Here is a 122,594-nt window from a genome sequence, read left to right as displayed (position 1 = left end):
AAATTAGTCTGGCTTCTCTGTAAATCATAAAAGGATATGAATTTGGAAGAAAAGTATTTATAAAGCAATTGCAATAATCCAGAGTTTAAACATAAACTTATATATAATACATGTGTTGTGTATGTGCTTGGAGACATAATAAGATGAACTTGCTGATGAGTTGGAAAAAGAAGTTAAAGAGAAGCTGAGACGATGCATAGAGTGTTGGTTGTAACTGAGTGGACGGAGATGCCATTGATGGAGACTAGATAGCATCGTAGGAGAAAGAACTGAGAAAACAGAGGTCATCACAGATTCAGCTGGGGATGTTCATTTGAATAAAATCCCAGCTTAATTTTCAGGATACATCTACTTATCAATATCATGTTTCATACCAAACCATATGAAATTAAGAATTTCAGGAGTGAAGATATAAGCTTTACACTTGGAAAAATGATATTAGAACCATGGGGGGAGGGGAAGATTTCTTATGAAGAAATGTGTAAGGAACGTGGAAGATTAGACTGAGCAAAGGATGATCAAACAACTTGTATGAAAGAAGAACAAGCGGATCGTTGCAATGTTAGGAGACTGTGTGGCTCCATGTAATTGAAAAACAAGAAGTGACTAACTACATGCCAGTTGCGACCTAGACAAGAGTCCTCTCACTTGAGTCCAAGGAGATAATAGGTTGCTTAGAGTAAACTTGAAAAAAAGAAAGAAAAGGTGAAGAGTGTTGAATCAGAAAATAGCCAAAGTGTTAAATATCTGTTGTTGTCAAGTTATGTGACAGTTGGGGAAGAAGTAAGGCTGGAGAGAAAAATTAGTACTGAGGCAAAAGAGATAATAATTTCAAGAAAATGGTCCAGAGATACTTATGTCTTCAAGAAATGATTGCATCAACCACAAAATAAGGACTTTGATAGAGTAAGAAACAAATTCAGAGATATTTGTTGGGTTGGTTGGATTAAGTAGCATCCTCCCACAGATAGGATAAAGGGTGGAAGGAGGCTGAGAAAGAAAAAAAACTACTTGCTTAAAGGATATGGAGTAAGGATACATTATCAATTTTTTGTGGGGAACGTTTGGAATGACTATGACATCTCTATATAACACTGAAAATTAAAAACTCTATACATGTGGGGGTTTTATTCTGAGTTTTTTCTAATGATAACAAGTCAAAACTTTTTTGAAAGAGTCAAATTCTTTAACGTTGTACAAACATTCTTCCTCTATCTCATTTTTGTTCTTTGAGGATTGGAAGATAGGTTTGTTAACATTTTTCATTTTTTAAAGAAAGGAGAAAGACTAGGAAAGCACTCCAATGATTGGACATCTTGAAGAAGGGTCACATGGGACAAAAGCAGAGCAACAGAAGTCGGCTGTGCTAAAGGACAGCTCCTCTAACCCCTCACTCTACTATGGTTCAGTAGACACTGTGGTTGCAGGAATCATCTGTGTATACATACAGACTGGGATGCACTTGGCTTCCGTCACTGTATGATCAACTACTCCCTTCTATCTGTCATGTGAGTCATATAAATCAAAGATCCTGAGCTCTCCCATGAGCAAGCATTGGTGCCTCGCATAGAAGTAGAAAACAAGGGAGATACCATGAAGGGAAATTTTCAACAATTTTTGTTATAAATTTGGAACTTTATTAGCTACCGACAAATCAAATACATAGTAAATACATATAGAAAGATGAACGGGCACATACTTTAGCTGTATGTTGGCACTGACCATCAAATTCATTTACTCATGCATATATAAGTGCTGAGCACTATGCAAAATACTAGATACACACTAAATAGTACATTAAATCTTCCATAACAAAGTTGTATTCTCTCACAGCTACAACACAAATGAGCTATAAACTTTGACAGTATGAGAAGAAGCACCGCAGGGCATTTAAACCACATGTGTCCGCTCAAAGAGAAAGTTCTCCTAACTCCTAGTAGCCTGGGTCTAAGTTCAGTTTGTCTGAGTTTCGGTTTCTCATCTTCAAGATGGCAGTTGAATGAAGTGACCTTACGGCCACTGTACAGTGCTAGTTATGGGTGTAATTCATTAATTGTGCATGTGGAGGATGAACACACAAAGAATAACTGGTGTCATTTGAACAGAATGGACTGTAGCATTTTCCATCGGGTTCTTAGAGATAGCTCCTTCAAGAAGACTCTGTTTCCATTTCTATCTCAAGGTGAAGAAAAATAGGCACACGGCGCTTGTAAGATGTGCCGAGTAGGCATCTGAGACAGATAACAATCCCAGATCTCCTAATAGGTCTATAGCATTCTCCACTGAATACAGTGGGATGGCCACATTTTCTCCTCTGATGATACACAACCATAAAGAGAATAATTTATAAGCCACACAAGTTCTTTTGAAGCTTCTTTTTTTTTTTTTTTTTCAAGACAGAGTTTCTCTGTGTAACAGCTCTGGCTGTACTGGACTCACTTTGTAGACCAGGCTGGCCTCGAACTCAGAACAATCAGCCTGCCTCTGCCTCCCCAGTGCTGGGATTAAAGGTGTGTGCCACCACACCCGGCCCTTTTGAAGCATTTTAAAAAATTGAAAACCCAATGTAGATATAAAACAATGATAACAAATTAAAGGTGTTAAATTATGTATTTGTAATCTGTATCTAAGCAAATTCCCGTATTGTCTTCCTAAAGAAAAAATATTATTGCTCATTATATCAGCCATAAGTATTTATTCATGATCATTGGGTGAAAGAAGAGAAAAAACATATGGAAGTGCCAATGAATGCCAAATTTTCCTGGGAAGAGAGGTGCTCCTAGGAGGAAAAATATGCACAGAGATATAATGTTTCCACAGCTTGCAGAATATGGAGGTTTGGGAATCAATGGATTCCATGATGTAAGGGAAGAGAAGAAAAATGAGTTGAGGGAAATTTAAGCACATTGTTACCAAAACTTGCCATAAGCCAGCTCCATTTAAATTGGAAAAATAAGTGACTCAGTTGATTGAACCATAGACAAAGCTTGCTCAAACCTACACATAAAGCCACCCTGCTCCTATCCTTGCAAGCTACTTTCCTTAGATTTTGCATATTTCTTAGTTATTCTCAAGGACAAAGGCAGTGAACATCAGATGTAGCTGTACACAAAAGTGGTTGCCTACCAACAGCACTCCCTGAGTTGTTAGGAGGCTACCTTCTCCCTAACATCTCTTCCCAACCCTTGCTGTTACTTAAGACATCGTCAGTAGGGAATATAACTCTTTGCTTTATGACAGCCGTAAAGAATTTCATCTTCTAGAAAGAATTGCCAAGCCCGCTGAAGTGTGTATCCAGTATCATAATGTTTAAATACAGTGTGTAGGATGATAGCATAATGGCAGCACAGCATCCCGTCCATCACTTGATTCAACAAGCCTAAAAATCTAATTACTTTCAAGTTAGATAAAAATCACAAAGGTTAAATTATTATATCAGTATTAAGAATGGAATAAAAAATTCAGTTAAAAGGTGCCTGAAAAAGTGGATCAAGAATGCAGGTTTGGTTCCCAGCACCCACATGGGGACTAATAACAGTCCATAGCTCTAACTCTAAGAGATATGACAACCTCTGTTTCCCACAGCAGACACTGGGCATTTATACATACATACATACATACATACACACACACACACACACACACACACACACACACACACACACACGCACACACACACACGCGCTTGCGCGCACACACATACACATACCATATATATTGTGTATATATGCATATACATACCATAAACATAAAGAAAAAATAAATAAATCTTAGAAAAACTATTAAACAATATAATTTCACAATGTGCACTCTAAACACCTAAAAAACCTCTGTATGCACTTGTATGTGTATATGTTATATATGTTTGGATTTTCATATGGTTTGGCTCATGCGATAAATTGTTGAGATACAACTGAATAGGAAGAGAAAATACTCTGAGGGCAAAGTAGAATACTCCAAAGAAGCCAGATAAAGATACAATGCTGACAAGTTGACAAATGAGTTAGTACGTAATTTGATGAAATCTAAATTCTGACTGAAAATAATTTCGAATTTGATACTTTCCAAAGGTAGAGCTAACTGAAGGTCTACATCTCCCCAAAATGAGAAGGAAAAGAAGAAAAGCCTATAGAAAATGGAAACTCTTGAATACTACAGTATGTAAGTCCAATTCGATGCTTTGGTGGAGAGTGTGTACAAATTAACTTTGCTCATTATCACGGAGCTATCTGTAGAATAAGGAAGACATGTATTAAGAAATTCTATAGAGTAGTTTAATGATTTGGTCTTAGGATGTTATTACGGTGATGAGATACCATGACCACAGCAACTTTTATAAAGGGAAGCATTTATTTGGGGCTGCCCTGCAGTTCAGAGGTTTAGTCCATTATCATCATGGTAAGAAGCATGTCGGTACACAGGCAAACATGGTGCGGGAGAAGTAGCTGAAAGTTCTACATCTGAATCCACAGGCAGCAGGAAGAGACAGTGACCCATTGGGCCTCGCTTGAGCATTTGAGACCTCAGAGCTCACCCCCAGGGACACATTTCCTCCAAAAATCCCCACCTACTCCATCAAGGTTGGATTGAATGCATTCCTGCATTATGCTTATGGCTACAAGCTTATGGGGTCTAGGAAGTAGAATGTGGTGATTTTAATAGGAATGGCCCCCATAAACTCATATATCTGAATGCTTGGTCATAGGAGTGGCATTTCTACATTAGTTATTACTTATATGTACTATGGGCTAAAATATATTTTTAAATAGAGTGTTTATTCATTTTGACATAGTCATTTAAGCTCCCATCTCATTATTAAAATTGTGTGCTAATGTGTTGCTATATTACTTTCTCAATTCATCTTCTACAGTCCTGACTTAGATATATGATCAATTAAAAATTAGTAGAAGTGCAAAAATACTAAGGGCTGTATACTGTACTGCCCTTGTCATGCAGTGTCTTAAGAATGACCATAATCTAGTTGTGGAAGGAAGCTTGTCAGTCTATAAACTTTTATTGTATCTATGCTTGATTACACATGGGCTTTAGAGAGATCTTTCCACCTGTCTCCTCTTCCATGCCATTCACGTTACAACTTTCACATTGTAAGCATGCTCAGGAAAATTCTCCTAGTGCCTGCCAAGAGTGAAGCACTTCCTTCAGGGCTGAAGACAGATGAATGGGTGTGGTCAGTCTTCAAGTCCTGTAGCCTTTTTCTGTTTTCCTGCTAAGGGATTCACGGAACTACAACTATTGTATATACTGCATAAATATGTATTTATTGTTTAAATCTATAGCATTTAAAACAAATTTATAAAAAAATTATTGCCAATTTTTAACTTAATCAGTTGTTCAAAAGTACTGCTTTTGATGAACCAGTAAGATGATTTACTATGCTCACCACCAAATTTTCTGACAGGAGTTCAATCTCTACAGGAAACTGACTCCCTCAAGTTGTCCTCTGACCTTCACATGTACAACTCCCCCATCTCTCAAGAAATAAATAAAGACATAAATTACATTAAAAATAATAAGTAAATGCTAACAAAAATATTTTTTCATTTGTTATTTATTTAATTACCTTATAGCCATTACAGCCCCCTCCCTCCTCTCTGCCCCCAGTCCCACCCTCATACTCCTCCCCCTCTCCTTCTCCCTCTTCTCAGAGAAGGGAAGGCCCTCAAGGAGTAACAACTTACCCTGGCACCTCAAGTCCCAGCAGAACTCAAACCATCCTCTTTCACTGAGGCCAGACAAGGCAGCCCAGCTAGGAGAAACAAAGGGACAGCCCCCACTTCTATTGTTGGGGACCCACATGATGACCCAGCTTCACATCTGCTACAAATGCTTAAGGGGTCTAATTCCAGCCCATGCATTCTCTTTGGCTGGTGGATAAGTCTCTGTGCGCCACCCATGCACCCAGGTTAATTGACTCTGTAGGTCTTCTCGTGGTGTCCTTGACCGTTCCGGCTCCCTCATTTTTTTCCCTGCCATCTCTTCTATAAGACTCCCTAAGGTTGGACTATTGTTTGGCTATAGTTCTCTGCATCTGTTTCCATCAGCTGCTGAAGGAAGCCTCTCAGCTGATAGGCTCCTGTCTGCAAGCATACCAGAGTGTCATTAATAGTATCAGAGGTTGGCTCTCTCTCACGGGGTGGTCTCAACTGGGGTAGTCATTCCCTCAATCTCTGTTCCGTCTCTATCTCTACACTACTTCTTGTAAGAAAGGCACATTTTGGGTGGGCTAGGGTCTCCCTCCCTCCACTAGAAGCCTGAGCTGACTACAGGAGGAGGCAACTTCAGGCTCCATTCCCCACCCCTTACTTCTAGGAGTCTCAGCTAGAGTCACCTCCATAGACTCCCAAGAGCCTCCCTTGTCCCAGAGATTCCTGCCCCACCCCCACTGATTTCCTTTCTCTCTTCTGGTCCTCCTCCCATCCCTGCACTCCCCAAACTGACCCCTATTCCTGTTACCCCCCCCCCCAACCCCTCTCCCTCCTAGTCCGTTTCCTCTATCTACTTCATATGACTGTTTTATTTCCCCTTCTGAGTGAGATTCAAGCAACTTCCCTTGGCCTCTCCATGACTTCCTAGGGTCTGTGGATTGTAGCATGGTCATCATGTACTTTACGGCTAATATCCACTTATAAGTGAGTGCAGAGCATGTGTGTCTTTCTGGATCTGGGTTACCTCTCTCAGAATGATATTTTCTCCACTTCCTTCAATTTGCCTGCAAATTGTTTGTATCTTTGTTTTTATTAGCTGAATAGTATTCTATTGTGTAAATGTACCAAATTTTCTTTATTCACTCTTTGGTTGAGGGACATTTAGGTTGTTTCCAGTTTCTGGCTATTATAAATAAAGCTGCTATGAGCACAGTTGAGCAAGTGTCCTTGTGGTATGGTGGAGAATCTTTTGGTTATATGCCCAGCAGTTGTGTAGCTGGGTCTTGAGGTAGATCTATTCCCAATTTTCTGAGACATCTCCAGATTGATTTCCACAGTTGTTGTATAAGTGTATACTCTCACCAGCAGTGGAAAAGTGTTTCCCTTCCTCCTCATCCTCCCCAGCATGTGCTGTCCCTCATGTTTTTTTTTTTTATCTTAGCCATTCTGACAGATATAAGATGGAATCTCAGAGTCATTTTGACTTGCACTCCCCAGATAACTAAGGACTTTGAACATTTCTATAAATGTTTCTCAATCATTAGCGAGTCCTCTGTTGAAAATCCTCTGTTTAGCTCTGTAGCCTATTTTTTAATTAAATTGTTTGGTTTGCTGGTGCTCAATTTCTTGAGTTCTTTATATATTTTGAATATTAGGCCTCTGTCTGATGTAGGGTTGGTGAAGATCTTTCCTCATTCTCTAGGCTGCCATTTGGTCCTATTGATAGTCCTTTGCTTCACAGAAGTTTTTCAGATTCATGGGGTTCAATTTATTAATTGTTGATCTTAGTACCTGAGCTATTGGTGTTCTGTTCAGGAAGTTGTCTCCTGTACCAGTGCATTCAAAGCTATTCTCCCTCTTTATCTCCTATTAAATTTAGTGTATCAGGTATTATGTTAAGATCTTTGATCCACTTGGACTTGAGTTTTGTGCACAGTGATCAATATGTGTCTATTTGCATTCTTCTACATGCAGAGATCCACTTAGACCAGCACCATTTGTTGAAGAGTCTAGCTTTTTTTTTTTTTTTTATCATTGTATGGTTTTTACTTCTTTGTCAAAAATAAAGTGTCTATAGGTGTGTAGATTTATTTCTGGTCTTCAATTATATTCGCTTGATCAACTTGTCTATTCCTATGCCAATACCATGTGGTTTTTTTAAATTGCTATTGCTCTGCAGTAGAGCTTAACATCAGGGATGGTGATACCTCTGGAAGTTCTTTTACTGTACAGAACTATTTTAGCTATCTTGGGGTTTTGACTTTTTATATGAAGTTGAAAATTCAAGGTCTGTAAAGAATTGTGTTAGAATTTTGATGGGAATTGTATTGACCTTGTAGATTGCTTTTGGTTAGATGGCCATTTTCACTATGTTACTCCTACTGATCCATGACCATGACAGATCTTTCTATCTTCTGATATCTTCTTCGATTTTTTTTCTTCAAAGTTCTTGTCATATAAGTCTTTCACTTGCTTGGTTAGAGTTACATCAAGATACTTTATATTATTTGTGGCTATATTTAAACTATGCTTTTTAACATCTGTGTAATTGGTTGCCATGACACTAGTAGCTGTCATCGTTCTTATTTTCTGTTCTATTTCACAATATCCCTTTATATCACTTGAAATACAAATAAAACATGGTATCTTTATATTTTGTCCCCAAACTTCATAAAGTAAGAATAAAATATTTAAATTTAGTAAACAGTAAAATGAAATAGTCATATATGGTGTCTTCACCCACTGGCCTACAACTCTAGAGATATCCTTAACAATGTGAGCCAATCCTCAAGAATTGGGCTCCTGGAAAATGAGAGAATCTATCAAGAAGCTACCTCTGCTCCCACAGCAACCATTGGCTGGAGCTAAATATGTGTACCAGTCCTGCTTCATTCACTAACATTGCCTAGATGCCATACGAATTCACGTTTGTGAAGATGCCCTATAAAAACATAAGGCAATGGAATCTTTGCATGGTGTTGGAAAGGCAATCTACAGGCCACAGTGAGTTGTCTTCCATCCTTTTTACCAGAGTCTTTACTTCTATAAAATTGTATGGTGTTAGACATACCCTATAGAATAATGCTACATTTAAATTTCAGGGTAGGAAGCTGGGCATGGTGGCATGCGCCTTTAATCCCAGCACTCAGGGAGGCATAGACAGGCAGATCTCTTTGAGTTTGAGTCCAACCTGGTCTACAAAGTGATTCCAGGAGAGTCAAGACCACCCAGAGAAACCCTGTCTTCAAACAAACAAACAAACAAACATTTCTAGGCATGTCAATTTACTTCTCATGAAAACATTATACTTAAATTTTAGTTGCCTACATTTCTTTTGAAGATGCATTTAACTCAATTTCAGAAGATGTCTTTGAATAGAGCTTCAGTTTATTTTCTAAACTATCAGGTGTGCTATTTTATACCCTAAGATAATTAATGTAAAAAAAGACATTTATTTGAGATGAACTTTCATGGGCACTAATGGAAACTGTTACCCAACATACTTACAAATGATATTCCTGTTGATTTGGAACATCTGTTCCTTAAGTGAACATAAAACATTTTGTTGTCTTTCTCCTTCCTTTTTAGGTACTTCTCAGCCATCTGGTCAAAAAATTGTAAAAGATTTTGAAAAGGACATCAAGGGACACACTTCAGAGGCTGTGTTTCATCAGGCTGAGGCATTAGGGAAATTGAGGGAAAATGGAGACGAATGCATATCTGCTTCTATCAATGGAAAACAGAATTCCTCTTTTCTCCCCAAAGATGATAAACAGCCTCTATCTGACAGCAAAATACACAAGAGGATGGAGAATGATGACCCTCCTCCAGCTATCTCTCATCAGCTAGAGGAAGTCTTACCAGTGGCCATGTTTAATGACTGTAAAAAATTGTTATCAGGAAAAATTATAGCACAGGATTTCCCAAACACAGTAGAAGCCTTAAAGCCAGAAAAAGGCAAATTTATTAGGGAAGTCAAATGCGGGGCTTTCAGTGTGCAAGTGGAAACCACAAAAAGCATTTCCTGTAAAACAAGAGCACAGTTCCCCACAAAAAGGCGATGCCCAACATGTCACCAGCATTATTCTGTCCAGCAAGCACAGAGAGGCTCCAGATCTTCGGGCCATTTCTCTAAATACAGTACTGCATTGGCAGAAAATTTCAAACATAAGGTTCCATCTACATGGAAAGGAGAGGCTTCTAGAAGTGAGATCCCTTCTATGAACATAAGCATTGTAGGAAAAGAAATTTTGGTTGAATACATAAGTAAAAAACAGAACATACTCATTAATATCTCTCATCCTAAAAGCATAGGAAAATCTACAAAACGTAGAAAAAGTTCCTTGACTCACACCATGAGAGAACCCAGTGAATCTCCTTCACAGCCTGGTATAAATCACCCTGAAAACCGGAGGCTTGAAAACCAGAAACCGAGTTCAAACGCTTTGTATGATACTCCCTGTGGTGTGAATGCTGCCCAGAAAGAGAATTCAGACACAATTGTGGTTTCTCTAAGCTCACCTCCCATGGGAGAGAGAAAGAAACCCAACACACAGCCTTCAGCCCCAGATGATTCTAAAGAGGGAGATCCTGCTACCTCTCAACAGAAGGTCTTCCAAATTCTTCAAGACAGCCCCCCAAAACAGCATTTCTTCACAGCTAACACTTGTCTTCCTGTCTCATCTGAAACCTTAAGGACCACAAATTTAAATAATATGGATTTAAGTAAAATGTCTTTTGAGGATTCTAGAGATGTGGATAAAGAGAGGAAAACCAGTTCTGGTGTCAGGGAAAATATCGCTTCAGATTCCCAAGCACAGCCATGCACAGCAGGAACCAACGGTCCCCTAAGAACTATGAGCAGCATGATTCCCACTCAAGATGCCTCAGGCTCTGAGTTTCATTCTTTGTCTTTTCCAACCATACAGCTCTTGGGAGAAAAAGCAGACAACATGGGCTCCAGAGGTGACAAAATTCTACCACGAGAAGACTATGAGAGCTCAAATTCTATATCCTTCCCTGTCAGTGAACCTGCTTTGGTGTCTTCTCCGTTACTTGGTCCCTCCCACTGGGTCACCAGATATTCAGAATCTGTAGAGACTCCTGGTGACACACTTCCCCCTAGCCAATATATTGGTGTTGAGAGAGTGGAGGACAAAGTATGTGGTGCTGTGATTTGCAGAGGTATTAATGAGACTGTTTTTCATAGTGAATCTTCTGCAGACCCACAACTATTGGAAAGGAGGAGTTCATCTGTGAAGATTGCATCGTGCAACAGCCCAGTTTCAAAGAGCCCACTTCATGGCAATATACAGAGCTCTGTGGAACGAGATCAAACAGAGGACCGTGCAGATCATACAGAGATAACAGCCCTGGGCAGAACAGAAGTGCCAGCCACGTCCTCTATAACTGATGTGTTGGAACAGAGACTCACTACTCAAAATCACAAAGAAGGCGCAGTTGTGTCTAACTGTCCCATGGCAACAAGAAACCTTAGAGAGTCAGCCAGCTACCTGGAGAGTGTTGAAGATGACAGATACCAGGCACTACCACTGGTGAAGAATACATGCCACAGAGATTTTGAAGACCTAATTAGCGAGAATCGAAATGAAAACTGTGCTCAAACGGACTTTCCACCAAATTCCGTTGACGCCACCTGTACAGCACATGCTACAGAAAAGCTATTTCTTTTTGATAAGGGACTAAGCATTAATGGAGATCCGAATAGTAATGGAGGTGACAAAAGCCTTGGACTTAACAACTTCCAACAGGAGGCAGCAGAGTGCCAAAGGACTGCATCAAGAGCACACTTTGAAGAAAATGAGCACAAAAGTGACCCCACAGAAACTTCCTACCACCCTGCAGACATATTGTTGTCCCCTCAGAAGCAGAGGGCTCTAAAAGGTGCAATGATCTATACAGAATTTTTAGATTTTTATTATTGTTATATTATGAGATTTGAACAGTCTTGGCTGAAGTAGTTTTTACTGTTTGGGATTTTTTTTCTTTATTGATAAGATGTGTTGAGCAATTTAGAGCGAGACAAATATTAAGAAGAATGTATCAGCCTCTTCTTTACATTGAAACCAACTCTACCCATAAGTAGTGTGTAGAAAAATCACCATAGCTGCAGCTTAATATAGAATAAAAATTTTCTCTTTAAAAGATCAACAATTTGGCAAATCAATTTTGTTGAAAATATTAGCCTGTGTCACTCTTAAATAATCTAGGATTTCTTCTTATTTTTCAAGGTAAGCATGTTTGGAAGAATAGGAAGCATATGCTTATAGTAAAGTTGTTTTCAAACCTTACTGGAGCAGGTTATTCATGTTTCTAGAGGCCATGTGGAATGGTAATTAAAACAAACGACAAAACCCAGAGACACCCATAACTGATCCTGATGGACCCATGAGTAGGACCTTTAACTCCCGCAGCCCTCTGACCTCTGTTTTGTGTTGCCTGGTCTTGCTCAAACAATTGATACAACCCAGATGCTCTTCAGCCCTCAAGAAGGGCTAAGATGGAAGCCTTTTCCTAAGTACTTAATGCTGTCTGTCTGGTTTCAATCTTGGAACAGCAAAACATTGTTTTGGTTATTTCATAAAAGACCCTTGTGTCTCTCAATGAGTCCAAAATATTTGTTACTTAATGTTAACATTATTCCATAGTATAAATTAAAACTGTCTTCCAAAAGTTTTAATGAAACAATCTAAAAGCCGGAGCAAAATTACTCAAAAGTTTGTAAAAATTTTAGGAGTAGGAATAAAATATGAAAAAGCATAATCTATTACATAAGTGTTGTCATAAAGTGTAAAATTTACTTTAGAAAAAAATGAGTCATCTAAAACACAGTGCAAAAGCTGGACAGTCCCCTACTTTGTATGAAAACCTGCTGATCCCAGGGACTGCTTGCCAGGACTTTGTGTAGCTCCAGATGCCAGGCCAGTCACATAAATTCCAAGACTTCTGTCAGTGCCTAGTTATTTAGAGCTGCAAGGGAGCCTATAGCATAAGCACTTACGTTTCCCGGAGGGGATGCAGCTCACCTGGATGACTATCCCTCTCAAGCTGTCTTTCCTATTCCCAGAAGTGTGTTGCTCCATTTACTGCCTCTCCCGACACAGTTAAAACTCCAAAAGAGAATCCAGCCACAAATGAGATTACTCCCAATAAACTGAAATTGTCCCCACTTGGTGAACCACTGCAACCACTGTTCCCTACATTTCACTAAAAGTCTGTTCTTGCAATCTTTTACCTCTTTTTCCCATAATGAATCTATTCCAGGAACATTTTATCTATTTGAACTTCTAGAAACTTCTATCCACCATGCTTTCTTGGGGTCTTACCATAGGCTGCATCTGATATTTGGACCAGTATTTCTCCGTATACTCACAGGGTCATTCATACTGTGTCTTCTTATGTTATTTTCCTCACATAGCAATCACAGTAAAAGCTTCTCTGTAACCAAATTTAAAATTGCACTCTGAGCTATCCTTGTTCCAGCCTGAGTTCAAACCTTTTTCCGTGTTTTACTCTCACATGTAAATTTTTCTTTTGCTTTTAATATGCTGCATGTTATATTCATTTGTCTATATTCTCATTCTCAGCTAAAATATAGGTTTCATGAAGGGTTGCTTTATTTTTTCACTTCTGATCACTTACGTATCTACAGCACTATATAGTACTTGCCCTTTAGCATAAAGACTTAATGAGAATTTTGTTGATCAAATGCAGGGAAATCATATCAAGATGCTCTGTGAAGTATCCTGTTTGCATAGCCATGGACTTTTATACAGAAAACAGTTCAGCAATTAAAATAGTTACAGATAGTCTATTTAAACTTATACATGTTTTGGTAATTTTTATTTTCTTAGAGCTATGAGTGCTTTTATGATTTGTGAATGCTATTGTTCTGGTATCAGGCCAGGATTGAACAATTTTTTCTGAGTATGAAGTGCTTTGAAGAACTTGGGTCAATTCACCAAATGTTAAAAAAAAAATCTTTGTAGTCACAAACTGATATTTGCCTTTTGGAAGAGATCTTCTCCCCTCAAAGTCTGTGTATGTACATCAATCAAAAAACCCAGACAAAACGCTGGATGTATGAGGAGGTAAGGGATTTGGTGCAGTAGAAAGGAAAAGGTAGGAGTCTTACCCCTTTAAGCACAGAATACTAAGTTTATTTCCCTATAGGTCTAAAAAAAAAGAAGTGTGTGATTCCAAGAGACCTGGCAAAGACTTGAGGAAGTTTGAGAACTCAAGCTCTTTATCAATAGCTTAAAACAGAAAGGTGAATGGAAATCCATCCATTCTCTTGTAGAAAACAACAGCCATGGAGATAACTTCCAAGCTAGTGGCCTCAGGTGAAGTTGGGGTTTCCCAGGCATGCACTGATTAGCATCTCTGTTGAGGTGCAAAAGCCTCTCCCGCCCCCAGTTTCAGCTGAGACTCCAGCAGTGCTCCTCCAGTTCTCTGTGCCTTCTCCCTCGTTTCCTAGATCCCCCCATACTCTCAAGAGAATGACTTTCCCATCCATTCTTAAGGTCCCAGTCCAGTCACATTGCTATATGGCAAAATATCAGTAAGAGATAATTTTCAAAGAACAATATGTATAGAGGTTGGGAAAGACAGGGTCAAGGAACTTATTTAGCATGGTGGTGTGCCTTTTTCCTGCTATCAAAGTGTCCACTTCTGCTGTGTAAGGAAGAGCAACATGGACCAGCTAGACTTCTTCAAAAATTGTAAGGAAAATTATCCTATTCATGGAAGCAAAGCAGGCAAGATTTCATAACCTACTAAAGTTTCAACTTCTCAACATTAGGTCTGTTGATTTCAAAAAATAAGAATTTTCAAGTAATGCATAGGTTCACACCATAACATTTGGTAAAACTAAGAGTATATATTTTGATAATGTTCCATCATGAGCTTTAGCATGTATATTCCAGCTCCAGCATGTCTCCTGGTTCACAGAAAAACTCAGTGCTTACCTTGTATATTGTGGAATCAGGAGAGGTTCACATGTGAATAGAGATTAGCATAACTTATATTAAAATCACCATTCCTAAATTATCTACCTAGTTGGGGTATACTAGGATTATAGGTATTAAATTTGAATCTTGGGAAGTATTTTATATTTAAGCTTAGCTTGGATGACAGTGCTGTACAACATTAGTAAAAAGTGATATTGACCTAATTTGCTTCTCACTTGCTGAAATAAACACTGATTAAAAACAACTTGAGATGGTAAAGAGTTTGTATGGCTTATATGTTACAGTCCATTACTGGGAAAGTCAGGGCAGAAACTCAAAATAAACCTGCATCAACTTAAGTAGAGATTGTAGAGGAATCCTGCTTACTGCCTTGTTCTCGTGGCTTGCTCAGCTTGCTCTCTTATACAACCCAGAAACAACTACCTAGGAGGTACTCCTGCCCACAGGGACCTGAGCTCTCCCACGTCAATCATTAATCAAGAGAATGTCCCACAGACACGCTGCAGTCCAGTGTGATGGAGGCTATTCCTCAATGTATGACCCTCCTCCCAGATGACTGTAGTTGGTGAGCAGTTGGCAAAACTAACTAGCGCAACTACATGCAGTGTGTTTGAGCCAGATTTCATCTATATTTTTGCATCAACACTGAGCATCAGAATAGGTGTAAAGCATACAAAGCATATGTGGCACAGGCTCCCATTTTAAATATATGAGAAAATTCTAAAGAGAAACAAAAACAAAATTATAAAAACCCATTTGTTTCTAGGAGCAGAATGGATAAAAAGTCATTTTCAAATCTAGGTTGTTTGCCTTTTGGGTGGTATCAAAAAGTAAACATTTTAAATAATTCTAAATTATGAAATAGTTTTTTAGATTTTATGTTTATGCGCTTCTAGTTTTCTTTTTAAAAATTTTTCAGTTTAATTGGACTCTGACATTTTATTGATAATATTGTTTTTCTAATAATTGATTTTCATTGCTTATAATGATAGAAGGCAATAGTTTGGACTATATAAACCTGTATATTAACTTATATCTCCATTTCTCTCTTCAACTTAACAAGTGGAACATTAAGAAACTGAATGATTTTTCTTGGCTATTTCATTTCCTATCTTGAATTGGTGCCTCGCTTTGATATTTAATATGGTTTAATCTAGACGAGAATTTGGAGATCACTAAGGCCCGAAAGCTGTCGCAGGAACTGGCTCTAAGAGGTGGAAGAGCCAGTGATGGTTCCCAGGAAGAAGCAATAGACCAGTGGGCCAGGAGGAGGCAGCAGTTCAAGGACGGCAAGAGGTGCAGCTCAGCTGGGGCCAGCTCTCTCATCAGCAACTTCACTGAAGGCTCCAGTGAGTAGAAGCCTGTGTTTCTAAGCAACAGCAAAGACAGCGGCTCGTTGTCTTAATTAAATTCCTTCTGCTTCATCTCTGAGATGTCAATTCTGTTCTTTGAATGTTGTGATGTGATGATTATATTTATTTTTTTAATGAGAGGTGCTTTTAAAAAACAATCAACTCGTTGTTGTCTATTAAGGAATTAGTACTTGGTAGGTGACCTTCAGAAATCACACCTGCAGCACAGTGCTATGTCTTCCTTTTTCTTTAGATACTGAAATAGCTATCTATAAGATTGTTCATTGAGTTAAATTTGTGTTCTACTTTTAAAAATCTACATTTGTATATAAAATATACATAATGTAAAAGGACAAGATCAATATGGTTGATTATACGTGAAAACTTTTCTTCTCATTTTCAGATTCCTGAAATGAAATCTTAAAACACATATGTATTCTTTGTGAAATTGTTTTGTCGGGCTGTAGTGATTATGTTCCTTAACCAGCATTGGCTCTCAGCCTCACAAACAATGGCCTCTGAGTGTGGATGACAAGTAATCACCCATGAAAACTGACTAAAATAAAACATGGATTAATACATGGTGGGGGGTGGGTAGTACATTTTGTACATACTAAAACTAATATGGATCCAAGATTGCAACAGTTGATGTTAAAGCAGATAAGCCCAACTCTTAGGCATGTGCTATTTGAAAATTATTTACAAAAGCAAAGTGCATTTGCAGAAACACCATCAAAACTTCAGTGAACTATAATTGATTTTTTTAAACAGGACAAAAACAAAACAAAGTACATTGTGGAGCTACAGAAACTGTCTTGGTGAAAAGAGAGTAGTGAGAATGGTGTGTTGTGTCCTGTGGACAAGCTGATACAATGACACAAGTGTCATCATAGGCATCGGTGTCATTTCTTTCCCATAATAAAACAGTAGCCTGACAAAAGACTAGGGCTTGACAGAAGCCATATATACGTGGGGAAGGAGTATAAGCAATGTAAAAAAAAAAATCGAATACTGTGTTGTTACCAGCAGGAAACTTTAAATTCCTATGTTCACAAAGAATGAAATTTAAATATTTTATTTTATTCTGAAAGACTTTATTCTTGTCCTTTGGCCTATGCCTAATTCTTCCAGGTCTTTCTTGTGTTGGGCAGCAAGGAACTACAAATGGAACTGTATCATTTATATTCCACATGTACTGCTCTATTAGATCCCTTGCTGCTCATATACACTTGAAATACCTACCTGAGAATGCACATCTTTTGTTAGGCTCCCAAAGCTCTGTTCCTACCACTTCACTAATTTGTTCTAGTGCTCATTTTCTTCCACCTTCTGTTCCACCTTTATTTTATCAACTGTTTTATTTATATATTATGTAATCTTGTGCATGTTTTTAAAATATGTTGATACTTAGTATGTTTCAGAGTTCTTCCTCATCATTGATTTTTTTTTGGTATCAATTACTTCTAGTAGGACTTATTCACTATGACAATTGTTTTGTTGCAGTGACAGGTTTGGCTCTGGCCCAGGAGGTTGCATAATTCATTCAGTTTCTAGCATTTTGCATTTCCACATAGGGGTAGGTAGTGTGTCTGCTTGTATCATGGTGGGCCTCAAAGCGTGGCCAGGGTAAGCCTGAAATTACCTTGCAGTTTCTGGTGGTTCTGCGATTTGTCACTGTCCTGCTTACACCTTGGGTCTCTCTAGCTCTTGCCTTTTCATCTTTCTACATTCTTAGCAATGTTCATGTAATGCTGCATCAAAACACTCTCAAATTCTGTGCTATATTTCACATCACGGTATACAAATAGCATCTACGTTCCAAGTGTTACATATCTCACGGCATAATGTGAATTCTTTTCTTGTTCATAAACTCATCTACACATCTATTGTTTTTTAAATTATTTTTATTACCTGTAGGCCTGGCTAGTGGTCAATTAAGACAGAGACACTTTTTATATTTTAAGATAGCCTTAGTTAACCTGGGGCAGGCCAGATATCAATCCTCTAAACTACCTCCCATAGTGGGGCAGGCATGGGATCCCTGCCTCAATCTCATGTCATCTGTTTCTAATAACTTTTGTCAAGTTACCTCCCATCCATAATTTCCAAATACTTGTTAATGTTCTTCATCTGGGCCAGATTCTCCATCCACACAGGCCATGTGCTTCTCCTCCATCTAACCCCTGGTGGCCTTCCTCTCTTTACTTCAGGTCTCTCTCCCTTTTTTTCATGGCAGTGCTTTTTCTTCCCAGAATTTCTCTTTCTCTTAGCCCCACCTATCTTCTTTGTTCTGCCCAGGTGGGGTGGCTTTTTATTAAGCAAAAGTTGGGTCACAGAGACAACAATCAATTAACATCAAAATACATTAGACTATCCTCCAACAAACATCTTACAACGCCACACACACACACACACACACACACACACACACACACACACACACACTCACACATGCACACACACACGTACACACATATACATACATACATACATACATACATACATACATACATACAGTGAGTGGTTAGCGAGAGGACAAACTATCCTTTCTCGAATACTTACGTAGACTTTGAAACACCTCATTTTTTTTATTGTGCATGAAGTTCAGAGGCAAATCCTGCTTCTAAGTATATGTAATTGAGCATACCAGTGTTTCTAATATAAACCCTGAAGAAAGTAGGGTGTAAGTATCTTCGTGGTTTTTTAACATTTTTATCAAAATAGGAGGCTGATGTCTGTGCTTTTTCCACTCTCTTGAAGTCATCTCTGAAAACAGTTTTCACTTGTCCCTGGGGTTTCCTTTCCTGCCTTCCACTTTCTGTATAGCACAAGGGTCTCCCCTCTTTGGCCCATGTCAAGCAACTCTCTGGCTTTTTATTAGGTTTGCCAGGTAGTAATACCAAGAGGCTGCTGATGGCAATGAGGTCCAAACAATATTGCTCCTGGTCTTTCTGTGCAGGAGGACAAGGGCTGGCTGTGTCTATAAAACCACGGTCCTATACAGTGACCAATACCACACATTCATCTACATTTGTACCTGCAGCTTATGTAAAACATCACCAAGTTATCTATCAGTCCATCAAAACAACAGCCAGCATTTATCCATCTTTATAGACTAGGAAGCTGGAGGATGAACAATTTTATTATAATTGTAAAAAAAAGAGACAAAAATTTATACGTGCTAACTTACATATAGTGAAGCATCTACTGCACAAGAGAAATTTTTCAAATTAAATTTATTCTAAAGTAGACATAAAAAGTATACACCTTTATAAATACTGCATGAGCTTTATATATATTATATATGTATATATAGTGATATGCATTTTAAATTTATTCTTCCCTTATACAATATATCTCAACAGCAGCCTTCCCTCTTCCCAGCCTCTCACCCCCCCCCAACTACTACCAGATTCCCTCTCCCTCAGATGCACTACTCCTCTGTTTCTCCTCAGAAAAAAAAACCAGGCATTCCAGGGATAGCCATGAACACAGCATAACAAATGCAGTAAGACTAGGCATGAACTCTCATATCAAGACTGCATGAAAAGGGTTCCAAGAGCAGGCAAAAGACTCACAGACACCCCCACTCCCACTGTTAGGAGTCCAACAGAAACCCCAAGCTGAACAGGCACAGCTTATGTTCAGAGGGCCTAGCACAGACCTATGTAGGCTCCATGGCCTCTGCAGTCTCTATGAGTCCTCATGAGCCTTGCTTATTTGATGCTGTGAGCTGTGTTCTCCTGGTATTCTGTACTCCTCTGGCTCTGACAATCCTTCCATCCCCTCCTCCTTAGGGTTCTTTAAGATCTGCCTAATGGTTGGCTGTGGGTCTCTGTATCTCATTCAATCCTGAAGGAAACATCTCTGATGACAATTGGGGTGTGCATTGATTCTATGAGTATTGCAGAATATCATTGGGAATCATTTCATTGGCCATTTTTTGTCAGTTGTGCTTGATTCTACCCTGGGTCTCAGAGCCATCCAGGCAGTATCAGGCATGAGCTCCTTCTTGTTGCTTAGGCCTCAAGTTAGATAGTCCTTGACTGGCCCCTCCTACACGCTCTGAGGCACCATCACCTCAGAGCATCGTGCAGGCAGAACAGGCTGTGGGTTGCAGGTTTTGTAGCTGGTTTAGTGTCCCAGTACCAACACTGGGAGACTAGCTTGGTTACGGAAGATGGCCAGTTCAGGTTCCATGACCCCAGTTGCTAGAAGTCCCCGCTAGGGACACCCTCACAGGTTCCAGGAAGTTTCCACTGTATCAGGTTTCCATATCCCCCCCCAAATGCCCATCTATTCCAGTTATTTCTCCCCATTCTCTCTCCAAGTTAAATTTATCTATTTCCTCAAGAATTTATGGATTCTTCACAGTGAAAATATTCAAATTTCTTTCTTCTTCCTTTATAAGATATGGAATACTACTCTGTAATCAACGATCTATGCAATCTATCAAACAAACCCAATAGGAACTCTGCCGGTTTGATTAGCTGAAAATGGGCTTCAGATGTAATAGAGATGGGTCAAGCTCTTTCTAGTTCATTGGGTTCTTCAGTGGCTTGGCCTCCTCATGAGGGTCTATTCTACTCATTGTAATGGTTTGTCTTTCTCCTGCTACTCTTAGACAGTCATGAGTGCTTTGCATTTTTTTTTTGAAATAAGAAACAATCACAAGTGCGTTGGGGCCAGCTCATAGCTGTTCTCCAAGCCAGCTGTGCACATTCTCCACACAATAACACACTAGAGCAGGTCGTTAGCTTGATACTGGCCATGGAGGGGATATTTATACAATAAAAACTGGCGAGCACAGCCAGTCAAGGATTATTTTTTTTCAATTTGGAAAGTTATTTAAAACATTTAACCAATACTCCACTTGAAATAACACAAGATCAGCTGTAATGCTAATGTAAACCTCATATTTAATGCCCTAACACAATTTTAACTAAACAGTGATTGTGTTCTCTTTGGGGTAAAATTTGTTTTGAATGAAAACATATCCTACCAATGTGGTCCATGTTAGACACAAGAACAAGTGTCTGCTTCTTCGCTTTCAGCTTATCCAAGGCACTGCTACATTGAAGGCGCGCTACATTTCTTTAGAAAAAATTCAGTACAGCCTGCAATTCACTCAGAGATGCTTGGGCTGCTATTGTTTAATGTGTGGTTTGAATTTTTTTCCTCATTTACAGAGTCGGGCTATGCTAGGAATATGTGACTTAAAACCTGACAGTTTTATTGAGCATCATTACCGCTGGCATTTTCACTCTGTTAATCTCACTCATCTCTAACTTCCTATGTAATAACTGGAAAAGACATTAAGGATGACATGTTTACTGTGTTGATACAGTTGATCAATCCATCCGATTATGGGGAATGCTGACTAAGGTATACTGGATGGATAATTTGAAGCCTAGCAACGGGAGTGGGAAGGAGCTACAGAATGGGCCTCTGGTTTTTATAATCTTAAGTGGCCCCTGGATCACAAACAGATGATGCAGGGATTTGGGGTTAATCGTGTGAGTATAGCTCTTAACATATCCCGTACTTCATTCAGCTAATAGAATTCTTATGGAGCTCTACTTCCCAAATATTAGTTGCGACTGGGAGAGAAAGAAAGAGAGAAAGAGAGAGAGAAAGAAAGAAAGGAAGGAAGGAAGGAAGGAAGGAAGAAAGGAAGGAAGGAAGAAAGGAGGGGGAGAGAAGAATTAGGGAAGAAGTAAGCAAACCAATTCTAATTCCTAATAATAAGAGCTAAGTGGACTGGAGAGTAGCTAAGAACTTAAGAGCTATTGCAAGGGACCCAGGTTTAATTCCCAGTGCCCACCTGGTGTTTTGCAAGCATTTGCAACTCCCTTAGATCAGCGACCCTCTCCTGACCTCTGAGGGTACCAGGCATGCACATATTGCACAGACATACATGCATGGAAAACACCCATGCACATAAAATGAAATACATACCCACCTAAAAGAAAATAATACCTACTTAAAAACTTTTAAATAATACAACCTAAGGATTGTGATGAGCCTACTTGGTGCCAGGGGCTATTCAGGGCCACTTAAGATACATTTTCTTGTTAACATAATTCCCAGTAGGATTATGAGTTATGTTACTGTATTTCCAACCTCCTTTTGCTAATCAAGGCCCCATGCAAAGGATAAGTGACATGTCCGACATCACTCAGCTGTGTGTAATTAGTCTTAGAGCTGGGTTTCAATCTCAGGCAGTCTGATTGGCGCTCCTGCTCTTGTACTAAACAGCAAATGACTGGATCTGGTTGAACTCAAATAAAACCCCGCTCTTTCTAGAACAATCAATCAGAGCCTTGCTTCTTTGCTTCTTCATTTTCTCTAAATGATACACTGGAATGAAAGAAGTATAAGGGCTACCGAAGTGCTCAGAGGTAACTTGCATATGATATAATTACTTTTAAACTATATCATCATCATCATCATCATCATCATCATCATCATCATCATCATTATTATTACTTTATTAAGCAAAAACTAAAACATGAAAAGTAAAAGAACACGACTGCATTTTGGGGAATAAAAGAGTTAAAATGCAATTTCAGCAATAGCGCATGTTTGAAATGCTCATTTGTTAAGTGTCTCATCTAGCAAATCTAATTTGGTAACAAACTCTTTCTGACAAAGCGTTATCTGGGCTTTGCCTGCTTAGATCAAGGTCCAGCATGGAGCAGCTATTGAGACCTCTCTAGCAGCTATAAATTTTCAGCAGGTGTGTGGCTTGCTGCTTCATTGGATTTGAACACAAATTTTATGTCTCCGCTTGTGTAAGAGTATGTTCATTAGCTCTGTCTTGCTAACTGAATAAATACAGAGCTACTCATCCACAGGATCACATCTGTTTGTAAGTAAGTGAGCTGTTTGAATGACCTCACACATATTGGTAAAAACAGTGATCCGTATAAAAGACTGCCCTGAGACCCTCACAGGACAGGGGATGACGGCATAGCCAACACAGGCATTTACTGCTGAAGATAAACCACTTGTTCCAGAAATCTGTGTGAGCTACATCAGTAAACATTTAAAAATAACTGAAATTATTTTCAGCTTTTAAGATACGGAACACAGGAAATGAATCTAAAACTTTAGAAAGTCCTATTATACCTAAAAACAACAACAACAAAAATGTTAATTTAGTCTTAAAGCTCAGAAAGGTACATCAATAAAGTATTATAAAATTTTTGGTTTACTTTTCCTGTCCCAATCAAATGTCACACTCAGAATTACTTAAAAAGTAAAACTTTTTAAAAAAGAAAATCGTAAAGTGTTTTTAAATGTGCTATGTGGAAGAACGTATCTTGTTCTGCCTTATGCTATTTATATTATTCTGCCCTAAACATTTTATAATTTTAATCCACCAAGCATCATGTCCCCTAATGTTCTCATATCACTTAGTTTCCAACTTTGTAACTATATGATATTGCTCTATGTCATCTCTGTTCACATCCAAACATAACAGTAGATCAACTCAATCAGCATTACCTATGGATATAGGTAGAATATTGTAGATTGCTGATTGCAGATTTGGGGAACTTTGGGATATTTGTATGGGCATCATACAGTATCTGGGGATAGGGTCCGAATGTAAAAGCAAAATTACAGATGATTTTATACACTGTCTGTAGTACACCTATATCCTGGCTGTGGCAACTCAAATCGAGCAAATGTGGTATTTTCATACTTTTGGTGTTATATAGACACTCAAAAGGTGTCGTTGGTCATTTTAGATTTAGACTGTATAATAGAAATGCTTCACTCCTCCCAGTGTACCCCTATCCTGTCCCCTAGCCATCCTCTGAATGGATTATGGTGACAGACTTCCTTTAGACATGCCTGTCTTTACAGCTAGCTGCCCCCACTTCCTCTGAACTCTCGCACTGCACCAGGAACCAGTGCCTTATCCATCGTTTTATCCCCACCGTACACAAAATCTCACCTGGCTCATGGGAGAAGAGCACTTATTTCAAGTCAGTTCAGTGAGTGAATGAATGTGCCTCAAACCACCCAAGCCACCAAATGTCTAGTATAGTCTCACATAAGTTAAGCAAACGTGGAAGCTGGAAATCTACTGTCCATTTATCTATGTGTCAGGACAACAACTAATAGTTGCTCTCTTCAGTAGAGTTCTAAGAAAGCAAAAGAACCATTAAGACTGATTCTTCAGAGAAAACTGAGAGAGCAGAAGACCAATGCTTAGCTGGGGCCAGATGGAGGCAGTGGACTGCTGTGACCCACAGCAGAACTCTGCCTTGCTGCTCAGGTGATGACGGCCATAAGCGATTTTTCCCCAGAGACTTCCTGAGAATGGTGTAGGAAGAACTACAGTTTGTGAGGAGGGACAGGGAGGGAAGTGTGATGCTCTACTGTGTTTAAGAAGCTGCTGAGGCACATACGGTCCATCCCAGGACTTGGGGAGAGGAGGCAGGAGAATCCGGACATCAGATCAACCTGTGCTTTGCTGCTTTGCAATAATAGGGAGAATTACTGTTTTCCTTAAACGCCCCACTCTTTAAGAAAATGCAAATAAATGATGTCATTTTCTCAAACATGGCTTTTGACTCTGAAGTGCAGTTTTTCAACTGTGCCTGCATGAAAGGCTGAAAGGGATGGAGCGGGATTTTACTCAGGCTTGAACTTTCTAACCAGGGCACAAAGAAACGTGGCAGGTAATGTGGAAAGACAAGCTCATTTCGTTTTAAGGACACAGCCTTCCATAGAATCTCAGGGAAGAACTGATAGATGATGAAATTTTACACGTCTCCTTGTATAAACCTCTCTTCATATAAACCCACAGTGAGATTTCTAGAAATGCACTTTGTAGTACCTCTTTCAAGATAAAGACAGCAACACGATTTTGTATCAGAGAACCTTTTCCCTTGAACTTGGTGCTTTAAAAAATGGATTCTGAAAGCTAATTCTTAGTCTTCACTGGTTTCATCTTGACCTCTAAAGAGTAGTATATTCTTTTTCAAAAGCAAACAATTTCCTTTAAGTAAAGGATTTCCAGTAATTTGTCCAGTGCACAGCCTCCCGTCATACAGAGCCTGAAGCAGTATCTTGTGATTTTTTAAAGATATGTCTTATTTTTATTTGTGTGTGTGTGTGTGTGTGTGTGTGTGTGTGTGTGTGTGCGCACGCGCGCGCGTGCATGACAGTACAGTGTGTGAGGAGGCCAGAAGAGGGTGACATATCTCCAAGAGCTAAAATGACAAGCAGTTTTGAGCCACTAAATGTAGGTGCTGGGAACTGAATTTGTGTCCTGTGGATGAGCAGTAAGCAGTCCTGACTGCGGAGCCCTCTCCACAGCCTCAGGAATATTTGTTTTGATTATGATATTTTAATAGTATGTAAGTAATTCTCAAGAAAAGTGCACAGCAAACTTGGATGCCTGTTTCCGTTCAAGGATAATGCTCTTCCTTCATAGGGGCCTCGCCTCTGCATATCTGGGTGCTTCTCACCTGGACCACCTTTCCTGCCAGAGTATAACTTAACTCCTCACTTTTTCTACTCCTCAGTCACCTCTGATGATGCTTATTCTGTGGATCTGGGCTTTCGAGTTGATATTGAAGAAAAAGGATTCTACACGGAGAACTTCCATTCCACCGCATGGGTCTTCCGGGGCGACGGTGGGAATCCTGAAGACAGCCCCAGGTGTCTTAGTAAAAAGCCAAGACCAGTCGCTGGTAAGGACTTGAAAGTTACAGAAAGATGCAATTGCCCTAGAAAACGCATAGCTAGAGCCGGGAACACTGAAGAAGAACACAGGTAGTTGACATGTGTCAGAGAACCGGGAATTACTAAAATTTTAAGACCTAATCCTTAAAAGATGATCTTGAGGATTAATATGCCAATGTGGATGGGGGAAATTCCACAAGGCCCCTACCCCTAGATGAAGCACTATAGGCAATTAATGTCTGTTATGAGAGGGAGCATCAGTCTTCTGCAGAGACTAACCCCCAATAGGCCATGTAATTCCGAATAGTTAGACCTAAACACATATATGTAACACCAGCACTAAATGGACGAATCCAGAAGATTGTAATTATAAATTTGTATGTGTATGTATATTAAAGAGGCCGTGTATTTGAGAGGGAGTTGGGAAGAATGGGGGGAAAGGAAATTGTGTAAATATAACTCATATAAAGCTCTCATGTAAAATAAAAAGAGCTATTCCTTCAGAATAGCAGTACTAAATTTGGAATAAAAGCTAATATAAGCTAGGGATTGTGGCGCACACCTGAAATCCTGCACACAGGAAGTGGATTCAGGGGTAAGGCCAGAGAAATGACTGAGGTAGTGCGGCTCTTACAGAGGCCTGGAGCTAGGCTCTCAACACCCATGTCACACCGCTCACCTCTAACTCCAGATGCAGGGGCCTTGAAAGTTTCTAGCCTCCATGGGCCCCTGAACACATTCGCATACCCTATCCAGATACACAGGTATACACACAATTAAAATGACAAAAAATAAATACCTTTTAAAAAGAATCCAAAGTCAGCATAGGCTACACAGCAAGTCTAAGCTCAGCCTGCGCTCTTTCACAAAAGAACATCAAATGTAACAAATCTTATGGTAGATTTTTTTACTAGAAGGAAATAAAAAGTCAGAGAAATTACAAGAGAGACAATGAAGCCCCAACAGTAATCTTAAAAGCATAAAAGTGTCTGCATGTAACTTTTATTCGAGTTATAGCATGAGGGAAGGACGTAGAGTGAAAGGAGCTTCGGGGCCAAGAATATTCCTAACTCACTGATGGATTCCAGCCACCAGAATGGATCTATCTCATCTTAGAAAAGCAATACACACATTTGAATGCATGAATAAAACACTGTAAGTACAGTAAAAAAAAAAAAGTAGTACTGAGTGAGTAGATTAACTCACCAGCCGTGTTACTTTACAAAATCATCCCTGGCTGCTTCTCTCCCTGATGTATACCATTATAAAACCTGGAATGAAATTATCTACATGAAAATTAAAGTGAGTTAATTTTTATCCATCTTTGCTATTTTTAATCTCTCAATTTATTTTGTGCAGAATAATAAATATATTCACATAAATGTATTTGTATATTCACATGTAAATTGCCCACAATTTAATTATTAATACACTTACCAATTAAACACGTATTTTCGACTATCTTTTTTACCTGGAATCTGCTATATAAGAATAAATAAAATACAACTACTCCTTTTATAAGTGTAAGTAAAAGTTAATATATAAAATCTTTAAAGAAAACATAATTACGTTAGTGTTTACTATGTTCCCAGTCATCAAAAAACAAGAATTTTCCTTACTGTACTATTTTTTTTTTTTGCCTTGGTAAAAGAAAACTTGGACCTATTTTCATATATACATTATGTCTATATATGAATATAATATAATCTTCTTGCACACACATATGCATGCAAGTATATGCTTATATGTATGTGTATGAAATATACTTACATTTTGCAAGTGAATATTATGAGGGTTTATTACACCAAACCTCAATCTGAAACTGTGCTTCTTTTTGTTGTTACTAAGACTTCAAGTGTTCCCTATGCTGGGATGTATATCTTCTTGACTAAGTAGCATTGAGATATCAAGAAAAAATGTAGACATTAGGAAAGTGGGCTGCAAATAAATGGACAATTTTTAAACTAAATTATGTTAATTACCTCATAATATTTCAAAGATACTTTAATGCTAATTTACATGTGTCACAATATATTTTATGAAGGCCGAACTTTATGCTTATAAAACAAAACCTAATCTTTAATTTTCTAAAAGTTCCAAGTTGGAAAATAGGCAAACAAAGGTATCTCTCCCTGTAATGTTGCATTGCTGCAGCTATCTTAAGAATATAGGGTATAAAAAAAGAGTGTAGGGTATTTCAGTGTGTGAGTTTTGTTATATTCATGAACATATTTGTCCTTCAATTGGATTTTACCAACAATATGATGCTAAGGAAGTCTTGTCTAGAGGGATAAATTACTTGACGATGTACCCACAGTCTGTGAAACAACAATGACATTCATTTGTGGCTTGTCAGCAGCTGTGTGGCACTTATAGATTATTCAGTAGACAGTGCCATGGGAAAGAAGGACCATAAATCTTAAAATATGAGAAATTGTCTTCAGGATGGGGAAGGAACTCGTTACAAACATGTTGACTGTGCCTCCCACAGGGGAGTTCTACAGTTGAGCCCACCATTTCAAGACTTTATTGAAATGTTTATTCTTCCATATGTGTTGTTGACATTCAATTTGCTTGATTGAAAAACCAAAACCACAGAAACATGACCTTGAAAGCAATAGCAATTTTAATAGTCTCATGGAATATAAAAACAAAACAACAAATGTGATTTGAATTGAATCAGTGCATAAAAATCTCCCATTAATCAAATATTTGTTGGGTAAATCAATCTGTCAAAAGCAGAAGATAGCATCAAGAGAGTAACCTAGAGGGACCAAGAAACCTTGAAAAGTAGAGATATTAGAAAATTATTGTTACAGCAGTCAGAAATGGATTTCTGCTTTTCCCTTTTCCTGATTAGCTACCAGCCTATCTCAGAGGGTTGAAATATTAACTCCCAAGTCCTTGAATTACTCAATTCTGCCTCCTAAATAATGAAATCCAATAAGACATTGTCCAATCAGTCATACCAACAGAGAATTCTCTTAATGCTTAGCAAACTTTCCCAGAGACACAGAGCATTGCAGAACACAGTACTGTGGAGCTGGCATACATGGAATACTGCCTCAGCAATATCACTATGCTTTTCCTGATAACAAAAGAAGAACAACATGTTTTCTTCAGACATTTTACAAAAGCAAGGAGGAGTCCATATGAAGATGTTATCCTTCCACCCCGCCCCGAATAGGGCCAGTTTGGGCTACGAGTGTCCAACACTTAAGCTTCAAGAGGAAATGACTCTTCTCCATCTTTTCTGCTACAATCCTATTACACAAGAAAGTGCCTGGGAGTAAAGCAGTGCACAGCAAATGTTAGTGAAGTAATGAATCCTGCCTTGGACTGCAATGAACCTGTGAAAGAGGATGGATATCCCCTTGTTTATATCAGATGCTTATCTTCCTTATCTGACCAAACAGGAGGTCACAACTGAGCATGCCTGGACAGAATGAAATATAAGGATGCACCCGAGAATATCTGAGAGAAAAATCAAGTAACTCATTCTACAAGCTCTGCAAAGTAATATAAATTTATGCTCATGATAGTTTTACAAATGTTATGAGCACCTTGTCTAAGACCATCTGTCAGTGACGGTAAGAACAAAACTCTACAGCTCTCGCCACCTTCTGGAGTCTCCTTATTCATCACTTCAATGTCTCAAGAGTTCCTAGGTGCTTTTAGTTTTGCCCATATTTTGTCTACACATAGGTGTTCTGCAAAGTGCCTTTAAATGTGGACTTTAAGATAAGGTAACTCTACAAAAAAAGAAACATCTCTGTACCTTGAACTGGAGAGAGATCTAAATCTGAGAAATAAAAAATAACATCCACAGAAGTACAAGAAGCAGCACGTTGAAAAGATGCAGCAACATGTATTACCCAGAAATTCTAATGCCCACCTACTCTTTAGGAAAGGACCTCGCTCTCTTGTCTTGCAATTGCCTAGCATAGTCACAAGTAGCTCAAGGTCCATCTAGTATTAAGAATCTACGTCTGAAGCTTGAGAAAGTTTCCAATTATACTTTATTATTATTTACTCTTTACAAGTCTCCAAGGCAAAGTGCAAATGATGTTCACAGTTTGGAATCATACGTTTTTCTCATCGCCGAGGAATAAAAACCCCAAAACAGTTCTGAACTGAGATGATTATGATCTTTGAAGCTCGACTGGGATTTCAAACCTGGGAAGTCTTCTTCATAGTGGGCATAGAGGGCCAGGTGCTTTCAGGTAGAGAAAAGTCAAGAGGGTCAGAGGATACAGTGACGTCATGGATAAGCTACATTGATTAACAAGGAGAAGCTGTGAGGAAAACACACAGACAGACACACACACACACACACACACACACACACACACACACACACACACACTACAGGGAGAATAATACAGAAAAGAAGGTGTGAAAGTAGCATGAAGAAAAAAAATTACAGAAAGAAAAGTGGATTGATAACTAGGCTACAGTAATTAAAGTTAGCTAGATGACCAACCTCTTTCAAAACCAATTACTCCTGTATTTTCCTTGTGAGCCAGGTCTCTTACTTTTCTTTGCTTCTTGTAAAACCCCAGTTTATGGACTGTGTTCCAATTTTCTTTTTTCCATGAATAATTCCGTGATAAATAGTCTAGTTTACAGATCTAAGAACCTAGAGTTTGCAAGACTTGTATATGTTTTAGCTACGTGAGACAGAGTGGTTAAGGGTGAATCCAAGGTGTGGTACTGCCTAGCAGTAGTAAGTTTTGTTTCCTTGACACGAATATTTAACAGCTCTACACTTCAATATTGTCTTCTATAAATATATAATAATATTACCAATCATCATCTGTTGTAAGGATTAAAATAGACCACACTGTATGAAAATATTACAGTGAAACCCAGAATTTTGTATAATTAATACATGCTATTACTTAGTCTTGCTTGGAACATATTTATTTGACCTGGCATGGAATCAGCTGGCAAACATGCTACTTTTAGAATTCAATGGTGTATCCTTATATACTTATAAACTTTAGCAGTGTATAGTGCTAAATGTCAACTCAAGGCAATGGATTCTTTGCTTTCCTTGTAGTTCGTGAACGAACTGTGCGACTATTCAAAGGAACTGGAGATTATCCCTGGGGATTCCGGATTCAGTTCTCCAAACCCATCGTGGTAACTGAAGTGGATACCAGTAAGTGCTCTCATCAAATGTTTAATTCATACCAAACAGTCCCCTCAACCCTATCATAATGTACAAACTAATCTTCCCTCTGCCCATCTTGTAAAGTCCACATGCACAGTAGAAACAACTTCCGAGAGTGCTTACCAAACAATCCTGAGAAGTGCTCAAGGTCGTGATGACATATTTTTTAAAGCCCAGACATTCTATATGAATGCACTGCTCTGATAAACATAAAGCTGCAGTTTGTCAATATACACAGGTTTCTGGGAGTTCTATTCACCTTGAATTACTTCCTGTATGCCTCCTCAGGTATCCTTTTAAATTTTTATTCATAATTAAAGTATTGCATCATCTCATTCTTCCCTTCAACTCCTCCCATACCCTACCCCAACTCTCTCTCTCTCTCTCTCTCTCTCTCTCTCTCTCTCTCTCTCTCTCTCTCTCTCTCTCTGTAACTCACACTCTTTAAATTAATGTTATGGCTACAAATATGTTATTAAATATATAAACATAATGCGCTGACCCCATTTTGTGTTGCTTTTCCGCATTTGTGTTTAGAACTGACCATGTGGCATTGGATAACAAATTAAGGGGCTCATTTCTGGGAAGACTGATTCTCTTTCTCAACAGTTATCAGTTGCCTATATCTCTTCATCTATGTGTGGGAATTCTCCCATCCTCTTTGTGATGTTTACTGCTGTTGAAATTGTCCAAATCTTGTTGAGGCAGCCATGTTATCATAGCTTATTTGTCATATCTAAAAGACACTCTCACAGCAGACTTCCTTACTTTCTATCCTTTCTTCTTCAGTGTTCTTTGTGCCTTGTGTGTAGGAGTTAGGTTGTACATGCATCAGTTGGACCTAGCATCCCATGAGTATCCTTATTTTAAACTTAAGAGGGGTGCCAAGAATTTGGATGTCTGTTTCATTAATGTTCATCTGTGTTTTAAAAGAAATAATTTAAATGTCTTATAATTTCAGAGTAGGAGTTGATTAATTTGAATTTATGTATAAAAAACATGTTGTATTTAATTTATGTTTATTACAGAGAACCATTCTGAGCAAAGCATTTCATATTTGTTCTCTCTATATAAAACCTTGGTATTACCATGCTCATTTAAAAATGGCTATATTGGGATCAAAGTCAGTGGGAAACTCGCCTAAGACTTTATGTCTATAAACACCAGGACTCAAGTTTTAACATTTCAAGCTATGGAAATACTTCACTGCGATATATTCCATTAAGATGCAATCAAACACCTGACCCAAAGTGGCTTAAACAACAAAGACAATGAGCTGACTCACAAAGCTAAAGGTTATGAGCCAGTGCACATGTCTGTTTCAGTGATGTCGTCATTTCATCAGAAGCATGATTTGATTCCTTCTTTTCATTGCTGTTGAAAGCTTCTACTTGGACCTAAAGAATCTCAACATCTCTGGCTTTTCTGTCACAAAGTACAGAGTCAGAAAAAGAGGACAAGAATGCCACCTCAAATAGCCTTTTGGGGACCAAACTGAACTGGTTCAGTTAGGTCAAATGAGGTTGTTCAATTGAATTATCAGAAATCCAAGTCTTCCACAGACCAGAAGACAGAGGGATGCCCTCCACCTTGCACAAGTTTCCACAAGATAGAAAACAGAGAGGGATGGTCTTGTGAAATATAAGTTCCAGTTCAGGACATACTGACACTGTGGCACTCTTTACCCAATGAGTTGTCAGTAACAGTCGCAGAAGCATCATCACACAGTTTGTTCTAAATGAGGTTTTGCCTCTTCTTGATATACTAGTACTTGGCATATAATCATTTTCTTTTTGAAACAGCAATCACATCCCAGGAATCATGGTATATCCCATTAGCCCTAGAACTCTGGACAGTGAGGTAGAAAAACTTGGAGTTCAAGGCTAACTCAGGCTACATATTGACCCATGATTCAAACAAACAAAAATCCTACTATCACATGATTACCTTTGAATCTTCCTTAACCAGATAATGACAGTTTATTTTCAACTGTTAGGGACAGAAAGCACAGTAAGCGTCACATCACCTGTTCCTTGAGACACAGATGGTTAATCTCGTCCCTAATGTAGAAAAGCTTATATCATTAGCATAGTAACATCCATTTATTATAAAATAACTTTCCTTTATAGTCTTCACCCACCTTACTTTACCAACATATTTTCCCTCTCTGAGGTTGAAAATGAATCCTAACTTTTATCTTCTTTCTGTTTTGCAATTAAAACCCAGATCAAACTCATAACCACAGAACTACAAAGCAATCTAATATAGTCATCTAAATTTCAGAATTCCTTTCTAGCTTCCTTTTTTTTCCCCCCCAGCCTGAGATCGTCTCAGGCATCAAGCCTATGCTTGCTACTTGATTGTTCCGTATTTCAATATTGCATCTGTTGACACCTGTAATTGGTACTTTCTCCTCTTGTCTCCTCCAGTTAAAAGGCAATATTTCTACCTGTGGTTTTATTTTTCGCTCCCCCTTCTCATAATTTACAAAATATTGATAAGTAAATAATAGAGGAAAACTTTAAGGTAACAAACGGAATTCCTTTTACCTATATCTCACTACCATCTGAGAATAGACTAAAATCGACATCCAGTTGCTGTGCCTGAAAAGAGGACAAGGGTGAGGTAGCAGAGAAGTTTCAGGCCATGATGCAAGCCCAAAGCTGAGAGAGGAAAAGGAAGCAGGAAGGGATTAGAGGCCTCTAAACTTAAGGTAATACTAACACTTTCTGAAAGAGGCAAATAGTAATCAAATATTGGCCAGAACTAAGCATTCACTGGGGAGACCAGCGTTGGTTTTCCATAGCCTGATTCTGTCCATCCTTTCAAGTTCTTTTACTATCTGAAGCATCCATACAGAGCATGGCCTAGGTGAGGATTGTGAGGGGTCCTAGGAATTTGAATGAGGTCAATTAAAATGTAAGGGACTAAGTTGTTTGGCAGGCTGTGAAATGGTCATTGCACCCCTTTCCAGGGTTTACAGTGAGAGAGAGCAACAAGTTGAAGCTCAAGATACACAGATTGTGTAGTTTGCTGGGGAAAAAAAGGAGTATAAGTGACTTGAATGTTGCAGAACTCACTTCTTAGTATCACTTTCTGCATTAGCTACTATTACTTTGCTGTGGCAGAATGTCAGACAAAAGCAAAAGAAAGAGTTTTTTCTAGCTGCTGGAGTGCTGGCATAGAGATCCTTCTGGCAGGGAAGGCATGGTACAGCCAGGGAATCAGGAAAACAATGGTGCAGATTATGGTGTCAGGGAAGGCCTGAGAGTGGCCATAGTGGCAGGGAAGGCCTGAGAGTGGCCATGGTGTCAGGGAAGGCCTGAGAGTGGCCATAGTGGCAGGGAAGGCCTGAGAGTGGCCATGGAGACAGGGAAGGCTTGAGAGTGGCCGTGGTGGCAGGGAAGGCCTACTGATACAGGCTGTGATGGCTGTTCTTGGTTGTCAACTTCCCTACTTCTGGAAATAGCTAAAACTACAATGGCTGGGAATACAAATGAAAGATTTTTCTTACTTAAATCATTTGAAGTAGAAAGACCGATTTTTAACCCAAAACAGATCTTTAGAGGTGGGAAGACCCATCTTTAATCTGGGCCACAATTACTTCTGGCACCTATATAAAACGATATGGAAAAAAGAAGCTTGCCCTTTTTGCCTGCTTGCTCTTCTGGCAAGTCTATTTTTTCCACTGGTTCTAGAGTCTATCTTCTTTGGGATTCTGGTATACAGTAATGACCAGTTTAGACATCCAGCCTCCTGGACTGAACAACTACTGGATTCTTGGAACTTCCACTAGTAGACAGTCATTATTGGACTAACTAGATCATAACCTGTAAGTCATTCTATTAAGTCGACTTGATAGATAGACTATGTGTGTGATATTTATCATAAAATATATATGATAGAGATATAGATAGATTGATAGATGGTATAAATAATAGAGGTTGAGAGAGATGATAGATATATAGATATACAGAATCATTCTATAAGTTTGATTGGTCTTAAGAATGTTGACTAATACAGATTTTGGTATCAGGAATAGTTCTAGAGCAATAGAAGTATAAGGATGAATTTTTAAAGCATCTTCAATAGACTTTCCAATTTGCTATGACCTAGACCTACAGTTCCAAACCCTCTCCAGTTACTGAAGCCTCTCCTAGAAGTTCAGAGAGTATTAAAAGCCCATGGTGTGAATGGTTTTACAAGCCTAAAGAGGAAAATACATTTGATTATCCTAATTCACCAATTGTAAGAGACAACAGATTTGGTGACTTTGTGCATTAAACTTTTGACAATTTGTGGAAATACAAAGAAAATGATGATAATGGTTGGTTGTTCTTAGCATCTCTGGATAAATTGATGAGGAAAAGAATGAGCTCCATGTTACAAATTAAACAACTTCTAGCATCTCAGAATACAGTGAAGAAGAACAGTTAGTTTAGTGATAAAACTGACCAGCTCCCATGGTACATAAACAGTCTAAAGTTTTGCTCTGGAAGAGAAGCTTTTCTCCAGTGATGACAAAGCTCAAGTTCTGGAAAAAATCAAACTGAAGCCCTCATTGTATGTTTAGCTAAAGTATAGAAAAATTTAATCCCAGCCTTCAAATGTGTTAGAGATTAATGTAAAGTCATTAGCTGGTTAAAAAAGAAAAAGAAAAAGAAAAAACAGCATCATGTAACTTAGACGTGTTGGGGGACCCCTCTGAAGCTTAGAGTTTTGAACCCTCAGATTCTCAAGGGTTTAATTCACTTGAAGTAGCCTTTCCGGAAAAAGATACACTGAGCAGAAGATGTGATGATGTGGTGATGGGTCACCACCCCCTAATATATTATTGTATTTTCCGCCTTTGACTGAGAAAATTAATACCCATTGTTTGCTAAACCAACAGTGACTTTCTCTGAAGGAGATGCGAGGCAAAGAGATATTGATGTCCTTTGGGACCACCAATAGTTGCTTCTAGACCTATAATCAGAGAAGGCAAAGCAGACTCCTAGAGGGGAGATAGACAGTGTAGTCCATGAGGAGGCACACAGTGGCACCATAAGAGCTTAATGAGTTGATGAGCATAAGTGCTAATTCACTTAAGCAGAAGTCTAGAGAATATATTTGGAAATGGATTTTAAGGCTGTAGGATGATAATGGAGGGAACATAAAACTGGATCCGGGTGGGCTAGGTTTATAAATGTGGACCCACAGAATAGAGAATCTAAGTTTAATATGGAAGTTCATACAGTCAAAAAAAAATGTTTGAATGGTTGGTTGAAGTATTTGTCAAAAGATGGCCTCCTGGAAAGAACTTGGAGCTGCCTGCTATATCTTGGCTTAATGTTGATGAAGGGATTTTAAGGCTCCTGGACATTGCAATATTAGAGTTGGTATGCTGGGTAATACCTAATTCTCTACAATGAGAAGGCCCAGAAGACATGCCCTTCACTAATTCTATAAAATACAAATGATGAGAGGGCACCAGCACATTCGAAAAGCTGTGGTGTCTTCCTTTTCCTTGTTCCAGATCTTAGGGTTTGAAGACACCTGCTGCTCAGTTAGATGATTTAAATGCAGTGGGTTTAATTGGGCCCAGAAGTAGCAAGGGACAGGTGGCACCACTAAATCATCAAAGCCAAAGTGAGTGTAGCTATCATAAAAGGTCATTATGAACAAAGCAAAGTCCATAATGGCCTGAACCTTAATGAACATCACAGGGAAAGTGAATTTTATGGTAGGCTGACTCATATGGACCTTTGGTACTAGCTAATCAAACATGGTGTTTCCAGGCATAAAATAGATAAGACGCCTACTGTATTTTTGTTTGATCTGTATAAGTGGAAAATTTCTCAAACAATTTGGAAGAAAGGCTACATTGGACAGTGTTAAGAAGGGAATCTCAGTCTGTGAGCCAATTTCCAGATATAAGGCAATTACAGACCCAGAAACCCAAGAATACAGGGATGGCCAGGTTTCTAAGGCTGGACCTTGACAATGTAACTAAGAGTTTTACTGTTAGCTTTTCTCTAGTGCTTCCCAGAGAGATCTGTGGCTTTTTACAAGGGTAACTGTACACTGTGGAGAAGGAAAACAATAAGGTTTGCCAGGTTATATTGGATACTGGATTTTAATTGATGCTGAATCTGGGAGACCTCAAGAAATATTGTGGCCCTCCAATGAAGTAGAGGCTTATGGAGTTCTGGTGACTAAAAAAGTTTTGACTGAAGCCCAAACAACAGTAGATCCAGTGGGTCCACAAACTTACCCTGTAGTTATTTCCCCATTTCCAGAATGTATAATTGGGATAGATATACTTGGAATTGATAGAACTCTTATATTGGTTTCTTGACCTGTAGAGAGAGGGTTATTGTGTTTGGAAAGGCTAAAGGGATGTCTTTAGAGTTGCCTCTGCTAAAGAAACTAATGAATCAAAAACAGTATCCCATCTCTGGAGGAACTGCAGAAGATAGTGCCAACATGGAGACCTTGAAAGATGGAGGAATAGTGGTTTCCACCACATTTTCATTTAATTCTCCTATCTGGTCCTAGCAGAAGATAGATGGATCTTGGAAAATGACAGACAACTATTAGAAACTCAATAAGTTAGTGACCCCAGTTGCAGCTGCTGTACCAGATGTGGTATCCTTACTTGAGAAGACTAACACATCTCCTGGTACATGATATATAGCTATTGATCTAGCAAATATCCTTTCCTTGGAACCTGTCCATAAGGACCACCAGAAGCAATTTGCTTTCAGTTGGCAAGGCCAGAGTAACTTTCACAGTTTTGCCTCAAGGATATATTAACTCCCTGGCCTCTGTCATAACTTAGTTCAAAGAGATCTTAATCATCCTGATCATCATTGTGATATTTTGTGGAACAAAAGATCACAGGTATAAACACTCTTGTAGAAGGAATTTAATCTAGCAAAATGGCTACTCTGACTAGAATACAGACCTGCTCTTAGTACACACCTTTAATCCCAAACAGTGAAGGTAAAGTGAACTAGTAGAATAAAGCAGGCAGATTAGAGTTCATTCCTGAGTTCTGCAGAGGCAGTTGAAGCCAGAGAGCAGCACAGAGAGATAGAGAAAGGAGCCAGTTTTACTAGGAGGATTTTATAGAGACAGGTTGTAGAGAGAACATGCTAGACACAAGCAAAGACAGATGAGCCAGAGTACAAGAAGGAGCCAGAAGATAAGAACAGATTTCTAGAGTTAGTTTGAGGCCAAGTAGAGCAAAAAGTCAGAAGCTGAGAGAAGCCAGATTGAATCAGTCAGCTTGGAGAGGAGTTATGAGCCAGAACAGCTAAGTTGAACCAGCCAGCCAGAGTTCAGAAAGAACAAAAAACGGTAAGCTTATTAATTAGTATGTCTCAGAGGCTATAAAAATTCTAGACCTAGATTAGATTGTATGGAGGCTAGAAGCTTCCAGGACTAGGCTTAGGTTAACAGATGGGGGCAGTAAGCCTTAGAGGCACAACTACATTAGGCGAATAAAGATACTTTTACACACTTTGGTAACTTGTTGATAAGACATATGTATATCAGAGAAATCCAGCCAAGAATCAAAGGTCTTCTGCCTCAGTGAATTTTTTAAAGCTCTGGGGGTGTGGACATGCATGGATATTCCTTCTAGGGTGAAGGATAACTATTGCACATGGCCCATCCCACCACCAAGAATGAAGCACAACACTTTGTGAGCCTATTTGGGTTCTGGAGACAGCACATTTTTCATCTCTGGGTTGTGTTACTCTGTCCCATATACCAAGTTCCTTGAAAAGATGCTAGTCCTGAGTGGAACACAGAACAACAAAAGGCTCTTCAATGGGTCCAGGCTGCTCTATAGTTGCTCTACTACTTGGACCATGTGACCCAGCAGACCCAATGGTACTTGAAGTAGCAGTGGCAGATAGGGATGCTGTTGGGAACCTTTGGCAGGCCCTATGGATGAGACACAGACAAGACATTTGGAATTTTGGAGAAAGGCTCCACCATCACCTTCAGACAACTATTTTCCTTTTGAGAGAGAACTCTCAGCCTGCTAGCTATTGAGCCTTAGTGGAAATTGATCATTTGACAATGAGCCACCAAGTTAGTAATCAACATGAGCTGCCTGTCATAACCTGGGTGTTGTCTGGCCCACCAAGTCATAAAGTAGTATGGGCACATAAGCAATCAATTATCAAATGGAATTACTGTATATGTGAATGAGCCTGAGCACATCCTGAAAGCATAAACAAATTACATGAAAAAGTTGCCCAAATGCCTATAGTTTCCACTCCTGTTACAATGCCATCTGTAGCCGAGCATGCACATATAACTGTATTGGGTGCTCTCTATGACCTAGTGACTGAGGGAAAAATGATGAGAGCCAGGTTTATTTATGATTCTGCACATTAGGCAGGCTTTATCTAGAAGTGGACAGCTGCAAAATTACAACTCCTTTCTGGGAAAACCCTGAGAGACGGCAGCAAATGGAAATTTCACAGTGGGCAGACCATTGGGCAGTTCATATGATCATACATTTTGTTTGAAAGGAAAAATGGCCAGATGTATGACTGTCCACTGATTCATTGTCTGTAGCCAATAGACAGGGACTTGGAAAGAGCATGATTGGGAAATTGGTGAGAAAGACATCTGGAAAAGGAGTATGTAGATAGATCTGAGCTCTCCAAAGGATGTGAGGATAACTTGTGTCCCATATAAGTGCTCATTAAAATGTGACTTCAGCAGAAAAGGAGTTAAGTATTCAAGTAGATAGATGACATGTTCTGTGGACAGTCAGACTCTTTTCCCAGGCTTCCCTGTCACTGCCCAGCCCAACGAGGCCATGAACAAAGTGGCATTGTGGCAGAGGTTGAGGTTATGCATGGGCTCAACAAAATATACTGCCACCGCCAAAGTTAACATGGCCGCAGCTGCTGCTGAGTGACAGATATGTCCACATCAGAGAACAAAATTGAACCTCAGATATGGCACAGGTAACCAGCCAGTGACCTGGTGGTAGGATGACCATTTCCTTCATGGATATGACAACATTTTTTCCTTACTGGAGTAGGTGTTTATTCTGGTTATGGATTTGTCTTTCATGAATGTAATGCTTATGCCAAAACTACCATCTGTGGACCTACAGAATGCCTTATCCACCACCACGGTATTTTACACAGTATTGCTTCTGACCAAGGAACTTACTGCATAGTCAGAAAAGTTGGACAGTGGGACCGTGATCATGGAGTCCATTTGTCCTACTCTGTTGCCCCACTATCCTGAAGCAGATGACCCAATATAGAGATGAAATGGCTTTTACAGACACAATCACAGAGCCAGTTTGGTGGCAGCAGCTTGGAGGGTGGCGGCAGGGTTCTCCAGAAGGTGGCATATGCTTTGAATCAGCATCCATTTTATGGTACAGTTTTTCCCACAGCCAGAAACCACTGGTCCAGGAATCGAGGGGTAGAAAAGTGAACAGTTCCACTCACTATTGCTCCTGGTGAGCCACTAGGAAGAATTTCGCTTTCTATCCCTGTGACCTTAAGCTCTGCTAGCCTAGAACTTTTAGTTCCAGATGGGAAAGCACTTCTGCCAGGAGACACAACAAACATCCCATTGAACTGGCAGCTCAGACTTCCCACTTGCCACTTTGGGCTTCTGATGCCCTTGAGCCAACAGGCTGAGAAAAGAATAGTAGTATTGGTGGAGGGAAGCAATGATTGATCCTGATCACTGGGACAGAATTGGATTTCTTCTTCATAATGGAGGTAAGAAAGGTTATTACTGGGTACAGGAGATCGTTTAGGGCATCTTTTTGTATCATCTTGTCCTGTGATTAAAGACAATGAGAAACTACAACAGCCTCATCCAGAAAAGATGACAGTGTGCACGGATCCTTCAGGTCACTCCTCCAGAAAAAGAACCAAGACTGTTGAAATGCTTGCCGAGGGTGGTGGAAACACAGAGTGGGTAGTAGAAGAGAGTTTATAAACACCAGATGGACATATGACCAGTTGAAAAGGGAAGGTTATAATTGACATGAGTGCTTATATCATATTTTGTTGAGAAGGTGTTTTGCACAGATATTTATGTTTTCTATCCTCAAATCTTTTTTTTTTAATGATTTATTTATTTAAATTGTTCTGCTACTTGGAAAGAAAAAAATTTTAGACATATATTATTACAAATTATTTTAAATATTTACTTATTTATATGTATGTGCCTATGTCTGTGTGAGCATATGTACATGCATGTGTGCTGGTGCAGGCTTGTGTACAATACACAGGCCAGAATAAGGCGTGGGTGTCCTTGTCTATCGTCTTGGCCCATTTGTTTCTTGCAGAACCCGAGGTTCACATTTTCTTGGGTAGGATGAAGCCAGCCAGCTTCAGAGATCCTTATTTTTCTACCCCCATTGGAACTGGAGTTACAGGCATATGCAGGATGCCAGGCTTGTTGTGAGGGTGTTGGGGTCTGGACTCTGCTTCTCACGACTGTGTGAGTTTTATAAACGTTGCATTCATAGTGCTTTGGATAGAACACAAGCTAGATGACTGAACCTACTCCTTAACTCAAGGCCTTAATTGTTACTCGTAATGAAGGTTATGTCTAAGTCATTACTATAGAATTTAGTATACAGATACAAAACATGGGCATGGCAAAAACTTGTCAGATTTTAGTTAGGTGGCAGGGAAGGCAAGATACAGGCCATGGTGGCTGGGAAGTCATGACATAGGTTATGGTGACAGGGAAGTCATGATATAGATCATGGTAGCAGGGAAGTCATGATACAGGTTATGGTGACAGGGAAGTCATGATACAGGACATGGTGGCAAGGAAGTCATGATACAGGTTATGGTAGCAAGGAAGGTATGATACAGGGTGTGGTGGCAGGGAAGGTATGATACAGGGTGTGGTGGCAGGGAAGGCATTATAGAGGCCATAGTGATAGAAATGGCCATGATACAAACCACAATAGCAGGGAAGGCATGATACAGACAGAAGTGGCTGGGAAGGTGTGACAATGGCCATTGTGACAGAAATATGAGACTAGGGCTCCTCATTTCTGGGCAGAAAAGGAAACAATGAGAGATGACAGTTGGTGCTTAGTTGTGCCTCTCTTCTCTCTGTCTCTCTCTCTCTCTCTCTCTCTCTCTCTCTCTCTCTCTCTCTCTCTCTCTTCTCTCTCTCTCTCTCTCTCCTCTCTCTCTCTCTCTCTCTCTCTCTCTCTTTCTCTCTCTCCTCTCCTCTCCTCTCCTCTCTCTTCTCCTTTCTATTCAATAGAAGACCCAAACCAATGGACAGACTATTACCACATACATTTCATCTAAAGCCCAGAGGTGCATCTCCAATCATGAAAATCCACCATCACAGAGTTCATTTCTGATATCTTTTTAACTATTCAGTTGCGATGGTTAACTGTATCTTTGTCATTCTAATACAAAACAAATGATAGCAGTATGCTCTGCGGGGGAACTTTTAATTTAGTGGGCCCTGGGGTGTTTTGCAATAAGAAAACTGAAGTGTCTTTTCTGTCACAGAGATGCTACAATACATAGTTAACCTAGGATTTTATTCAACACAAGAAAGTGCCACCCTGGCAGGGATTCACGGAGCTTTTGAGTGTCCTTCTCTCATTTTTCCTTAAATGCGTTTCTCAGTGCTGAGAATCCCTCTGAAATCCATTGTCGACTCAAATCTACTAAATGAGGGGTTGAGGGACTTTAAAATTACACATATTTTCAGCCCTTCTGAGAATCTTATTCATACTACAAAACATTGTTCTGAATGCAGTAGAGAGAGGCTTAATTACACACTAAAGATAAAGAAGATAAAGAGAAGAGACCTGTAGGTGGCGTGGAAATGATCATCCATAAGTATACAGAGTGTGAGCTTGCTTGGCACTTACACAACTAATTGCCCACACCCGGCTGGCATCTGCATGCGGGGCTTCTGTGAAAGCCGGAGTGCCTGTGAGATCTGTTGGCGTAAACAAAAGAAACAGATGTTTCAACTTTGGTAGCAAGCAGACTCGGGAAGAAAACTATACATTTAAGGCTGGGTATGCAAGGGAGGAAATGGTGAACAAAGCCTGTCTTTTTGAAGCTCCAGAATTTAAAATGCTACTGGTAGAGCACAAACTTCAAAGGGAAAAGTACGTGCTCTTTTTTAAGTAGAAGATTTTTTTTTTTTAGATTCCTCATTACATGTAAATATTCATGAAAGCGTGAGGTAAGTTCTTATTTAGCTTTTTCTAATACACTTAGAAGTATATCTATTTGGAGGGGGCTGCAATTTAAGAAAATCATAGTCCTGTTTTCCTACTACCTCATACCTTCCTTAGCAAATTTTGTTGACTACTTCTGTACCAAGACAAGCCTCAAACAGGGCAAGCCTTGGTGAGGTGTATTATCAAGTCACCTTGAACTACCTTTCTCTTCCGTGAAGCCCTTGACCTGTGACTGCAGGATCATTAGTGGATAGAGCGGATCTTGTAAGATGCTTGACAGTCCACAGTACCACAGCCAGGACCCACTATTTACAATTAACCAGATAGTTTAGTCTTATAATCAAGTTTAGTTGGTTAGGGGATAAGATCTTTTTAGATCAAGATAAAGGGTGTAAGTTATTACAGATGAGATAGAATAGATATTGATTTTCATTCAGAAATTTAGATCCAACAAGAGAGGAAAGATGTTTACTTCAAGTATGACAAAAACAAATAGCCAAATCCCTATGAATGTAACATTTATATAACTCATGATTGTCTCATGGTTTTCCCTATTGTATGTAGTTTGTTTTATTTGTGTGTAATAAAATAAATGTATATATTTTTTTAAAAGCAGTTCTAAGAACCAGCCATAAGAGTGGGGATATAATAGCCAATTGACATCTCATTCTTTATGTGGGAAGCAGGGAGCAGGGAACTCTGGTGCCCGCTATTTTATCACTGCCCCTTGGCAGAGAGGCCCTGTGGGAACACAGAGGAAGGGGATGCAGGCTATCCAGATGAGACCTCCTAGGCTGTGGTCAGATAGGAGGACCCCACCTGTCAGAGGTCTAGGGGAAGGTAATAGGGCAGAAGAGAAAGGGAGGGTGGGAACAGGAAAATAAGAGTAGGGCAAAAGGATTACAGTTGGCATGTAATGTGCATAAATTATAATTTTAAAACTTGGAAAAAACAACAGTGGGGATCCAGAATAGTCCCCTACCAGAAATGGCTACACTTGGTATCACAACCAATAATAAGCACAATTTAAAATGTATATAGATATTACCTGATGAAGATAAACAAATAATCAATAAACTAATAGCATTCAGCATCAGCACTCATCAGAGGAAGGAAAAGCACAGACTTACTAATTTTGCTCACAAGAATGCTTACAATCAAAGGCCAGATAATGACTACTGCCAAGAATAGAAAGGATTCAGAACACCAATGCAAAGCTACAGTTAGAACATCAAATTGTTTAACCAAAATAGAACCCTCGTCATAGTGATAGAGCCTTTAAAAATTATTTTAAAGCAAATTTTACTTAGAAAACCTACTATTAACTGTGCACTTCGTTTTAGGTTCTGTAGTGTTTATTGACCTACCTAGTGAATCATTTAACATATTGATTAGTACAAATGATCCAATTCCTTCTACTTCCCTTGTTCTCCTGAAAGGAGTCCTCATTTTTTCTTAATGTATTGAACAAACTAAGATTAATTATGACATTACTATAGTTGCTTTTATGGCCTTAATATAGAACTGTTGATATCCTCCTCACCTTGAGTTTTTTTTCCTTCTGTCTTCTCTGTCTTATGCTTCTCTCTGTCTCTCTCTGTCTCTGTCTCTCTCTGTCTCTCTGTCTCTGTCTGTCTGTCTGTCTGTCTGTCTGTCTGTCTGTCTCTCTCTCTCTCTCTCTCTCTCTCTCTCTCTCTCTCTCTTTCTCTCTCTCTCTCTCTGTCTATCTGTCTCTCTGTCTCTCTGTCTCTGTCTCTCTCTCCCTGTCTCTCTCCCCTCTCTGTGTATCCATATGTGTCCATGTGTATGTATGTGTAGGTGTAATTGCACAAGCACATATGTGTTAATGAGTGTAGAAGCCAGAGTCAACATCACACACCTTCTTTCTTTGCTTTCCACTTTACTTTTTGAGACAAGTCTCTCACTAAACCTTGAGTTCAGCAGTTTGGACAGACATACTGACTGGAAGCCCCTGGGATCCTTCTAGTTTCTCTGTTCCTGACACTGAGATTACTCTTGTCCACTGCCATGCCTAGCTTTTTCCACAGATGCTGGGCATCCAACCTCAGCTCTGCATGCTGTGCTTTACAGGCTAAGCCCTGTCTTCATTGTGGTCTCTATTGACTTTGGGTCCAGCCCCCTTCTCTCTCTTACTAATACTGATTGTTTTTAAATTGTCTCTCTTCAGTGCTCTGTATTTCTCTCCCCTACGTTGTCTGAATTATGAATCTACTTCTTGGTTCTACCTTAATACCTATGCTTCAAATCCTCTCTCATTCTATGCTGAGGCCTAGGCCCCACTCACGCTGAATAAGCATGCTACCACTGAGCTTTCCCATCCATCCCCAAATATATTTTTCACTCATCCCAAAGAACATTTTAAATTATATGCCCCATAGTTCTTAGTGTATCTAAAATCAAACACACATTTAACCAATGTTTTAAAATTTCCTTCCATATATCAGAACTGATTCTGGGTATAGAAAATACCATGATAAAAAAACTGAAAAGTTTTACTTGCTGGTGAGATGTTTATGGGTCACTGAGGCTAGACAGACAGGTACCCACATGAGTGCAGCAAAGCATTCCAGGTCATGTGACAGACTGTTGCATCCACTAATCTCTAACATCATGTTACAGGCTTGTATAAATTCTACTAATAATATCCACGCCAATCTGTTTAACTTACCCTATCTCTATTCTAAATTAATCGTCCTAAAGCCTGAAGTATAAAACGTGTACAAGGTTTGCAATATTTAATATCTCCCTAAAGTCAGAGGATCCCATACATACAAAGGCTGCATCTTCACCTATAACGCCCTTCCCCTTTGGCTGTCTCTCTTATGTTATCACCAAAGCCAATGCCCATAGGCCCACAGCCTGCCTCTGTGCCAGCTCACCTGAGCCACAACGTTGTCTGAGTACTTTTGCCCAAAATACTTCCCTATGCTAACTTTGGCAACAAAAGGATACACACAACTCAAGGTGAACAAAACAAAAGGCAATTAATCATGGTAGTAATCTAACGTGGATTGTCTGGGGTGGTTGGAAATACTTGGTTAGAAACATATAATGTAGCATCATCTGGGCTCCATTTTTCCTCATGACTCTATCATCCCCTGGGCCCAGAAGTCTCCTGCACCCCTCTCAACAGAGGCAAAGGGTAGCCTTCTTGTGTGTTTAGTGACTAGACCTAGAAATGGAGCACCACTTCTGCTCCTATTCCAGTGGCTAGGCCTTTCTCATGGTTCATGCTCAGCTGCAAAGGATTCTGAGAAAGATTGACCAACTGTGAACCCAGCCACCAGAGGAGTTAGGTTTATATAAAACTAGCAGTCTCCCCTACTCTGTCCTCCTTGATAGTCACCATGAAACATAACTCACTAATTCATTATCATCAGAGCAGATTATCCTTTTTCTGGAAGTAATTTTATAATCACTGCAAATAGGAGTGAGAATTCTTTTTTCCAAAATCACAATACATGCTGTCTTTGTATTTTGTTTTCTATCTGACACTTGCTCTACTACAAATGTAATATTCTTTTCTGTTATGTGTCTCTTTTCTTAATCAGTAGAATTGAAGGTCCTTGACAAAAAGAACTGTAGCATATAATTTGGAGTGGTACATGTATTCATTTGATATGTATTTGTTGAATGACTGTTAACCAGTAAGACAATAGTTGATACTATGGAAAATGCAGAAAATAATAAGAAATTGCACTGCATCTATTTTGCTGTTTTGCAATGTCATAAGCAAATTTTCTGAGCCTTTTAAGACAATGGCGCAATGTATTCATTGAAATTGATTCAAATGATCAACTATTTAATGAGATGGAATATACATACTATAAGCAGAATAGTATATAAATAAATGGGATTATCAAAGATTATTTCTTATCCCTTTCTGTATTGAATGCTCCATGGCTTATTAATCATGTTGCCCTTGGCAACTGAGTCACATTATAAAACAGACATTATTGGCCAGGCATTGTGGCTCATGCCTTAAATCTCAGCACTATAGAGGCAGGGGCAGGCAGACCTCTGTGAGTTTGAGGTCAGCTTGCTCTACAGAGGGAGTTCCAGAATAGGCAGGGCTACACAGAGACATCCCGTCTCAAAGAACCAAAAACAAAAAGCCCACAAATTAACATTGTTTCTTTGTGGCTAGAGAGATGGCTCAATGCCTAAGAGAGCAGGATGCTCTTACAAACAATACTGGTTTGATTCCCAGCACTCACATGGCGGCTCCTGACCATCTGTAACTCCAGTTTCAGGGGATCTGACTCCCTCTTCTGGCCAGACATCCACTTGGCACACAGATATCCATGCAGACAAAACACACGCATATGCATAAAATGAAATAATAAAATGAAACAAAAATGTAAAGATAATATTTAAAAGGAATATTCTTTGAAGAGGTCAGTGGCATTGTACATATTAAAAACGTGCTACTGCTCATATTTCTCTGTGAGCTGAGGAACACCACCAAATGTACTCAGCACTCACATCAAAGAGAGAAGAAATGGGTTTTAACTGAATGAAGAGAGAAAAAGTAGGATTAAACTTATTTACTGTAGGAAGAATTTTGGTCAAATCTGCAGGAGACCATATCTTAAAAAGTGAATTAATCTTAAAAGAGTATATTGATTTTAAACTATTTTTCTATTTTTTAATTGATTTTTTTTATTTTTTTTACATTTATATATTTTTAAATTGTAAGATTTGTTACGTAAGTGAAAGTGATAGAAATCTATGGGCTGCCAGTCTTCCACAGTCCAGTGCCCTAAAGCTGAGGCTAACGCTCAGTTTCCTGTGTGAAAAGACTCAGAGAGGAGCCCAAACAATGCAAGGGAAAAAAACATCCCTGGCACTCTTTCTTTTCTCACCCCCCTTCCGAACTACTCCAAGGTCTGTTTTTGCCACAACTTCATAAGTATTTCAATTACTTGTTCCCTGAACAGTCCTGCAGTGAGGCTCTGCCCCCAGCCCCCTTCTTAGAGATGACGATATTGAGGTTAAGTGATTTTCTCAGGGTTACAAAGAGACCTAGCAGCAATGGGGAATGAGAATCAGTAGTTCAACCTTCTTGCAGATGAATAGATTGAGTTTCAGAGCAGCTCTGGCATTGTATTGCAAAGGAGCCTCTCAAATGCCTGGCTGAATGTTTAAGTCCTAGAAATGAAAGGGAGGCTGTGAGGAGAGCATTTTCTTTCTTATTAATGACATAGGCAATTGTCTAAAGTTGGACAGAAAGGCTCTGTAGAAAAAAAAAAGAGTCTTTTTGTAAGTACAAACAGCGGGATACTCAATTTGGGACCCTCTGTCAAGGAGACTGTTGTCATCTGTCTACTTACAGACAGTGCTGCTGAGGAAGCTGGACTTCAGATTGGAGACGTGGTGCTGTCTGTCAATGGCACTGAGGTCACCAGTGTTGAGCATGCAGAAGCTGTGCACCTTGCAAAGAAAGGTAGGTGGCCCACTTACAGGCTCCAGAGTTCACTGGAAAGGCTGAGAGCTCAATACACAGGAAGTTCTAATGGGAGAAGGTGGCAGATACAGAGGGGATGCCTTTAGCAACATGATGTTTTATCCAAGTAATTAAATTTCTCTTCTAACCTATACGTACTTTGTATTCATCATTGTCCACTGAAAATGTCAGTAAACAAAATATACTCTACTACCAAAACATTTCTTTAATTTAAAAAAAAAGAGATATCTTCATCATACGAATCCATTTACTACCTCATTTTATTTCTTTTTATGTACATCCCTTCCATTTGTTTTTACACTTCTTTGCAAAGTTAAAAAAAAAACTCAGGGTTTTAGTATGCAGGGTGTGTGTATGCAGTGTGTGTGTGTGTGTGTGTGTGTGTGTGTGTGTGTGTGTGTTACACAGAGACAAACACAGACAGAGAGATTTTCTTTGGACCACTTGAGGCCTGGGTGTCAAGCAGTTCCAATACAGATGGACCCACCACAGGAGTAGGGAGAATGTGTCCCCTGCACCCTTGCGTCCATTCACAATAAACTGTGGGCAGATGAATGCCATTGATCTCTCTGAAAAATAACTTTCATTGGCACTATTTTATAAGTCCTTAAGTCTCACGGATAAACACATTCAACTAGAAAATGTTGTGTTCCATCGTGGGATTATTTGATGTGGTATCTTATTCCTGGATCCCTGGATGCTTGGGATGCTCCTGAAGCATCATTAGGCAATGATAATGTTATTTAAAGCGTGCCTGTGGAATGAGCCCCAAGTGCCCTGGTAAGTGTGTGTCACTTGCCTTCTTTTGTGCTTTGGGGCTAGCAAGAGCCAAAAGTTCTCGGGTGCAGACTAACATTTGAAAACCATCTACAAATGCACTCTACGTATGTATTCTGAATGGTTTCCAGGTAGAATTTGGCTTGGTGTTTTACTGTTCTGTAAGATGTGTGCTGAGTATCCCAGGAAAGCAAGATCATTATCGGTTAGCACGTGCAACTACTCTCGTAGGTCTTAGCCTGATGTTTATCCTTTGTGAAGCACAGCTTAGGAATGCAGGATTTATGACCCTGATTACATGAAATTACATGATAGTACAATACAGTAAGACAATGTTATCCATTAATTGTGTCCTTAGCTGTTCTTGAAGATAATTCTTTGTAATTTCATTTTCATGAAAATAAACCTTTAGTAATACTTTTATTCCTAGTGTTATTTTGCTCCAACAAGCTTAATGTTGTTTATAATACTTAACCCTTCCTGGAAGCTAAAGGAAAACAGAGACCATCTCTAAAACTTGAATCGAGGAGTTTCTGGCTTCAGATAAAATGCTGAAATAATTTTGACAGTAGGAAGAAAAGCGACCTCAACATCCTAGCTCGAGCTGCTTGTTTCTGGGAGTTACTTGGAAGACTGGGTTACACGCTGGGTTGTAATCTGGGTTCGACCTTAACTTCCTTCTCTTAAAAAAAAGACGATGACCCCTTGTCTTTACCAGCACTTCAGTTCAACACTAGACACACCCTTGAGGCAGAAGGTAAATTGTGGATCTGGGATATTAAAGAACAATCCAGAAAGAGAAAGGCGAAGATGGTGCCATGCTTGTATTTGTTGCGGCTGTGAGAATTACATTAAACAGCAGAAGAGGGCTCAGTATCTCCAGTGAGGAATGGGCCGGGGAGGTGATTATTATTGTTTTATCATTCGTGTGCTCCTGGCAAACCTTGTTCTCCCTCAATACCACTAAATACCAGAGAGCTGACAGCACCTGCTATGGACAGTCAACGAGATGCACCCACCTGGGTGGAAGCACAGGTCATTGCACATTCACATACGATCTTCCGCACGTACTTAGGGGCGACTGACTATAGCACAGCTTTTAACTCAGAAACAGCAACATCTCTGATAGGATAATCAGGAGAATCTCTGGGAGTCTTGGTCACCTACCATGAAAGCAAACAAGATAAACACAGCAATTAGACTGAAATAGCAGCCCAAGAGGTGGGTTGTCCTCAAGTTCACCACCATACTCACAGGAGTGGGGGTAGGGAGTACAAGAGAGGGTTGCAGTTTTAAACTTCCGCCAGTGCATAGCTTCCAAGGTATTTTTAATAATCCCAAAACAGTAGGTATTATCTAGTAAAAAATAAATAAGAATCTGGGAAGCAGTACAGGGAAAGGATATCGACATACCAACAATCTGTAATAAGCGAGGTAGAATGAATACATCTAAGAGAACAGACATTGAAATTTAAAAATAAAATCAACATGCATCATTTAATTGGTCAAGGAGGACATATATAGGATGGGAAACAAGAAGAGTCATTGACAGTGCTAAGTATGAAAAAGACAAAGGTTGAAAAAGTAGGATGTGAACGGAATAATAAAATAAATGCAAAGTACTTAGGTGGTTCAAGCTAGTGTATAAACCTCACAGAAAGTATCAGTGAGAAACAGAGAAAGGGAGGAAGAGAGTGAGGGAGAGAAGGAGAGAAGGAAGAAAGAGAGTCAGGCAAGCATTAAAAAAAAACAGTTGAAGCAAAGGACAAAACCAAAAGAATAACATAAAACTATCTTAATCAAGAATGCCACCCAGCTACAGTGGCACACACCTTTAATCTCAACATTCTGGGAGGCAAAGGCAGACAGATATCTGTGAGTTCGACAGTCTACAAAGCGAGTCCAGGTCAGCCAAGGCTACACGGAGAAACCCTGTCTTAAAAAACCAAAGAACAACATCAACAAAAACAAAAACAGAATGCCTGAGACAAAATAAATAAATACATGGAATAGAAAATTTGGTGTGTGTGTGTGTGTGTGTGTCATTGTGTACATATACATGTGTTTGTTATGGGGATGCACATGTATGTGGGTAGATATGTGCTTATGCATATGGAAGCCAGAGATCAGCTTCAGGTGTCATTCCAAGGGCACTTTCAACCTTCTCCAGTGACACAGAGTCACTCAGTGCCATGAAACTCACTGGGCTACAGGTTGACTCAGCAGTGAACCCAGTATTGGCCACTGCCTGTGTCTCCAGTGCTGGATTATAAACACAAGCCATCATGCATGGCTTTTAAAATACGTCTTCTGGGGATCAACTTGGGTCTTTATGCTTGAATGGAAAACATTTTACCAACCAAGCTATATCTGTTGCCCATGAAAAAGACTATTAGAAACAAAACAAGATGCCTCCAAGATTAATGAAAAAAATAGAGAAAGAAATCAGAATATGCTTACATAATACCAAATAGATGGGTGTAAAAAAAAACTCTTAGACAGGCAAACTATAGTGAAACTTAAAAATGTAAAAGAAAAAGAAGAAATTATTTAAGCATCAGGATGGAAATATTGCATCACCTCTAAAGGAACTGAAATATAACCAGTTGTTTTTAACATCAGATTCCAGAATAGTGTGGAGTAATAGTCTCCATTACTCCATTAAAGAAACTCACATGCAAAAGTCCTGACCAAGTTAATATAATATAAACAATAGAAACAGCAGTATACATTCTGAGCAGATACAGAGCCTTTCTGATTGAAGATTATGTGATTATAATTGACCAAAACCTACAGCTAAGAGAAAAATTCATCAAATAGGTTCTCCTGTACAAGTTGGTAATCCAGTATGTTATGGAAAGCCCTGGAAACATACACACAAGGAACACCAAACAGACTGATCAAGTTATATTTAGGAATACACACACACACACACACACACACACACACACCATGGACATGATAGAGAGCAAAGAGGAGTATATGCAAGGCTTTGGAACACTGAAAGGGAAGGGAGAAATAATGTATTTATAACCTCAAAAATAATGTAGCTTTTAAAAAAATCAACAGTATATACTGTACTAACAACAAGAAAAAGAAAAAAAGGGGGAAAGTATATATGATTAACTACAGCAACAGAGATTCGAAGTGTTTAGAGTTAATTTGTCAAAGAATGAAGATCTTTATGGAAAGCTATGAGTCTCTCAATGTCTGTGAATGAACTTGGATCGGTATTCAGTTCAGTGTAGAGTAGTGTGTTCTGTGTTCAAGGCCTTAGGCTCAATGCAGTATGGTGGAAGGGAATAAATGTCTGGAAATAAACACGATTTTTATGCATTTACAGGCAAAATGTGAATATCTTAATTCTTCCAAACATCACACTAAAATTTCAATAATATTACAATAAAATGTAATTAAAATGTATGGCTAGCTCAGAAAACTTACCTACAAACATGCAAAAAGGTAAATGTCTTTAAGGGCTACATTATAACCGGGAGAGGGGTCACACGCCTTTAATCCCAGCACTTGAAACGCAGAGGCAGGTGGATCTCTGAGTTCCAGGCCATCCAGGTCTACAAAGCAAGTCCAGGACAGCCAGGGCTGTTACACAGAGAAACCTTGTCTTGAAAATCCAAGTAAATAAATAAATAAACAGCTACATTATTCATACGTAGGACAAGATGGCAAAATAACATTTTGTACCAGATATGAAGGTATATTCCAAACTATAATAACATATTAGAATGGGGTTCTTTTATAAAAAAAAATACTCAACTGTTCATCAAACTGTGACAAAGGGCTCATACATTATGTGTTATATATTTTTCTATATACAGAGTTGGACTTCAGTTGTATCAGACCTCAATTTTAAAGTTAAAATCAGTGTCAGTAAAAGAAATTATGGATCCACTTTGCCACTAATCAAAAAAAAATGCAAATTGTCAACAAGATGGTGTTTTAGATTCAATATATTTTTAAAATGTCATCGAATAGCCACTGGCTTTGACAGGGGCATAATGGTAAGCCAATGAGAGTCCTCGTGCACTGGTTGAGATACAGGAAGTCTACAGGGTAATCTGCACTTCCTGGTGAAGCACCTAATAAATCCTAAGGCCTAGCAGTTGTGTTTCTGGACCAATAAACCCAAAAACTACTTAAGGGACAGATACAAGGAAGGTCATTTGTGCAGGATTTTATGTGACAGAAAGGAATTAGAGGCAGCCTGGTGACCATCACTAGGGGAATGTGTAAACCTGTGCTGAGATGCACACACAGTCTGCCTTTCTATTCACTTGGAAGCATCACTGGTAGATTTTTTAAAGAGATGGTTTCAAGTTGGAAAAGACAAGAGTAAACAAAAGAGAGAAAGAGAGGCAAGCAGGCACACAGAAAAACAGCATGACATCACTTATGTAAAATAAGAAGACAAACATACAGGAGATAGTACGGTGACATTCCTATATCAAATCCATTTTGTGAAGCCTATCACGAAAGAGAAAATAAATTAAACAAAGTATTGTACTTGAACAAGGAGTAAACAAGAAAGCAAGGAACCCACAACTCCAAAACAAATCCCCTGGCATGATCTAGGTGGTATTACGGTCTCTCTGCCCTTGATTTATCCGCAACAGAAGATGACCCTCAAATGGGTCCTACCATATGTAACCGCAACTCTTGCACTGAAATATGTAGGCAACAATGCTGAGAGCAGGTTGAGCAAAGCAAACAGGATTGCTGAGAAACAGTGGGTTTTGTAGGAGCATACACGGCTGTGACACTACTTCAGAGTTGTGGGCATCAAGTTACTTTTAGGAGAACATCCTGAATCTAGCTGTGAGCAGGACTCATCCCACACCTCTTTCAAATCTGGGACGTTGATGCCGCCTCCACGATCGGAGTTTTAATCAACCCTCTGTGTTGAATCTTTCACAACCAGCCTGGCATCAGGGCCCAAGCCAGAGTCTTTCTGTTTTTGTTTTTGCTTCTTGACACTCCATACATATACATAATGACTTGTTTTCATCCCCTTCCTCCCATTTAATCCTTGATTCTTAAGCCCAGACTTGGCCAAAAAGTTACAGCCCTATGACTGAAAGCCTTACTTTGTTATCTTATATCAACAAGGTAGCATTTGAAAAGGGGGCACACACAGGTACAAACTCTAATTTTGTAATTGCCATTATTAGTTATGTGACCTCAGTGTCATGTCAAAAATGGCAATATCTGTAAGTGAATCTTTGGGATTTTGCAAGCTTGCTTGCTTTTTTGAGACAAGTTCTTATTGTACAGCCCAGGGCAGCCTTCGATTTTACCCATAGCCACCTGTGCTAGAATTACATGTATATACATTACGCTCTGCTGAGCCTTTATGTAATTAGGTTGCCCTTATACAGTGGCCTTGGCTTTTTATAGGGCTGACTATTGACAGACTCAAAGAGGAGATTTAATCACCAAAGTAGATAGTAAAGGGACACTCTGAAGTTCAGTGAGTGGGCAAGCCTCTACTCTATCAGAGCTTTGTTTCACTAAGTGCAGGCTTTAGTAAAATCAAACACGCAAGTGCCTCTGGAGGCCAGGTTCTCAGCTGCTGAACACGGTGCAAGCCCTCGGGGACAGAACAAGTCTTGCACATTTCTCTTCCTCACTTGTGAGGGTGGTGGAGTTTGTCTGACAGCAGAGGTGCGACTCTGCCACAGTTTAAGATTGGTGGCATAATAAGACAGTGAGCCAAGGAGAAAGTGTGAATTAGAAAAAGAAGTTATTTTTCCCTTTCCCTGTAGCTGTAAATAACCTCACCGAGTTCTCCACTTCCAAACATGGGCCAACATGTGAAGGGAGAAGCGTTTTCTGGGGAGCTTTTGTTTTGAAGGACTTTGTCACTGAAGCACTGGGGTGAGTAAAGATGGGATTTTTAAAACTCCTTTATCTCATGAAACTGACAATTTTCTTGGCTCTTTCACCTCAGGCTGTAGACAGTCATCTTTTGACATTCTTCATCCCACCCAGTACTCAAAGCAAGCAAAATGCCCAGTAGACAAAAGGCAATAGTGGTGCACTTCCATCCCCACGATCAGGAAATTGATAAGTAATATGCAGTGTGGGAACTGTAGGTTTTTATTTTGTTGGGTTTCTTTTTGTGGGGAGTTAGGTTTTTTTGGTTTGCTGTTGTTGTTGTTGTTGTTGTTGTTGTTTATTTTTTTGCTTTTTTTCACTGAGATATGTATGTTTGGGTTAAAAATAAATTTGGCCAAAGGAAACTAAATCAGTCAAAGAAATGAAGAAATACAGTAGTCACTAGGAAAAGAGCAAACAGCAAGGGCTCATGGAAACAGGAATGCTTAATAACTGAGGAGGTTTTAAGGGTTGATGCTTAAAATTTTAGTTCTTTTAATGTATACAGTACAATGGCTATGGAAATCAAATTTGTTTTTTACAAAACATAATATCAAAAGTCTAAAATCTCATTCAAGCTCTTCTGTGAATGCCAAGCCTGAGTCCTCTGGGCCCTGAGTAGCATGTGGTAAAACAGTATAAAACCACTGTCTCCCAACAGCTGTTCAGAGCTCAACAACTCCCAGTACATCAGGCCCATGTCCTCAGTCTGGGTATAAGAAACTTTCCTCTCACATGATAAAACCATGCTGCAGCAAGGCCAGCTGCAGCCTTGCCCCAGAGAGAATTTTTCATGGTGCACCAAGTTATGTTTATGACCAGGAGGAAGCACAAGCTTAGTCTGATCGGTATCAGAGAAGCTCACATGCAGCCTGTGTAAGCAAGAGGAAAATGACCTCGGGGCCAGCCCACTGCAGCAGTCCATAAATAAATTGGCAGATGTGTCAACTGTGCACATTAGTCCAGGAGTGCAGTTCTTTGGGGACTGTAGTCCAAAGACAAAGACATTTGTGGGTTGCCGGTCAATCTGCAGTATTTCTTCTAATTTTTCTGGATGTGTTTTTGACAGGAGCTTAAGGGCAGTTCAATAAATTAAAATGTATTTACATGGCAATGAAGAATTATCTTGACATACTGCGAGTTATTTAATTACCAAGGTACTTTGCGTGCTGCTAAAGTTAAGACTGTGTCAGCCTTTCTGGGACAAATCTTTATTTTCAGGGCCATGTGGCTCAGCCAGGAATGATCCCCTGGGTTGGAGCTTGTCAGTTATAGAAGATGAGTCTCCTCGCTGACCCCCATTTCCATAGACAGCTCTAAACAGATCGGTAATCTCAATGTCAGACATCATGATGAAGTCAGCGCTGCCAAGGCCAAATGTCCTCCTTTAGGGATGTGGCCTTCCTCTCAGAGGAATTGTAAATGAAGTCATACCCCATTGGCAGTCTTCAAAGCGTGTCAGGGTTGCTGTCCGTCTGCACGGCATTCAGAGAGCTGTCTTAAAGCATCAAAAGGTAGGTGTGTGGTGTCCACGCTGGCAGCAACAAAGCACAGTGGGCAGGCAGCGACCTCGTATTAACGGGACAGAGACAATGTCTGCAAGTTGTACTCTATAGAAATCCTGTGTTGCTGAGGTCCAGCAAAGAAGGCATTCCAAGAGAGACGGGAACTGGAAGCTCAGGGTACAGTCCTGACTTAACCTGGAAACAGAAAAGGGTCAGTACCTAGGACCTCCCAGAACTCAAGGATTTTGATGAGGGACAGTCTTAGCAAAAGACATAAGTAGTGGCTTAGAGCAAGGATGCTAACTGTTGCAAATAAGAGTGCTGCAGAAGGGCGGAGCATAGGTCCACACCCTTCTTCTTAGGAAGTAAATCAAACCTTTAAGGAATTGACTTGATGTTACAAGCAGTGACATTGCACAGACTTGACTCTGTCATCAGAACTTTCATGGTATTGACCAAGGAGTTTTATACAGTTCAGAAAACCTGGGTCTCACATCAGTTCCACCATGGAGACGTGAGTCAACTGAGGTAACTGTCCAGTTCTGATTTTCTTCATGAATACATAGGTTTGAGTGTCTAAGAGAGTTGGTTTCATATAGTGGTAGGATTTTGTTTCTCTGTTTTAAAAAACTACGACTGATTCTCCGACCATGACCTCTGCGTAGTCACCGTCCCTCCAGAATATTATAAAACGTTAAGCCGCTGAACTCTCCCAAATTCACGCCTGTAGGTCCAGACATCTTGACAATGGTGGTGGGATCTGACATCAGCCGCTGTCCAAACACCCCGTGGCCCACCTGCCGTGGCTACCTGCACAAGAGGACTCACACGGGCTTTGTGAAGGGCTGGAGGAAGAGGTGGTTTGTGCTGAGGCATGACGGCTGTCTCCTCTATTACAAACACAGAAAGGTAAAGTGTGAGGGTGGATGGCAGCTGATCTGGGTATGAAGAAAAAAAAAGCTTTGGGAAGTAAAACTTCCTTGGTCTACCCCATGTCCAAGAGTCACACTTCAAGGAGTGATATTTCAGTACTATGGGAATAGCAGCTTCCCCTCTGACTGTCCCAGAGTTGATCTTCCTTCAAAAGTCAGATAATTATAGTGTATGCTCTCTTCTGCTGCATAAACCGAGGCACATCTTTCTTCCCAGTTACTTCAGTTTTGATCCTCTATACAGATTTCCTTATCACTATAAAGAAGATAAGAGCCAAAATAAGTTTTTAGTAGTATTAGTTAATCAAAATGGAAAGTACAGCGTAGCTCCTCGGCCCACAGTGTGGGCAGTGTGCCGTGGCTGGCAGAACGTGGTATTGTTGAGGCTTCTGAAGCAGAGAACTGGGCATGCTACCTGGGGTACCAATTTCCACTTTCCAGATCTCACAAGAATGGTGATGTCTAAACTCCAGGGGAAGGCTGGGATCACACAGAGAAAAACCCCACGGCTGTGCTAAGCAGTCCTCCTGCTAGATTCCTGTGTCTGAGTGGGCCTGGGATGGGCCCATGCACTTGATGAGACCTTAGGTGAATCTAAATCACAGTTTACATTTTGTTATCGTGTGTGTTTCCCCAGCCAGATTCAATCCAGGGTCTCATTTTGTTAAGCCAATGCAAACATGCTTGAAAACCACAACAGAGATCTCATGTAGATCTCCTGCTTTACAACTTCTCGTGAAATTGTTGCAACGGATGTAAGGTAATAAACAGGCTCAGTGTCATAAGGGGCACACACACTCTCCCACTCAACCAAGGATATGCCGTGTCCTGCAGCCTTGTGGGCTATTGGCCTCACTCCAGGGACATTCATAACTCACCTTTAATCAGGATTCAAAGCAAGAATTTTGGCTATTTACCTCATTCATGTCACAATCTTATTTTTTCCCTTCTGTCTTTATTTTACAGTGTGTGTGTGTGTGTGTGTGTGTGTGTGTGTGTGTGTGTGTACATACGTACGCACTGTGTGCTGTATAAACAAACTTAATTTCTTCCTGGGAAGAAGAAAACAGTAAAGAAATCAGTGCCTAGGGAAAGGGAGAGATGGTCTCCTATTGACTTCCTGCCTTATGAGCTGCTTACTTGTGGCACACAGTCAAGGGTTCTGCCTTTCATGGGAAAGTGAACCGTACCGGTAGCTCCTTTGGGAAACCTTGTCTTCCTCCAGTGCAGGAAAATAGGATTTTTCTCTAAACAGCACCAGAAATTATTATCGATGGTTGGTTTCTGTTTCTTTGAGTATTAAAGTGGAACAGACAAGAAATTTTCAATCTAGAAGACATTTGTGGAAATATTAGACACAAGTTTCCAATCTGTGGATGAACGCACACTAGTTTTTCGGAAGCCCGGAAGAGTCTACCTACTCTGCCTACAGCCTCGCAGTCTCCTTTCCCTCTGCCTCCTGAATAGGAAGGAGTGTAGCTCTGAAAATTTGGTAAAAATTTTGTAAGGTTTTTAAGGTAATTTGAATTTGTAAATTGGGTGAATATTGCAGCTAAGTGTCTTCTAACCTAAAGTCAATAGCTAATAAAGAAGAAAAAAAGGAAGAAACCAACTAATTGAGCATGCACACTGTCCTCTAGAGACTATAACCCTGAAGTTTTCTGTCTTGCTGTGTGATGGTAATTCATTTCTGTCTCTTATAAAAATAGGGGTCATGGCAGACAGTAGTTTTTACTGCTCTTCATCAACAAAAACATACAGGGAACATCTTTGAGTCACACAGCTCTTGCGTTGAGCTCTCCCACCGCTGAGATTCAGAAGGGTCCCACTCCTTTCTGTCTGGCTTTGCTAGGTGACAGTCAGGGTGCAGAATCTGTGTGTGGCTCCTGGGGTATTTCTGGGAATCTCTGTATCAAGTGCACCCAGAGGAAGGATGCGCTGGTTGGTACCCTAGTTTGCCGCAGTCCTCACTGTCCCTCCTCTCCTGATCTACTTCTTTTTATTACCTACCAAACCTTTGGCATTTGAAAGTGTGAAGCCCAGAGTGGAACTTATGTGAAAACTTTTAACTATAGTAGCCATTTTAGTGAAAAATTGAAAAACTTTTATCGTGTCTCGTCTTCTTTGTGGGGAGAAAGAGATGGTTCCTGTGATTAGCGCACAGGTAAGAGAAAGGTGCTATGAGGAACGCGATTGTGACCACCGTTGCTACATCAGCCTTTGATGCACCTGAAGTATAAAAATATAGCTTTATTTCACTGTTAAAGAGCCCAGATCAGATGCCCTGTAAGTGCTCCACAACATATTATGTCTGATCTGCAAAATAGATAGCAATGCTTGAGGAGAGTTAATGAGGCGAACAGAGAGCATAATAGAATAATTTAACAGAAAATGCACCCACCCATTCAGAAGTCATTCATGCAACACATGTTTAGTGGATACTTTTTATACACCATGAAGAAAGCAAAACAGAGATGGTGCCTGCCCTGTTTGTGCTTACAGTTCCTTTAAGAAGCCAATGTAAGAAAATAAATCTATAAGTAAATATGTAATTGGGATTAGTATTACAAATAAAGCTATATATTTTTATATAGCCTTAAAGAGTTATCAAGTCTGATTGAACCAAGAAAAAGAATCATATTGCTCCCCGGAGTAGAGTCGTTAAACTGTGATTTAAATAATAATAATAATAATAATAATAATAATAATAATAACTATAATATATAAGAAAGCAGAGTCTTTTTCACAGGAGGCATACCCCATGAAGTACAAACTCAGAAGGGGTCCTCCTTTCTCCAAAGCTGAGTTTCCAGGAAAAGAACAAATGTGTCAACTGGAGGCCTACGCCTCACTGGTCAGGCCCGAGCAGTCTACAAACTCAGGGCAAACAGGAAACAACCCTTTGGGGCCTCACAAGGCAGGAAACCCTCCCTTGGTGTTCAGTGCGTACTGAAACCGTAGGAGTGAGAATCTTTGCGTGGCTGAAAAGCCTGCAACCTGAGAAGTCCTTGCCACAAAGTCTCTGCACAAGAAGTGCTGTCAGAAGGAGATAAACCTCGGGAAAGAAGGAAGTAAGCAGGAAAACGCAGGGCATCAGAGTGTACAGGAGCCCTGCACGGTGTGCCCATACAGCAAAGATCACAGGAAGGAGATCACCAGACCATGCTAGAGCTGCAAAGTCCCAGAGGGACAGCATATGCTGGGCACGTGGCTGGAACAAAGTGCCTTCTTGATGGTCATAGACCTACACTCCGGGACTGCCCTGCAGACTGGACAGAGCAAGAGTGTCCCTGGCTTTACAATGTTCCTTTTGCGCCCTCTGCTGAGAAATCTTTGCAGCACCAGGCTTAGCACAGAACTAGATAATAGAACGTGTTCATTAGAAAAGGAAAAGCCAGGGTTTCTTTAAGGGAGGGCCACTGGGAATTTGACCATGATCCAATGAGTGTATGGGCAACACAAATTAGACTTGGTTTTTTTCCCCTGTATTTAATTTTTCTTTTCCCCTTCGTTAGGGGGGAACTCACAAGAGGGATTGGAGACCCGGGAAGACAACAGGGAAGTGAATGTGATCAGGGTGAATTATGTGAAACTCCCAATTAATCAAGAAAAATATTATGTTGGAAGAAAAAGGAAAGAGAAAAGCAGATAGTAAGGAGTGATCATAAGCTCGGATACAATGCGAGCATTAAGTTGACAACTGGGAAAAGAGTGAAAACTATGAATAAATTAGGAAGAAGTGTGAAGATATAACTCCTTGCAGTGCTGTGTGTGTGTGTGTGTGTGTGTGTGTGTGTGTGTGTTATGTGTGCTATGTGTATGTGGTGTGTGTGTGTATGTGTTATGTCTGTTGTGTGTGTGGCATGTGTGTTATGTGTTGCGTTTGTGTCTGTGGTTTGTGTGTGGTATGTTTGTGTGTCTGTGGTGTGTGTGGTATGTTTGTGTGTCTGTGGTGTGTGTACGTGTGTGTGTGTGTGTGTGTGTGTGTGTGTGTGTGTGTGTGTGTGTGTGTTGGGCGTGGGGAATATAACATTTCAGCTGAGACCCAAGAATTGAGTAGAAGTTAGCCAAACAGAAAGTTGGGATATACTTTTATTATCTAGGCCAAGAAAACAAGGTATATGAGATCTCTGAGCTATATTTAAAAAGAGAAAGAGAAAAAGAAAAAAAGAAAGAAAGGAAAAGGAAAGGGAGGGAGGGAGGGAGAGTGGGAATAAGACAAAGTAAAAGTGCTATGTTTAAGAAACTTAACATCGCTACTGTGGCTACAACCTGATCCTAAGGTGGAGAACTGAGAAGGAAGGGGCATAAGTCTACAAAATAAACAGGAGACAGCCATGCAGGGGCCCAAAATGAAAACCGCAGCTGTGAAATGTTCTTTTTGACTAAAACAGAAAGCCAGGAAATACCCCAGATGATGGGGCTTTCTGAAGTTTATTCTGACTGTGTGCTGCAAATGAGTTAGGGGGTGACAGGAGTCTTGACTGGGTAGAATGTTCTACCAAGATACCAGGACAAGAGTCAACAGGATTGGGTGGCTGGCAGACTATGGCAAGTCATCTTATCTAATACTGCAAACTGGAGCCTTACAAGCGGCATTTCTCACAATGCTGGGGACTGCTGAATCCAAGCGCAAATTACGAGCACATTCAGCACCTGGTGAGGATTCACTTCCTGTTCATCTTCTCGCTGTGCCTTCACGTGGACAGAGGGGAAAGAGAGTGGTGGCTTAACAGGGCCTAAACTCATCCATGAGGGGATCACTCTTGTGACCCAATCTTTCAAGAATCATACCTCCAAATTCCTTCCCAGTGACGATTAGATTTCAGCATATGAATGCAGGAAACGTGAACATTTAGCCTACAGTATAGTATAGATGACTCTGAGTTTCCTTGAAAAAATAATTGGTGAGGTAAAATTCTAATAATTCACCGAAATAAGAGCAGATCAAATGAGTATATAATCTGCACCTTAGGTTGAATGAATGTATTATTGTGATTGGCATGTCCATATAGGGTATTCAAGGAAGATAGAGGATAGATAGATAGATAGATAGATAGATAGATAGATAGATAGATAGATAGATACATGGATACATGGATAGATGATAGATTCAATGTATATGTTAAATATGGTAGGCGGTAAATTATTTCAGTTCTAGTAGTTGCTAAAGATGCTAAAGGAGCCGCTCTTCAACTTGAACTTTGAGTATCTACAGAGAAGGAGGGAGTCAAGACAACCAGAAAAGTGGAAGCAAAACCCAGGGGCGGGGGGAATATGTATCATAAAAACAACAACAAGACTGTAGTTTCAGAGGGATGTACCCCTTGGACTAGTGTCTCGATATAAGTGAGTATATACCATTTATCTCTTTTTGGTTCTGTGTGAACTCACTCATTATGACAATTTCTAGTTCAATCCATTTGTCCACAAATTTTGGAAATTTCTTGTTTTTAATAGCTGAGTAGTATTCCATAGTGTAAATGTACCACAATTTCAGAAAAGAAGGTGATGAGTTCCCAGACGAGACAAAAATTAGGAAGCAACTACTCCAGTGTACAACATAGAAGACACAGATCACTTTGCCAAAATCAGTCTAGGTAATGTAGAATGAGTTTGGAATGAGCCAATTAATTAGCATCAGTTAAAAGCATTCAAAGACCAGACTTTTGAAAAAGTGTTACAGTTAAAGAGATGAGAATAATAGAGTAATGAAAGAATATTTAGTCCATTTATAATTAGTGTAATTACAGATAAAATTGAATTTTTAAATGGTTATTTTGCTTTCCATATTCCTCTTTTGTTCTGTATTTCTCTTCCATTTTTTCTGTTAGCAAATTAGTTTTATTTTATTTTAATGCCTGTCTGAAAGATTGTTATACAGTGCTTAAACTATTAAAGCCTAATGCAAAAACTGTATGTATATTTTTATAATAAATTGTATACTATTTTGTGGACATTCTGCAATTTAATTTAACAATATCTTATGCAATATGTTCATAATGTCATTTGTTTTAATTTTATATGGAATATAAACCTATGAGAAATTATTACTATTCTTTTGTTCACTTAACACTATATGCACTTCATTTTTAACCCTATTTTTAATCACACTCTACTATAATTCTTTCCTGGATCTTCAAAGATTTAATCTTGGATCATTCAGCTTCTGTTATAACACTATTTAGTTAGTGACCATCAGTTGCTTTACCTTTCCTTAGTAATTTCAGATTTTGAAATGGGTGGCAGTATCCTTGATTTGGTAGCTATTTCTTTCAGTATTTTGAATAGGTCTCTTTTCTGTGACACTAAGAAGCTAACTTATCTGCAGAAACAAGAAAACCCAAACGAATAGCCTCTTCTGTGCGCTGTGTGTGTTTTTTGGCTCAGTTCCCAGCTATAGTTAATAGCTAATTTGCTCCTCAAAGTTCTTAATTTAAACTTTACATTTATACTTTATTGCCCATTTGATTCTTTTTCTACAGCCTCTTGTTTATGCTGAAATTATCAATCTGGCCTTTTATTTCTTTGAAGATACTAATCATAGCCATATTAAAGTCCACTTCTAATCACTCCTTTATCTAGATTCTATCTTCTGTATTCTCTGCAATTTTGTTTCAATTGTAAAAGATAAGAGTGCTAGAGAGTCCTGTTCAGTACTTGAGTGTTGATCCTTCCCCCAGTGCCCTTACTTCCAGAGTCATTGATTAGAGTAGAGCCTTATTTACTAGGACCGCTCTTTTTTAAGTTTTTTAAAAGTTATTTGTATTAATTCTTTGAGAATTCCCTAATGCCCTCCTTCCCTCCCGGGGTCCTATAGCTCCCGCCACTCACCTTCTTACCCAGTCACCTTCAACTCCTGTTTGTGGGGCCTGTAGTGGGAGCTCACTGATAGGCTCCCAACTCCATGAGTCTATCGAGTATTCTGCTCATGTCTCGGCCATTTTAGATGAGAGCAATCCCCATGGTAAGCTAAGGTCTGCTAGACTTAGGTTCCATTAGTCTTTGTTGTATTTCTGACTGCTTGAGATAGTCAAGGAGTGTTTATATGCTCAAGCTTCCCCATGTTTCTTTTCTAGCAGTCAAGCTGATGCTAATCTAGTTTGACATGATTAGAAAGAGAACATCGGTGACAGCTGAGACGGAAGGTGGTATGAGGGCAGAGTTAATTTTGTCATAAATTCTAAGCTGTAAGATACCAGTTTAAATGTGGGTGCCATCATGGCATACTAGAATCTAGCAGAGAGGAAAAAAAATGAAGGTATAAAAGAAGAGGGATAACAGATGTGTGTTTACTATGCATTAAACAAGTAGGTTGTATCTAACCCATCAGGGACGGCAGAGGATTAGATTACATCAAAGTTGTACTGAATTTTCAAACAGGCTCAAAACAAGAGAAAACATTCCTTGACCACCATGCAAAACAAACCACTGTTTGTTATGTCCGATGAATCTCTACGCACAAAACAGAATGTGGGAGTGCATGTGTGGGATGAGGCGGCATGGCACACATGAGGATTTGTAGATGCTCGGAGAGAAAGGTCACTGTTGTGCTTAAAATAATAGTGTCTCTTTCAAAAAGCATTCTATTCCCTATGTCCGATGAGTGGTTTGACTGTGTTGTGGCACACAGTGAGAAGACACTTTATTTTGAACAGAAAGTGAAACTTATAGCATGAAGTAGGATCATTTCACTCATGTATCTTAAATATCTCTTGTAATTGGGGCTTTTGCGTTTGTATTTTCCTTTAGCAAAACAAAGTGAATCATAGAGTGATATCATCCACTTTTATCCTCCAATTGTGGGGATCTAATCTACGACCTTGTGCCTGCTAGGCAAGTATTCTTCAACTAAGCTACATTTGTACGTCCTTTTCAAATCCATCAAGTTAGAAGAACACATGTGGGCAGAGCAGAAAAATGGGATAGTGTGAGCTCTAAAGGTCAGCCAAGCTTTGCAGCCCACAATTTTATAATAAAGGATTTATTTCACAATTTTGGGTTAAATAACAGTTACCAGAAAGATATAACTCTTGGGCCAAGTCCTGAAATTCATCAGAAGACAACCAGTGCCAAAGAATGGACTTGACTGGGCTGTGGAGGGAAACCACACAGTTGATTTCTATAGATGCCTAAGATTTCTATTTGTCACCTTAAATATGACTACTAGATACCCAGATATGAGATTCAGTTCAGTTAGTCATGTGAACAGGTAGATGGTGTTATATGCCATGAGGTCACCAAGAACCAACATAGGTGTGTACATTACAAGAGCAAAGAGCCAAGGACAAAAACCCAAGTAAAAATCCCTGTCAAATAGTGGAGGCTGCATCAGCAGACTCTGAGTAAACAAGAGCAGTCTAAAGTTCATAGGTCAGCAGAGTGAATTCCTGTTGTGATACCTTTCTTGGCTTGGAGAGAGAGAGAGAGAGAGAGAGAGAGAGAGAGAGAGAGAGAGAGAGAGAGAGTGTGTGTGTGTGTGTGTGTGTTTGTGTGCGTGTTTACTTCTGGTCTGAAACATGGCCATTTCTATGATCCCGGGGGTAAACACATAAATTTCCTGAATAAACATTTCTTATAATTAGCTTTTGTTCCAATTTTGTGCCTACTCAAAAATAAATTGTAGTTGAAGACTACAAGCCCTGATCTAAAAACCCTCCAAGGTTATAATCTCAAGGCTTTGGCCTCACTTGCCTTTGTGCCTCTTATCCCAGCTTTCCCTGGTTGCTTGTGCCATCTGCTCACATATCCTGATGGCATCCTTCCATAGAAGGTTTCTTAAACCTTTTCCAATAAGGACTCAGTTTCACTCCCAAATTTTTTCTGTGACCCTGGCTTGGGAAACACATAAAAGAGGGACACAAACTTACTGATAAATCATAAAGAAATTCACTCTAAAACAATCTTAGCATACATATGATTTTACTGTTTATTAAATATGAAAGCAAATTTTCACACCACTGAGATGGAAGTGACCCCTAATTTCACAAAAAAAGCATCAACCTTAGTGAGATTGGTATACTCCTTTAATGTCAGCACTTGGGAGGCAGAGGCAACGGGATTGTTGTGAGTTCGAGCCAGCCTGATCTAAAATAGTGATATGTAGGCCAGCCACCTTTACATAGTGAGATCCTGCATTAAAACAAAGTGGGGGGAGGGAAAAATAATTGAATACTTGTGCTTCAGTGTATATAACGCCTTAATTTTTTTCAGAGTAGAAACACCCAGATCCATCCCATGCTTGATTTTCCTATCAAAGTTTGGTTTTGTGCAGTTGCAAACCTCTTACTGTTGCCTTTGGTCTTCAATTCCCTCATTCAGCTCAGTTATTTTAAGAAGTTGGGCTTGCAAAGAAAGATCTAAGTCACAAGAAGAAAAGTTAGAAAACTGTTGAGTAAAAAGTTGAGCTGGTCATTTTCTGAGCTCACAGTAACAAACCAAAGAACCACATATTGGAGAGATAGTTGCAGCATTCAGAAAGAACGCAGGCAGATTTGAAGATGTGTATGCACCACAGAATCTTTTTTTAAATTTGTTATAATTTATTCACGTTACATCCTGATGGTTATCCACTCACTCTTATCTTTCCGTTTCCACACTCCCTTCCTCTTCAGCTCTACTGCCCTCCTCTAGACCTCTGACAGACAGGGACCTCTTCCTCCACCATGCGCCCACAGCCTTTTGGGTCTAATCTAGATAGCCTGCATCCCCTTCCTCTGTGCGCCCACTGGGCCTCCCCAACAAGGGGAAATGATCAAATCAGGGGCACCAACACCACCAAGCCAAATAACCAAATTAAAAACCGGGGTACAGAGCTAAACAGAGATCTCAACAGAGGAATATCACATGGCTGGGAGACACTTAAGGAAATGCTCAATGTCCTTTGGCATCAGGGAAATGCAAATAAAAACACCTCTGAGATTCCATCTTACATCTGTCAGAATGGTTAAGATAAAAAAACTCAACTGAAAGAACATGCTGGTGAGGATGTGGAGAAAGGGGAACAGTCCTCCATTGCTGGTGGGAGTGCGAACTTGTACAATCACTCTGGAAATCAAGTTGGCATCCAGAGTCTTTTTTCCAAGTCTCTAGCTTCCTTAGACCCGTCAGTGTAATTTGGAAGATGCCCAGTAGGTGGAGTAGCTTACTCACAGTTAGTTTTCAAAGCTACCTCTTGTAAATGCTAGAGGAAAAATGAGAAATTAATCAAAAAGAAAAAAAGAAGAGATTTATTCCTTAGAGAAACTTACATTTATTTAGTTATTCACCAAATACATATTGAGAGCTTACTTTATGACTGGGACAGAAATGTAAAAAACAGTAGAAAGGACCTACAGTTCTCTTGAACCATCTCTATAGGAAGATAAAGAAAAGAAACATGGTAACTTTAGACACTGGCACATTACATCAGAGAGTGGGGCAGGAGGGTGAAAGTGTATGCCCTTCTGATTCAAAAGAAGATTGTCTGCTCAGCAAGAATGTATAAAGTACAGAAAAGATTATGGACAAGGACATAGGCAGAAGAAATAGGTAGACTGAGGACCTGACGTGAAATCTGGAACCGTTTTACTTGTTATTTTCTTAATAAGTATTGAGAGTCCATCAAGTTGTTTCTTGAGTGTTGTTACCTGGCACAGAGAAAGATGCACAAACAGATGTAAGGCAGGCATCCTTGTCAAATCCAGTTGCTGCGTCTCTTCTCCTACTGTGACAGAGTATGCAATTGAGATGACCCTGTTGGTGCCAGTAACATGATGACGTGCTGAAAGGAAGGGGTCATCACAAGCAAACAGAAAATCTCACTGAGGACAAACTATGGGATTCTGATGTTTGAGGGAGCCTTCAAAACAACCTGCTCTACCTCATCTCTACTGTGGTATTTTTCAAAATCTTGGTTAAAAGCTACATTTAGACTCACCCGGGAGCTTGTCATATATCCCAGGCATTGTTTCAAGTCTATTGAATCCTTACTCATTTAAAACCAGTCCTCCTTTGCCTCTCAAAACTAGACCTTCTTCCAAAGTTCCTACAGATGTTGTAGTTTTGAGGTCAGTCATGGACTGCTCCTAAATCTCAAGAGCACCGAGTCCTCCCCTCGTCCTGTACTTGGGGCACAGTGAGGAAGACACTCTGATGGTATTGACAGTGATGCAGATGGTAGGAAAGCTTCACTGTCCACCCCTGCTGCACACAACACTGATGACATAGCAAATGCTTTAGAGGAGATGATTGATGATGATGATGATGATGGTGATGATGGTGATGATGATAAAGAAAATTACCATATTCTTTGTGTGCACTGGTGTCTTCATATTTGACTTGGAAGGTGGCATCTGAACAAAATTAGGTAAAGTAAATTTGGACTGTTTACCTGCCTCCTACTTTTAATTAACTATTGGGATGTTTACCAACCCTCTCTTCGTCCAACTCCAAGAATCAGAGAAAGGATCGGGCTTATCTGCCTGCTTGGTTCACGGTCATCAGGCAAACAGTAATATTGTTTTTTATTTCTGTGTCCTGAAAAACACAATGGGTAGGGACCTGCCTTCTTTCCTAGACCTAGCTTTCTAGCAAGTTGTACTTGGCATCAGCCACATCAGTGCCTTTGTAAATCTTGGTCCAGAAGCCTGGAAACTCCTTTTCAAATAATATTAAACCAATATGCACACTTCTTCGGAGGCTTCAACCCAAAAAGTCATCATCAGAATAGAAACCATTGTATGGCTCTCCTTCTTGTAGGGATAGCCTCCTCTCCCTTGATTAAAATATTTGCTACTTCAACAGGAGGAAAGTCAGTCAATTAAAATGTCTTTATTTGTCACATTATCCATGGGGTGTTAGTGCCCTTTTCATTTTTCCCTTGTGATAGGTTTGCCCTTGTTGTTTACATGAAGAATATCTGTTGCAGATCTGCCCTTTCACTTCAGAACTAAGATAATGTTTCCACTTAAACTGAGTCATCCTTGTCCTAAATATTGCATAATGCCACAGTCTGCCATCTTCTGTTTGCTTTGGCCAAACACAATGACAGGGCAAACCAAGCTGAGGCTCCTAAATCTCTTCGTACACTCTGCCATTTTGTGTGGTGGTCAGATGATTATATTACATTGTGAGGAATTAGAGTATTAAATGAGTTACACAAAATGCTACTCAAGAAATCTTAAAATAAAAAGCTTGCAAACAGAGTGCCTAGGGTAGCTATGGAAAGTGTGTTCTGAAATCACCGGGAGAACATCTGCCATTTGAAGCTTTTTATCAGAAATCAAGAGAGGCAAGGTCAGCTTAATATTAATTCTCCTCCAGTTCTTTCATCTTGATATCAAGTTGCATTTAAATCTGGCATGAATTTAGGTCAGTTTGGCCTTCAAAGCAGAAATACCTTGATAAATATTCTGTATCTGTCTATTTAGTCTTCAATACCATTAGGTTATTTTAAAGTGAAAATGACCTAAACTTGCCTTTTCATGGAAAGGGAAATTCATTTCTGCTAAGTTGAGATTGCTCTTGAATAATTTATAGGGAACAGTGAATTCGTCAGATCTGATGCTATCAGCAGCCCTGAGATTGCATTGTTCTCTCATGGGTGCTATGGGAACAGGGAAGCTTAAGATGGTTACCATGAGAATTTCAATCCAGAATTTCATGTTGGGTACCAGCAGTCAATATTTTAGAAAAGAAAATCCCAAGTTAAAACTATGTAGAAATAACCTTTAAAATGCCTTCACTGTGATATATATATATATATATATATATATATATGTATATATATATATATATATATATATATGCTATTCATTTCACCTACTGTGAAATTGACTGTGACTAATATATTGAGTCTTTTTCTCAGAATATCATCACTAAGTGAGGAAATAATGGTACTAGGAAAATTGTTACATAAAAACAAGATCTAATAAATGAAAACATACGAACATATAAAAAAGTTTTAGTTGCTAAAACACAGTATATTTAAGCCTGTCTCTTCAATTTACTAATCTATGGTATTAGGTGTTCTCCAACGGGCCATATTTTATCTTCTTGTTCACTCATTTTTATTTATTTATTTTTGTGTTCAATGATACGATTTATTGTACAATACCTTAAAATACATTATAGATACACCTCAATTATTTGATAAGCAGGAAATACTTTTCAAAATGATTCCATAGATGAATGCAACATACAAGTTAAAGGAATTCGTTTTGTGTCATTAAGGTTGGAAAGATAAATATTTTAGTGTGTGCTTAAATGTTCATATTTATAAAATTTTAGTATCTTTGCTTACAGTGACTTATTCTTAAAGATATTTCTTAGTCCTTATCCAGCATTAAAATCTACATAAAGAGCAGCTCATATTCAGTTTATAACACTATGCTTTTCTGATTGGTCAGGACATTCCTATATTATATGTGTATCTAATTGTTAAGGTAGCAATTCTTAATTAATTCTGAAATAGATCACAATTGCCAAAACTCCTTAATAATATATGTACACATAGATGCATACACGTATACTGAACACCGGTGAATTATGACAACTTTCTCATGCAGCAGGATTTGATAGTGTTTAAGCCATTATTATAAAGTACTTAGTGTCCACAGTACACAGGCATTTAAATCCAGTTTCAGCTCTTAGGCAAGCATGGTGATCTAACCTGTCTTACGGATGCTTGGTTCACTCATTTTTAAATGCTCTTATTGATCACCTTTTGTTTATGAAGGGTGCAGTTAATCATTATTTTAGAAACAAGGTTAAATAAGAAAAAAATTGTACTCTCATAATCAGTGGTGATTGATCTTAAACTTCTAATGTGGATAGGGTTCACAAGGATATCAGGAAACAGGACAAAAAGAACTCTAAATAATTAGAACAGGGTAGAGAAAAGCTAGAGAGGTTTATTCTGAGACCAACCAAGGAGGTGTAAGTGGGTCCCCTTGGTTGCATCATGACTGCGAACAGACCAAAGCCAGGTGCTGACAAAGCTTAATTCAGACTAAAGTGTCCTTGAGTGCTGGCTGGGATTCAAGAAGCATAAACAAAGCAGTTCTTTAGTGTGGTGATGTGATTCTGGGTGCTTGGATGTAGGGTAAGATAGGGACCTTTTAATTACCTCTGAGAGATAATATAATTCAAGAGATAACCCAAAGGAGAAGCGGCTGGATTTAGGTGGTGGCACTAAGAACCGGGAAGAGCACCGATCTCAAGCTAATGTAAATTGGTATCTGTCCATCTAACTCCTTTTTCCAGTTCCTTTTTCCTTCTTCAATCGTCTCTGGCACTTAGATAACCTCTGATACTGTTCCTTGACTACTACAGGAAATCAGTTGGAACAGTGCATTATTATGCAGCAAGTGCAATTGTTTCCCACCTTCCCTCTAATGTCTGGATAATGGTATTTCAATACAGTTGGTTTGCCGAGTAATCTTACATCATTTGACTCACACATTTAAGAATGTGTGTCTGAAATCCACAGGCTGGGAGAAGGTCAGGACTCTGCAGATTCTCCTGGAGTCTAGGTCATAGTTTGAGTCCTGTCTGAACTCACACAGTTTCTGGATTTCTGATGTGTGAGACCACTGTAACACAGCTCTTTCTTTGTTCTTTCTTTCTTTTCTTTTCCTTTCTTTCTTTCTTTTTTTTTGATTTTGTTATTATTAATTTATTTATCTATTCATGTTATATCACTGTCGTAGCCCCTTCCATTCTCTCTTCCCAATCCCACCCTTCCTTATTCCTCAGAAAAAGGAATCCCCCCTCTACCTACCCACTCACCCCAGCTCATCAAGTCACATCAGGATTGAGCACATCCTCTTCCCCTGTAACCTGGCAAGGCAGTCCCATCAAGGGGAAGTGGTCAAAAAGCAAGCAACAGAGTCCATGTCAGAGATAGTCCCTGTTTCCCTTACTAGTGGTCCCACGTGAAGCCTGAGCTGCCCATTGGCTAGATTATAGAGAAGACCTAGGTCCAGTCCATGCATGGTCCTTGGTCCATGCTTCAGACTCCACAGGCCCCTCTGGGCCCTGGTTAGTTGGCACTGTTGGTCTTCTTGTGGAGCTCTTGTCACACTTTCTGGAGGCAGCCTTGCCTTTGTCCATCACCCACAAAAGTATCTCTGGCTACCACTTTTACTTGTTTCATTACTTCTTTGTCTTTCTTTGAGTCTTTCAGTTTTGTGAGCATGTCTTTGAAATGCCTTTAGAATATTGCTGCATTTGTAGCTAAAACCAAGCTTAACCACTATGTCATTCTAATTTTTTTCTGCATAGCTGTTTCCATAATAATATATGGAATATATATATATATATATATATATATATATATATATATATATATATATATATATGTGCTATGTTCCTACTGGATCAAAATCCATTTGCTACTGCTGCACATCAGAAGCTAATTTCTCTCAAAGGTGAAAGCTGGAGTCTTCACTGACTCACCTTATAGCTGGGAGCAAGAGGAAAAGGGGCAATTTCCTGCTGGTAGTAGGCTTCATAAGTGGTGTGGAGAAAGGGGCATGAAGGAAACTCTTAACAGAAAAATGTGTCAGATTTCCTCTCAAATTGACCCTTGACTTTCCTACTGAGTGAAACTGTGTGGTTGAGGATATTGACACACATATGCAAACTGAACCTCTGCTATGTAACATACCAAAGGCTGCAGCTTAGGCAAAAGAAATTTAAAATAAAAGCACAACAAATCTTTTTTTTTTTTTACTTTGTGCTGAAAGTTACGATAATTTCATCAGATTTTGTGTTCATGAAGTCCCCATGCATTTATTTCATTTCCTTTAAGTAAGATGGCATCAGTGATAGAACACACTCTTAGGACTTAGAGAATTCACTGCTTTGATATCTTACTGCTTTTTTCTTTGAATATAGACATAAGCTGATTAATGAACAAATAGCTAAAAGTTACATGCAACAGTATCTGAGTATTCTTTTGTGTTATTGGAAGGAACGATGGTGGCTCTGAAGTTGTTCTGAGTGTCTGTAACATGCCATTGTTATTAATACCCAAGAAAATTGATTGAGAAGTTTGATCATAAAGACTCGAGCCACAGATATAAGGTTGTCTCAGGTCACGTAAGGGAGGTTTAGCAATGTAATGATGCTTGCCTTTAAGGGTGTGTAGGGCTACATACTGAGGGAAGAGGCAGATGGGCATCTGTATAGGACGGAAGTAACAAAGGGCTAACGTAGCCAAATGTCTTTATTATGCAGGTATGATTTCTGTAGATGAGTCTCATTGTTTAAGCCAACTTAACCATTATCATAAGAAATATTCCAAAGTGTTTCCCTTATAACATGAATTTCTTTCAAAAAGAATTCTTTTCTTATTTTTTTTATCAGAATATAACCTTCATTTTCAAAGGGGCAAATCAAGTCTCATTTCTTTCTTCAAATATCTTCACTGTAGGACACGATTGACAAGTACCTATCAAACACACACATGTGCACACATGTACACACTCATCAGCAAACGCGAAGGACTGGTTATTATTGTTTCTCTTATAAATAAGGAAACTGATAAATAGATGATTCATTTTTAAGTTTGACATGCTTTCTGTTATGCATCAGAACACTTCTATGTTAGGCAATATATTGTTATGACCCTGCTCCACATCATGCAAAACATCATATTTTTTAAATATGGAGAGACAATTTATCCAAAAACTTAACCAACACTAATTTAACATTGCACTGAAAAGAGTGAGCACGCACCTGGCCATGAGTGCACAAGCACACCTCCATGTGTGAAACACATACCCGCTCTCAGTCACAAGGCGATTAAGTTGTTTCAGACACAAGGCGATTAAGTTGTGACTCAGAAGTACAAACTATATAATAGTAACACAATCAAGCCATATATAAAATAGTCCAAAAGCTTAGTTAATTATTATGTTTTAGGCAAATATCTTTACATATAAAAATAGAAATTACATCTTCCTATACCTGTCTCTGGGGTTATGTATTACAAGGATGCCATGGTCTTAATCTGGGTAGTTTAAAAACCTAAACGACTGTCAAAGGCCAGTGGTGTCAATGATATCATCCATATGTGTGTGTTATTTTTTAATTAACTTATTTATTTATTTTCTTTATATCCCAATTGTAGCCCCCCTTCTCCTCCTAGTCCCATCCTCCCTCCCTGGCTTCCCTAGCTCTCCTCCCCTACCCATGAGAAAAGGGGAACCCCACCCCCACCTACCCATCCCAGCACATCAAGTTACATCAGGACTGAGCACACCCTCTTCCATGGTGGTTTGGCAAGGCAGCCCCACCCCCACCCCCACAGAGGAAGTGATCCAAAAACATGCAACAGAGTCTTTGTCAGAGGCAGCCCCAGCTCCCCTTACTAGGGGACCCACATAAAGACCAAGCTGCCCATCGGGTACCTAGATATCATCCATTTTTAGTGTGCTTGGTTTTCTTCTTGGACAGAGTGTTTCTCAAAACAGTATGTTCCTAAGTTCTGCAATTCTACCAAAAAACAAAATAAAAGACATCAAGACTAGAAAGAGTTGTGGGTACTTTGGAATGAAGAATTTATTTTATAGGAGCATTGCTAAGTTCTAGGGGGGTATGGAGTTTGTTTAAAGATCTTAAAATATATATTTAACTGCCAGAGATGAAAAAAGGCAGCTATTGCAACACCGTGTTAAGCCAGCGTTCCTGCTGCACCTCTGAGGACACAGCCCTGAGAACTGTACCACGGCACTTCCTGGGTCAGAACAAATTCTTACGAGGTTTTCTTCTCACCTGACAAAACGTAAGGATTTGACTGCTGTTAAGACCACCATGACCACTTGGTTTCCTTTTGCATGAATGACCATTACGCGATTAACTGAGTTCAGAAACAAACACAAACTGCCACTGACAGGCTGAAGCAACATATAATGACAAAGATACTGAATACACATATCAAATTTCTTTTGATTTTTATCATGAAGTGAACAGTATAAAATTAGGAACCTCTAATACATAGCTATGCAAACCAAAGCAAATAAGATAGCCATAATTGGGCCGCATAAAGTGAAAAAAAATAGTTACCAGAAATTTCAAGAAGTATGCTTGTTTATTTCCAAAGCTAACCTGTCACATGCTATAATCATTGTAGCCAAGGTAAATTTCCTAAATGCAGTGTTCTCACTATTTCCAGTAGTTAGATTCTTTAATATCAATGCATATCAGTACTATATCTCATGTTTGAGCCAATTATACTTATTATTAGATATTATATAATAAGAAACAGTACTACCTCTTGTACTTGGGTAACTCCAGAAAGTACTTTGACATCATAGTTGGGGACCATTTTAAATTAGTGAAACCACTACTCACGCAAACAAAATAGAGAGAAAGGGAAAAAAGTGAAGAAAAAAAATGAACAAGAAACAAAGGTCAGATACTAAATATAAGACAACAGTTGTAATATGAATATTGAAATCTGAGAACAGATATTGCCTGGGTAAGTGTGTGGGTGATGTACATGTTAGATTTTTGTTGGTCTTATCTCTAAATGACTATAACAGTGGGTGAATAGTAATCTGGGAGAGTTACAGATAAGTTTTAAAAAGTAGGTAGATTAACAAATATGGAAACTCCAGGTAACAAATATCTATAGTTCCTAATGAAGTATCATGTTATAAATCAATAAACTAAGACTATATAAAAATTTTCATCATCACATTTTTATTCAAACAGAGATATACAATTATAAAAACAACACATTGAGTTTATTATTCATCAAAATGGGAACTCAGGAAGCAATTAAGAAACATTTAATTTTAGCAACCACCACCACAGTTAACATCATTATCTCTTTTGCAAATGGAAACAAGGCTTAGAAATGGAGTTGTATCCTCCAGCTCACTTGGTGGTTCTTGAAGGAGCCCAGACTCTGTCTAGATGCAAATCAGACTGACCTGCTGCTCTATGTAATATGGCATCCCTGGAGATAATTTGAGGCTCTGTTTTTAAGTCAATTGATAACATTATCATAATCGTATTGTGCAAATAGAACGCAACTATGGCTTTAAGACAGCCAGTCCCCTTTGCAGGCTCTTATAAGCTTGACCATGAGCAGTCATCCTATTGACGTTGTTCTAGACTGTGAGAAACAAAAAAAAGTAAATTGCTGCCTTACAGACAATTCTTTTTATTGTACATCTCCAAAAACCAATGCATTTGAATTTATGATGCTTTCTCAGAAAAAAAAATTAAAAGTGCTTGGGATATATATAGGTTATGAAGATTAGATTAGTTTAATTTAGTTAGGTTAGTAGCACTGTAGATTCTGCCAGGTGTAGTGTTTGCAGCTTTGAATTAAAAAAACAAAACAACAACAATGACAAAAAGCATGTCCTTTAAGGAATATAAATGGTAGTACTTGTTGTACTTTAAACATGTGGCTGGCTCCTCCCCATATGCAAATTGTGTGGCATCTTTGTCTAAAATGTTTTAGCAATGCCTTTTCCCAGAACAAAGTCAAACACATCAGTCTGTCTTTTACGATTTCCACAATTTGCACCTCACTTTCAAGCCTCCCTTAGATGTGCCCCTATTCTAATTTTTCTCACCTACCCCAGCACGAAAAGTCTGGCCCACTCCCTCTGTTTGCTACCTCTCAACTTCCAGTTTCTACAGTTGCTAAAACACAGCCTCCTGCATGAGGGACTCTGCATCTGCAGGCCGTGTTTATGTCCGCCCCGTTATTCTATGTGCCTCTGTCCTCGAAGAAATGCTTACATGTGGCCGTTGTCTGTCAAATGTTAGATAAAGGAACTGAAAGGCAAGAGAAATGAGCACCTGGGAGTTATGCATGTCTCTTAAGATGATTTCTACACAGGAAATTGCAATAATTCTAACTCTTGCTCAAAAATGATTGAACTTATTTAATTCCTCTATATTTTGTGCTTTGATTTGGCATTAGGATAAGAGAAATATCATCAAGCTGTGTTATATTAAATTCTAAAGAAATACATGAAAACATTTCAATGATTAAAGTTTCCATAATAACAGACTGTCTTTGAGTATTTGGGTGATTTACTAATGAGTAAAAACTTTAAATATGACTCGCCACTGTCTTTCTAATTGATCTGGCATTCTCCTAAGAGTCTAGACCATCCCATGAGCTTGTAAAGGCATTTATTACTCATAGATCATCAGTCCACATTCTATGCTGGTAGGATCTAGGCCTCAAGAACTCTAATCTCCTGAAACAGACAACTCTCATTCATGAAGTTGTGAACACAGAGGTTTCTGTGGGGGGGGGGGGGGCATTTAATTCCCACTGTAAGGAAGTAGCAACCAGAACCTTCTTCCAAAGGAACAAAGTATGCTGAGCCAGTAGAAATTGAGGACTTGAGCCAAGAAGTAGAGCCCTGAAGGTCTGTTGATAAGGAATCATGAAAAGATGTGAAACAGTGATGTGCTTCAGATTTATTCTGAGTGTCATGAAGATTCCTTGGGGCTTCTCATTTTTAAAGATTTGTCTCTTAAACAAGGCAGCATTGAACCATTGGACATGAAAGAAGGCTCTAAGGTGTATGTTCCACTCACTGTTTTGGGGGGCGGGGATAGAAAATGTGTTGCATTCTAGAAGTATCTCACTAGGATGTTAGTTTTAGGAAAATGAAATGCAATTTTCTGTCATTCACCTATAAAACTTTCCAGCATGCTTCTTCCCCTTCTTACAATCCACACGGGCTACTCCCCCAAAGAGTATTTCAATGCTGGTAAACTTTGTCTCTTTCCTGTAAGTCCTGAGTGAATTGCAAAATGTTCATTACCGGTGAGGAACCCGTTTCAACAAGTTTGCGCATGAGCACAAACGTAACAAGAAGGAATGATGAAAACATCACAAACTATTGGCCAAGTGTACTTGTCAAGTTTCTCACTCAATTTTCCTATAGAGAATAGTGAAGGAGGAAAAATGCCCCTTTGTTGCCTCATAGTCAGAAGTCAATGACATAGAAAGATGAGAATTACGTCTTATGCTGAGCTTCTCCCTAAGATTCTGACTCTATCTATTTCAATAATCAGAGGTTCGATGGATGCCAAGTATTTGCAAAACAGGGTAGGCATTGGGGATACAATGGGGATAAGAGAAATTGCACCCGCACTTACTGAGCTGGCATTTTAGTGAGATAGATGGCAAACACTTGATTAACCTGCTGACAGAGGAGTTAAAATGACCAGTGCGTAGTAGTTTCTTCAGACAGCATTTGTCAAGAAGGTTCTTTTAGAAGATAGAGCATTTGGCCAAACCCCAAAGTAAGCAAACAGGCAGCCACGTGAGGAATGACTCAGCAGAGGGGGCAGTGGTCGCTAATACTCCAAACAGGAAAGGGTCTGAGGTTTCATGAAAAGCGGACCCTTGGCGATAGATTAGGTGCATAGAAAGGCAGGAGAAGACTTGCTTGAGAAATTGCTGGAAAAGTGGGCTGGATCATGCATGCTATAGGACAGGTTATAGATTTTGCCTGAGAGTGGTAAATCAACAGCAGATCTCAAACAAATAAGAAATATGTTCTATCTCCATGGGAGAGCAGCACTCCTACCCAGCAGAGATGTCTACAATTTACAGAGTCATCTTCTATGGCAAATGGGAGTTTGTGGGTATGAGTCTTGGAATGGAGATTCTATCCTGGATGTTTCAGACAGACTAATGCCACCTTATTAGAAGTCCTCCTTCTTTGAGGAGACTCAAAGAAGAATGCGACAACAGACAGAGAGGTTGACTGATGAGCCTAGAAGCCTAGGAATTCAAGCAACCACTAGAGTTGGAAAAGACAATGATGTGATTTCTCTCCACAACCTCGAGAAGATATAATCCCCTCTCTGTATGCTGATTTTAGCCTACTGAAACTAATTTCAGACTTGGCCTCCTGAACTATGAGAGAATTCATGGTGGAAGTTTTAAGACATTGTATTGTGGCTTATTTATTGCAGCAGCAACAGGAGACTAAAAGAATGCTTCTAGATTCAATCATAGGGATGGCTTGACAGGGGAATCAGAGAAACTGAAAGACCTATAAGCATGTGATTCCAGCAAACCAAACAACAGTGATGCATGCTGAGGAAAGGAGAGCGGGCTTGTAGGTGTATTTTGGAAGTAAGGCTGACTGGACTTGGCAGATTCCCTTAGCTCCTAACCCACTCTTTGTTTTGGTGGAACCAGGAACCCCTGGGTACTGTTTGGCACACTGCAGCCATCAGTCTCAGACAGTAAGTGCTGCTTTACTAGGTGACTGATTTGACAAGTAAGTAACTTACTTACAGCCAGAAACATATAGCCACTGGAAAAACATAGCTTATGGGCCAGAATCAGCCAGTCTAAGGCAAAAGTTGCTCTGTGATCCCCTGACAAGTGGAAAAGCAAGACCAAGGATGGCAATTGGAACACATGTGGATAACTTTCTAGGTTCAAAAGTAATCCCAGGTACACAGAACTTCTTTATATGGAGTGAGCATGATACGTTTCATGGTAGAAGGGAAGAAAATAATATTTGTTTTATACAGTACCATTTCTCATACCTCACTGGGCACCATTTTCCACTCTTTGCTTTGTGCTGATGAAGGACCCACCTAGATGAATGTAAAGAGGTGTTTCTGTATGCAATATTTCAGGCTGTGGCCTCTGTCTGCATGTCTCTCATTAAGGCCTATAGCTGTTTTTAAAATCCCAACCGGAAGATGGAAGACAAACAGGCCCACAGGAAGACAGGAATTCCTATAGGGGACCAGCAGTGTAGCCATCCATAGGATAAGCATCTCCTTCCCAGAGAGACTACATCTAAGCCTTCTGTGGACCTTGCCCACAGGATTCTCTGAAGTGTCCCATGTTCCCGTCTTTGTAATAACACCCAATACTATCAGCACTAGAAAGCTATATGAGGCTCTTGAACATTATTGAGAAATTTTTTGCATCTATGTTCATAAGAGAAATTGGTCTGTCATTGTCTTTCTGTGTAGGGTATTTATGTGGTTTAGGTGTCAGGGTAACTGTGACCTCATAAAATGAATTAGATAATGTTCCTTCTGTTTCTATTCCACAGAATAATTTGGGGAGCAATGGCATTAAGTCTGGTAGAAATTTGGTTGGAAGACTTTTAATGATTGCTGGTATTTCACTATGGGTTACAGGTTTAAACTGCATATTTGATTCTGACTTAACTTTGGTATGTGAGGAAATTATCCATTTCTTTTATATTTTCCAATTTGGTGGGGTATAAGTTTTTAAAATATGTCCTTATGATTAAGAGATTACTACACTAGCTTGCTTCTTAGGTCAATTTGCTTGGAATATTTTCCCAACCCTTTCCCTAATGTAATGTCTATACTTGTATTGAAGTGTGTTTTCTGGATGCAGTCAGTAGAAGTGTGAATGCTGTTTTCACATCCATTGTACTTATGTCTTTTTATTGAGAATTAAGACATAGATATTGAGTGATATCAGTGACCAACAATTGTTGATTCATTCTATTTTGTTGTTGTTGTTGTTGGTCGTGGTGGTGGTGGTAGTGTGTGTGTGTGAGTGTGTGTGTGTGTGTGTGTGTGTGTGTGTGTGTGTGTCTGTACTTCCCTTCTTTTGATATTGCTGGTCTGAGATTTATTCTCTCTTTCCATGGTTGTAGTTAATCTCCTTAGTTTGGATTTTTCCTTCTAGCACTTTCTGTAGATCAGAATTTATAAAGAGATATTGCTTAAATTTGGCTTTATCATAGAATGTCATATTTCCTCCATCTATGGATAACTGAAAGTTTTGTTGGGTGTAATAATCTGGGCTGGCATCTGTGGTTTCTTAGAGCAGCAATCTGTCCGAGTCAACTACTTTTGATCTTTTTGGATTAATGCTGTATCCAGTTGTTCTATAAAAGAAAAGAAGTCTTGTGCCTCAGTACCATTTGCTTTTACATATTCAGTCAGGAAGTATTATAGAAGCCTGTTCTTCCTAGATATTATGGGAGATGAAAGAAAATCATACCTCAGTCAAGAAGTTAGTAGCACAGATAAACAGGGAAGCATATAAACAAAACATGACATCTCGTGATCCCTGTATTTATTTCAAAGAAATAAAGCATCTTCTTTAACTCAACAAACTATGTTAGGTATAGCTTATGATATTAAGGATGCAGAGGTGATAAATAAAAAAAGTTTCCCATCCTCATGGGGCATCAGTAGAAAGTTAAATAGAGTGTTAACTTTAGGAATGATAACCACAATTAGTAGAACAGGATTAGGGTTGGGTGGGGAATGGCTAAGAACAGCTATCCATGTCCACCCTTCTGAGAAGAGACCTTCTCTCTAAATGATGGGACAGCTGTAGCCAGTCCTGTCATGGAGAAAGAACAGAACAGAATCATGAAGAAACTATGAAGGCCATAGGATGATGGTCTGGGTCTCATGATAGATGTGATGGTTCAGCTTCAGTGGACGAATAGAAATGGCAGGAGCTGAAGACTGGAGCTGGGGAAGCTAGAGACGCACGTAGCCAGAAGCACAGCAGATCTGATTCATTTAATAGCTCTCAGATGTATTCAGGTGCACATCACAAGACATCACATGACCTCAGCTGGAAGGACAAACCTTGTCCTGAAGCTGTAAAGAAATGCACCTTCCAGAGGAAACGACTCGTCAGCTTCTTCCTCTTACTCTGTCCAAATCTACCAAGCAACCGTTTAGTTAATACCCTCTACGTAGAAGGAATGCCCTACCCCTGCTTTCTAACACAACCATCTGTCCTAAGCAGAAAGCACTACAAGGCTAGGCTTCAATATTGGTGGGGACCTAAGTATTAGATTGAGGCAATGCTACTGGCAATACCCTTCACCCAACTTCAGGGAGAGTTTACATTTCAGAAGCAGAATTGAGCTTACTCACATCTATAATGGGTGACGAATACTATTGCAAAGTAACACAGCAAGAAGGCAGCTACATATTCCATAAGAAACCTTAATGCTGGGTCCCATGCATGTAGTTTCTTCCACAGTGTGTGAACTGTTAACAGAGCATTTCTTCAGGACCTAAAAGTGGCCAGGCTCCAATACAGGGAGAGCAGCACGATCCTACTCTGATGAGCTTATGGCCACGTGGCTTCACAAGACCCAGATGAAACAGATTGTCTAACAAGAGATTAAGAAGGCAGTGCTAGGTTGTCAGGACTGAGACACAAGCCCCAGCTCTGCCCTCAGTCTGTAAGGAGCTTGTGCAACCTTTGCTCTCAGCTAAGAGAGGGAGATAACGACATGTCTGGCCTTCAGGGTTAATGTGAATGTGACATTTACTGTGTCAGGCATTTATAAAATAAATCTCATTTCATGGAGACAGTGGTGGAGTAAATTTTGGTTCACATCCTGATTTTTCCATCTATTAGCTACATTTCCTTGGTCAAATTATTTAACATCGCTTGCCTGTTTCTTTGTTTGTTAATGAGGTGCTCATAATATACTGCCTTATAATGTCAAAATCATTAAGTGCTATTAAGATAAATATTTCAGGAAGGAAAATCTGGGCCAAAGAGTTAATTTTCACTAGAGAAAAACCTAAACACCAGCCAAAACCATCTGCACTATTTTTTCACACTGGGCAAGAAAAATGTCCTAATTGATAATGTCTGAGCCATTTGAGTTACTTCTTGAGATTAGACAAAAGAAATTTGGTAGACATTCCTAGCCAGGACTCTAGCCATGACAAAACAATGGCTGTAAAGTTACACAGGCACTCTGACCCTTTTTCTAATCTTCATGGGGCTTCACTATGTATCAGACAATGTCTCTTTTTCTGAGGAATCTGGGAAGGATTCTCTATCATTTACTAAAGACACTGAATCAGCAGGCCACTATAATTTTCAGATGCACAGAGATCTCCCATAGGAATTTAGTATGCATTATTTTCTCTTGCCTTGTTTACATCTATGTGCCTATTGTTTGTTGGGGTTAGGGGGTACCTTAATCTTATGGTTCTTACTTGAGAACAATAAATCATAATTGCAATTTGCTAATTTCATTTGATGCCTCAGAAGGAAAAAAAGAGAATCCTTAACTATATGGTGATTGTCAAGGGAGTACACAGGCAAACCTTAGAGTTATAGTAGAGAATGTTCCAGATGAAATGATTAAATAATAAAAACCAATGATGATAGAGTTTAATTATTTTTCCACAGAAAGTAATACATACATATATACATATAAATATACATATATAGCCACTTTACAATAAATACATATTTTCATAGCAATATCCTTTAGGGTCGCATGCCTATTAAACTTAATTGACAAATTTTTTATTTAAGAAATAATCAAAGCCAGGCAGTGATGGCTTTAATCTCAGCACTTGTGAGGCAGAAACAGGCAGATCTCTGAGTTCCAGGCCAGCTTGGTCTACAAAGAAAGTTTCAGGGTAACCAGTGATATACAGATAAACCTTGTTTCAAAACTAAAAAAGAAAGAAGTAAAGAAAGAAATAAAAAATCAAAGGAATATTTCAAAGAAGATCCACATAGAGTTTACATAATTCAGCACTGAGTGGCACGATACAGGCATGCTTTGTGAGAAGACAGAGATTGACGGAGGATACAAGGACAAGATTTCAAGAAGAAAGAAATTGCAGCAGGACCCTGAAGGATGGGTAAAACAACAATGAAGGGAAGGAAATGGAAATGTAGTGATGGGGAGCTTGAGCAGAGGCAGAGAGAAAAATGGTGTGAACCCACGGCGCTCCCTATTGGACTATTAATGGCATTCATTAAAAGGATGGTTGGGAACCCACAGAAAGCCTCAAGTGTGTATTTCTTTTTTTAATATATTTTATTAATTTATTCATATTCAAGTGTGTTTTTCTGATGTTCTTCTAATATATCAGTCTTGGTTCAGACAGTAGATAGAATATAGTGACGTTTAAGATGTAGCTTAGTTGTTGGGCAGCACGCATAAGTCTCTGGAAGTACTCCCAAACACAGAAAGGGAAAGAGAAAAGAAGAAAGGGAGGGAAGGAGGGAAGGAGGGAGGGAGGGAGGGAGGAAGGAAGGATGGAAGGATGAAAGGAAGGGAAAAGATTGATTTCTTCTTTGTCAGTATTTCTTTTTGAGGTCTTTAACTGGATGAAATCCTTCCAAATTATGGGGGCTACACTGCTTAACTAAAATATTCTTGATTCAAATATTAATCAGGTCTGAAAGATACCTTCACACAACACTTATAATTGTTTGACCAAACAACTACTACAAAGTTAACAACATAAAAAAAAAAATAAGAGCCATCACACTAAGTAACTCAAACAGGAAATTTAATACAAAGAACTATTATCTACAGATATGAAAAAGTAATAAACATAAACAGGGATCCTTAAAGGGTATCTTAAGACGGAAGAAACATGCTCAAAAAAAGACACATTTGGAACTGAGTGTTCAGAAATCAATGAAATAGTTTGCTTTAGCTCACTGGATACTGGGGTACCCAAGCAGAAAAAAATCCAGTCTCTGTGGAAACAGACATAACACAAAAAGCAAAATAACTGTGCTAAGGTGAACCAAGGATGCTAAGCAGTCAAGTGTGTGATGGGTATTGGGTTGCTGATGTAAGTATGGAGAATATGGCGTCTGTATCAGGGTGGCCATCAGGACTCTTAGAGCTTATATAAGCAATGGCTGATGCTTGGGCACGGGAGGAAGCCCACTGCAGTAAAGCATATGAGGCATGGTATTCTACTGGATTTGGCAGCCGGTGACAGGATACTTTTGAGTAACTCTTAGGGAAGAGAAACTAGATTCTCAAATGTCCAGCCTCACAGGTCAAACAAGAGCGTACAAAGCAAAAATCTGGACTAGCACCCAGGTTGGAGTTGTCTGGGACTCCCTCCCATGCCATTTCTGTCCAAAATGAGAGCCAGAAGAGCCCAAAGAAGCTAAATTTGGCACTAGAGAATGTCTCGGGTCCCCAGAGTAGGAAACACTCATTGTTTGGGCTCTTTGGAACATCCACAAGACTCAGAAGAATTGACACGTGAAATGATCAAAAGTTTGACAGAGAAGTTCAGTCCTCATGTAGAACTGGTTGGTGTCTGTGTTTAGAAGCCAGGAATGCAGCAGCAGAGCCTATTGGGTGTTGAATATTAGCACACGCAATGAAAGGCAGAGGATTCTGCACTACCCAGAATAACCAAATGTCAAGGACGCAAGCAAATTTAGTATCAGGAGGAAATACCGGAACTGAAGTGAAGACTTCAAAAGAAAAGCAGAATCTTTCATGTTATCAACTCATTTCTCAAAAACAGAAAAGAAGAAAGAAAGAAAGAAAGAAAGAAAGAAAGAAAGAAAGAAAGGAAGGAAGGAAGAAAGAAAGAGCATATGAAAAAAGAGGGCGTGGAGTTGTATTTCCCATGCTCAAAGAGGCAAAGTAAACCTCAGCTTCGGCAGAAAACAGCTGCACCCACTGAGAACTAGAACACTCTCAACAGGACTGAAGCATTTTTTTCACAGCATGGGCACCACGCTTAGCCAATGACCACAGATAATGGAAACACTAGACTTGGAAAACTCCAACAATCAGAGAACTAGAGCAGAAAGAGTTAGCGTGAGTAGCAGGGAAGGACTTGCAGCTCAGTGACAGAACAGCTGCCTAGGATTTGTAAGGACCTGCCTACAAGCTCCTAAACTGAGGAAGAAAAAAAAAAAAGCGAGATGCCTAATCAGAAAATCAGTCTAATTCTAACATCTGGAAAGGACCTGAGTATCCAATGTAGCATCTAGCAGATGCTATAAGAACCTCAGAGTAGTGGGAGAATGGAAGGAGAAAGAAACTTATCAGTACTCAGGTTGGGAGCCCAGGCATGGCAGAGACATGGTCTCCCTTCTTGTCAACTCAGCAGTAAGAGTCTGACTCTCTGTAGTGGAGCTGGCCTCTGTCTGGGGCTGTTGGGAGCGCCTTAGTACAAACTTTATATATCATTTATGAAATGCCAGGCAATGTCTTAAACACTTAACATAAGATCAACACGTACAGTAATCCTACTTTGCAAAACAGAAAGTGAGGCACAGGATGACTATGAGGTCAACAGCAAGTCATTTAAATGTCACACTGAGGAGTACAATGCGGATCAAACCCCACTTCTCAGAATGTAGAGTCCCCTCTAAAAGGAAATAGCAAGGTGGTAGTTCCCTGTAATTATGGTTTATTTCTGAGCTTTCAGGGTTTCATTACCTGCGATCTATTGTGTTTCAAAAGCCCTAAATGGAAAATTCCAGAAATAAAAAATTCATGTTGTACTGCACACCTTTCTGAGTAATGTGATCTATCTTATTGTCTAACTGCACCTCATTCTGGACATAACTCATGCCCTTTGTGGTATATATACACACTACATACTACCCACTTGTTAGTCACTTGGTAGCCATTTCAATCAGACCTCCTGTCATAGCATCATGGCTTTGGGATCATTACTTTAGTTAATTATGTTCATAATGTAGAGAGGTACTTGTGTAAATGAGTAACACAAACCCAGAAGGATCAACCTAGTCTAGTATTGTCTGCCAACATTCTACATACAACACATGTAGAAAAATGTTTATAATGAGGGTTCAACACTCCCCACTTCACACACCCACTGGAGTCCTTGGAATGTGTCCCCTGAGGAGACGTGAGCACTAGTGTACTTTGCATTAAGTCAGGGCCCTTTAAGATAAGCATTTCATCCAAGAGTTTATCATGCAGAATGCTCTTCTTGTACCCATAGCTTTCAAGCTGCTGAGTCCAGTATGAGTGTTGAGATAGGGTCTTGATATACACCTCAAGACTTCCTTTTACTCCCTATGTAGTCTATACTGGCCTCAAAATCATGGTAACTTGCCTCATGCCATGAATACTACAATTCAAGGCATATAGCACCATACCCGATCCCTTGGGGTTTTTTTCTTGTTTGTTTGTTTGTTTGTTTGTCTGTTTTTTGTTTTTTGTAATCCTAAGTATTGCATGGAAGTAGTTACACTATAAGTGTGATTTAGTTGCCAAGAAAAATGGTAACAAATGAGCAATTCAACTGAGAACATACATTTCTCTTCAAAGCTGTAGAGCCTGTGTAGCCTCAACTCAAATACTATTGGCAACCATCCCCTTGGCTAACTTTCCAGAAGAAACCTGTTTGTCTGGGCATAGCATCAGGATTTGTCCAGTGACAAGCTCCTTTAGCTGCAAGGGCTCCCAGGGCCTCCTGGAGTCTGGAGTCTTGCTGCTGCCAGGAAACAACATGGTGCAGTCAGCCTGTGTTTGTCACACTGAAAACCTGATTCCCCACTTCAGGCAAACTGAAAGAGAAAAGCACAAAACTCTTCAGTTTGAAGCCAGTTGCCTCTGTTGATGTCACATCTGCAGCCAAGGAGTTTTACAAAAGCAGGGAAAGAGCCCCCATAGCTCTGTGGAAAGATGAAAAACCTTGTGGCTGTACTTCAGCTCCAAACGTGAGTGGCTGCAAGCTTAGAGAGGCAATGAAATTGTCTTTGTCATTTTTTAAAAATCAAAGTGAAAACAAAAAATGTCAAAAGTCATGAAGCTTTACCCAGGGAGCTATTATTACTTGTAAACATGGATGTGAGTTTTCGTGCCAATTTGACTTTCTATTTTTTGTTACCTCTGTCCTGTCTTGTCTGCCTAGAAGGGGAAGATAAAACTACAAACAAATAAACAAATGCATGCATACATATATAAATGCATACATACACAAATAATAAGCAAATAATCTAGGGAGGGGTTTGTAGTTCCTCAAACTTCTAATTTGTCCATTATACAAAGATGGCAAAAGACAGGGCAGTGGAAGCCTTCCTCTTCCCTTCGTCCTTCTCATCCATGCCCTTTACTGCTTGTCGATCTTAGGGCGTGGTCAAACATGGGCAGCTTCTCAAGGCTGTCAAGGAGTAGTGGTTTTAGTTTCTGGCATGGAGAAGGTGTCCAAACTGCCACCGAGGGATAAAGGGAGCTGAGTGTCATTCAAAAGCTCTGATGGACACTCCTCAACTTGGCTCTAACCCTCAGCGTTACATCTTCTCAGTCATGCATTTTATTTGTATTTTCATGGGATACTTCAAGATAGGCTTTCTTTCTATCTAGATTAAATCCTGACTGTTTTCTTGACTCAGAATGATCTCTTTCTCCTGGTTAGAGATGCCTTTTCCTGCCTCCTCGCTAGTCTGTGGATTCTCAGGGTTGTACCTCCAGATACACAGTGTCCTCACATTTTTTTTTCTTTGAAGACTAGGAAACCTGGCAAGAGCAAATTTCTATCATGTTCAAACAAAAATTTTGTCCAAAACAAAAATTCAAAGGCATCTGTAGGTAGGTTTATTTTAGCAGAGAATCTCACAAACACAAAATGCCCTTGTCTTTAATCTTCTGCATAAAAAAATAATAATCTATTTTAGAAGTGTGTTCACTCTAGGTTAGGTTTTTGTCATCATTCTTGCTTGATGCTTCCCTATTCTGAACAGTCTGACCTTTGGAACTCATCCTATAAAAAAATATTGTTTCCATGACAGACAAGGCCAACATTACCCAAGGTCCCCTACACAACAGCCCAAGGTCCTTTATTCTCAGTCCAGAGCTTCTGGACATCACTAAACAATTGCTATTTAGAACCCCTCAGTATCCATGCTATTTTAATCAATCGTGCACACCAGCAGCAGCTGAACCTGTGAACTGGCTCAGGAATAGAAAGGATTTCTGTGCCTTGGACAAAAGAATATAAAGTTGTGGGGAATGCAGCCTTGAAATTTTTCATCACCCATCACAGCTAAGAGTGACTTTTGGCAGAGCTTTGGGGAAAGGATCAAACAGGACCAATTTAATAATTATTGCGAAGCCAGAAGACTGAATTTTGCTTAAGTAGGTTCTTAAGGCATGCCAATAAAATAGAAGCTGGATTTCAATTGTTCTTTATCTCAAGAAAACAATTGATTATTGAGCATGGCACCACAGTGCGGGTAGTATTAGGACTGGATTCAAAGTGGGATTAAAAGATCCCAACATCTGGATCTCACCAAGAGAGGGATTTAAAGGCCCTTGTACAGTGAAGTTGAGACAAAGGAGTAAACTGAGAAAGCACAGCTGCAGGAGGACCGACACCTGCTGCAAAGGACCAAAGTGTCACAGCAACTGCTCCCAGGGACACAGCAGGCTCACCAGCAGGGGACATGAGACAGCAGCTGAGATGCACAATATGTAAGAGAAAGCAAGCCCGGTTTTAAAATCCAAACCATAAGTTTTCATTCACTTTTCTCACACACATTCCCTGAGTAATCAAGCAACACTAAGGGTATTCTCTGTATAATAGGACTGCACCAGGCAGAGTCTGTGGATATTCGTTTTCAGCAAGTGAATACACCAGTTGCCCACCAATGGAAAAAGATACTTATGATTTACTTCTATTTCTAATTCAACTTTAAAGTGTGCCTGGAAAAGTAACTGAGTCAGCAAAATGTTGAATAACTACAAGCATTCAAAACTGATGCCCCAAACAGTCCCCTGTATCCCAGCGATCCAAGATGCCAGACATTTGATAGATGCAGTGCGGAGTGATGCTACGAGAAGGCAGGGCTCACGTTCTGCTTCTATGCCATCCCTGCATAGGGCTATTAGACCCAGTGATATGCAGCACTGGATCTAACAGTCTTTCTTAAAAAGGTGTGAAGATGAGAGATCAACAGAAGTATGAGATACTACCTGTAGTCGAAGTCACTAACCTATATGCCAAAGCCATGTACACAAATATTCATAGAAGTGTTACTCAAAATAGCCCCACGCCAGGAAAAAAAGAAACAACGCCTGTCAACTTAAACATGGAGGAACAAAATGTGATATCTCCTACAATGGAACACCATTCATTCAGTCTTCAAGAAAAAGGAAATGATAGTTTCTGCTTCAACACAGAAGTTTAAAGACATCACACTAAGTAAAAAAAAAGAAAGAAAGAAAGAAAGAAAGAAAGAAAGAAAGAAAGAAAGAAAGAAAACCCAACAAGTTTTATGGTTCCACTTATATTAAACATGCAAGCATGCCAAATGCGTAAGGACCAAAACACATCTGTTCATCTGTGATTTGGGAAATGGTAGCAACTGACAGCAAATAGACTCAAAGGAAATTTAGAGGTTAATGGGGGATATTCTGAAACTGGATAACAATGGTAGTTTCCTAGCTCCGGAAATTTGCTAAAGAGCAATGCTGTGTAACTAACTACACAGCGAGTGAAGCCATGCTACGTAAGATACAGCTCAATGCAAAGTTGGTAAAAAAACAGGTGTGAGTAATGACAAGGATGTTTTAAGAAATAACTATAAAGTAAACAAAAATCAAAACTATTTACCTGTAAAATTATTTTAGTTTTACATTGATATCATAGTATGTTAAGATGTTGTCCTTTACAGAAAAACTATTCTTTAGTCTTCTTGTGCTGCCGTCTTATGATGTATTATAGAGGTGATAAAGCAACTATCTCCTGAGTTAAGTCAGTCAGCTGCTAGAAATGATTAAGCAGGGGGCCTGACACATGGAACTCATAGTGTAGGTGCTGCCTAGAGATATCACGTCGTTACAATGTATATTGTGTGATACAGGTTTCTTTTGATGTCCTGTTTCTGTGGTGGGAAAGCTGGCATTAATAATACTTTCCCAAATGGGCATAAATAAAGCTCATATTAAGAACAGCTATTCAAAAAAAAAAAGGACAACTGTTCAAAATGAGGTTAAAAACTCAAACAAATAATTTTGGGTATTGTGTTATATATTAAGGAGAATATAATCTGCAAAATATGTTTTACTTTATTTTCATTTTAAAGGAAAAATAATCTCTTTGAAATAATCAACATGGTATTCCTTTCTTTTTCATTTTCTCCACTAACTTAGCATCTTCTTTATCGATTATAGGATGAAGGGAAGTGGCCACCCCTAGATGTAGTAAAATTAGAAGGAGCAGAAATTGACATTGACAGCAGCTTGGGAAAACCATTTGTGTTTAACTGTATGCCGCAGTGTGGGAGCAGAATATTTTGCCTCTGTGCAACTTCAAACCAAGAGATGAGAAGGTAATTCATTCGTCTCCTGCCTCTCTGGTTTTACTTTCAGTGGGGGAATCTTTCATATTCTTGGAAACACAAATAAGATAGAGAACCAAAAAAAAAAAAAAAAAAAAAAGGTAGCACATGAAGTTTAGGATATCATTATTTCTTCTTTTTATTTCGATCAGAATTGTCAAAGAACACAGGCAAACTCTGTTAATATTACTACCATAACTCTCCTTTATTTTCTTTAAAAGATGAAAGTCAATAATGCCATCACTCCTTAGCTGTTTATAGCTCTCACTGCTAACGAATCGCCGAATGTATATATTGTGAGGCAGATAACTATTGGTACAAAGATAATAAAGCATGATATGGACCAGTATCCTATAGTGAGATGAACTAAATGTATGAAGAAGACAGAATAATGGGGCTTTGAGTGATGGAGACTCCGTGGATATCGGGTATGCACATAATCCACGAAGAGGGTAGCAATGGGTTCTGACTATTGGACACCCACTGGGACTGCCTCCCTGCAGCAGTGGAGCTCACTGGACAAGCTTGAATGAGGGGTGAGAGTGCAGAACAGAAAGCCATTGGAAAAGGTAGCACATCAACGTGTCTAGTCCTAAAGAATACCTCCTTCACCCAGCTCTGGCATTAAAGAGATTAGTAGTTCAGAAACACCTCAGGCACAAAGCATTCCATCCCTATCTGTGGAATATTGCATATTTAAGTAAATATAGAGTAAAGGACTACCAGAATAATATGATATGCACAGTATTTATTTATATCTAATATGCCTAGACATTATTTTAAAGTTTCTGTGGATTATTTGTATAACGAAAAGCTCATCTTTGGCCCCAGAAGGAAATAAATGGAGAATAATGTGGAAGAGGAGGTGGAAAGATCATAAGATTATAAAGGCCACAAGACTGGGGGTTTCCTAGCTGCATCAGAAGCAATACCCATGAGGTCTCACAAACATGACCGCCCAAATGAGACCTGAACATTGATGACACAAATAGACATGCCAATGTGGATATGAAAAGGACTGAAAGGCCTCAGCCCTACACAAAAAACTATAGGCAGCTAAGGAATGCTGAAAGTAGGAGAGCTAGTCTTCCTTGGGGAGGTAATGCTTGTTCAGTGCCAAACTATAATCACTGAAAGCATACATACATCATTATATCAACTGAACAAGTTAGATTTGTGTGCGTGTGTGTGTGTGTGTGTGTGTGTGTGTGTGTGTGTGTGTGTGCGCGCGCGCTCATGTGCGTGCAAGCAATAACAATTAGTGGAAAAAAGAGGCCATGAATTTGAAAGAGGGCACGGAGTGGTATATCGGGAGTGGGCGTTGGAGGGAGAAAAGGGAAGGGAGAAATGTTATCATTAAATTATAATCTCAAAAATAAAAAGTAAATAGGCAAAACAAAATATCAACTAAAATGATGGGGCATTTGTTCTTTTGAATACAAAGAAAAGTTTAAAATCTTCATAGGAGAAGACACATGGCACACCAATTAGAACAGGGAGGGAGGGCTTGGGAGTGGGGGACTGAGAGTTATTTAGTGGAGAGGCACACAGAGAGAGGGGGGAAGAAGAAGAAGAAGAAGAAGAAGAAGAAGAAGAAGAAGAAGAAGAAGAAGAAGAAGAAGAAGAAGAAGAAGAAGAAGAAATGGAGCAGAGGAAATACACTGTACTTTGGGGGAAACAGGGAACACTGTAGTTTGATTAGGAGTTGGGGAATTTGAAACAAGACTGGAAAAGACTGGCAGGCTAGGATGGGGTCAATTTGCTGATGCCAGGCTAAGGCATAAGACTGCAGCTCAGACCTCCAGATGGAACACCGTAAGGCATACCAATGAAGCTAGTGTCCAAAGAACAGGCAAGAAAGAACTTGAGGCAATGGTCATTCACCAGTATTTCCATATTTAGTAGTCAGTGCCTTATAATTATTACAGCCATGCTGTTGTTAACAAATTCCAAACCTTAGAAATAGTGAATTAACTTTCTCTCAGACACCGATCAAATCATGATCATGGGGGATAGTGCGATTTTTACTTCAGATATGCCTAAAGGAAAAGGTTTTACTACATACTAACCTTAAATTTGCAAGAATGTGTTACCTTCAGCCAGGCATGGTGAAATACATCTGAGGCTCAGGACTGCCCTGCCTGAATGGCAGGTTAAGCAAGAGCAAGCTTCTCTGTGTGACACTACAGAGTCCCTCCATGGAATGCCCTCTCCTTTTACTGTCTTCCAGGTGGCTTGAGGCAATGTACAAAGCAGCCCGTCCTGTCCGCCAGGTAAGGTTTCCTCCATCCCAGTCTCAGCTTTCAGTTTGTGTTTCCTTACAGAGGAGGAAGGAGCAAGATGGTTGCCATGCTGCCCAGATCTGAGAAGGGAGCGTTCAGTCCTGATGTTCTTATTACTTTCATGAGTTTGTATGAGATCCCTCCCAACAAGACTCAGGGACAGAGTCACAAAGTGAGGTGTAATTTCTGATTCACACAGAACCGCGCCCCTGACACGTCCACCATGGTGATATGCTAATGCTGCTTTTTCTCTGTACTCTCAAGATCTCCAGGATATCTTGGGATGCTGCTGCTGTCTGGGCAGCTGGTCAGAGAGTGCATAGTCATCCGTTCATCTCTCTTCTATAGACTCGCTAGCCACTTCACACTATTCTTCCACATCCACGGTCTCCAACACTGCAGCAATATCCTTCTGTCAGTTATTCACCTATAAAGTGTCAGGTGCCTTTGTTACATCATCCGACAAGCCATTAACCACTTCAGACCCTAAGGCGCTGGATAACGCTCTTTCTGAGTTTGTACCATAGCACATTTTGGGGAACCCTATCTTAATGCCCCCCCTGTTTCACTTTATGCTGTGGATGTGATTTGTAATGATATTATAGGTTTTACTTAATGTGATCATTCCTTCAAAAGACGACATGAACTTATTACCTTATTTACACATCCGAGTTTGTACATTAGCAGAAATTCAGGGTGGAGATTGAATGCCCTTGCCTTGTAACTGGCCTTTAAGCACAATCATAAGCATTGCCACATAACGAACAGCAGGACTTGTGTTTCATTTTACCTGGAACACAACACTCAACACACTGGCCCATCTCTCCAGTGCACCACCGTGATGAGCCTGGGTACTTTTAAGAGGTGTCTAGTCTGCTAATGCACTCAGTGGAGTGTCTGCAGCAAGTGAAAAAAAGTGAGCAGCCCAACTCCCAGCCGGCCCCCCACTTCACAGCACTGAATACAGAAAGCTCTGCGTTCTGCTATCTGTTCACCGCCTTGTTAAAACGAAAGGGCAAACCCAAAACCCGAACAAAGAGAAACTGGCAAGCACAGGCCGGTTCTGATGAAGAGATAAAGCGCAGTGCTGCTGGCTGCGGGTCAGAGTTCTCAGAAAGAGCCTGGTTCCCAGGCCCGTGGACTGAGGGCTGCCCTCCAGGATAGAGGAGCTCCATTTATCATGAGCCTTCCACTTCAGTGACCGTGAGAGCCCGAGGCTGAAGCTGGCCTGGAGCATTTAACTTGCGCCTTTGCACAAGTCGGGGTTCAGATAAAGAAAGGCATGAACTAGGGGCCTGCTATTATTCATAGTGGACCTGCCAGGAACTGGGCCTTGGAGGGCAATCTCTGTAATGTGAGAAGCAGCACATTGGGACAGCACTTTACAAACGGGGCATTAACAACGTTTTCCTGAGGTATCTATTCTCGCTGGCTCTCTAATCCCAAACTCCTGGGGTTTTTTGTTTGTTTGTTTTTGTTTTTGTTTTTGTTTTTTGTTTTGGCTTATACTCTTGATTTCCTCAGAACACAATAGAAGCCAAAGAGAAGTAGTTCTCTACAGGCAGAGGCTAAATTTGTCTGTCTGTTACCCGAGCAGTGAGATTAAATTAACAATTGAAGCATTTGGAACAGTGGTTCTCTAACGGCAAGCAGAACTTATCCCCACGTCACCGCTGTGTCATCTGGCGCGAGATGACTGCTTACATATCCTTGCGCTACACCTGCAGAACCATGTCTGGGAAGATGTCACGCTGCACAACAGTAGCCTCCCACCTCTGGCCATCAAACACCCTGAATGCCTAGGCCTTCTGCATCAGCTGGAGAGAAGCACTGATGAGTGGGTCCAACACTACTGCATTCTGAAGGATGGCTGCTTGTACTTCTATGCGAGCATTCGCTCCACTCAGGCGTCAGGTAAGGAATCAATGTCGCTTGAAATTGTTGTAATTACAATAGTCGGAAGAAAATCTTAGCTCTATTGAACCTTTGTAAAGTCCTGGACAATTGTCTCACCTGGGAAACTGTTCAGCCCACAGGTACCCTGCAGAAGAGGCCCTGTTGCACCGCCACTGTTCTCTCTGTAGATTAGAAATGCAGCCACAAAGTCCGCTCAGAACAATGGCTCGCAAGTGGAGAAATAAACGATCTACTGAGATCTGAACAGCCAGACTAACACTGAACCCTGTGGCTTTAGTGCCTTATACTTGCTCTCTAGAAGTTAAAACACAAACTCCGCATTCCTTTGGTCAATAATGGCTTGCAAACGGAATGCTAGTCATTTTCTTAGGTCGAAGCATCATCCTTTCCTCAGAGTATTCCTAATTTGGATGTTGGCAGTCTGCTTTTTGTGGTTGGTTTGCTCAACTTCCCACAATTTTCTTTCCTTGCTTATAAAATGGAAATAGCATCTGAATGTTAAACAAGAGTGCTGTGAAGAATGAGACACTGTTATTGAAATAGTGCCAGCTATATGTTTAGTGGTCTGAGCAAAAAAGCCTACTCTCATATAATTTAGATACATTTATCACAAAGTTATTTTTGCATTCTTATGAAGTTTTATATATATATATATAATAAAATTTAAAAGATAGATATATAAAGATCATATGAATAATAAAATAATTATACCTAAAATCTACAAAAGAGCTTTTTTACATTTTAAAAAATACTCTTTAATTAATTTATTTATTTCAAATTTTTACTCCCCCCACCTTCCTTCTCCTTCCAGTCCCTCCCATGACTCTCTCACTGCCTCTCAAATACATGGCTTTTTCTCCTTTAATTATTGTTGTTATGTATTTGACCAAGTGTGTTTGGTGTTTGTGTGTCTGTGTGTTTTCAGTGATTTCAGGACTGAACACTTAGTGCTGAATAACCAATTAGGCTTTCACCCATGGTGAAGACCGTCTCACTGGTCTTTAATTGCTTTGGTTCAGTTCAGTTTGCCAGAGTCTCTAGCTCCTTGTCTGGCTGTGGGATTCCCCCTCCACGCTAGCATGTCTTTCAGTATTATCACCATGCAGGCCCTGTTCAGGCAGCCACATAGTTGAGGTATCGTGAGTGAAGCTGCCCTGTTGTTTCTAGGAGATGCAATCTCACAGCAGAATTCCTGCTCCTCCAGCTCTTAAAATCTTTCTGCCCCCTGCTCCATGATGTTCCCTGAGCCTTAGTAGGAGGCATGTTGTGGATGCATCTACTGGAGCCGGTCCCCCGTGATCAGTTAATTACTCTCTGCATCTTGACAAGTTGTGGTTTTCACTCTTTGGCAAACAGACTCTTCTTTGATGAAGAACAAGAGCTGCACTTATCTGTGCATATATGGATAAGTTTTAGAATGCAACCTGCAATCGTATTGGTTTACTAAAGTGGCAGTAGGAGGTTCTCTTCTAAGGCCCATCCATGACTTCAGTAGCTCTGAGAAGTTGGCTGGGTTTCTAGCACCAGACAAGATTTCTCTCTTGTGGTACAGGATTTAACTCCAATTAGACTGCTGTGATATGAGAGACACTGTTGCATCTTTAAGGATCTCTTGACATACTGGTCATTGTTGTGGTTCATAGGTGTCACAGCTGGGTAGAACTATTAATTACTTCCATCCATTGGCAGCGTGCACAGCATCTTCTGGTACTATAAAAGCTAGTCCTAGGGGGGGAGGCTTTCAGGTCAGACCCAGCTTAAATCCTTTTTCTAAGTAACAGAATAGTTTCAGCAATAATGACTTACTTTCAGTCTCTGAAAGGCAGGCAAAGGGCGACAGCAATGGCCTATGTTCTTTGGGGGAGTCTCTTGGAATGCCTTGACCAACAACTCAGAAGTGGGTTTATCATGCCTGGTGCTGGGTATTTTTGTTACACCTGTTATGATTCTCAGGAAGAGCACTATCACTGAAAGTGTCAACTTCACTGTCTTAGTCAGAGTTATTGCTGCTATGATAGAATACCGCGATGAAAAGAAAGTCAAAGAGGAGATGGTTTATTTGTATTACTTTCACATCACTGTTCATCATTGAAGGAAGCGAGGACAGGAACTAAAACAGACAGGAACCTGCAGGCAGGAGCTAAGGAAGAGGCCATGGGGGTGTGCTGCTTTCTGGCTTGCTCAGTCTCCTTTCTTATACAACCCAGGACCACAAGCCCAAGGACGGCATGACCACGTGGTCTGGGCTCTCCTCCATTCATCACTAATTAGGAGAATGCCCTACAGGCTTACCCACAGCCCGATTTTATGGAAGCATTTTCTTAATTGAGGTTCTATCCTTTCAGATGACTTCAGCTTTGTCAAGTTGACATACAACATTCATTGAACAAGTATATGTATACTCCTAGACTTATATGTATTATATGTATTTTTAGATACTAAGTCCTTTTCAAGCATCTTCAGTAGTATTTATCCCTCCTTCTCATATTTCTCTATGGACCTCCTTCCTACCTACCCACCAATGAAATTTGCTCTATTTTCATATTCTCCTGTAATTTTTAATAAAGCTAATTGGTATTGTCATATTTCCACTTGAAATGTTTGCTATTTGAATGACCATTCAATATTAGCTAGTAGTGTGCATATGGAACCCAAGTCATTTGACTCCGATTTTTAGCATTAATGTTCATGTATAACTAAGTGCAGTGGGAAGAAATAATCTACTGACAACTCCAACTCTTTGCATGTTTAAAGAGATAGAATGCTCACATCACTCCATGGCCCACTTTCTTCCATTCAGGATGAACAGTGGAATGCATCTCCTCTTAATCATACTGAAGATGTTTTTGAAATGACCCAGATGAATGTACAGCTATGAAGAGCTTAAACAGCCTCTCTCGGAACTAATAGAGCAGGCTCTTCCTGGGCAGCTTAAACTCTCCAACTTTAATGGGTGGTAACAGAATGAGAATTAAGGCAAACAAAACAATCAGAACTGCAGATTCATCATTGACTTAGAACATTAATTTAAAATATCAATATTACTACCAAGTCAATAAAGCTAATTTTCTTTTTTCTTTTTAAAGATTCTATTTATTTATTATTGATATAGTATTCTGCCCCCATATGTGCCCGCATGCCAGAAGAGGACACCAGATCTCATTATGGATGGTTGTGAGTCACCATGTGGTTGCTGGGATTGAACTCAGGACATTGGGAAGAATAGACAGTGCTTTTAACCTCTAAGCCATCTCTCTAGCTCCCTCCCCAAGCTAATTTTCTTTTTCTTTTTTTTTTTACACATTTTTATTGAAAATTAAAAATAATTCCTATTACATCTCATTTTCTATCCCATCCCATGCATCCTCCCATTCCTCCCTCCCTCCCACTTTCACCCCAATCCCCCTTCCCTATGACTGTGGCTGTGGGGGAACCTCCTCCCCCTGAATATGGTGCTAGGGTATCAAGTCTTTTCTTGGTAGTCCTCTATCCTTCTTCCGAGTGCCATTGGGCCTCCCCCACAAAGGGACATGGCCAAATATGGGGCACCAGAGATCCTGTGAAAGTCAGTCCCCAGTCTCCACTTAGCTGTGGAGAATGTTCTGTCCCTTGGCTAGATCTGGGTAGGGGTTTGATGATGACTGCCCGTTTTGTCCATGGTTGGTGCCTTAGATCAAGCAGAATCCCTGGGCTCAGATCTAGCCATCATAAGAGATTATTTCCATATATATATATATGGAGTGTTTAAGTCTAAATTTACATGTTGCTCCAAACTCAGAAAAAAAAATGTAAGGACTTCCAAACTTCTTGAGGATCATGAGCTTTTTTTGAATTCCCAGAGAAACAGTAGTGGCACACATACCTTGACAGTAACCAAGAGCTCTCTAATTCGAATTAAGGTCTGATCAATAAGAGAGAGAGCATGTCTGGTACTGGACACTTATCTAACTACTCAAAGCTAGTGAAATTGTGTGTATTGGAGGAGAGTCTACAAACCTACTTTACTAAAACAGCATAGTCCCTAACAACAATCTACAAACATTGCCTTTTGCATTAGTCGGGGTTGTGTGTGTGTGTGTGTGTGTGTGTGTGTGTGTGTGTGTGTGTTAAAGATTTATATATGTATATGTGTGTGTGTCATAATTATGCTTAACATAATTTAACTATCTCATTTATAACTACAAATGAATTATAATTTTTAAAATAGGTGGCAAAGTCCCTTGAGGGACATTCTATTAGTATCCCAAACTTTAAATATTATAACCACTGATATTCTCAGAACCAATGTTACAACACATGATAAATAGGAGAGAAAAGACAACTATATATATGAACACACTCCTAACAAAATATGACAGAAACACTCATGTCACTTATAATCTGTGTTTCTTCATTTGGCCCCATGCCCTTAGCAGGTATTTATAACAACCTTCCTCTACAACCCATTCTGCATTTCCTCCACCATCAGCAAGCCCTTCAGCATGTTTTGGTCTTTTCCTAGAGAAATGACCCACACCAATATAGTGAATATATATCCAAAGGTTTTTGTTCAAAAGGGTTTTTATTAGACTGGCTTACAAAGTACAGTGTGGAGAGTCCAGCTGTGGCTGCTTCACACTGGGGATGCTGAGAACCCAGAAGCTGCTCAAGCAAGGAGACTGGGCCCCTCCTCAGTCCCAGTCAGCTGCTGGAGGTGTGGATGATTCCTGAGGGCCACTGGTCTTCCTTCCACACTGGAAGGCCAAAGAAGCTGGGTTCTGATGTCAATGAAAGTGACAGCAGCAACGACTCACCAGCAAGAGATGACAGCAAGCAGGCGCAGAAGCAAAAGACCTTTCCCCTTGGCTTTCCCCATGCCAGTACCATTGCTAGAAATTTCCTACCATATATGTAGGGGTCTTCTCAGCTCAGCCCTGAGGAAGAAAATCATTACCTAATCTAAATAGGCCTTCACAGGTGTGTCGAGAGATGTGTCTCACAGATGGGTCTAGAATCTTCAAGTTGGCAATATGAACCCCACCAGAAAAGAAAGACTACATAGAATTCCATTATTCATCTTTGATTCTTCCTAGAGATGCTAAAGAAATGATATTTGACCTGCTCTAATCTAGAATTCTTGCTATGCCTGTGTTCGTAAAGTTCCGCTTAGCTCTAATACAACTTACAAGTCCCTGTAGCTTTCTTCCCCAGGGAGTGATAACACTGAGCTAGACCCTTACTACCAGTTACACCAGGGTTTCTAATGCTGAAGGCCCTGGTTCTGTGCCATATAATCAGTGTAGTCAGTTGTGACTATTTTTTAAAGAACTGAATAGAAAACATGGCGCACACTAATGAGATGGCTCAGTTAATAGGAGTGCAAGGCTAATGTCCTGAGTTCTGCCCCCAGAAACAATGAAAGGAGAAAGCAGACTCAAAACAGTTGTCCTCTGACTTTCACGTACCTGATAGTCTCTCTTTCTCTCATATATATAAAATATATATAATATATTGCATTCATAAACATACCTACTAATTAATAAATACAATTATTTTTAAATGAAAAGACATGGTATAGTTCTTCACAAACCTGTGCTCAATTATATGAAAACATGCAATAATATTCATTTATTAGACCTATGGATCACGACCAAAATAATTAAAACAAAACTTATATGCCAAAGTCTTTAGTCTCTGTGTACATGCCTGCTCCAATGGTGACTTTTATGTCAGATCTTAAAACAGGGAATATAAAGCTAGTCACTGCTTTTGAATTACCACCGTAACACACATGGTATTCTTTGCTTCATGCTTCTGACTTAGCATCTGAGTTTCTTTACTGCTTTATATATTCTAACTCGTTTTTATTGTAACACACTGATTCTTCTTCAGAGCTGGGAGACCTCATATGTTACCTGTTCGTAGATGTAGTCATAATTTTACTGACATGGAATTCCCTTTTACCTACAGCACAAAAATACAGAGAACAATAAAATGAGAGAAAAGACAAAAGTAAAAAGAGAGGGGAAAGCTAGCTGTAGAGACCAGTGTAGCCCTGGTTTTCAGTGCGAACCATATTAGGCACTAACCACACTTCTCCATTCAGCTGGGTCTATATGCCTCTAGTGTGCAATGGAGGGGTTGGAGAGACATCCTCTTGGTCCCTGGGAGGCTACCTTTGCTTTCGTGTCAAGAGAGGTATTTGTCCTTTAGCAAAATGAACTACTTGGTCTCATGCATCTGCTAATATTAAGACTATTTCAAAAGAGCCTTGGTCAAGGACTTTTACCTAAGGCTGAAGGCTCTTGGCACTCTCTCCACATTCCCTTTTATCTCTCCCCAGCAAAATCTAGATGTGACAAATTATGACTGTCCACCATTGTTTGTTACTAAATCCCTTCAAGATCTGTGAGCACTTCTCAGAGAGATTATTCTACAGTTAACGAGGCATAGAATGGCTGCACAGTTCATTCAGCTAACATTGGACTGGACTGATAATTACTGTTACTCACCTAACAAAGAGGCACAGACCCAGAGAAGCTTCCTTTAACAAGGTGCTGGGGTTACAGCCACAGGCTTCATGGCCACTTAGGCCCTGCAAGTGGCTAGGAAAATGGCTACAAGGCTTTGTTGCTTGCACCAAAAAAAAAAAATTTTTTTTTACATTCTTTTATATTTTTATATCTATTTGCTTTTACTGTTTCATACATATACATCATGCATTCTGGCTCTACACTTTGGGGTAGTCTGAATGGGATGTGTCCACTAAACTCCAGGCATTTGAACACTCGCTCTCTAGTTATTAGTTCTGTTTGGGTATGGTTAGGAGATGTGGCCTTGGTGGAAGAAGTGTATCACTGGGGCGAGCTCTGAGGTTCAGAAGCTACTACAGTTCCCAATTAGCTCTCTCTGTTTCCTGTTTGTGGTTCAAGGTTTAGCTCTTAGCTTTCCGCTCCAGCCACCCGCTGTGCTGCTCTTCCGCACTGCTATGGAGCATGACCCTGTGGGACCAAAAGCCCCCAATAAACTCTTTATGATTTGAGTTGACTTGCTCATGGCATTTTATCATAACAATAGACAAACAGCTGATACGCAGGTGGATCCTTTCTTATCCTCCTCCCTCCACACCAACCCACACGCCTTTCTTCCACCACACTTTTGTGCCTTTTGGTTTGGTGACCTGCTGATCTTATCATCCAGCATTGTCCCCACCAGCAGGGGTGTGGAGCCATCCACTGGACCGTGTAATGCTTACCCCATTGAAGACAATGACTTGCCTTGTCCAAGAGAGTCTTAGCTGCCATCAGTTAGGAAGCACGGAGGTAAAGCGTGCTAGGTCTCTACAACAAAACATCACGCTACCACTAAAAGGAATAAAGCACCAATATCTAATATGGTATGTAATATAGATGAACCCTGAAAACATTATGGTAAGTGAAAGAGAGCAGACAAAGAAAAAAGGGTATGTGCTTTCCTAGTTGCTTTCCTAGTAGGTGCTGCAGGGAAAATAGCAAACACAGAGAGATGGAGAGTGGGTAGGGATTTCCATCAGCCGGGCTGGCACCTGAGCTAAGGAGTGACTGCTCCTGGTGTGGTGTTTCTTTCCGATGTGAGGAAAGTAATACTGATGGATACACAAGTATCGTAAGTAGAGTAAGGCCACCAGTCTGGGGAGCTTATGGTGAGTCAGTGATGCAGTTCTAAAAGCTGTTTTCCATCCAATGCACCCCTCGTCCATCAGCCTGTCTCAAGAGTGGTATCACCCTATTGGCAAACACCATACCACTGATGCTGACAGAATTGGAAAGAAAAATCCTGTTCATTTCTGAAGTCAATGTTTTCTTTTGACCTCCAAACTGGACTCTTTTCAAAGGAAAATAGAAATGAAATTTAATATCGCCTTTCATATCCTCCATAAAAATTAAAAAGCACCCCCTAACCTAATTTCTAAGGTTTAAAACCCTTCATTCTGCATAAATGAAAACATCTGTCTTCCTCACATGGCTGATGGTGAGTGTGACTGACCGGAAGCCAGAGTCAACCCTACTCAAATCTCCTTTCTGTATTTCCATGCCATCGGTGCACAGGCTCTTAAGAGCAGTGTGGTGTTTTCTTGTTTGCTTTTTTAAGTGAAGTGCACGGTGGTCACAGCAGGAGGTGCTAGGGGATGAGAGCAAGGCTACACAGGAGGCGTGGATCTCGAAACATCCTGTCACTATTATAACTGATAATGCCTGAGCCTCTGTACAAGATTGGGCAACCAGAGCAGAAGAAACAGACCACCTCAAAATGGAAACAAAATTCAGACCAACCAGGTCCTTGGATTTAAAGGACCATGAGAAGAAAATTACTTTTTATAATTAGTCATCTATTCTCATTGCTAATTTAAGTTAGCATTTTCGTATCAACCTCTGGGTTCATGTTTTAAGTGGGATTTACAGTACATACACAAATGGGTGCGAATCTGTGTGGGTTGTAGAAACTGCCTGCAGGCTTCATCATGCTTCAGGAAGTATGTTTTAATGACTCTGCCCCAAGAAATACTATTTAATTTTCTTCTTATATGGTATTACAGCTGTTCCTCTTTGATAATGGAAATTTTATTTCAAACGTACGTCCTTCTGGTAAAGAAGCTTATCCAAGCACAGAGTTTGAACAGATAAACACTTATCATTTACAAATGGAACCAAGAAGTTCTAATTCTGCTGCCAGCCTTGCTACTGGATGCTAATCAGTGTGGGGCTATTCATCTGGAAAAGCAGTCCTTTCACACATAGAATCTTAACACCTTTCCTGACACCTTTTCCTCCCTACTTTCCCTGTTCTCACTTGTTCTCGCCTCTTTGCTTTCACCCTGTGCAGGTGGCCTATATCTTCAAGGATATAGGGTGACTGAACAGACCCAGGGCTTTGAGCAATCAGTAATTGAACTCAAGCCTTCATCAGAAGAGTTCAAGACTTTCTATTTCTGTGCAGAAAATAAAACAGAAAACCAGCGGTAAGCCAGGACCTCCTCTTCTGCCTTCTGTTTATCAGTCTTGACAAGAGGTCAGCCAAGAGCTCCCCTCCTCCCTCTGTGTCAGCCTTGACAAACAAACCCATCCCCTTACTTCCCAGCTCCACTCCCTAAGGGCAATCCATCCTTTCTTTGCAAGTTTCATACTTACTATTATCCAGGATTATTTTTCTTTCATCCTTTTTTTTTTTTTTTTTTTTTTTTTGGTGACTTCCCTAGAGATACTTTTTCCCCTCAAAGGAAGACATGATAACCTGAATTCCTCCCAAGACAGTGAGTAACTCTGGCTTCAACATTAACACACACACACACACACACACACACACACACACACACACACACACACACACCATTTACAATTTATAAATATTCCATAGATTTTAAAATCATACTTAGCATATCTTACTTGAGTAAAACAGATTTGTCAGTTGATCTCTTGTCACATAGCAGCTTGCATTGACATTTATAGTTGGTTGGTTGTTTTATTATAAAAGCCACTGTAGGACATAAAACTGATTTAATCTGTGCTGTGTTAGTCTTGGGTTGTCATTCAAGAACACTTCATTCAAATGGTTATGAAATATATAAGACTGGTGACATCACTAGACACAACACAGTGGGAAGGAGTCACTCAGCACCAACCTCCTCCTTTCTAATCTCCTCAAAATGCCCATGTCCTCTCTACCCATCCAGACTCTAACCTGCACCACTGAAATCTCCCACATGCCCCAGGCCTTTTATTACAACTACAAAGTTCCCATAAAGAAATTCCTTAGTAAAGCCACTACATGACCTGATATAACATTTAAAGGACATATACAAGAAATTGTGGTTTAAACACAAAGAAGCACAACTCCAAAAGTGGGGTTTTCAGGGGATCTCTCTCACATAGACCCTTGGGCAAGAGATTAGGGACCTCATCAGCCTCTTCCCTCTATGTAAACATTGCTCGTGGCTCTCCTTTGGAGGAAGCACTGGCATAGGAGGCAGGCAGGTTACTGCTAGGTGTGTTGCCAGGACTCTCTTCCTGGACAGCTGGCAAGCAGAGAATGATGGGAAGCCTGCAGCTAACACACCAGAGCAAGGGTCACTGAAACTGATCTACGTCCCATATGGTAAAACCTACTGGTTTCTCTGTTACAGCAGGCTGAACAGTTGGGATTTTACTTACTTGTTTATTTATTTATTTACTTATTTTACAGTAAAAAAACCAATATTGAGCCACTGGGGAAATACTTCAAAGCATAACAGTGGAAAGCCAAACACTGGATAGAACTTAGAGCTACATATTATTCCACTTACCCCTAAAGTAAATTTAGAAAGTGATAAAAAAAAATTCATTTGTGATTCTGAGACCATCCTGAGATGAGAAACTGTGTCCGGTTGTTATTCGTGGTAGTTTAGTATACAGCACCGGACCTTAGAAACAAGGTTTCATAAAACATTGTCCAAGAAAATAAAAGAGAGAAAGAAACAGAGAATTAACTAGAAAGTTGTGTGGTTTCTGGGATTTAACATAAAGAAATTTTTTTTGCTAAAATAGCAATGTTTATTAAATGTTTGATCAACAAAGTTTAAAATTAAATGAAAGCAACAAAATACTATTAGCCATGTCAAAGCCATATAATTCCACTGATCACAATTTATGAACACCTTCCTCTCTTCTATGCCCCTCGCTTTCATTGCTGAGCCATCTCTGTATTTCACCTTCTCACTCAACCTGAAATCCACAGAGCATGTTTTTCCCATTAATTCCAAACTAAATAGCCAAGAGTAACAATTAGAAAATAAATTAAAGAATTCTGTCACATCTTATCTCCCCAGGGCCTGCCTGACAGACCTAATGATCTGTTCTATGATTTCTTTTTCTTGCAGCTGGATCACAGCTTTGAAAACATCTATCAAAAAATGGCTTCCTTTGGACCAAGCTATTCAAGAGTTCATGAACCGACCTCTAGAGGAGACCAGAATGTGAAAGAAACTCCAATTAAAAAGACAGATTCCACAAGGTCGTTCCCAGCTTGAGGAAAGAAGTGAAACATTTTTTTCCCAACGCTCTGAAACGCAGTTTTACAAATGGATCTACTTCTTATGCATTAAAACCTGGAGCCACTCGCCACCATCAGTTTTCAAGCATTGCACTTACATTATAGCCGAGGCTGCTTACATGTACACCAGGGTACCCCCAACCCCCTACTTCCAGCTCTTGAAGACATAAATGAACATGTATTTGTCTCATTTTTTAATACTCTTTGCTAAATGTTTCATTCAGAACTTTGGCTGCAAGCTTCAAGGGAAATCTTTGGGCCAGGATGCAGGACATTAGAGAAAACTAAAATCGTGAGAATGATGTTTCTTATAAGATGAGCACTTCGGCCAAAGGAGGTCATCTCATCAGGCTCTCTTATGAGGAACGCTACCCCCAGGACTTTGTAGGTGGAGTTCTACTAAATAATTTTTAGACGTTATTATTTAAAAATCAATAAAATAAGGAAATAGACTGACACTATAGGAGACACCTCAAAGGCATTGATCTGATTCAGCGTGTAAATTTCTATAAGACTAAAATGAACCAAGAACTCATTGCTCTAGATGTAGAAAACAAAATATGAAGAAAGTAAAAAGAAGCCTTGGCTGTATTTCTTAGTGCAGTGGTTCCTACTGCTGAGGAGGAGTGCTGAGGAGGGTGCGATGCATTTTGGAAGTCCCACATGCTGGACATGGACCATGGGTTTCATGTCCACCTGTTAAGATTCAAATACCCTGAAGCAACTCAAAATGCAAAAGCAAGCTGGTCCTTTCACAAGAATGCTGTTTCATACCCATGGTGGTTTTGCAGTTTAATTTGTCCTCCTCAGAGATGAGGAAAAGGGAGGTGACTTCCTGCTGATGACCATACCAGTGAATCCTGGTAGAACGGAGCACAGCTGACTCCCAGGTTCATCTCCTCACCCTACGTCTTCCTGTGTAGCCCACCCACTCAACTCACCATGCCCAGGAAAAGGTGATATGGTCACACAAAGACACTGAAGTGTCCTGTCAAACACTTCCAGTCTGCAGGAAAAAAACTTGAAGCAATACTCCATATTTTTTATATTACTTAGAATAATTTTTATTACTTCTTTTAGGTTTTGAGATTATAATATAATTACATTATTATTCCCTTTACCCCTCCCTCTAAACCTTTCCATATATCTTTCCATGCTCTCTTTCAAATTAATGCCCTCTTTCATTTGTTACATCTCATAGAAGTATCCCATGTTGGTTTAAATTATACTATTATTTTCCAGACAATCTTAAGTGTGAAACAGGTAATAAAATCATGTCATTGTCCTATATTCTGTATCACTCCTTGGCTAAAATGACTATGGAATCCCCCAAACACTGCCTGTGCCTGCTATTTGTCATTATTCAAATAACATAGTCTTGTGAGGAAGTTGAGGGTGTGCTGCCTGCTCCATGAATTAGGAGACGCTGCTTATATGAGCTCATGCCCAAAAGCAGCATGCTATAATGCTCTGACCAACTTACTGCCATAATCAAAAAATATTTAATTAAAACAACACATAGCTCTATATCCTGAAAATGGGGCCTTTGTTCTCACAGAATCTGCCATGACAATAAAGCGGTCTTTCAGCAGAACCTTCAGGAATGTTCATGTCAGGAACCTGGGGCTAGCACTTCCGCTCCCCTATGGTGTTTCTGGCTCTCTGGAGCCTGGCCATGGAATGCACAAACTGTGCCGTTACCAGGCAGCCAGCTAGCAACCACAGCCAACTGTAACACTGGCACGGAGCTCACCCCTTGCAAGAGGGAAAACAAAAGCAATACCTCAGTCAAATGTGACTGTTGTTTTCTGTGTCTTAAGCATTCACATAAATTCTTTGAAAGTGAATGATACCAACTTTTAAAGTCCACAGACACAGCCCTGAACTAGCTGTTGCTATTTATGGAAGGTTCAGCTGACCTTAATAATTATGGACATTGAGTTGAAAAAAAATTCTCGGTGGGCATTTTCATGCAGAGAAGGTTGGTAGTTTTTATGTGATTCTCAATGAGTAAACGTAACCCAGAAAGGAAAACAAAATACACTTTTTAGCTCTAAGGCTAAGAATGTTTCCAAAGGCCCAGCCGACTTGCATCTCCAATAGATATGCTCAGAAGGGGAGAATACAGAAACAGCCTACCTGCTACATATGCAGGATCTGGCTGTACACACAGCCTTAGCCTTTTTGCCAAATCAGGGAGCACTTCCCACAGGCTCAGTCAGTAGATATGTAGTGAGCACATATCCTGAGCCACCCTTTCTGACTGCCACCAGACAAGGTAGAAAAGACACTCAAAGCATTGGAACACAGCAAGTGGCTCAGAGTCAGCCCTCCCTCGTTCTGGTTACAATCTTATCATTCCCTAAGGAATTCCCTGTCTCAAGTTTCTGTGGAAATTCAATAAGCACAGCCACCCACGAAAAGTCCTGGAGAGGTATGTAACCCTATAGAGTCCCAGGATGGTTTTTAGTGTCACTAGCAAGGACTAGTCACCATACACATGGACCTCATGTCTCTGAAAAGAGCTCCAGGAAAAATACAGAAAGCTGTCTTGTCTCCCGAGGGTCTGAAGGTGGGGACGATATAGAAGGATGTATCAAGACTCTATCTGGACAGGATATAAAGCTTCTGTTTTTATTGGGGCTTGCAACAATAATTTCCCCCGAACTTTCGAGGAAAGAGAATGCTTCCTCCACAGCTAAAATTATAGAAGTGTGTATACTGTGTGAGTTTCCCAAGAGACCACATGAAATTCTTATCAATGACTTCTCTACTTCAGGCCATAACAGTTAAGCTATAAGCTATAAGCACTTTTTCTAAAAGTAATTACTCTGTTCTCACAATAACTTTACATCACACATGGACACACACACACACACACACACACACACACACACACATACACACACAATTATTTACACCAACATTGGTTAATATTAATACTTTCTTGTTTTCAAACTGGCCTTTCCAGAGTGGTATGCACTTTTGGGCAGAACATTTTTATTTCCATGAGTTCTTCACAGGCTACTGCCCTAAGGTAGCTAGATATACCAGATTCATTACACACACTTTCAAAAAAATTCCAAAAAGCTGTTTTATCAATCTTTTGAAGCAAAATGGAAGGACCTCTGCAGTTACTATTTGATAGTTTCAGAGATTAAAAACTATGCATATTTTCACCAAACCAAATAACCCTTTTGAGAAATGGGGCTTGGGACTAAACAGAGAATTCTCAACAGAGGAATATCAAATGGCTGAGAAACACTTAAACAAATGCTCAACCTCCTTAGTCATCAGGGAAATGCACATCAAAACAACTCTGAGATTCCATCTTACACCCATCAGAATGGCTAATATCAAAAATTCAAGCGACACCACATGCTGGCGAGGATGTGGGGAGAGAGGAACACTCCTTCATTGCTGGTGGGAATGCAAACTAGTACAGCCACCTTGGAAATCTATCTGGTGCTATCTCAGAAAAATGGGAATAGGGCTTCCTCAAGACCCAGCTATTCCACTCCTTGGAAAATACCCAGAAGATGCTCCAGCACACAACAATAAAATTTGCTCAACCATGTTCATAGCAGCCTTATTCATAATAGCCAGAACATGGAAACAGCCTAAGTGTCCATCAGTAGAAGAATGGATAAAGAAACTGTGGTACATTTACACTATGGAGTACTACTCAGCTATTAAAAACATGGAATTCCCGAAATTTGTGGGCAAATGGATAGAGCTAGAAATGATCATAATGAGTGAGTTAAGCCAGAAGCAGAAAGACTCAAATGGTACTCACTTATATCTGAACACTAGCCCAAGGGGCATGTCCCATGAAAGTCTTCACTTACCAGGAAACTGGGACAGAGAGGAGGACATCCTATTGGGACTCTAGATGAGAGAAGCATGGGAGAATAGCAAAGTAGAAGGATCCAGAGGGTCCTAGAAACCTACAAGTAGAACATTATGATAGGCAGATTTGGGCCCAGGGGTCCCATTCAAACTAAGGCACCAGCCAAGGACAATACAGGCCGTAAACTTCAAAGCCCTACCCAGATCTAGCCAATGGTCGGAACATTCTCCACAGTTGAGTGGAGAGTGGGGTCTGACTTTCTCACGTACTCTGGTGCCTAATATTTGACCATGTCCCCTGGAGGGGGAGACCTGGTGGCACTCAGAGGAAGAATAGCAGGCTACCAAGAAGAGACTTGATACCCTATGAGCATATAAAGGCGGAGGAAGTCCCACTCAGGCACAGTCATAGGGGAGGGGAATAAGGGGAAAATGGGAGGGAGGGAAGAATAGGAGGATACAAGGGATGGGATAACCATTGAGATGTAACAAGAATAAATTAATAAAAATAAACTATGCGTATTTTGTTTATGAAATAGGCAGAAGCCTTCTTGTCCTATAACATTAGCATAATAGCATAAAAGAGCATAATATTAAGCAATTAACATTTGTTATAGATAAACTCCATTTTATAAAAAATAAATAAACTCCAATTTACAATATAATCACAAAAGACATTTAAGTCTTCTAATGTTAAGTTTCAATTCTAACTTGGACACAGTTGAAGACTTAAAATCACAGGAGTTTCGGGGAGAGAGCTTAGCCATACATTTTTAATGCATGTGAGGTAATGGTGTCCTATGCTCCAGGGGCAATTTAAACAGGGCCTGAGACTGAAGAGACGCAAATCTCTCTACCACTCTCTGCTTCACTCATTCTTCTCTATCTTTAAAAAATTCAACATTTTAACTGAATTTTTCATACGTGATATTATCATACTTTTTCTTCTCCCTAACTCTTCTCGATCTTCCTGGCCCCCCCAACTCTCTCCTGCCCATTCAAAAGCAACCCAAAACAAACAAACAAAAAAGAAACCCAAAAATCAACCACAAAAACAATAACAACAACAACAACAACATAACAAGAAATACAGGCACATGCAAACCCCAGAAACAAAAAAGGAAATCAAAAATACAAGCAGAAGATAAATAAGAAAAAAAAATGTCCAAGCAAAGCAGTATAATACAAAAGTCTACAAAAATAGCACTGAGTTTACTTTGTGTCGGCCAAGAACTCCTGGGCATGTAGCCTGCCTAGATGTATGGTTAATACACACTGAGACTCCATTGGAGAAATTTAATTTTTCCTTTACAAAAAAAGCATTATGTTTAGATAGTTTCTTAGTTACAGATGGGACCTTATATTTCCCCCTCAGGCCCAGTATCTTCTGACAGTCTGGGAGTTCATGTGTGCATCAGTTCTGTTGTTTCTGGAAAACACTGTTTCCTTGGAGTCCACAACTGCCTCTGGCCTTTTAAATCTTTCCACATCCTCTTACTTGTATTGGGCTCTGGGAGATGGGGGTTGATGAAGAGAAGACATCCCACTTAGGACTAAGTTCTCCAAAGTCTCTCACTCTCTGCGCCATTGTCCTGTTATGCAGTTCTGTGTTAGTTCCCATGACTTCAAGAAGAGGCTTTTCTGTTGGCCAACTACTCCTGGGGCATGTGGCCTGCCATGATGCTAATACACAATAGGACTCCATGGAAGAAACCTGATTTTTCTTCATTTTTTGGCCCAGTGAGGGACTGATCTAACTTAGGATGAATTTCGTGTAGCTTCATTCATTTACCTGTGAATTTCATGCTTTCATTTTTAACAGATGAAAAGTAGTTCATTGTGTAAATGTACTACATTTTAGTTATCCATTCATCAGTTGATGGACATCTAGACTGATTCCAATTTCTGGTATTATGGATAGAAAAGCAAAGAACATGGTTGAACAAATGTCTCTGTAGTGGGTTGTTGAGTCTTTGGGGCATAGGCCAGAATGGTGTAACAGGGTTTTGAGGGAGATGGGTTGCCATCTTTATAGCGGCTGTACAAGTTTGCACACTCCCATGAACAACGAATGTGTGAGCTGTCATTTGTTTTATTGATCTTGGCCATTCTCAACCATGACCAGTATGACAGGGCTAGTTCTTTGTACTGGCAGAAAGAGCAAATGCATTTCCTACAACACATATGGGAGGCTGTGTTTGTCCTTATCAGTGCAGAAAGACAGGATCCTTCACAGTTCTGAGGTACTTGCTCCTTCATATTGGGAAATATCTCCCATCCCCTTTCAGATACCTAAACTCTGAGCCTCTTGATTTGATTGGCATGGCCCATAATGGCAATGCCAGCTGTTCCTCAAGTTTATCTACTGTTATTTGCCATCCAAGTGCTGTGACAACAGAAACTACTTCCTAAATCAGACACTTTGAGAAGAGGCACTATTAGTGATTATACTCAGATAGGAAATGTCCAATGCAAAGGAACATTCTAGAGCAAAGCTTAGTCATATGTGGCCTTGTGAATAACTATATATAGTCTCTTCTTCCTTATACATCCATAGGAACATAATTTTTGCTAGAAAAAAAATAAGCAGTGTCTTTTCTCAGGTCCAGTTCCTTGTGAGAAAATAATTTCCATCATTCAATCATAGCTCCAACAAATTAAAAAGCAAATAACATTTGAAAAATCAGGGTGGGGATGTGGTTAACAATAGGTCTGGGGAACTTTACAGCCCTAGTTCTGTGCTTGGAGTGGAATAGGAAGAGGAACCATTGCTTTTCCACATAGTAGAGTCCCAGAAGTCCAACAGCTAGATTTCTATCCTACTTATGCAAGTTCTATCAGAAGAGACTTGATACCCTACGAGCATATACAGGGGGAATAGATCCCCCTCGGTCACAGACATAGGGGAGGGGAGTAAGGGGAAAATGGGAGGGAGAGAGGAATGGGAGGATACAAGGGATGGGATAACAATTTAGATGTAATATGAATAAATTAATAAACTATATTAAAAAAAACAAGGAAATCTTGACATTTATCTGCAAATGGATGGAACTAGAAATGATCATCCTAAGTTAACCCAGACCCAGAAAGACTCACATGGTATATATACACTTATAATTAGACACTAGCCCAAAAGGGATGTCCAAGGTAGTCTTCCCTTACCAGGAGATTGGGAAAGATGCAGGGACTTCCTACTGGGACTCTAGGTGAGGGAAATATGGAAGAATGGGGAAATAGAAGGGCCCAGAGGGTCCTAGAAACCTACAAGAAAAACATCATGATGGATTGATCTGAACCCAGGGTGGTCTCCTCAACCTACTGTACCAACCAAGGACAATACATGCAGTAAACATGGAACACTTACTCAGATCTAGCCAATGGACAGGACATTCTCCACAGTTACATGAGAGCAAGGACTGACACTGACACGAACTCTGTTGCCCCATATTTAACCACTTCCCCTTGGTAGTGAGGCCTGGTGCCACTCAGAAAAAGGATAAACAGACTACCAGGATGAGACTTGATAGGCTATGACCTTATGGTGGGGAAAAAGGTTCCCTTCTGTCACAGCCTAGGGGAGGGGAAAAGGGTGAAAGAGGGAAGGAAGGAGGAATGGGAAAGTAAAAATGAGGGGATAACAATTGAGATGTAATCTGAATAAATTAATAATTTAAAAAAAAGCAGAATGGCGCTGCTGTGTACTTGTGATCCAAGCACTGGAGAATTAAGGGTAGGTGGATTTCTAGGGATTGCTGGTTAGCCAAATAAATGTAATCCATCTTTTGCTCAGGCCAGTGAAAGATGCTCTCAAAAATGGAGCTGGATGGTGTCTGAACAAGAGAAACAATACCTAAAGTTGACAACTGGCTGTCATAGACGTGTGATTCACAAAATCACATGCACTCAAAATCTCACATGTATGTGCATTGGGACACACATCTACACACATACACATATACACAACGTGAGCAGTTTTGTTTTTTTTTAGTGCTGTGGTCTTAAATAGTTTGCTAAGTGAGCGATTCCTAAATGAAATCACTAGTCATTAACTCATCTATTACTGATCAAAATTGCAATTAGCATACATTTTTAATCATAATTTAAAACTAACATAGATAGTATAAAAATAAAATATAGAAAATGTACATAACATTCTCTCTCTTTTTTTAAAAGGACTTTCTTTATTGGGGGCCACAGAATGCAAATAATATAAAACTCAAAAGTTCCTCCATCACAGAACAGACTTTTTTCTTCTCTGCTTGTCGACTTGGAGTTGGGTGTTATTTGCACATTTCCTAAGGGTCCTGATCTGTTCACAAGAATCAGTGGGGCAGATTCCTCAAGTGGGAGGAGAACACGCATCAGGGCGGGAGCGTCCATCTGGCCTACTTCTTCCCCTTCTGTTCCATGTGTGGTGCAGGCAATGATGAGCTCTGAGGTCAGTGATAAAAAGCTCGGGAAGCCCACTTGGCCATTTCGGCGCTGGTCCAGGTCCTTCACTATTTTGTCCACAGCCAGAGGGTCCTTCTGATTTTCCAAAGACCCAGGAAACTCCCTTTTCATGAGCAATTTCAGGTCCTCCTTTGTCAAAGAGTCTTTGTCTCCTACAAATCTGTGAAATGTAACCCTCATGGCATCCATGGCATGCTCCATTTGAAATGGCATTTTGAAGAATTTGTTGAAGCCTGGGCCCCAAGGCACAGCAGTCCTTGGAAGAGCAGGGCACACAGTGATGAGGCAAACACCTAAGACCTAGGTAACTTTTTTTGTTGTTGTTGTTGTTTTTGTTTTTTTCGAGACAGTGTTTCCCTGTGTCCTGGACTCACTTTGTAGACCAGGCTGGCCTTGAACTCACAGCGATCCACCTGCCTCTGCCTCCCAAGTACTGGGATTAAAGGCGGGCACCACCACTGCCCGGCACCTATGTAACATTCTTTATGTTACCAAATTCCTAACTGATGGCATCACACAACAGAACTGGTGAGCACAGATGGACTCCGACTCCTGTAACTTATTTCCTGATATGGGGAGTCACCGACAGTTCAATGTTTGGAAAACGGCCTGTGATACACCACTTTTTATTTACTCTATACCCATTTGCCTCCACTTACTAAAGCCGATAGCCATGAGTCTTTCAATGGTCAAATCTCTCAATAGTTGAATTAGCTTCATTCTCTTCTAAGTCCTCAACTTGCCCCCCTAAATACTAAAAAAATAAAGTTTAAAATGTTCTTTGAATTAAAAAAATAACTCAAAGCACTAGTCACAAAGTTACAGGAGCAGGTCACTTGCTTTATGCACAAAGAATACTCAATACATTCATTTGGACAGTGAAATTCCTGCTTTGTGCTGAAAAAAAAAAGCACATTTAGAAAGCCAAATGACTTACTAAATTTATTTTTTAAGAACTAAGAGTGAACACCCATTCCTGGAGATAAAAAGGAGTGAGGCTCCAACTTTGTTAATATATATGAAAATATCGCCAACATATCAACATATCAAAAATCAAAACAAACACACAAAAAACATCTACCTGGCTATGTACCATGGTGCCTGTAACAGACAGAACAGGAGGAGAAATCTTTGAGACAACCAATTGTTTATAGTTGCTCTTTTCATTTTTGTTTTTAAAAAGGCTAAAATAAGTCACTTTTAAACTCTGATTTTAAATATGGGTAAGCAAGTCTATGGAAATCTGCAAGATTTAGTGGTTTGGAAGTTAACAAATGTCATAGATTCAGAGACGTCAGAAGCAGTAGAATCACACGGAAATAGTGATCTCGGTGGCACAGAGTTAGCTGGGGAATCCACAGGCACAGGAACGGAACTCTAATAAGACCAGGAAATGAAGAGAGAAGAGAAACAGTAGGGCCCTGCAAACCGTGAGAATCCTCCTCTCAAAGAACTGAAGTCAGCCATTAGCAAGTGCTGTTAGTCAGAGGGTACCCCATTCTTGGGGCTTCTAAGGAATGTATCCCCTAAGGGAACAATGACTAAGCCCCCTAAGCCATGGTCATGCCATGAAAACAGCAGGGGTGCTTCAGAGTATACCTAACTGTTGATAAAAAAAATAATAAAAAACCCACAAGCCACTGAGCCATCCTGCGGAGGCTTCTATAATAGTTCAAAGAAGAAACATAAGACATTTGCGTAGAATGCTTCTGGTCCCAAATGACAACCAGGCTGTGTTTGCCTAAGCCATAAATGACAGGAGACATCACACACCCAGAAAGCAGAGCAAAAAGACACGGCCACTAAAAAATGCATAGTTCTGGTGGACATTTCTGTCTTTTTCTATGACAGGAAGGACTTCTTCCTCTAGGAAAAAAAAACTCAAGAATCAGTACATTTCATTATTTTATCACTAGAAAAATAACGCTTAAGAATTGCTTTCAAGCCAGGAGCAGTGGCACATACCTTTAAATCCAATACTCGGGAAGCAGAGACACGTGGATCTCTGTGAGTTCAAGGCCAGCCTGATCTAGAAAGTGAGCCAAGGCTACAGAGAGAAACCCTATCTCAAAAAAAAAATTAATTTCAGCTTTGAAGTCCAATCCATCTAAGGATGTCTTCAAAGGAAATACATTTCCCGGACAGCTGGCACTAAGATGTATAGAGGAAATCACTAGGAGTCGTAAAGCTCTCCATAGCTAGAACACATCAGCCGTGTATAGTCCAAAGGCCAGAATGATATCAATACCACCATCTTACAGCTGCATGTCCACGTGGTCAAGGCACATGAGTCATAGTTGGAGTTCTTCCTGGGCCTGTGCATAATACAATAGAACCAAGACCTAAACACACATGGCCATTGAGCTCTGAGCCAAAGCAAGCAGTTATCTACCTGTATCCACCTAGGTACTGTCTTAACATGTGGTTAATAGTGCTGCTACTCTAAAATGTATGCTAGGTTCAGAGGATACGATTCACAAAATATGAAGGCTTTTGTTAATTTTAATATTAACTCCACTTTTAAATGATAAAATAGTGTATGCATTAGGTTAAATGTTTATTAGAAACATTTTTTATTTCTTTTTTAGATTTTTTTATTGTAGCCACTAAAAATCTAATTACAATTTTAATTCTTTGATAATTTTATACATGTAATCTGTGAAATATGGTCATCTACACCCCACTGTCCACTCTCCAAGTCCCCCTTTAGTCCCTCCAATACCTTCCCTCCTAACTTTCTCTTCTTTTCATCTTCTTTTTCATCTTCCTCCTCTCTCCTCCTCATCCTTCTTCTTCTTCTTCTTCTTCTTCTTCTTCTTCTTCTTCTTCTTCTTCTTCTTCTTCTTCTTCTTCTTGTTCATAACCCAGGTAAGTTTAGTAATATAATTTCTAAGGTCCAGGTGTGCCTGAGTGTAGAAGCATCCACTGAACCATGGGCAAGCTGCCAGTGACCACACCTTCAAACACAGTGATACTTCTTCCCACAGAAAGTATCAACTGCCAGCAGCTCCTAAAAAGGGGTGGGGTCTGGAGAACACTGCCTCATACTATATTTACTTACAGGGCAGTGCTAAACTATCACTTCTTTGCGGTACTGAGACAGAAGAAACAGCAAAAGAGACATAAATTTTCTCTGACATCACGTACTGGCCATGCAGTTCTGAAATATTACAGGAGAGACTGCAGGCTGTATTTTCAGTATGAGTGAGAGGTTAGGAAATCTGTTATCCTGCATAACAATAAGGCGCAGGGCAATGAAATATAACATCTGTTTGGAATCTACTAGGACTTTGAAAAGAGCAACAGAAAGTAGGCTAGTAGAATTGTGTAAATAGTTCTTATTCTGACAACTCTAGTAATTATGAGCATTGTGAAGCTTGTGAGTACTCAGAGGTCAAAACTAAAGGAAACGTGCTCAAGGATGCCTCGGCAAACTTCCACAGGTAAATTATCCTTAGCTAGAACAAGCACAAAACAACCCCACAGTGAAGTCTGTCATCGGCTGAGGAGTGACGTCATATTCTACTGTCTCCTTGTCATTCCTGTTTATCACATAGCTGGGAAGCAGTGATGGACACCTCCCAGACTCTGTGGCAGCTTAGGTTCCATATGTGATGAAACTTGGATGTACAAGACTGCGTCTGGAATAGAGAATGACAGGATAGGAGCATTCCTACCACAAGATTAGCTCTGTAGTTAGTAGCTTGGAAGAACAGCACTCGGCTCTGAGGCTCTCGGAGGGGCAGTATAGCAGCGCTGTGGCAGCTTGCTATGAAGACTTGGGAGTCATCAGAACTCACTTTGGTATGTATCTCTTCAATTGTAAAATACACATTTAAATGCTATGTAGTGACAGAGAGATGCCTTGGTGGGTAAAGAGCTTGTCACGCAAGCATAAGGACCAGGGTTCACATCCCCAGAACCCACATACATCCAGATGTAACTGAAGGCACTGTAATCTGAACACTCCCGTGGGAGATGGTAGGCAGAGACAAGAAGAGTCCCTGGAAGTTCACAGAATGTCTAGCCAGCAACTACATTGGAAAAAGAAGAAGAAGAAGAAGAAGAAGAAGAAGAAGAAGAAGAAGAAGAAGAAGAAGAAGAAGAAGAAGAAGAAGAAGAAGAAAGAAAGCCTTTCTCAAACAAAGTGGAAGGCCAAGGTTGTCCTCTGACTGTATGTATACCCTGGAATTCAGGCATTCACATACACACAGACACACAGACACACAGACACACACACAGAGAGAGAGAGAGAGAGAGAGAGAGAGAGAGAGAGAGAGAGAGAGAAAGAGAGAGATGCACATATCTTTATCACACACACAGGGTTGATGGGGAAAAACAGTATTTAGCCTATAAATTTGTTGTAAGCAAACTAAGTATGAAATTTTAGACCAATAATTGATAACTAGAAACAACTGTCAGTTGCTAAAATTTTAATGTGACCTACTGTAATTCTAATTCATAGTTGAAAATGAACAGAATTTGCATAGCAAATAAAGTTTTGGTGAGAGGTAAGACTGAATGCTTCCTTCTCATGAAGACCCAAGGGAAATGCCTTAACCTGGACTCACGCTGACGAGAAGCTGCAAGGCAACTTCTATAAATTCCTGAGAGGCGGTAACTATAGCAGGTAAGAGCAAGAACATCTGGAAAAGGGAAACTTGTCACACACTAATATTCCTGGAAGCTAATTGCTTGGGACTGTTCAGGAAAATATGTGCAGATGGAGAATCCATAAATAGATTCATCTCATTAAAAATAACACAAAAAGTAAAACAAGCAAAGAATCATTTTTCTTTCTTAGTTCTCAGACTAGATCCTAAATGTTGACTGAATTGCCACTTTCAAAGTTTTCTTTCTCAACTTAGATGACGGAGATCATGGGTCAACTTTTTAGATGCCCTTTGAGCCTCCTGTGGGCCACACTCTCGGCTAGGAGCTGGCAGATCCGTGGCCTCAAGTTTCAGTGGTGCAGGTTGGTAAGAGACAAGATGAAAGAAGAGTGGAGTTCGAGTAGAAAATACTCAACCTCCAGAGACAGTTTTTAGGGTAAATAGAAGCTGGTGGAATAATATTCCCATAATATTTTAGTCCTTTTTCTTAATATATCTATTTATTATTTGGGAATTTATATGTGTGGTCTATTTTTATATCTACCCCTATCCCTCTTACCAACTCCACCAAGACCCCTACTAACACATCCTTTGCTCAACTTCATGACTTCATGTGTGTGTGCTTATGTGCAAATGCACATGTGTATGTGTGAGTGTCTGCGTGTTCATGTGTGTATGTGCATGTGCGTGCGTGTGTTTGTGTGCATGTGTATCTTGTTAGGATCATCAAAGAAGACATGTTTTGTGTAACTTCAACAACATTTTGTGTTACTTAGAATGATGTAATTTTTATAAGATAGAAACCTGCCACCAGGCAGCTCAGATAGAAGCCAAACCCAAGAGGGTCCTTGATATGCTAATGAATTAACTTAAGATGGGGTTGATATGTTAGTGAACCAGGCCCAAATTGTGAGCTGGATACAGTCCAATGAAATTATATATATATACATATATATATACATATATATAATTTCAGAAGCATATATATATATCTCTTTGGAAGCATCCCCTAGGATTACACTGCCATGCACTCCTGAGACCCAAATTCTCTAGCCTCTGTTTGATACCCATCCACAATAGAACTTTGAGCCTGGCTTCTGTGTGGCCTTAGCTTCAGTAACTGTTACACTTCCAGTGCTATTACTGAGCTCACACATGCCTGACTGTCAGTGCTAGCTGCTGGCCAACGCTCCTAAGACCTTCTGGACCTCTACCAGTGCCATTCCCTTGCAGCCATCAACTGCTGATATATCCTCACCTAGTGCTGGGGCCCCAAACACGTTTCCCTATTCATGTTAGAAACTGGATTGAATTGTTCTTGGGTAGGGAGACACAGGTACGGTGAGTTCATAAGAGCCAGAAGGCAGCATTGTATGGCATCCCTGCTTATCCTTTGGCTTCATTTTGTACTTCAGACTTCTCTCAGGATACCCTCTGACTGAGAGAGGGCTGTATAATAAGCAACATAGAAACAGTGCTATGAGCTGATGTGCAAATGTTAGGAAACTATGATGCTTTATCTTGGTTGTTGATTTGGCTGGATCTGAAATCAACAAAACGACAAAGGAGATGGGCACTCCTGTGAGGGGCTTTCTTGATTAGACTTTTTGAAGTGGGAAGCTCCACCATAAATGTGCTGGACGCTTCAGATGTTTCCAACAAAAGCACAGAAGAAGGCACTTTGGTTTGCACCAGCTGGCCTCCACTTTCGCTGGCAATTTCACGTATTTTATTGCTGCCATTGGGGCATTCCTCTGTGCTTCCTGTGCTTCCAACATAGACTGAAGACCAACTGCTTTTCAAGAACTGTCTAGACCTACACTGTTTATTAGGACTACTGGGATACCCAGCCTTGGGGACTGAGCAATGACTGGATGCTCCGTCATCTGGTTCTAACTCCCCACACCCTACACCAGCCTGGCCTTCAGTGTGGACCTCTTTCTCCTACTCATAATGCAAACCTTGACTCGAAACCAAAATTGTTATACAACTATATTCACATAGAGTGAAAAATGAGGAAGTTTTAAGAGCTATAGACATTCATTCTCTTTCCCCACACCCAATAGTTTAACCAGCAACAGATTTAAAACATTAAACAGAATTACATTGAACATGTACATTTTGTCACTTGTAAAATAATACAAATACTACAATTATTTACATAACATTTTTATATTAAATATTATAAGTAACAGAGATGGATCCCTGGAGGGTGTATGTAGATTATATGCAAGTACTATGTCATTTTCTATAAGGAACAGGAATGCCTGTGAATTCTAGTATACAAGGAGTCTCTTGGAATCAGCCTCCCACGTATATTCAGAGATGGCTGTGTTCCTTTGCTAATGCCAGTCAATTCAAAGACAAAACCACAGCTTGTGTATCAAACAATTCCTCACACTATTCTTATTGTTTCCTTTCTGGTGGTGTCATCTCTGCCTCACACTGAACTACCGCCCCAACTTAGGCATTTTTTATCAAGCTCTCCAAGTAGCTAAAATTAAGATAGAATAATCTAGAGTTTCCAGGGCCCACACATTCAACTTGCTCATTCGGGTTACCTCTCTGCTCCTAGACTTCAAAAGACTGCAGTCCCACACGACATAGAATGAGTCTTCCTAGGAAACCACCAGAGGCTTCAATGACAAGACTCCAAGCACAGGAGAGTCAGTGCT

The 122,594-nt window shown here is 39.8% G+C and overlaps 1 protein-coding gene across 1 annotated transcript; it reads left to right on the top strand.

Moving 5' to 3' along the window:
- Positions 1 to 4,098: 4,098 nt before the first annotated feature.
- LOC311596048 (uncharacterized protein) lies at positions 4,099 to 108,276 on the top strand. Its single transcript, XM_084779245.1, has 12 exons — positions 4,099 to 4,161; positions 9,255 to 11,570; positions 15,814 to 16,005; positions 25,551 to 25,718; positions 30,773 to 30,874; positions 48,454 to 48,564; positions 57,490 to 57,668; positions 91,597 to 91,754; positions 93,994 to 94,036; positions 95,773 to 95,959; positions 104,804 to 104,939; positions 106,833 to 108,276. Exons 1-12 carry the CDS (start codon positions 4,104 to 4,106, stop codon positions 106,930 to 106,932), a joined length of 3,750 nt encoding a protein of 1,249 aa, XP_084635371.1. The 5' UTR covers positions 4,099 to 4,103; the 3' UTR covers positions 106,933 to 108,276.
- The last annotated feature ends 14,318 nt before the right edge of the window (positions 108,277 to 122,594 follow it).

This window comes from Acomys minous, assembly GCF_964271855.1.
Source record: "Acomys minous genome assembly, chromosome: 4".
NCBI classification, from domain to species: domain Eukaryota; kingdom Metazoa; phylum Chordata; class Mammalia; order Rodentia; family Muridae; genus Acomys; species Acomys minous.
The sequence above is the reverse complement of the archived record's forward strand: the minus strand, read 5'-3'. Positions and strand labels throughout refer to the sequence as shown.

Bases quoted from the DNA above. Each gene is read 5' to 3' on its own strand.
- LOC311596048 (XM_084779245.1), top strand. From the start codon at position 4,104: ATGAGAAGGAAAAGAAGAAAAGCCTATAGAAAATGGAAACTCTTGAAT. The intron at 16,006-25,550 runs GTGAGTAGAAGC...TCTACTCCTCAG, and splicing joins CAACTTCACTGAAGGCTCCA to TCACCTCTGATGATGCTTAT. The intron at 91,755-93,993 runs GTAATTCATTCG...ACTGTCTTCCAG, and splicing joins TCAAACCAAGAGATGAGAAG to GTGGCTTGAGGCAATGTACA.